Source organism: Vulpes vulpes, chromosome 8, assembly GCF_048418805.1.
Source record: "Vulpes vulpes isolate BD-2025 chromosome 8, VulVul3, whole genome shotgun sequence".
NCBI classification, from domain to species: domain Eukaryota; kingdom Metazoa; phylum Chordata; class Mammalia; order Carnivora; family Canidae; genus Vulpes; species Vulpes vulpes.
In genome coordinates this window covers 49,270,562-49,414,740 of record NC_132787.1, presented here as the reverse complement: position 1 = coordinate 49,414,740, position 144,179 = coordinate 49,270,562, and the positions used below count along the sequence as shown (strand labels likewise).

General features: G+C 42.7%; 1 protein-coding gene across 3 annotated transcripts; it reads right to left on the bottom strand.

The window, feature by feature from the left end:
• Positions 1-64,414: 64,414 nt before the first annotated feature.
• Positions 64,415-125,911, bottom strand: LRIG2 (leucine rich repeats and immunoglobulin like domains 2). 3 transcript variants are annotated; one of them, XR_012003018.1, is made up of 19 exons: positions 125,426-125,890; positions 97,078-97,143; positions 94,656-94,730; positions 94,357-94,491; positions 93,695-93,838; positions 93,433-93,576; positions 92,630-92,773; positions 92,281-92,424; positions 89,429-89,509; positions 88,628-88,699; positions 88,421-88,489; positions 84,135-84,298; positions 78,083-78,403; positions 76,736-77,017; positions 74,926-75,375; positions 74,161-74,310; positions 72,850-73,001; positions 71,884-72,174; positions 64,415-69,713 (listed from the first exon to the last, which is right to left on the bottom strand). XR_012003018.1 is itself a non-coding variant. In XM_072766472.1 (19 exons), the coding sequence occupies exons 4-19, from the start codon at positions 94,724-94,726 to the stop codon at positions 69,487-69,489; spliced, it is 2,889 nt and encodes a 962-aa protein (XP_072622573.1). In that variant the 5' UTR covers positions 94,727-94,730; positions 97,078-97,143; positions 121,976-122,155; positions 125,426-125,896; the 3' UTR covers positions 64,415-69,486. The 3 variants fall into 3 exon arrangements, 2 of the variants coding, with proteins under 2 accessions (XP_072622573.1, XP_025839058.2); XM_072766472.1 differs by lacking the exon at positions 72,850-73,001 and adding an exon at positions 121,976-122,155 and having other exon boundaries at positions 125,426-125,896; XM_025983273.2 differs by lacking the exon at positions 72,850-73,001 and having other exon boundaries at positions 125,426-125,911.
• Positions 125,912-144,179: the final 18,268 nt, after the last annotated feature.

Below are 144,179 nucleotides of genomic sequence, written 5' to 3'. Positions count from 1 at the left end.
AGAAAAATGACAAAATGTCTTGAGATACGAGGGCTAGCACATCCACCAGCTAAGTGCTCACTGCAGACTGCATTGTCTGAAGACTATATCAGCATTTCCCATCATATGTGCTTCTCTGGATGTATCATTTGGCACAGCTCCGGTGGCAAGGTGGGGCCCAGGTTCCTTCCAGCTGAATCTGGGAGGGTTTATAATGATGGCCCTGGTCACATGATGTAACTCCTAAGGCCAGGTCGTTAAAGGAACACAGCTTCTTCTTGATCCTCTTGGAACCAAGCCACCATGCTGTGAGGAAACCCAAGCAGCTGCATGTGTCCATTCTGGCCAACAGCCCCAGGTGAGGAGTTAAGGTCGTCAACGACAGCCAGCAATAATCCCAGCAAGCATGCCTTTCGATAGTTTTTGTCCTCGGCCACCAGGCCACCTTCTGTCTCTGAATGCTCTCAAGTAAGGCCTCACTCAAACCTTGTGAAACAGAAATGAGCTGTCCCCATTGTGTCCTTTCCAAGTTTCTGACCCACAGGATCCATAAGTGTAATAAAAGCATTGATTGAAGCCACAGAGTTTTGGAGCAATTGTTACATCGTGAGATGTAAATGAACAGTGATTCTCTCCCAAATGTATATAAAATATCTCCTGCAACAAAACTGCCAACTTGCTATACAAAGATCTCCCACCAACACAGGCGGTAAGTGGCAAACATGCTGTCACCACCCTGCCTTGTACCTTGAGCAGACATCACTAATTAATTGCAGAACTCTTCCTTGATGAGCAGGGATCCAGCCATGAAACCCTCTCAACAAAACACATCAGCAACCGAGTGATTGGGGCTGACACATAATTTGAAATGTCTCTGCCTCCCCAGTGTGTTTCGTAACAGTTGAGGCTGGTTCCCACTGACTGATGCCCAGACAGAGGGTTTATCTCTTATTTAATCAGGTGCACACAAAAGGCTGTCTGACTTTGCAGCACCTGTTTGCAAAATTCTGTTATATTAGCTTCGTAGAAGACTGGGGCGGGGGGGGGGGGGTGGACGGATCTTTTCATCACAGTATTTTTGAGAATTTGGCTGTAAAATAACAACAGCAATCTATTGATGCCAAGAGCCACTTTTATTAAAAACAAACAACCTCAAATCTCTACTACACTAGCAAAAGTGTTTAAACCGCTTTTTAAAAAGTGGAAGAATCCCCTTAAAAAGAAAAAAAAAGGGACTAACATAGTGAGATGGACCTGTATGTCTAGTCTATGATTGAAGATTGTCGACTTTATGCAATAGTTCTGACACGGAACCTTTCATCTTAGTCTGACGACCAAGCACATGGCACGACGGGTCCTTGGTACACGTGTTATTTTCAAGTTTGTTCAGTGCACATTATTGTACCAGATCTGGGGAAGAGCATGAAGTGACTGTGCCCTCCTTTTCAATTTTCTGTTTGCGAATTTGATGTCTTCACCTTGTGACTGACAACTAAATTTCTCTCTCTTCATCTATCAGGGATTCTGGGAAGCCAGAGTTGTTTATTTTTAAAAGGAATGTAATAATGGTTATTTGAGGAAGATGACTCCGGTGATTGAATTTCTGGACAGGCAGGCAAACTACACCTCAAAAGGACTTTTTAACCCAAGATTTCAAGGATTCTGGACACATCACAGTCCTCTTATTCTCTCATCATGGCTTTTTGGACTTTAAATAAAGTTCCCCCGGACAAGGAGGTAGGACTGGGGACAGATAGGAAAAATCACACTGGCTGAAATCCTGTAATTGTCCTTTGGAGGATGTTTCAAAAAAATCATAATTTAACCAAGGCAATAACCCTGGGAATATTTTTGAGATAATTAAGCCTTGCCTTCTGTGCCTTTCTGTTTTCCTGTGTCCCTCTATCACTCTCAAACACACCCACTCTCCCTCCACCCCTGTTTCAAACCTACTAACCAACCCCATGTCTTGGCTTGGTTTCCTCTTGTCCTCCCCCGACCCTTTTGGGGCTTCCCAGTTCTGTCCTGCTCCTCTAGAAAAAATGATACGGCCGCTGGGCTAATCTGACAAACTGATTCCAGCTGAGGTGTCGCTGTCATCTTTTTTCTATGAAGAGTCACCGCCTATAGGAAAAATCTAGAAAACAATCCACATTTTAAAAATGAATTTCACTCTTTTCATTATGTGAGAGACTACATGAAAACTAAAGACACCAAACAAGGTAAAACTTTCCCCAGATTGTTAGACACTCACATTTCTTGGAGATGTTGTCGTGCCCATTTTCCTGATGTGGAAATGGAGTCTCAGACAGGTCAAGAGGCGGTTCAAAGCCCCAGGATCCAAACCCAGATTACTGAACTGAGGAGCATGTGCTCTCAACGGCTATGCCCCGCTGCCTCATGTTATATATCTTGGCTTCAAGAGAGTCAGTAGGATCATCTTTTCTGGGCAGCTTGGATGAGCAGGGGCCTTGTACCATCCAAGCATTAAAAACAGCACATGTCAGTGGCTGCAGCAATGCTGGAACACTCAGCAAATGACTCGCTCTTGGATCGCCAAGAGCTTCCTAATTTAAACACCAATTTTGAAATGTGCGTGGAAATTTTTCTTAAGTGTATTATGTAATTTCTTGCCTCCTCAAGCTGGATGTTCTAAACATAATTTAGCCTTTAGCCTTTCCTTCTATACTCAAGGTTCAGCACCATGAGCGTTAGCTGCAGTTAACGAGGCTTTAAGACAGCAGTACCCTCGGGACTGGTGAGCTGCATAGGGCTGTTTTTAACCTACATTTTAAGTGGCCCCAGACTCCTGTGCTTTGTGAGTTCTTGTGTCTGCTTTTCATAGATTTTCTTGTCATGCTATCAGCCTCTTGGGTATTGACTCTCAGTGCTATTTGTATCTGTCTACATTGTTCTTCCTTGGCCCTCTTAGATTTGCTACTTAGAATCTCCAGTGGATGTGAAACCAAGATATTTAGGCAGATTTTTTTCTGGGGAAAAAAAAAGAAAGTAAATACTCATTGAATGGCCAAGGGGATTTCTTGTGAGTAGGGGGATTTCTTGTGAGTAGGGGGATTTTAGTGAATGGAATTTGTAACGTCTATTTTATTTTTTAAGATTTTATTTATTTATTCATGAGAGAGAGAGAGAGGCAGAGACACAGGCAAAGGAAGAAGCAGGCTCCATGCAGGGAGCCTGACGTGGGACTCAATCCTGGGACTCTAGAATCAGGCCCTGGGCTGAAAGGGGCGCTAAACTGCTGAGCCACCTGGGCTGCCCTGTAACATCTATTTTAACTCCCTTATCTCTGGGTCAATAATTGATGAGGTTGTCAGTTAACCATGTCCGGGCACTATCCATTGGTACCTTCCTGTCCACAACCCCCTTCAAGGGAATCTGTCTACTTACCACAGGCCTTGCTTAGGTGGCCATACGCTGTCCTATTGAATCATAACCTCCCCACTCCCACCCCCACCCCTGACTTCCCCTGGGTGGATTCGATGAGTGGAGCACCTGATTCAAGGGCAACAAGACCACAGACTGGCCAATGACCATGAGAAAAAGATAAGCCAAGCTTAGCCTGTCCCAACTCTGGGGCGTTTGAGTTGGGCACATTGAGGCAAGCTGGTTAGGGGTGGTATTTGAAATAGAAGGTTCATGGTAGAGTGGTGGCCCTTGAGGCCCCACCATTTCATGAGTCATCTGAAGTGATGATGCAGTAGAGCTCTAAGAAAGCTGGTTAGAACAAAGAGAAGGAAGGAAATGCATGGGGAGAGGCAGAGAGAACTTCCAGACACCATATTCTCTGCCTCCAGTAGGTGGTTAATGGGCAGGGATAAAAGGGGATGGAGATAGGGGATGTCAGGTGGGAGCACAAACATGATGCAGGGGAGGGCAGAGAAAGGGGATGAGGGGAGACCATTGACGAAAGTGTAACTGGAATTGGCAAAATGTGGCCCAAGCAGTTAACGTTTTCCCCCAGAAAATGTCCTTCCTTCAGATAACAAAACCGAATCAGGACTAAACCCGGAAAAATGAATGAGGTAATCCTCATGAAACAGATAAGAAGGTTTCGTGAGATCATAACTCACAAGTCAGTAACCTTTGGTCTAGATTCTAGAAACTACATTTGCATTGTTCATGGCAACTTCACTAATTTCCCCTCGAGCCCTGTATCAATAGATCTTTTAAAATTCAACCCTTGGCAGGGCATGAATTGGAAAGAGGAGCAGTGTAACCAGCCTCAGGGACTGAGAGTCCTACAGGCCTGAACAGTGCTCTATGTTCTGGGGTAAACGAGGATAAGGCCACGAAGTGAGGAGGCTAGGAGAAACCCTTGCCCCGGGAAGCAGGGCACTCACCCCCAAGTGAGGGCAGAGCGTGGGCTCCATCCCAGAGGTGCCTGACATCATCCTTGGGGCTCAGCTACCTGACTCGCCATGGCATCCGACCCGCGTGACTGCTCCCTCTTTCCTAAGCATTTCTTCCCTCGGACCCTGGGATATTACACTTCCCCCATGCTTTCATTTCTGCCTTCATTTGTGGCTACTCTTTGTGACAAAATTTCTTTAATTTTCAAGAAATTTATTATTTTTTATTTTTATTAATATTTCAATAGTATCATAGTTGTGATAATAAATATTTATTTGATTTTATGTATTATATCCAACGTTATATTGGTTCCAGGTGCACAGCATTGTGACCTGACAATTCTATATGTTTCCCAATACTCCTATTGGTGGTGTCACCATCTGCCACTACACATTATTACAATATTATTGACTATAATTCCCTGTGCTGTACTTTTCGTCTCCATAACTTATTTATTTTATAACTAGGAGTTTATACCTCTTCATCTCCTTCACATTTTTTTTTTTACTTTTATTAGAGAAGACTTTAGACAGTATAAAATAGGGACGAGAGGTCTGTGGAGCCCCACGTGGCCATGCTCATGCTTCAGTGACAGTCAGCTGGTGCCTTATCCTGTGTGTACCCCACCCCCACCCACCTTTCCGCTCTGCAGATTCCTTTGAAGCAAATCCAAGTCATCACATCAAGTGTTTCTGTGCACGTCTTTTGGAAACCACAGCCTCAACCCCACCAGTCACACCCCCCCAAATCAACCAGCACTCCTCAGTAGTGGAAGATACTCAGTGTTCACATTTCCCAAACTGTCCATCAGTCATTTCTCTTCCCCCGACAGTTTACTTGTGAGGATGGACGTCCAACCGAGGCCCTGGCATCCCTATTGTTTGTATCTTAAGTGTCTTTTAATTCATAGTCTCCCTCCAAGTCTTTTCCTCTTTTTCTACAAATTTTTCTGTTGAAGACACCAGCTGACCCTGTAGAATTCCCCACTGTCTGGATTTGGCTGACTGCATTCCATAGATTCTTTCCTGTATTACCCTGGCTTGTATTTCCTGTAAATCGATCATTAAATCGAGGCATCTAATCGGATTCAAGTTCAGCACTGTGGTGACATTTCACAGGTGGTATTGGAGCTACTCAGTGTGTGGCAGAGTCTTATGAGGTTAGAAACCACTGATGTCCACGCCCGATGATTGATTCCATTAATTCAGTGAGGAGCTACACAGTGGTCCTACTCCTCTCCCAATCTTCCCTGGCATTCTAGCTCTGATACACCATAAAGGCAACTTCCTGCCTCAGCTATGTGGTGACCCTGGGCTCATACAGGAAACTCAGGCCAATGTGTCTGTGCAGCGCCACTGCAGCTGGCCAGCGGCCAGGGGCCATCCCACCTCACTGAACTGGTTTTCCCACTTATGAGATGAGAACGATCCCAGGGACCAACTCGGAACTGCTTGTGAAGGTTAAAGGAACAACACACGTAAAAGTTCCTGATGTGCAGGCATTTTTGGAGGTGAACTGCTGTCCGCACCTTGGTTGTTGGGACATGGATCTCCTCACCCACACCCAGGGTGCACAGCAAGCATCACAAGGATGCTGAGCAGGGTTGGGCTGCTTGTCACAGGTCATTGCCGCGGGCTTATTGCAGCCACCAGCCAAGTTGTTCACAAGGACAGCCATCCCTCCGCCTAGTGCCTCTTCCTGAGGCACCGACAGTTCCCGGCAACTTGTCTACAGACAGGGGACCCTGAGAATTGGTGGTGGAACTAGAGCAAGGCCAGTGCCAGGGGCGTCCTCGGGGGTTGTCCTTGGAGTTGTCCTCGGTTGTCGGGCAGTCCTGCCCCTCCCAGGGACATGCTCTAGAGGCAGAAGGATGAAGTGGCACCCTTTAGCAACATCTCCAGGCGAAGATGCCCTTTCTTCAGAAACTCCTATTAGAAACATACTTACTCTTCCTCTGGTTTCGGCAAGTCAGTGAATTAATTTAGCCCTATTGTCAGAACAGTTGGCTGCTCATTTATTACAAGACGAATTTTATAGGCTTTGTAAAAACCACTCAGGCACATTTAGGACCTGAAGGCATTTGTCTCAAAACTGGCTCTGGGTTGGATTTCTGTGTTTCTGTGCATATTAAATCTTTACACTGCCACTTACAGCCCCTTAATGGTCTCCACTTGGTGTAGATCCTGGAGTCCTTGGTACAAATTCTAAAACTAAGAAGCCACTTGTAAGTCAATCTACTTCTGTGGTAAAGGCAAATCTAATTTTAGTAGCCTAAACCAGAAGTTGAGTTTCTGGATTTTTAGAAAGAGTCTGTGCTCTCCAGCCTTTACTTAGAAGAGAGCTGGGGCAGCTGGCATGGACCGCAGGGTGATCGCAGTCGTGAGGGGCATAGCCCATGGCCTGTCTCCTTCTGAAGCTGAGAAATGCTGTTTCCCCAGTAATTAGCTGCTTAGCCCCGAGAAAACTACTTAACCTCTCTAAGCCTCTCTCGCCTTGTCTGTAAAATGAGAGCATCAAGGCATTGTTGCCATGAGAGAGAACGCAGGAGAAGCACTGACACAGCATGGGGCACATTTTAAGGGCCCAGTAATTCTTAGCCATTATTATTATTATAGCGACTACCAGACTCTGGTCCTGGCTAGCCAGGCACTACGTCACAACTTTTATTTAAAACAATATTTAATGACAAAGGGGCACCTGGGTGGCTCAGTGCTGTATTCTTGGTTTTGACTCAGTTTATTCTCAGTTTTGACTCACGGGCTATGAGACGGAGTCCCACGTGGGCCTCAGTGCTCAGCGGACAGTCTGCTTGAAGAGTCTCACCCTCTGCACATTCCCCCACTCTCTCTCTCACTGTCTCTCTAAAATACATAAATAAGTCTTTCCAAAAATTCCAATATTGAGCTGAAATATTAATAATAAAAAGGAAAAAAAGCTATTGATACACACAACTTAGGTGGATCTCAGGGGCATTAGACTGAGTGTGAAAAAAGACCGTGTCAAATGGCCACATACGGTGGAATTTGGATTTTGTAACATTCTCAAAATACTGAAATTACAGAGGTAGAGAGCAGATTTAGAGTTGCCAGGGTGACCTTAGAATGGTGGGAGGCAGGCTCCCAGCTATAGAGGAGCAGCATAAGGGGCCACTTGGTGTGATGGTTTTCTGTGCCCTGACTGCGGTGGTCACAGGAGTTTACACACATGATGAAATGGCAAAGAAATACACACACACACACACACCTGTTGCACCGACATCAACGGCCTGTGACTGATACCATGCTATAGCGGCCTCAGTAAAACCATTGCAGAAACCTGGGACCTCTCCGCACTATCTTCACAACTTCTTGTGAATCTATAATTATTCTAAAAGAAAAAAAATTTTTTTGTTTTGGAAAATGGCATTTAGTGTTTACATTAGAAAGCCTAAATACAGCTCATAGCTGAGCCACATAGTATACACAACCTTTCCTTTTTTCCATTTGCATTTACTTTCTCACGTGACATTCTTTCCTCTAGATTTAAAAATCACCTCTTATCTCATTGGCTTTAATTCACTATTTCTAGTACCAGTGCTTCCCAAACTGTCAGGATGTGAAGTCCCCTTCAAGGTGGTCATATACATCAGGACACCTATCAGTTCCATTTTTTTCTTGGTGAACTCGGCCCAGAACTCTGCCAGCTTCCATCCGGCTCCACAAAGCACTTGTTGGGCTCTAGGCTGATTCCGAACTCATTCGCTTAGGAAAATATCTGGTAGTCTGCACGCTGAAGTCTTAAATTCTAGATTTTATAGGGTGCCGGGATTTCAATATATGTAACTGTTATTATGATTTGCCTACTTAAATTTTCTGATTTTGCTGTAATTTGTATTACTTGTGTTATACCGTCATTATATCCCTTATCGTGGAAAGAGGGAGGAGGCCCTATAGTCTGGAAAAAAATAAAATAAAAGATCTAATTTAGCCACATGAGCACAGCAGGAAATCCTGGGGGAATTTTAATTATTTTAATTTTTTAAAGATTTTTTTTCTTTAGATTGTATCTATTTATTCATGAGAGACCCAGAGAGAAAGGCAGAGACCAGGCAGAGGGAGAAACAGGCTTCCTATGGGGAGCCTGATGTGGGACTCGATCCCAGGACCCGGGATCATACCCTGAGCCAAAAGCAGATGCTCAACCACTGAGCCACCCAGGTGTCCCTAATTTTTCTTTTTAATTTTAAAGGAAATATTCAATTAGGTGCTAAGTGTTTGGCAGGTCAGGTACCACAGACTATCTGTGGCTCACAGAGATAGATCCCCAGCTCCCTGACAACACCCCTCATGCTCACCTTCTTTCACTTCCCTCCACTAAATCCCTTAGGCATGTTTAGTTCTTTGTCTCCTACTTTCACCCAGGCTCTTGCCCCAGGTGTTATCGGTCCTTGCAGGTGCATCTTACTCCTGCAGCTGGATGGGGCAGAGGAGCATGAAGGAGTTTCAGATCCTGAAGCTGGAGGAAGGTGGGGTGGAAGCCGGAGTAGAGTCTGGCCTCAAAATGGAGTATTGAAGAGACCAGCAGATTTTCTTTTGTGAACGCTAACCTCATTCTGATTCTCTCACACCTTATTAGACCAAAGAGTCTCTTCTCTCCTTCCTAGACTTGGATTGTTCTACAGAAAGTGACCTTCTCTTAAGTACCACAGAAAGAGGTGGAGTGGGCATTCCATTAAAGTTCAGTAAAATGAAGTAAAAAAGCAATGTTTGGGGTGGAAGGAAGGAGGCTCCTCGTATGCAGAAGGGGTGAGTGCGGGTGTTCCTCTGGGGTCCAGAGGAGCCAGGGAGCACTGTGCTCACTCCCCCCATTGCTATCACACTTCCACAAAGATTTGCAATCACTCCCTGCAAGCTCACAGGGCAGGTGTGGAACGTCAGAAGCATGTGTAAGTGCAACAAATTCTAAAGAAAAGAGCTTTAAATACAGCGTGTCAGGTGGAAATAAGCCTTATCAACCCAGAAGTTCTGAAACAAAACCTACCAAATAAGCCATAGAACATCTCAGTGATGGTCTGCTGCAGATTTTCCATGAGCAGATTTGCTGACTTCTAGTAACACAAAAACACCTTTAACAGGCCCCCAGATCCTCCTGGCTGGATTTGTTTTACGTTCAAGAGCAAAGTCATTAACGAACGATATTTTGGGTGAGTCTTCTATAATCTCTCAAGGTTCTTGAGTACATTAAAAACAATTCCTAGGAACATTATGAAAAAACGATCTTCTAAAGTGCAGCTCACCATATAATAGGATTTTTTTTTCTATGTCCATTCCATAGTTCCTTTTAACAAAATGTCATGATTCAAGTACAGAAGTCCCTGGGAATCCCTTAAAGCATTATTAAAGCATTTTGAATTTGCTAATTTGATTGAAGAAAGAGCCTGGGTAACCTACTTAGAAGACGTATCAAACTTCCACTTCATACGCGGTGTATTTCCTTAAGTGCATAAAAGACCTTGGAAATTCTTAATTTAATCAAGATTATTCACCTTGGCAAGACACCCCTGTGCGGATAGCCAGCAGCGGCCAAGGAAAGCAAATCTGTATATTTGCATAAGACAAGAAGAGCTGTGATTTTACTATGCAGGCAGAACAAGGACTGCGGTCAATCCTGAAATCTAATCATTAGAAGAAATCTCATCCTAAATTTAAAATTTGTAAGACATCTCTGTAGTAGGCTTTTCTGTCTCTCTGCTGTGATATTTCACCATTTGAATAGACAAATGGTTAACAGCAAAAATTTGGTTCTGTCAGAACAGACTTTTTTTTTTAAATTTTACTTATGTATTCACTTTATCGAGAGAGAGAAAGTGTGTGCGCGAGCACAGGGAGGAGCAGAGAGAGGGGGCCAGGGAGACCCCGTGCTGAGCACAGCGCTGGACTCAGAGCTCCATCCCGGATCCAGAGATCACGACCTGAGCCAAAACCAAGAGTCGGTCGCTTAACTAGCTGAGCCACCCGGTGCCCAGAACTTTCAGTTTTTATTAAAAATTCCAGGAAGTCAGAGCCTTCTGGGCAAATTTATGAATCACAGGAAAGAGAAGAGCTATTTGTAATTTTATTTTTGTGACAGAGGTTGTTTCTTTAATGATGGAACAAATTTTAATTTTTAAATTAAGAGACCGTAGGACCCCCTTACCTTGGCCAACATCTTCGAAGACAAGAGGGATGCATTTCCTCTCTCCTTCCGCCATCCCTTTTCCTTCATGCCCTAGAATCTCTTGGAATCTTGAAGGAGGCCTGAATCTCTGCCCTTTTCCTGAGTTTTTTTTTCTTTTCCTGAGTTTAAACAAAACTGAAGTCTCCTGATCTTCACCCCACCTTTTTGTTTCTGCTTTTCTTTCATTTTATATTTGGTGAAACCTTTTTATTTCTGTAAGGATGGACAAAGCGACTATCAATTGTGCTTCTCTCTGTGGCAGTAGAGTGGGCACGAGGGGACTTCTAACTCTATTCCCTTCAGGACTGTTAACATTTTGCTTTTCTACAAGTATACGCTATTCCTACCATGTTTAAATATTATTTTCTGATTCCAAGTAGTGTATGTTCATTGTAGATCATTCGTAAAAGAGCCCCAAAGGGAAAACTCGAAAACCACTCCTGCCCGTGGCTGTACTGAGTGAGCCATGGTCTGCAATGTGGACACTACTCAGCCCCTCTCAGGAGAGACCTGCAGGGCTCCTGTGGCGTGGAAGGAGGGGAAAGGAACAGACCCATGGCTGGCAAAAGGTCATATTGGGGTCTAGATAATTTTTTAAAATATTTTATTTATTCAAGAGAGACAGAAAGAGGCAAAGACACAGGCAGAGGGAAAAGCAGGCTCCCTGTGGGGAGCCTAATGCGGAACTCGAACCCAGGACCCCGGGATCACGCCCTGAGCCAAAGGCAGACACTCAACCACTGAGCCACCCCGGTGCCCTGGGCTTTTGCCTTTTTGATCATTTAATGTAATTTTGTTCCCAATGGAGTAGATGTAAATACATAGGTTTGACTTGCCATGTTAAACTAGGAGCGCCTGTATACTGCTTATCCTTTTCATGACTGTATAATGTCTACATACAGATGTGCCATAATTTATTTGACCTTACCCTACAGGTACCTTTTTGCCTGTATTATTTATTCCCTCGAGATAAAGCATGGGACATGGCCCTGTTGGCCTCAAGAATCCCGCATGTTGGAAGGGTGTCCGTTTTCTATTCCATCAGGGCTCTGCGGGAGTCTCCCTCCTCTGTCCCCAGAGCCGGCTGCTTTCCTGGGCCCTGCACTTTCTCTTGCGTTGCTTCTCCTTGTAGAGTGGTCCTTAATTCCATTGGACTTTGCTTCTGTGTAATCGCTATTCCCTGCACACAGCTCCCCTGGGTCTCAAGGAACCAGCTTCTTGCTCTGAGCTCACCCAACCAGGATCAGAGTGTCCTCCTGAAACACTCCACGGGGCTCTCTTCCAATAACGTTTTGCATTTTTTCATTTAGCCTGAATTTCCATTTTGGCTCCTCTGTATGGGACGCTTCATCAGAATGCCAGTGCTTGCTTTCCCGCCCTGTTATCTCTGCAGCTTATGTTGTGACATCCTCTCTGCTCCTCTACTGGTTGGTGGGATGAGTATTTGGACCTTTGTCTTATTAGTCTGTATTTCAGAATCCCGTAGGTGATTGCATGACCAAATCTGCCTGTGATTTTGTTGGTCTACTCTCAGTAGAAAGAGGTTGCTTAAAAACAAGACAAGGACTATGGATAGATGTAATCTCCCATGCTGAAACTTTGCAGGATAATATGCTCAAGCTGCTCAATTTTTTTACTTTTGTTGACTTCAGCATATTTTGGAGTGGGGGAAGGTGGTCCATGGGTGGTGCCCAGTCCTTGGGCCCACCCTCTCCTGGTTCCAGACACATGTGGAATCCTCAAGAACATTCCAGCACATTTAAAGCCCACCATTTTCCATTTTCCCATTTATCCTTCCAGTAGAGAAAGTACCACCAACACTGCACCCATTAATACTTAAAGTCACAAAAAACACAGCATTAATTTTAGTTTTTAAGTATTTATTTTTTGAAGATTTTATTTATTTATTCATGAGAGACAGGGGTGGGGGCAGAGACACAGGCTGAGGGAGAAGCAGGCTCCATGCAGGGAGCCTGATGTGGGATCCAATCCCAGATCTCCAAGATCACACCCTGGGCTGAAGGCGGCGCTAAACCGCTGAGCCACCCAGGCTGCCCTTAATTTTAGTTTTTAATGATGACACCACAAGAGCCAAAAAGATGGAGGTTAGACTCCATGAAATTCACTCTATGCCTTTTTCTTGCTCTTTTTGTGTTTCTGTCATTTCATATCTTCTTTCTCTGCCTATTTTTGGATATGTGTCAGCTTGTCCATTTCTGTTCCTCACTCTATATACCAATTTCATTCTCCTTTCATTAGCTTTTCTACACCTCTTCCTCTCTTCTCTAAAAAGTTATGATACAGAATTCTTCTCCCATTTACAGTTTTGCTCTGTAACTTGAATGATTGTTCATTCCTAGTCCTATATATTTAATAAGTTTCAGTTTACAATTTTAAAGAAAAATGACTGAATTCTTTTTATGTCTTTCTCTTTAAAATACAAATTACCTTTGAGTTGTTTGGTTTGGGGCTGATTTTTTTCCCCTCTGTGGTTTAGTATCACCTGGTATCAAGGTTTCTTGATACAGTGAAGCATTCCTTGACTAACATTTCTAAAATGCTATGAAAGTTCTGTTATTTATTCTAGTAATTTCTGTATATCCATATATCTATCCTCTTGGTGACTTAGCGAGTTTTATTGTTAACATAACAAGTAAAATATATTTCAAATACAGATAATAAAAATAACAGCTAATGGAGCACCTGGGTGGCTCAGGCAGTTGAGCAACTGACTCTTGATTTCAGCTCAGGCCATGATCTCAGGCTCAAGAGATTGAGCCCCATGTAGGGCTCAGCTCTCAGTGGAGAGTCTGCTTGGAGATTCTCTCTCTCTCCCTCTGCCCCTCCCCACACTTGCTCTGTGTGTGTTTGTGTGTGTGTGTGTGTGTCTTTCAAATAAATAAATCTTAAAAAAAAAACCCCAGCTAATATTTATCAAGTGCCAGGCATTCTTCTTGAGACTTGATGGTAATTGCCAACTTTGAGCTTTACTCAAATATCCCCTTCTCTGGGGGTCCTTCTTTGGCCGCCCTGTCTAAAATGACAGTGTTGACCTTTGGCTTTGTTGTTTTCCTTAGTGTTCATCCCTAACATACTATGTTTTCCATTATGTAGCTTCTTATTTCTCACTGTCTGAAATACATGCTCCCAGAGGACATAGGTTTTTTGTGTGCTTTGATTATTGCTAGATATTCTGGCACCTAGAACAGTACCTGGCACATGGTAGGCCCTCAATAAATGTTTGTCAAATGAATGAATGAATGAACAAATGAGCTCATTTAACCTGCACTGCCACCCTATAAGATAGTTGTTCTTATTTATCCCCATTTTTAAAAAGATTTTATTTATTTTTATTTGACAGAGAGAGAGCAGGCTCACCACTGAGCAGGGAGCCCGACGAGGGACTCAATTCCAGGACCCTGAGATCATGATCTGAGCCCAAAGAAGCTGCTTAACTGACTGAATCACCCAGGTGCCCCTATTTACCTCCATTTTAAAGATGGGAGAGCTGAGGCACAGAGCAATTAGTTAACTTGCTAAGGTTATCTAACTTGGAAAGAACTGGTATCCTAACCCCAGCAGACTGGTTCCTTGATCCTGTTTGTTTTTGTTCGTTTTTTAAGTAGGCTCCACACCCAGCGTGAAGCCCAACATAGAAGCTTGAATTCACCACACTGAAATCAAGATCTGAACTGAGATCAAGACTCCGATGCATAACCAACTGAGCCGCCCAGGCGCCCCATAGTCCTATTCTTAATAACTAACAGTACTTGGGCACCCACTATGCCCATTTATTTTTTTAAAGAAAAAAAATTTAAAGAAATAAAAGTTACAGAAATAGTTGAAGCCTTCCTCAGAGGGAAACAGTGTCAGAAGCTGTATATTTGAGGTGTATAGTTTACTGTTTGGAGCTGCCTTCCCAATGGCTCCTGAGCCAAGGTGAGAACAGTGCGTGGAGGCTGAGGACCTACAGATCTGAGAACTCCCCAAGGCCATCTCTCAAGCAAAGTATTGACCCTTTTGTTCCTTTCACTTTCCTATTATTTTTTTTTTCCTTTTCTACTTACAGACACTCATTTTTCCGGCTGAAAATAGAAAACCTTTTCAGATTGGAATAACAGTCTTGCTTGCTATAGTTTTTTTTCCCCCAAAGGCGGGATGAATTTGAGCCTCGTCAGAAAGCCATCTGCTGTGTACTCACAGACCTATTTGGAGCCAGAAAAAGAAAATGAAGAAAGGGGAAAGCCCAGGCTCACTCATTTTGAAACAAAGGACTGTGGCTTGTGAACTGCGTGCCTTTGACAAAGGTTGGCCACAGGGCAGTGTGCACTGATGGGGAGCACAAGGAATGAGCTCTGTACTGTTCACGGTGACCTGGCAGACCTTTGCTACCCGTAGAGAAGAGACACTTAATGAACAGGGAAGAAGTCTCCACATCCAGCCCTCTGCATTCATGCCAGTTCTCCATGGAAAATGGTCATTGGATTTGTAGTTTGCTGCCCTTACCATTATTTCCACCCCCTCTACTGGTTAGGATTAACTCGCTGTTATTCCTGTGGCATCCAACCTTGCTGGTTCAGGATCATCACAGGAAGATGCTGCGAGGTCCTTGTTTAAGCCACAAGACCACACTTGCTGCCCAAGGGAGCACTCACATTTACTGCCGCAGACCTGCAGATCTGAAGCAAATGGGCTGGTTCCGATCCAAACACTCCATTCTCTACTTTCCTACTCACCACAGCAAAAAAATCAATGGCAGCATGAAAGCTCAAGCCCCAAATCAGTATTTTCATATTCTTGAGGCCATTTGAATGCTCTTCTTTCATTTTTCCAAATTAACTTTTTTTTTAAGATTTTATTTATTTATTCATGAGCGACGGGGGGAGGGGAGGGCAGAGACACTGGCAAAGGAAGAAGCAGGCTCCATGCAGGGAGCCCCGATGTGGGACTCGATCCCAGGTCTCCAGGATCACACCTTGGGCTGCAGGTAGCGCTAAACCGCTGAGCCACCGGGGCTACCCTCCAATTTAACTTTTAATGCCTTTATTTTTTATAAACACAAAGTAATATAGGCTGGTTGTAAAACATTTCAATCATATATAAATATGGAACTTAGAAAGTTAAAGACCTTTGGTATCACACCTCATAGATAATTGTGAACAGTGTGATGTATATTCTTCCAGACTTTTTTACCATCTGCACACTTTTAATTTAAACTTTCTAGCACTTTCTCAGCACGTGGGATCTCCTTTCCCTAATCATTACACTTCCATTCACCTCTGCTCACTCATTTAACATGTCTTTCCTGTTTGACTATGATCTTCATCAGGATGGAGACCCTGCCTGTCTCATGTTGTGGTTGCACCCCCCATTACCCCCCACCCTCGGCCCCAGTATCTGCCACCATGCCTGGCACACAACTGCTACTCAGCATCAACTGGCTGAATGAATGGTTCTCACTCTGGTGTGTGAAACAAGTGGAACAGGTTCTGTAATGCCTCTCCTCCAGTAAAGAAACAGACTCAGAAATGTTTTGTGACTTGTCCACGTTCACAGCTATTCAACAGTGGAGCTGAGTCCAAACCTGGGTCTTCTGATTCCAAATCAAGAGTTCTCATCAAAGTACAGCTTCCCCCTTGATAACTGCCAGAAAATCAGGACTGCATTCCCAACCAGAGGCTGGACTATGTCCTACCTGTCCCATGAAGTCTCCAACTCACAGGGGAAATGCATTCAGTTCTGACATTTTCAAGTTAGAAGAAAATAAGTTAGCGGGGCACCCAGATGGCTCAGTGGTTGAGCATCTCCCTTTGGCTAGGGGCATAATCCTGGGGTCCTGGGATTGAGTCCCACATCTGGCTCCCAGTAGGGAGCCTGCTTCTCCCTCTGCCTGTGTCTCTGCCTCTCTCTGTGTCTCTCATGAATAAATAAATAAAATCTTTTAAGAAGATAAAAAATTTTAAAAATTAACACAATACAGAAAAAAATGGATTATTCAATAAATGGTGATGAAAAACACTGGCTGGCCCTTTGACAAAAGTAAGCCTAATCCAAACCTCATTTTTTATATCAAAATAAAATCCAGAAATATCATTTTAAAAGTTCACGTAAAAAATGAAACCATAAAAACAGTACAAAATAAGTGAAAATTTTTATAATTTGGGAATGGAAAGAACTTTATGACATTAAAAAACTCAGATTAGAAAGTACTGGTAGATTTTGCAGTATGGAAATTAAATCTCCTCACCAAAAAGAAACATACACTTAAAAAGTTGGAGAGTGGACAAATTATGAAAATACATATGACCCGCATAAGGTTAATATCTTCAATATACAAAATGCTTTTATAAATCCATAAAATTTAGTTATCTATCCTTCTATCAGGGTAGTAGGATTTGGGACAATTTTTACTTTCTTTACAGTTTTCTGTATTTCTGATTTCTTTTTTTTTTTTTTTTTTTTTTTTTTTACAGCTAGTATTTTTAATACATCAAATCCATTACCAGTTTGGAAAGAATACTTAAAAACATGTAGGTGAGCATCTTTTTGAAAAATACTTAAATTCAAAACCCAAAATTACTTTTCCAGAATTATCCAATGGTTCTGCTTTATAATATTAATCATTACACTTAGTCTTCAAAATTCTCATGTAATAAGATAAGACCCACTAAAAAAAAAAAACAAGATATATGAGAAATAGGAATAAAAATTCATAAGACAAAAGAATTTTAAAATGATAGGGCCCCCATATTGAAGTTATGTTTTCTTTCAAAACCTGATTTGAATCTAAATCTTTGGATTAAAATTTCAACTTTTTTTTCCATAAGGACAAGAGTCCATTGAACAAAAGCTCTTTCAACCCTCTAATAAGTATTTTTAGCACTAAGATCTTTTCTTCTTAACACAGGGTGTTTTTTCCCTCTTCCCCGCCCCCATCCCCGACATCTAAGTTGTACCATTAAATAAAATGTATGATTTAAATTTCAATTTTACTGAAGATGCAGGTAGCATTAAAGGGATCATACAGATGAGCGATTTCATTGAATGTCATTTCACACAAATTTACATAAAGCTGCAAAAATCTACACAGCCTCTAAAAATTTTTCTGAAGGAGAAAAGGGAGAAAAATGTATATTTATTGAGCACAGTTTGTCGAGTCCTCTATTAGACTGCTTTATTGATGTCATCTCGTTTAATCCTTAGAGCCAAGAGGTGAAGTTGGCATTATTAACCCTCATTTTATAGGTTAGAGAACATGCTCTGAGAAACTAAATGACTTTTATTTTTATTTTTAAGACTGTTATTTGAGAGAGAGAGAGTACAGGCGGTGGAGAAGGGGCAGAGGGAGAAGCAGATCTCCCGCTGAGCAGGAACCCGGATGCAGATGGGGGGGCACCATCCCAGGACCTCAGGATCACAGCCTGAGCCAAAGGCAGATGCTCAACTGATGAGTGCCCAGGACCCTGAGAAATTCAATGCTTTGCTGGAAATCACACCCTGGGATTCCAAGCAGCCATGTGTGACCTTTTCCCTACACCCATGAACTTTCTCCCACGTCCTGCTTCCCTCCCCACAGAATCTGACCACCAGCAACCACCATCTTCAATGCACTCGCATTTTGTGTTTTGGTTCTTTGTGCTGTATTTGTCAGCACTTAGACCTAACGTGCATGGACAACTGTGGCAGAGCCACGGTTACACTTACACGCCAGCTGTGTGCCCCTGAGTACTGGCATAAGCTCCTGAAGCCTGTTTCTGTGCCTGGAAAAAGAAGGCATCACCTGTACGTGGCTGGCCTTGCTGGGGCCTGATGGACAGAATGCAAGGAAAGGACTTATTACAGCACCTAGGGTCACCTGAGCGCCTCATAAACCTGATCTGTGGCAGCCCAGCAGCCTGGTGTCTGACGCTGCCCATTGGCTGACCTCCAGGTTACCAGCAGGTTCCCTGCTGACCAGGCTGTTGTGTCTGAGCCAAACTTGACTTCGGCCTTTAGGACACGTATTGCCCCTGGCAGCTCCATAAGCCCTGACAGGCCCACCCTCTCACCCGAGCTGCGGGCATTCTGGGCTCACCTGGGTTCTGGGATGGCCCCAACATGGGCACAAGCCCTATCTGGGGACAGACTCTGGTCTCTGCTAGAACATAAGAGAACTAACATGGGGCTGAGAGGCTCATGGAAGCAACAGTGAGGTAAGTCATTCCCTTCTGACAATTCTTCCAGAAACTTGCTCCAGCAGAGTAATAGGGGCTAGCTGGTGAGTGAGCCTCACCCAGGGGTCTGTCAGCTGCCAGCAGTGGGCTATCTGTGTCTCTGCACATCGGGGTCCCCAGCACGGCTGTCCTGGGCAAAATGGAGCTGCTATGAGACACCTTCCTCTTAGGTCTCTCTTGCCCCTGCCAGGGCCCTCCACTTTTCTGACCTTCCTTAGCAGACGCTGCTAGGTGAATGGTGCAGAAGGCTCACTTTCCCATCACCAGTGGGCTGCCTGAGAGAACAGGCAATTCACTGCAAATGTGGTCCACACCCACTCCTGGCCAGGACTCTAAGGGATAGGGAGAGGACTGAGTTACAAGTGCTTGGTGTTTCTCACCTCATATTTTGTTTCCTTAACACACCTGCATTCCTTTGTTTTTGTTTTTTGTTTTTTTTAAAGACTTTATCCATCCATTCATGGGACACACAGAAAGAGAGGCAGAGACACAGGCAGAGAGGGAAATAGGCTCCCTGCAGGGAGCCCATTGTAGGATTCGATCCCAGGACCCCGGGGTCACACCCTGAGCTGAGGGCAGACACTCGACCACTGAGCCCCCCAGGGTGCCCCTCCTGCATTCCTTTGTTTCCGTATGTTTGCTCATGCTGTTCCCTCTTGGTGGAATGCTTTCCCCCAGCTCTGTCCTGGGAAGTCCTCAGCATCTCCTCCCTAGTTTCCAGACATCCACCACCATTAGAATCTGCTCCTCAGCAGTGAGACATTCCTCCATGTGTGCGTGAGACCTCCGTCTGCTCTGATATAACTGGGTTGCCCTGTGATCTTATTTCATAGTATACATTTGAAAATATTCTGAGAAGAGGTCCCCACCTCCGTGATTTCCAGAGGCACCAACGAGTCCCTGATCTTGTGCTTAACAATTCGGGAGGGTGGAGACCATGCCATAGTCTTGTCTTTGCCCTCTAAGCCTAACACTGACCCCCACACAGTGGGTTCCCACTGCCCATCTGCTGACTAGAGCTAGTGTCAGTGATGGTGCTCACAACCATTGTGCCAGCGAGTCTCCAAGCAGCATGCACGTGTTTGGGATCACGGTCCAGGGTCACTCTAGTTTTGCATGTGCTGCTCGACTGGTCTGATGACCAGGCCCCAGACTGGCCTTCAGGGCTCCCCTGTTGCTGACCTGGCTGTGACCACATCAGGCTGGGGTCCAGCTGTGAGCATGTACATGGCTTCTCAAGATCATCCAGAAGGCTCTGCCTCAGGGCTCAGGATCTCAAGTACTAAATATAGTTGGCTAGTTGGTCTTCAGTATCCAAGGACAAAAATCAGCCTCATTGTTCTGCTCTTAATCAAATGCAATGTGGAGAAGCCGAAGAAGGCGAGTGGTACCCTCTCCGTTGTGCAAGCGGGCTCTTCGGTAAAATGGATCTATAGTTACACGAACGTACATAAGTGATCCAGCTTTTATGTCCCTAGAAAGTCCTCATTACACAGTTTACCCCTCCTTTAGAATTTTCAGTACTGGACGGTTCATAGTCAGAAATGTTCTTGGAAAATCTGACTAATGAAATGCAAGATGTTGGTGAAAAGAGGGAAGAGAGAGAAGACAGCTGTTTGCGAGCATCTACCATGTCCCTGAGCCTGCATTAGGCTTGTTACAAACCTTTTCCTGTTTATTCTCACAGCAACCCTCTGGGCTAAGTTTGATCATCACATTACAGGAGGGGGAGCTATAGTTTAGAGAGGGTAGCAAACTTGTCTAAGGCCCCGGCAGCAAGGAGCAGGGCCCAGTTTGACTCCAGTTTGTCCCACTACAAAGCCTGTGCGCTTGCCTATCTGCCAGATGGCCTAGGGTGAGGGCAGCTTTGAGCTTGACCTAGATCCCTGGAGTCACAGCTGTTTGATCCTTTCATCTGGGTCCATCTGACTACCCACGGCCCCTGGTGCTGCCTGACCCCATCTTTGCTCACTGGGTGAAATATCCACTGCTTTACTGATGATAAACTGACTATCAGGCCAAGTATATGCCAAAAAGCCCCTGAGCAGGTGGCAGCTCTCAGCCAGCCCCCCCCCGAACCATGGGCAGAACACTGGCTTTCCTGAAATCCCCAAATTCGTGGCTGTCTCTGCTCCTTGGGACCGCTGTCCCTTCCAGCTACCATCTTCTCTCTTCTCTGAACATCCTGCCAGTAGCTTCCTCTTCTTTTTCCTCCTTCTAAAACTGCCCTAGCCAGCAGAAGGCAAGGCCTGGAGTGTATCTCCCCCAGAGGTATTTATATTTTCCCACAGCCCAAAAGTCTTCTGCAGAAAAAATGAATTTATAATGGTGAAGTCCTTGGAGGCAAGGGGTTAGGAAATCTAAGAGAAGGTATAGGGCCAGGGGGAGGGAAGGAACTTCTTTTCTGTGAAGCCCCTTAAATTGCATTTGGTGGGCAGTTGCCAATAGTAAAATGAGTCATTTAAAAGGCAGCATCCTTCCTCAATAAATAAATAAATAAATAAATAAATAAATAAATAAATGGCAGCATCCAAATGGGAATCCTGCCCTTGTTTCCATAACCACTAGACCAGCCTTCCCTGAAGCCTTTCCCTTGATGCCTCTAAATTCCCTACAGAGTTTGCATGGAGCTATTATTCTCCTCTTTGTTTCTGTACCATGCCTCTTTGCAGTGGTGCCTCTTCTGTAGCTGCCCATCCGGCTACTAAGTGGTCTGCAAACGTCACAAGATCCTAGGATGAAAAGGAACTCTGTCTGATGAGCCAGTGTGAGCCTGGAATGGGCCGGTGTCTTGGGCTGGATCAGCTCTGAGTCAGGCTGGGGACTTCAGGGCAAGAGAGAGGCCAAAACTCAGCCCCCACTCTCAAGGAACTTTCAGTCTGGTAGGTTGACATGGGGAAATTTAAAACATGTCAACATGGGGACACCTGGGTGGCTCAGTGCTGGAGTATCTGCCTTTGGCTCAAGCTGTGACTCTGGGGTCCTGGAATCAAGTCCCACATGGGGCTCCCTGCAGGAACCCTGCTCCTCCCTCTGCCTGTGTCTCTGCCTCTCTATGATCCTCTCATGAATAAAAAAATAAAATCTTTTAAAAAAAAAAAGTCCACATATTTTGGGGACAGGGAAATGGAGCGCTGCCCCACCTCACAAGAACCTAAAATGTGAGCATGGCTTTGGAAGTAGACCCGGTGGGTGACTAAATGGAAGCATGGATGGACAAATGGGTAAGAGCAGATTTAAAAGAAAAGAAAAGAAAAGAAAAGAAAAGAAAAAAAAGAAAAGAAAAGAAAAGAAAAGAAAGAAAGAAAGAAAGAAAGAAAGAAAAAGAAAGAAAAGAAAAGAAAAGAAAAGAAAAGAAAAGAAAAGAAAAGAAAAGAAAAGAAAAGAAAAGAAAAGAACAGAGTGCCCTAGGAACTGACATTATTTGGGGTTACCAGAGCAGGGGGTCTATTTTGACAGGAATTACAGGAACTCTCTTCATTCAAAAACTGTTTATAGCCTATTCTGATCCTGATGCTGTGACACTAGTGGGGGCTGCAGTGACACGGACATGGAGGTGGGGAAGCTGGCCACACAAGCCCTCCGTCTCCAGAGCCTCTGCTTTCTCCCTGTCCTTACCCGTCCCAGGCTGGGCACCTCAGCTCCTTCTCTCACTCTGCCTACCCCCTCACTCCCCTGGCTCCCAAATCTGTATTTCTGGCCCGGATCCCCTGGGCTCCCATGCGCCTCCCTTCTCCTGGTGAACCGAGTGCCACCCAGAAAATCCTAGAGGACCAACTGCTGGGTCCCCCAGGGGTATGCAGGTGGAGAGCGAAAGACGAGAGGCTCAGTTCGTGGGAGAGGTCAGAGGTCTCGCCAGGAAAAGGAAAGAGGAGGCAGGAGTGAAGAAATGTCTGTTTCCAGGGCGCCCGGGGGCTCAGGGGTGGAGTGTCTGCCTTGGTCTCAGGTCGTGACCCCAGGGTCCTGGGATCGAGTCCCACACTGGGCTTCTCTCAGGGAGCCTTTTTCTCCCTCTGCCTGTGTCTCTGCCTCTCTCTGTGTCTCTCATGAATAAATAAATAAAATCTTTTTTTTTAAAAAAGTCTGTTTTGCTATCTGGTGGGGAGTGTCATGATTATTCTGATTTCCCCGGAAATCTTTGCCATGTTACCTATTTATATAGGATATCTATTTATCATGAATATGCTAATACATATTCATTAATATTAGGAATAATACATTAATATACTACCTGCTTATCATTAATATATAATAAATTTATATCTATAATATATAAAAATACACACTGAGCACCTCCATGTGACAGCACGTGTTATTGATGCACTGTGGGGTTGGCTCTGGGTGGAAGTGTTGGCAGGGATGGCAAAGTGTGCACAAAATACTAAGTACAGTACCAAGGTGGGAGTGGAGCGACCGGCGGGACCCACATCTGAGTGACATAGCCACTGCACAAATATTTATCAAGCGGCTTGTGTATGCAAGGAGCTCCTGTAGGTGCTGGGGAGGCGGAATTGGACAAAGCAGACACCAAGTTCTCTGAGAGGAGTACCCCTGCCTTCTCATGGCGTGTCTACCCACTGGCCATCTCTCAGTGTCCTACCTCAAATGCAAACGTGTCCAACGTGCGACGCCCGTCCTCACCTCCACCACACTGGCTTCTCTCGTATTTTCCATCTCCCATCTGTGGCACCTGTGTTCCAAGTCTCAGCAAAGGACACTCCTACACATGTACTGGCCTAAAACACAAACACGACAGCGTCCCTCCCTGGCCCACTCTGTGCTGCCGTGACACCCTCTGTCTAACCGTGGTGTCCACTGCACTCTCAGGACCGCAGCACTTGGTGTTTACAAGCAGCCCAGTACATGTCTACCCAACAGAGGAGGGAAGGAGTTGTGATCAAGTTGGCATGAACAAAATATATCCCCCAGATCCTGGGAAAAGTCCAGTGACGACCCCACCACCACCTCTCCTTTCTGTCCTCCTCCTCCTACCAGTTCCGAGAGGCCAGCTCTTTTGCCGTCTATGCCCACGTCCGACTGGCAGCCTCCAATCGCATCACCCTACCTGTTCCCAAATCAGCACACCCAGGCCTCTCAGAATCCAGGCTGCATTCCTGCCAGGGCCTGGGCTCACCCTCACCCTGGGAGCCCGCCCTGCTGAGCATATGTGCACTTCCCAAACAGCCTCTCCCAGGACAGCTCCCCATTCTCCTAGCCCCCCCCCACCCTGGGGTGTACAGGACACTCTCTGTGCCAGGACCACCTGCTCCTCTCAATTTAGCTGCCTACTTAGATATCTGCACACATATGTGTTCGTTCTACACCTCTCCTTGCTCTGCAAAGGGTTTCTGCAGTTTGTGGAGAAGAAAATGCAAAGTGTCAACAGGCCACCACCACATTCAGCTCTGCAGGGTGTTCACTGCACAAGAGCACCCCCTGAGGGGGACAGTAGGGGTCCAGATGCAGCCCTTATCTGTTCACCAAGCCTTGCAGCCCAGCGCAGACTACACCTTCCCAGAGAGGGTTCCTTTTCCTGGCTGGCCCAGTGTCTTCCATGGGCCCTGATGAGAACTAAAAGTAAGATGAAAGAAGAAAGAAGTAAGACTGAGGACAAAGGGCAGCCAGGTCCTTGAGATGAGGAAGCACCCCAGGACAGATATGTGTTCCCATCCCAGCCCAAGAGTGCCATGCAAAAAAAAGAGAGCCACAGGCGACTCCCAAGACACATCCATGGGCCAAAGCAAAGAGAAAGACTAATAGTGTGGTTATATGGAAAAATATAAGCAAGATTTTCAAGAGCACACGCCATACTGCTTTGTACTCTGGCTGCCGCTGGCCTCATTTCAGCCACAGTGTGACTAGAACTCTAATCCGGTAAAGCAAATCCTTATGGATGTAAAAGCAGTGCCTCCTCCTCCTCCTCCTCCCATGCTGAAAAGTTATCATCACTAGTTGACTCAAATATATTTACCCTGGCAAAACGCTTGTGCCTGGGCTCTGGCCTCACCCTGTAGCCCACCCCACAGGTGAGCTCGGGATTAGGGTGTTATTCTGTTTATTTCCCTTTGGCCATTACTGCTTCTGACTCTCACAGGAGCTGTGTCAGTGAAGAGAATGGGAAAGGCCAAAGACTCTCAGAGCTGAAAAATCAGGATTAGTGGCAATCCCTAACCCTCCCAGGCCTGGGCCCTACATACCGGCTTCCTTAGACTTGACAAAACAATTAAAAAGGGCTTTTGCTTTAGGATCTAAGAGTCAAGACTGCAACAGGATCTCACTCCAGGTGACTGACATTTTGCTGATATGCTGATAACTCACAGGTATTTGAGAATTTAACTCAGGATAAGACTCGGAAAGGATGGTAACCTCTGTTTACCAACCCAAGGGGGGTCTGATTAAGAATTTTATAAGTATTTTGCTTTGTTTGGTGTAATCCCTGGGAAAAACTATTACAATAAATCAGACGATAGCTTTCTACTTCAGGCCCACAGCTCGTAAGACACGTGGGCACAAAATTACATTAACAAATACAATCAACAAACCCCACAAAATCTAACATAAACTAAGGAGGAGTTTTAGGAAGATGATACAACTGCCACCCCACTGGGGAATGCATCTGGCTTTGTGGGTGAGCTGCCACTCCAGGGAAAGCTGGGATTAGGGAGGTCCTCACATAGGCTGCCTTCTTAGAGTAGGTTCCAGGATCTCTGCCTCCTAACTTCTGTGGGTCTGCAGGCTATCCAGAAGCTCCCACCTGTGTGCTGGCCACCAGCCAACTCTCAAAAGCCCAGGGCCACCTCAGGCTTCAACAAGAGCCTTTTCACTTCTTTCAAGTATTCCCTCAACATCTGACTTTGTTGATTTATAAAAATAAGAATCATACTCCCTACCCCATATACATATTTTAAGGTTTCCTGAGATAACATCTGCCGAGCGCTTAAAGTCCCTGGCACAGTAACAGATCCTCAGTAAATTATAATCACTATCAATCTTCAAAGAAACAACAGGGTGGAATGGAGAGGTCACCAGTCTAAATCCTTTCGTTGGTGTTCCCTCTCTGGGTCAGCTGGAATCCCAGAAGCTGAAGCAGAGAGTGGCCTCTTCCCGCTGCATCCCAGGGGCTGCACACAAGTTAAGGCCCATGGACTCCACGCTTTCAGTGAAGACTGCTTTGTATTCACATCACAGTGGGCTTAGAGGCTGGATACCTCCTGGAGAAAGGTGCCAGCTCTTGATCCTCCAGAAAAGGTGAGGCTCCTGGAAAGTAGATCTGCATCAATAACAAAAGGCTTTTTATACAGACAGGGCAAAAGATATATAGCCACTTCTTCTTTTTTTTTTTTTAATCTGCTTCAAAGAAAGGACAAGAAGCAACCTTTAAAGAAGGTGCAATTTGACAATAACACAAATAAAAACGTTAAAAAAAAAAAAAAAAAAACAGGCTCTTGTCCAAACCCTCATGATATGTCACAGAGCAGGGAGAGAAACCCAAGCTGTCGGGCTTATACAGTGGAGGAGAAGCAGTTCAAATACCTTGTGCAAAAGGAAGCAGAGGATCCTGCAGATCGAATGTTCAAGGAGTGATTCTGTTTATTACCTCTGAAAATTGAGTTAGAAAAGCTTCATTATGGTCTTGGAGTCAGAACAAGCTCTCATTTTGCAAACCTAAATGAAGTGAAAATTGGAGAAGCCATTCCTCTCAGTGGATCTTGAGACCCAGTCACAAACAAAACCCAAATGTAAACTGTTACTGTCATTGGTAAGATACTCCTGGAGTGTATGTGGTCCCCATACTCGGCCCCATAATTAGTTTTATAAGAATCAGGGCTCCAGGGCAGCCCCAGTGGCTCAGCGGTTTAGTGCCACCTTCGGCCCAGGGCGTGATCCTGGAGACCTGGGATGGGGTCCCACGTCGGGCTCCCTCCATAAAGCCTGCTTCTTCCTCTGCCTGTGTCTCTGCCTCTGTGTGTGTGTGTGTCTCTCATGAATAAATAAATGAAATCTAAAAAAAAAAAAAAAAAAAAGAATCAGGGCTCCAGCTGAGGAGAAACATGACAGGCTGAGCATGAGAAAAGGCTGATATCTCTGGGGGTGCTTGGTCTGAACCCTGCCCCTGCCAGCCAGGATTCGTCCCTTGGTAGGTGACAGAAACCCAGCCCTAAGGAGTGTCAGTAGGATAGGAGACACAAACATCACCTTTAAGGTTTGCTTTCGTGCTCCATCTCCCAGCTCTGTTTCTCTTTGCACACTGGCTTCATTTACTCCGGGGATGAGCTTTCCTCTGTGACTCTGTATCTTGGAATGGAGGAACCCATGCAGCTCCAGAATTCTCCAAAGGGTTCATTAGCCAAGAGGAACACAGAGCACCTCTCCCCCTGCTTCCATAGCAATGCCTGAAGGGACTGATTAGTTGTGCTTCAGTTAGGAGCCTAACTCTGTACTGTGTCAAACATGGGAGGACTATTGTCATTGGCCAGACTGAGGACAGGTATAGGAAGAGGAGCTCAGCAGCACCTGACCCTGTGGGATGGGTTTCTCAAGGGAAAGTGTGCTGTTATCTCCAGAAGCGGGTGGGGGTAAAAGGGGGCAGGCAAAACAACATAGGTCTGCTACTTCCAGTCCATAGGAGAGCTCCATTTGAGGCAGTGGGAAGTTGATACAATTCTGCTAGAATCAATCTAGGTATTTGGAAAGAGGCTGTATCTATTGGCCTTGGAATCCCAGTTTCCATGAAGAGTGCTGAACCCTCCCCCTAACTCCAGCCACCTCTGAGGCACTGGGACCCAGAGTGATTGCATGTTGGGATGGGCTTCTAGCCACTGAGGGTTGGTTTGCTGGTAAACTGGGCACATCTGCAAGGAAAACAAGATAATGTCGCAGACCCAGACCTCCTGACTTACTGACAGAGGGCCTCCTCCAGTTTACTCGCAGCGCAGGAATTCCCAGCTCCTGATGCTATAGGCTCTTTGCCCCTTCTTCTGGGTCAGGCAGTGTCTGTGCTTGCCACACAGGCCCGACAGTCATTCCACTCCCCAGCATAGCCCCAGGCACCAAGGAGGTCCTTGAGAGATGTTTGTTGAGGCCCTTTCTGAGCAGCTGAGATAAAAGCTTGGGGAAGAATTTGGAGGTAAGGTGACTGGGCCTCCCGATAGGTAGTTTATCCTTCAGCTGATGAGAGCTCCTTATAGGACCCTAGATGGGGTGTTCCAGAAGACACACCTCTTTGCTCTGTGTTAGTAGCTGTTAAGTATTGACAATGCATTTGTTCCACAAAAGCATTCCAAACCCAAAAGGAAGACGGGTCATTTATTTGCTGAATAAGACTGGAGGCAGAACAGCCTCAGAAGAGTCCAGGCTTTCAGCAGCAGGGAATGAGCTCAGAGGTTTTGGCAGGTATCTTCTGCCTCTTGATGCTATAATGGAGAACAGTCAGCAAAGCTGTTTCTTACTATGTTTTAAATGCCCATTATGGGTGGTGCTGAGGAAGTCCAGAAAAATACATATGCTGTTATGGGCTGAATCCACCCCAGATTCCTATGTTGAAGTCCTAAACCCAGTACTTCAGAATGCAACTGTTTGGAGATAGGGTGTAAAGAAATAATTCAGTTAAAATGAGGTCATTAAGGTGAGCCCTCATCCAAATGACCGCTAATCCCTGTAAAAAGAGACTAGGACATAGTGGAAAGGTCACCATCTACAAACGCAAGAGAGGCCTCCGAAGAAATCAGTGCTCAATCTGATACCCAAAACTCAGTTTTCCAGCCTCCAGAATTATGAGAAAATTAATTTCTGTTGTTTCAAGCACCCAGTCGATGGTGTCTTGTTTGAGCAGCCCTCGTCAAGTAGCACATATGCTGTACAGTTGACAAAGCCGTTTCTCATACCTGAGCTCCTTAATCTTCACAATAATCCAGCTGAATTGAGAGTATTATCCTCATTTTATTGATGAGGAAATGAAAACTCTATCAGCCTAAGTGTTAATGAGTGGCCAAGCCCTGGCTGGAACCCAAACTTCTTAATTCCAGATCCCCTGTTCTTCCCAACAGACTTGCTTCCTACTTGCGAAATGCCCCAGGGCCATTGTTGTCATTCATTTCTTCACTCAGCAGTGTCTAGAGGCGGGTTACTACGGGCCCCCTTACTCTGGAGAGGTGGCTGAGTGATTCCCTGGGCTTTACACAATGGGTTGGTGGCAGGAAAGGTATTAAAGTGGCTCCTGAAATTCTGGATTGTTGTTAAGTGATGATTTTTGTTTAAGATTTTATTTTTATTTATTCATGAGACACAGAGAGAGAGAGAGAGAGGCAGAGACACAGGCAGAGGGAGAAGCAGGCTCCATGCAGGGAGCCTGACATGGGACTTGATCCCAGGTCTCCAGGATCACACCCTGGGCCGAAGGTGGTGCTAAACCGCTGGGCCACCAGGGCTGCCCCTAAGTGATGATTTTTTATTTCCCCTGTTTACTCATCAAATCCAAAGTGTCAAGAGCTTTCGAGAGCTGGCAGCTTTGTTCGAGTGTGGAACAGTAAGGGGCCCCACTTCTCATGCCTGCAGCAGGTGAACCTATTGTCTGTGATCCTGGAATTCAGGCACCAAGCGCAAGCAAGCATCTAAAAGGTTCTGACGTTGTTTACAGTCACAGGGCAAGGGTGGGGGTGATTTGGCTCTTAGGGAGCTGCTTTCTCTGGTCACCACCTACTGGGAGGAGAATTGAACAGGGAACCTGGTTCATCTGGGGTTTGCTTTCAACCTAAAATAGTCATGTCTTTTCCAGAGAATATTGATGGAAGAGTTGATATCAAAATAAGCACAGGAGCCAGACTAGCAAACTCCAGCACTTCGGGTTTTTCCCCCCCATTTTGGGGGTGGCATGGAAGTACATGACTTAGGGCAGTAAGCAAGATCTTTAAATGATTTTCTTATTTAGGTGCACAAACAGCAGAAGTCGATATCAGAATACATTTTAAAAAGGAAAATTTGTGCCTGCAATCTTATCACCCCATTTTTTTCTCGTTTGGTGTCCTTTCTATCCTTGTCCAGATGCAGATAATTCTTACGGTGCTACTCATGGCAAAGATGAGATTTCATATTTTCCTTCAACATCATAGGTATAAGTGTTTTTCCAACTCACTGCATTTTTTTTGTGATTAAATGGCCACCTGTTATCCCTTGTAGACTAGAACCATCATCTGCACAACCATTCCCCCCTAGCCATTGAGGTTGTTTCCAGTTTTTCTGCTTCACATGACAAACTCCCTTCTAGACTGTAGGAAAGCAGATCTTCATTTAGCTTGCAGTTTTCTGGCATCAAGCAGTGGCTCCATGTACAGGTGGGTACCCAGGGGTCACCCCGCAGCCATGGTAACTGATGGAGGGGTCGTCCTGGAGGGAAGGCTGAATGCAAAGGGCACCTGGGAGCCAACAGGTGCAAGCAGGGCTATGATCATCCGTTTTCCCATCCAGTCTTTCTGGCTTCCCAGGGGCCGCTGGCAGCTACCCGGCCAGCAGTGAGGTGAGAAGCAGCCTGTGAACACAGAGGGTAACAGAGGGTCCCAGTTCAGCTCCTGCAAGAAGCAGAAGCAACAACAGGCTACCTGGGGAGGCTGTGTGCCTTCAATTCTTCCCTCTCCTTGAGTGCTGGGTCTTCTGAGAATAAACACACAGGATCCTCAAGGGACTTAACCGCTAATCCCAGGAGCCCAAGCAGAAGAAAAACTATGTGTTTTGCTCATTTTATCAAGCTGTAGTCTGTCTGGCCTGATCCTGGCATATTTTCTGTTCTCCTGCAACTCCTGCCTGAGGGGACAGAAGTCCCAGCCCAAATACTGCCTGGGCATGGCAATCCTGCCCCCTACCCCCCACCCCAGCCCCACCCAGGTGCTACTGGGGCCAGAAATTTTTTCTTGGAACTCTTCATCCTGGAGCTTCTTGCCTGACCCCTTTAGGAAAAACACTGTAGATGAGAGAATTGCTGACTGCTTTGGAAATTGAAAATAAGCAGGAAGGCAGAGGATGTTCCCTTTGCATTTAAAGTCAGCTCCATTTGGAGATAGTTCAAAATGCAAACATACTAATGCAGTCACCATAGGCCAAATTAATTATTGCCTCCTGTGTTACAAAATTGGTCCCACCCTCTTGGAATGAGTTGCATTTTGGGCAGAATCCTATGGAATCTTCTCCATTATCCTCTTCAGGGTCAAACCCAAGGTCACTCACAGGGCTTGACCTGACTGGTAATAACAGAAGAAGCCAACAGTGATGCAGAGTATTTTTGCTACATACTATGCTAATTGCCTTACATAAAATATGTCAACCCTCACACAGCCCTATAGAGTTATTACCCCCATCCTATAGGTGAGAAAACCAAGGCTCAGAAAGGTCAAGTAACCAACCCCAAGTCACAGAGCAGGTAAGCAATACTGGTTAAGACTCAGACTCCAGGGGCAGCCTGGGTGGCTCAGCGGTTTAGTGCCGCCTTCAGCCCAGGGCCTGATCCTGGAGACCTGGGATCAAGTCCCACGTCGGGCTCCCTGCATGGAGCCTGCTTCTCCCTCTGCCTGTGTCTCTGCCTCTCTCTCTCTCTCTCTGTGTCTCTCATGAGTAAATTAAAAAAAATTTTTTTTAAATCTTAATTAAAAAAAAAAAAAGGGACTCAGACTCCAGCAGGCTGACTTGAGTACACAGGCTCCCTGGCAGGGACACCTCCTTCAGCCAACCTAGCCCCACTAGTAACAGTAGCAATAACTGAACACTTAGGAAATGCCCGGCATTTTGCTAAAGTATTTGCTTGCATTCCTTTAACTATTGAATGAGGAAACTGAGAACCAGAGAGGTTAATTCGCTTCCCCAGAGTCACATAGTAAGTGAATATGGCAGAGACTGTTTTATCTAAAATCCAATTTCTCCTTATAGAAAAACAGACTCCCATTACTAGCTGAGCACATGGTCCTCTAGAATTAAGACTATATTCTCCAGGGGCACCTGCGTCGCTCAGTCAGTTAAGTATCCAACTTTTGATTTTGTCTCCAGTCGTGATCTCAGGGTCATGGGATGGAGCCCCACATCGGGCTGTGTGCTCAGCAGGAAAGTCTGCTTCTGTCCTTCACCCTCTGCCCCTACCCCCCAACTCACACATACTCTACCAAATAAATAAAGCTTAAAAAAAAAAAAAAAAGACTACATTCTCCAGACTCTGTTGAAGCTAGGCGTGTCTAAGCGACTAAATCATAGGTAACAGGATCTATGCAAAAGCAACTTCCTGGACATGTGAGTCTCCTCTACTTTCCTCCTTCCTGCTGTGGAATGTAGTTATGAGAGCCAGAGCTGGAAGCCTGCCAGCTTGAGCCATGACATGACCAAGGGTACAGAGCCACAAGTAGTAGGAGCCTGGGTCCCTAAAGACTCCACAGAAGTCAACTCAGCAATCTTCAGGTGCCCACCTCTAGACTTTTGACATGAAGGGGAAATTAGAGAAATGAGCCACCATTGCTTGGGGGTTTCTGTCATTTACAGCCAAGCCTAATTCTAATTAGCATAGTAGTAGAGCTGGAATTTAAACCAGTTTGACTCCAAAGGCCAGGCTCAACCACTTGGCATGCTATTTCTACTATAAAACTTTACGCTCACATCACTTCATCTTATTGTTTCCAGTATCTTCCATGCCCTTCATTTGGAGTCATTCAATAGATATTTGACAAGTGCCAGTCTCCATGCTAGCAAAGAAACCAAGAATATAAATACAAATAAGATTTGGTCAGTGCCCTCGAGGAGTTGGCAGTCCATCTTGGAAGACAGATGGTGAGGCAAATAAATAAAATATAGTGCAATGAGTCCTGTAATAGAGACATGAGCCAAAAGCTGTGGAGCAGAGAGAGGAGTGACTCACTGCCTGAGGTTCACTGCACTTGGTTCTCCTATACCAGCATGTTTAAACCACTGGCCTGAGGTGACCACCTTTGGTCTAGAAATGCAGCCCATCCTCCTTACCTGGAATTTCCGATGAATTCTTCAGTACCGAAGACCCCTCTAGCCCTTTGGGAATCCAGACTGCTTCTGCTTGCTGTACCCAAGGTCATAAAGGAAAATGAATGTGGGACTTTTAAGGCCAACAGCCCTCACCACAAGGAAGAAAATGGAAGTAGGAAATCAGAAGACCTCAGTGGCAGGGCTGGATAAATAAATATTCCTCAGCATAGCTGCGAAAGCCAGAATGAATTCTGTCTGTAATTATTCTGTGCTTGGAAATACTGCTTCCAACGTGACCTTTCTACCTGCAATTCTAACAGTGGAGCTGCTGTCACTGTTAATAAAGCCCAGGCCCGGCTCTCCCTGATTGGAGCCAATTAGAATTACCTGGAGAGGGCAGCCAGGGTGCCTTGAGGCTAATGAGGGCAGCTGAGGTTTTGGCGTTGGCTTATTTGCCCAGCAACGAGGGAATGGAAAGCTTATCCCACCAAGTGGTCCCTCCACCCTGGGCCCCGCCCCCAGAATTCACTACCTCTACTCAACTATTCCATGAGCACTGGCTTTAAATCAAGGCAATGAGATCTACTGGGGGAGAAAAATATCTCCTGCATAATGAGGCCAAGCAACACTTCCCCTCACTCAGCATATATCAGTAAGCAACTATTATGTGCCAGGATTGGTGCAAGGGGCAGCGTGCCATAGTGAATAAGATACAGACAGAGGCAGATTTACCATGAGGTTCAAGAAGCTCAAGTTTTAGGATCTCCCATTGGCACAAATTCCAAAAGGGGTCCTTACAATGCGGTCACATGTTTTTTGTAGACGTTGCAAAAGCAAGCTCTTTTCAGCACACTTGGTTAAGAATGCTGTCTCTTTCCACTCAGATGTCCCTCTGTCATGTTTCCCCCAGTACAGGGTGGCACTGAAGTGACCAGGGGCATTTGCGGGATTTGGTGAAGGGGAAGTGAAGTTAGAGATATAACTGGGTTTGTGTTTTGTGGTATGTATTTAGGTGGTTGGCAGTCACTTTTGTGTGTAATAATTTATGCTAGCCCTCACAGTGTGGAAACGGCTTCCAGGAATGCTTCTACTGCTCTTGGTGCTGACTCAGCTGGCATTGTGACACTGAGGAGAAAGGCCAAAGATCGTATCAGATTGGAGAGTGTCCCATGGAGCCTGGCACTGGGAAGCATGTGGGTAGTGGAGGAGAAACCAAATTTGCATCGTACAGCACCAAATAAAAGTCTATGGGGGTTTCTTCCAATCATCAGATGTACAAAATTCTAAGTGCAAGATCCAGTTCTCAAACATATCTACTCATATACACTCGGAACATTCAGTAATACAGTGATACAACTCTATGCTCTACTGTTTTTTCTTTTTTGATGGGAATTATGTCAATAGGATTTATCAGAATTCCTATGTTTATAAGGTATGAACTATAGCAGATCTACAAACAGCAAGCATGTCTGATTGTGAAATCACATGTTTTATGCATCCCAACTGTTAATAATAAAAACAATTTTTTGTTAACCCAAAGACTTGATTCTTTCCTTTCTCTATGCAGAAAATATTACAAAATTGTTGTCCTCTTCAGAATATTCAGATAAAAGAGTATTCAGCCAAAAAATGCAGAGGAAGAAAGAATTATAGCAGTGTGCTAGGCAGTTAATTAATAAAAACATTGTAGGGGTTCCTGGCTGGCTCAGTCGGTGAAGCATGCAACTCTTGATCTTGGGGTTGTGAGTTCGAGCCCCACACTGGGTGTAGAGATTACTCAGAAAAAAATCTTTTAAAATAATAATAAGGGCCACATGGGTGGCTTAACCAATTGAGTGTCCAACTCTTGATTTCAGCTCAGGTCATGATCTCAGTGTCGTGGGACAGAGCCCTGCGTCAGGCTTTGCACTCAATACAGAGTCTGCCTGAGTTCTCTCCTCTTCCCTCTCCCTCTCTCCCTGCTCACATGCACATACTCTTTCTCCAAAATAAATAAAATCTTTTAAAAAATGATAAAAATACTGTATCATCTTTCTGTATTCTGTGATATTTTTGGTATTTTCAGCTTTAAAACTCTACAATTTCTTATCATTTCTTTTCACAGTTGAATAAAGGTCCACTTTCATGCCTAATTTTGTTTTAGTAATTTTGTATTTGACTTAAAGAGTAAAATTTACTTTACAGCCCTTTATGCCCTGCCACGGTCTAATGGGAGAACCCCACTGCTTCCCTCCCCTCACTGCATTGTAATCTGTGCCCACTGCATGCCAGGCTCTAAACTACAGATAGGCACACAGGAACGGATGAAGCAGATCTGGCACCTTCCCATACGTAGAGGGGAATATGGACATCAAGTAAACCAAGTCATACAGGATGCTGTTCAGGAGAATGAGAGGAGAGAGCATCTGCCTTCTTCTTTTTCTTTTTTTTTTTAAGATTGTATTTATTTATTTGAGAGCAAGCACAAGTGGAGGGGACTACAGAGGGAGAGGGAGAAGCAGACTCCTCTTGAGCAGCGACCCTGGGATCATGACCTGAACTGAAGGCAGACACCCAACCGACTGAGCCACCCAGGCATGAAGGGAGAACTTCTTGTAGGAAATAACATTTCAGCTGACACCCAAAGGGTGTTAGTCGGATGAAGAATTAAAAAACATGCCAAGCAGAAAAACAGCATAAGTGAAGGCCCTGAGGTGGTAAGAGCTTGATGCATTACAGGTTTTCAGTAAATAACTAGTGAATTTTAAAAATAAATACTATGGTTTGGGCAGGGCCAGGATGTTGTGCAAACATAGAGGAGAGGCACCCAATGCTTGCCAAGGGTAACCAGGAATGAAGGAATAAGGAATAAGAAAAGGTTAGGTTAGAATTGACTTCCTGACTTTTCAGAGAAGACAGAGCATGTGCCAAACCCCGGGGTCGGAGAAAGGTCAGGAAAGGTCAGAGAGTGGTTCTGTATCACAGTGGGCTCAATTTGGAGAGAAAGGTTTGGCTGAGGGAAGGTTGAAAGAAGGGAAGGAGAACTAGGGTAGGACTGGCAGGAAATGAGGCCAGATCATGAAAAGCTCCCCAAGCCATGGTAGGATGTGTGCACTTCATGCTGGCTGCTGGGGCCAGGGGGCCTTAGGATAGGAACTGATGTGCTCTGATCCCGATCTTGAAAAGATTAGGCTGCAGGCTAGAGATCTGGATGAGGCCAGAGGCAGGAAGACCAGGCAGGACGCGGTCAGAGAAATGCAGTCAGGAAAAGGTGGTGGCCAGAGGGTGAGGCGGTGGGGATAGGAGGAAGCAGACGGGGCCAGAAACCCGTGGTGCTCGAGGCCTTTCGGGCCTGTAGCCGGCTGCTCAGTAGCTCTTCATCCTCCGCGCCGCCGCCAGCCGGTGTCGTGGGAGACCGGCTCTCGCTCACGAGGGAGGGTTTCTTTGCAGGACTGGGACCCCTGCACCTGGCCCACACGTCACCCTGTGCCGTGTAGCTTCTCTTCAGCCCTCCTCCCTGCTCTCCGTCCTCTCACTCCCCACCGGGTCTGACCAACGGGGCCGGCAGGAGACTGGAGAGCAAGGGGCTAAGGTCACCTAAGGTCACGGTATCCCCCATCGCCTCCCACTGCCTCCCCGGGAGGTGGCCCCAGTGTCTCTCACAACCACCTTCCCATCTCTACCTTTCTCTGAGCGCTTCTTGCACCCAGTCTCTCTTGTCCACTTCCCCACCTCCACCTAGGGCTGACCGGGAGCCAAATCACCCCGACATCCCCGTGGCTCCCCCACGCCGCACCCACACCTGTCAGTTCCCTTTCTTCGGTTATCCTGACGAAGGTGTCCTGTGTCTCCTGTTGGGACCCCCCCCCCCCCCCAGTCGCGCGCATCCCCTCCGCTCCGGACTTCACGCTGCAGTGCCCGCACCAACTCGGTGGCTCCACCAGGCCACGCCCCCTCCGGCCCAACGGCCAATGAGGCAAAGGCCACGCCCACCGGCCCTGTCCCCGCAGCCAACCAGGACCTTTCTGCTGCCCTCCTGGGTCCCGCCCCGCCGCTCCCCGAGCCGGGGGTCTGCCCCTCTCGGCTTCCCTCTAGCCCGGGTGAGGCTGGGACCAGTCCTCCGCTGACCATGGACCAGATCCCCGCCCGCCGCTCCTGCAAGAGCTCCATAAACCTGTCAATGTGTTTTTCTCAGACCCCCGGTGCCCTAGGCTCCCTTCTTGACCTGGAATCCCTCTTCACGGCTGTCTGGGTGCATGTGGATGTGACCTATGGCTGTAGGATTCTTTTCTTGTTTCCTCCTCTCCTGCCCTGAGGGCAGGGCCTTTGCCTAGTTCATGCTGTACCCCAGTGCCCGGCCCAGTGCCCGGAACACACTATTACTATCTGTACACCCACACACCGACCACCTGGCCTCCCGTCATGTGTTACCGCCTTCCCCCAGACAACATAGAGCACCCTCAATGAGGCTTCAGGTTCCCTAATCACGGTCCCTTCTAGTCTTGCCTTCCTAAAACCAGCCTCTTCAGCATGACCACTGTTTCCAGCAACTGCTCAGTCATACATGTATTGTATTCTGGGCCACTCCCAGCGCCCAATTAACGTCTCTATCGGCCCTAACCCCTGACAGGTACACAGGAACTGGCTCACATGAAATTCAAAATAAAGTTTTATTTTTTGATCTAACAATAAACATTAATTTATGCTAAAATTTTAAAAAACTCTAGATTTTGCAAAATTTGCCTGCAAAATTGTGAATAAGCTCAACGCAGCTGAACTTACTCTTCTTTCTGGCTGGTGCCCTAGGCATGTGTTTGAGTCTGCCCGTTGGGCATTAGTTACCATGATACAAGGGTAATTCCATTCACTATGTGTGGATTTTACTGGTTTGACTTGGCAAAGTCAAACCAAGGTGGGGTTAGGGGAGGATGACCCTGTTTTTCAATTTCTTGGGAGGATGGAGGTGGCAAGGAGGAGTCAGTTACCACTTATGTTTTCCAACGTTGGTGCTACAGTCAGGACAATCCTTTGCATGAGCCCAATTTTGTCATTACAAGATATTTATCATTTCTGATTTCCAGGCACTAAATGCTAATAGCACTCCTCAGTCAATGTGACAACTAACAACAGCAAAAAAAAAAAAAAAAAAAAAAAAAAAAATACTCTCCAAAATCTCCTAGGGGAGCAAGGCGAAAAAACGTGAAGAAGTATCATTTACTATGTGGTTGGAAGAATGTTCTTTTTTCTCTTTTTTAAATTTATTCATGAGAGACACACAGAGAGAGGCAGAGACACAGGCAGAGGGAGAAGCAGGCTCCATGCAGGGGAAGCCTGACATGGGACTCGATCCCAGGACCCCGGGATCACAACCTGAACCAAAGCAGACACTCAACCCCCTGAGCCACCTGTCCTGAAAGAATGTTCTTTGAATGGTTCTATCCTCCTCTGCTCTTGTCTGGAATAAACACCCCTTTCTGCCCTTCTCTAGTGAATTTGCTGACCTACAAGACCTACAAGGTCTGTAAGACCTTGCCTGAGCAAGAGAGTGTTTGGCAATGGAATTGATAATACCACTCCCTCATTGAACATTTTGTCATGTGATAGGACTCTTGTTATATCAGCACTTTTCATTTTAATTAAGTCTCGGGGTTTGTGACAGAACATTTCAGAGTCGGCACCGGTGTCTCTCTGACTAAATTTAAGCTCCTAGAGGGCAGAACCCACGTTCCATGCCCCTCCCGCTGTGGGAGGAGATGAGCAGGGTTTAGGTGGAAGGTGACCCAGGCGGAAGCCTCTGGTGAAGTACCTAGACTGTGGATTGAGGGCAACCGGGAGCTTGGAGCTGCCCATAGGGATAGCCCACAGTGTGGTGGGAGAAGGCATGCAATTGCCCCAATGACACCACTTGGAGGTGAGGAGCACCTTTAGGGGGTGGGAAGAAAAATAAAGTCCAGCAAAGGTAAAGGGTGACAGGAGTGTTTCAGAGTCACAAAAGTCATCAGAGAAGGGACTGGTCTTCAGGACCAGAGGAGGCAAGAGGAAAGCTGAGAAGTGCATGGTGGCCTCCTGGCTCCTTACAGGCCAGTGGAGGGAGTGGGCCACACATTATGGAGCTGACCAGTGAGTAAACTTAGAGCAGAGAGGACAGTTTTCAAGAATCCCACTAAGTGAGAGGAAGGGAGGGCAGCCCCACGAAAGGTTAGGAGGCATTCCATGAGCGTATCTGTTTGTCTGGTTGTGCAATTGATATGTATATCTATTTTCATAACTACCTGTGAATATTACAGGAGAGCTAGAAACAGTGATTGCGAGCAGAGGTGGAACAGCCATTCACAGTGGAGTGTTTGCAGATGCAGCCAGGTCTGGGAGGAGAACTTGGGGTCCAGAAGGAAAGAAAAGGATGTTCCTGGAAGACAGGAGAGAAGGCATGCTGGAAGGGCTATTTTTAATAATGGGTATTTTAAAGTGAATGGATTGCTTTCTCGGGAATTTTACTAATAACATGAAGTAAGTGACCCTTTCTTATTTATGCAGAGGCATTTTGGTAGATCCCAACAGCTCCTGAGCCTCTTACAGAATGCAGTTCTGTCATCGGATTTAAAAGGCCTTTCCTTCGTACATTATGGCTGTAGCTTGGAAAGGCCGTGTGAGGGCAATCTCAGAAAAAGGAGGCAACATTACCAAAGGGTTGGGAAAACCAAAATGCCTCCTTCATTCCAAGCACAGAGGTTGGTAATAAAAATTGTTTATCATAGATTAATCCACAGCCTGAATGTAAAGGTTAGATGGGTGGGGGGTGAGGAGGGGAGAAACCCTAACCTATCTGATGTGAACTCTTCCTTTTTACAACCCTGGCAAAAACAAGCAGGAGACAAATCCCATTTACAAGGACAGTAAAAGCTCAGTCTCCTCTCTGACCCAGGCCCTCTCCATGCATCATAAACATTCCCATAGTCATAAATATCATTGATGAGGAAGCAGAAGGCTCTTAATTGGCTTCAACTCATTTCATGGTGGAGGAAGCTAGAAAGAATGCACTGAGTAAGAATAAGACAGGATGAGAGATCTCCCAGGAGAAAACTAAAATTGGTACTTCCATCAACATGATGCTCTTTTGGTGCATTGACATCAGCCAGGAAAGAGCTGGCTGTTGGAAAGAGTACCTTCTCTCACTGGCCCAGGGTCTTCCTGTCCAAGAGGTGCCAGATCTCTTCAGATCCAGTTTTCTGGTGGTTGATGTCATTGATGATGAGCTCCCATAAAGAATGAAGGGAGAGAACTAGCATTTATTAAACATGAAGAGCAGGATAATGGATAAACAAACAAATGGAATCCTATCTGGCAATAAAAAAGATGGACTACTAATCACACAACATTATGGACAAACTTCAAAAACATCATGCTGGGGGGACAGAGCTCGACAGAGAGTCCATCCTATGTGAATCCATGTCCGTGACTTTCTGTAATAGGTGATCTAGGCTAGGAACAAAAAAATCTAAACAATGGTTGCTTCCCTGAGTGGGGGAGGGATGAACTGGGAAGGGGTTTGAGGGAACTCTCTGTGGTGCTGGAAATGCTCTGTGTATCTTGATGGGGATTTGGACTACACAGGTGTTTGCATTTGTGCAAACTCGGTAAATGTACACTTAAGATTCATGCATTTCATTACAACTAAATTCTACATCATATGAAAAACTAAACAAATATTGAACTCTAGTTAATGATATGCATGCTGAAGTATTTAGGGGAAAGTGTTCTGATGTCTGCAATTTACTTTGAAATGCATCACTTAAAATAAAATAGATTCATGGATGGAGAGAGGGATAGAGAAATGGATGGATAAGTGAAAAAACCATTTTCAATGCTAATGATGGAATCTAGGTGGTTAGTAGACAGATGCTCATTGTACAATACTTTCTGCTTTGTGGTATGTTTGAAAAGTCTCACGATAAATGGAAGAGATAAGAATGATATGAGGCCCCTGGGTGGCTCAGTGGTTGAGCAAAGTTACCTTTGGCTCAGGCCATGATCCTGGGGGTCCTGGGATCGAGTCCTACATCGGGCTCCCTGCAGAGATCCTGCTTTTCCCTTTGCCTGTGTCTCTGCCTCTCTCTCTCTCTCTCTCTCTCTCTCTCTCTCTGAGTGTGTGTGTGTGTCTCTCATGAATAAATAAATACAATCTTTAAAAAAAAAAAAAAAGAATGATATAGGGCACCTAGGTGGTGCAGTCGATTGAGCATCCGACTCTTGGTTTCAGCTCAGGTCATGATCTCCAGATCATGAGACCTGAGTCCTGGGTGGGCTCACAGTCAGCACAGAGTATGCTTGAGATTCTCTCTCCCTCTCCCTCTGCCCTTCCCCCTGTTCACATGCACTCTCTCTCTCAAATAAATAAATCTTTTTAAATACAAACACATAAGAATAATATGATTTTTTAAAAAGGGAAAAAGAGAAAAAGAACCACTTATCGAGTGTCTACATATACTGAGTGCTTTAAGTACATTACCCCAATCCTCAGATGAACCTGATTTTGCAGACCAGAAAGTTAACGATTAGAGAAACACAGCTTCAGGATGAAGGGATGTTTCTTGACCCTTCTTCTTTCACAAATTCCATCCAGACGCAGGATCTGGTGGTGGCCAATCCCCAGCACTTATATTTTGGAGAACAAATACTCTTCCCACAGCTGCTCCCTCTTGGCCTTCCTCTCAGTGCTGGCTTCTGATTATCTTCAAAAGTGAAGAGCAGTCCTCAACCACCAACCAACCAATAACTCCACAAATATTCATTGAACACCTACTATGTGGAGGAATTCAGAGAGCTGTAAAACACAGTCTCTGCCTTCAAGAAGCAACCGGAGTATTAAACACAGCCTGGAGATCCAGCCTCCAGGGAGGGGACTTTGGCATTGATTAGCTCTGTGATCTTGAGCAAGTTATGTCAACCCCCAGTCTTCCATCTCCTCATGTATAAAATAAGGGCTTGAACTAGACTAGACCATCTCTCATGTCCCTGGCAATCCTCACATTTCTGTGACTTTTGATCAAGGTCCAATGGCTGGTCCGGGTCGCGTTTGCGAATGGAACACTCCTGAGGAAAAGTCCCCTGAGCAGAGAGTTGCCTCACAGGTAGTGGGGTCCAAGTGTGTCTGGTGGATGGAGGGGAGGAGATGGTGTTCCAGATGGAGGAAATGCAAGTGCGGGGCCTGGGAGGGCAGACACATGGGGACAGTAAGGATAAAGTGACTGGAGAGGAGGCTTCGTGTCTGTGTCCAGGAAGCATAGATGACCTGGGAAAGACACTTTGACTCTAGCTTCTGAGAAGCAGCATCCCATGGGGGATGTTAGAGCACAGGCAGTGTGAGATGAAGTGGTATCTAAGGAAGATTAATCTAGCTATTTGCAGTCATGAGGAAAACAGTGCAAACAATCACAAGTGATAGATCATCCTGAAACAATGTGACAAACTCTGGAACAGCTTCAGTCTATGGTTCTCAAGCTATGATCTTTAGAACATTAGGATTGCCGGGAAGGGCCTCGCAGGGACAGCGAGTGGGGCCAGGGCAGGTGGAGGGAAGGCAGGGCCCTTCCTCTCACTCTGGCCTTTGCTGCAGCAGCACCACTTGGATCGGATGGCTACCTGGGAGTTCCAGATCAAATTTATTTTGAAACGAGAATTCAATAGACCTCAGTTGAACCATATCAATTAATTACAGAAATAACTGGCCAAACAAATATGTCAGGAGGGGGTTGTTTGAGGATAATTTGCTGGGCATGCGCCTCACACCTCTAATTGAGATGACTGCACATTTTCACCTGTGAGATGCCAGCTCTGACGAAGGCAGGGAGTCTCCAGGAGAAGACAGATCCAGGGGACGGCCATGCCCAAGCCCCGGGAAGTTACCACAATGGTCTCCCTCCCTGCATCATCCAGGTGTGATGGACGGTCAATGATTAGGCCCCAGGGGCCTGCCTCGGGCCCTGCCAGGCTCTCAGGCCTGACCTGATTCCCTCTGCAGGTGCCAGGACCTCATCTGATCTCCTCCCCTCCTGGTAGACACCACCAAAGTAGCTTTGGGCAGGGCACTGTCTCTTCCCCCACTGTAGGTTGGTTGTTATCACCCTAAATAAACATCCAAGAGCATCTCACACTGTCAAACCGGCCCAGGGTAACAGAAACAGCCAAGTTGGGGAAGTTGCATGGCTTCTAGAATCTTACAGATATATTTTGGTTGAATCCCCTGGCTCCTGTTGCCTTCATGGGAGATAATTGATAAATTCTACCCTCCACATTCAGTCTTAAATAATCTCATTAATGGTCTCTTCTGACCACCTGCTCTAGGATACCCTCAAGGCAGAGCATTAGCCCTCCACTTACCTCAGGTGTCCCTTACCCTCTGTCCCCCACCGCGGAGCTCCCTTTGAGGACTTCCTCATGATTGTGCTTCCACCTGCTACTTCGTGCGTGACCTTATCCTAGGCATCCTGGTTATCTGATACTGCCTAACAAATCACCCAAAACTCAATGGCTTAAAAAAACAATCCTTGGTTATTTCTCACCATTTCTGTTGGTCAGGAAGCAGGGGAGGAGGACTCAGCTGGGTAATTCTGAGACAGGGCCAGTTGCGATCACATGTCAGCTGGGGCAAGAGGACCATTCCCAAGGTGGATCCCTCACATTACCGGCAGATTGTTGCTGGCTCTTGGTGGGGGACTCAGTTCCTTTCCAGGTGGGTGCCTCCACGTTGCTGCTTGAGTGTCCACATGGCATGGCCGCTGGCCTCCCCCAGAGGAAGGAAGCCAAGAGACCAAGCCAGGTGCCATGATGATTTCTATGGCCTACCTTGAGTGTCATACACTGTGCCTTCTACCCGGTACTACTGGCCACACAGGGTAAGCCCCGATTCTGCGTGAGAGGAGATCCACGAGGAGACAAGGGTCATTGGAGGCTGGCCTGCCACATAATAGAAGGGTCAGAAGAGAGGGGTCCCTGCTTGAACTATTAAGTGATTTTCAACTTATTGGGGGGGGGGTGGATTTTACATGCTTGTACCTGTAATAATAAAGAGATGAATAATGATGAAAAGGCAGACAGCCTGTGCCCTGGAATGCAGCCTAGGTATTGAGTGAGCAAGATAGACTCTGTACTCTTAGGGCTTGGAATCCAGTGGGAACGACAAGTTTCACATCAATAACTGCACTTGGAATAAAAGCCTATCTTCTTAACCTTGCCCCTGTCTATTTTCTTCTACTACTCAGCCCCTTTGTCATGGAGCTTCAACCACTCACCTTTTCTCCAATCCTTCAACCGACTGAGCCCCTCCCTGTCTCAGGGCCTTTGCACTTGTTCCCAGGAATGCTCTCCAGGTCTTTGCACGACCAGCTCTTTCTCCCCATCCAGGTCTCTGCACTTAGTTGTCACCTGGTCGTTTCTTGTGTGCTGGTTGTCCATCTTCCCAAACTAGAATATAAGGTGCATAAGAGCAGAGACTATGAAATCTCCCTCACTGCTGTGTATCCAGACCCACGTGGGCTGCACTTGTTACAGAGAAAGTGATGAGTATCTGTTGTAAGGCCCAAATAGAGTACCCACTTTCTGACCATCTTCAAAAAGTTTATAAAATCCTCCCTCAAGGCTTTTGGAAACTTAAGCCCCAGCCCTGCCACTTGGCCGTCTCAGGATAGACCAAGGCCATTGAATTACTGACTCCTCAACACGGAGCAAAGAGCAAATGTCTGCCACACCTGAGTTTTCACCCGCTTGAAGACTCAGGCTGACTGTGCTCTTTGCACTTCTGTGCAGGGATGATTCTCAATCGTTGACTGCCTTTGCTTGGCTTCCTGAACAACTTTCCTCTCCAGGCAATTCCAGCCTTTTTTTGCTGGACTCGCTGCTGGGTTTTTAGCTTCCCCGGGCAGTAAAAATATTGAAAACGGTTGCTTATTAACAACTCAGCTTTCCTGCTTTTCAAGAGAGAGAACATGACAAATGGAGACCACATGCATATTTATTTTGAAAATGCATTTTTTAATTTGCAAGCAAATGGACACTGCTGGTCTGCAGGTCATTTCACCTACTGTGGCGTGTGATTAGCGAGGCCTTTTCTCTCTGGGTGGTGGTGCCAACTAATGGACTCACAGTCTCTGTGTAGATTTATTTTCATTAATTAAACCTTTGCCAAGTCTTCCTCAAAGCCCCCGTGCATGGCAAGGCTGAGCCTTGGCTTGTGGCACTGATCTGGGCTGGCAGGCTGGGAGGGGTGGTCATCCTATTAAATATTAATCCAAAAGGGCAATCGGCCTGTGGGCTTCCACCCCTGAGGTTTTCTCACTGGGAAGTCACAAACTGATGCCAAAGCTCAGTGCCTGTGACAATTCTTTCCGCCAGGCCTGAGTCAGCATCAGATGCAATTTTCAGAACTGTTATTTGATAATAAATCTGAGCAGAATTCTGGGAGATCCCTCTTAAAAACTGGAGTGAATTACACGCACATCCACCTTTGAAGGAGATGTTAACCATCATGCCAAACTGTGCCTTATAAATGATGAACGGGCCAATTTGCCAGCATTAGTTTTGAAGTGATGGGTCAGGTTAAGATGAGCACTTGAGATGTTAGTTTTGAAAACCTGCCTTCACCAAGGAATGGAGGAGGATAGGAAGGCCCAAGCTGGTACTCAAGAGCTCCATTGCCCCATTTTTGAAAACATGAAAGTTGCTCCCTACGGTTTACCTTCTCACCCCACCTGCTTTCAATCACCATTAGTTGGGTTCTAGCTATGAAATCATTTCTATAGACACCTTTGCCAGCAAACTCTGTGGTTGGCTGAATTGTGTCTCCCAAAACAGTAAATTAAAGTCCTAATCCCCAGAAAAAAAAGTCTCACAGTGACTGTGACCTTATTTGGAAATAGAGTTCTTTTTCACAGGTGTGATTAGTTGAGATGAGGTCATCCTGGATTGGGTGGGCCTGATCCAATGATTGGTGTCCTTATAAGAGACAAAAGAGATAAAGAGACACACAGGGAGACCACCATGTGATGTCAGAGGCAGAGATTAGAGTGATGTGTCTGCCAGCCAAGGAACACAAGGGCTGCTGGCAACACCAGAAACTGGAAAGAGGCAAGGAAGGATCAGAGCCTTCAGAGGGAGCATGGCCCTGCCAGTGCCTTGATTTTTTTACTTCCAGCTTCTAGAACCAAGAGGATAGGGCACCACATTTGTGGTACTTTGCTATAGCAGCTCTAGGAAATTAATATAAACTCAGTTCAGGGCCCTACTAGTGACTACCTTGCCTCTCTGCCAACCCCACTGATGGGCTTGCTCACTCTGAGTCCCTTCCTAGAAGGTTATCTGTGATAAAGTCCCAACTTGCTGGAAGGCTTAGGAAGTGGGACATCAGCTGAGAAGAAAACATCATCCATCACATCTCATGTCTTGCAGATGATTTCTGAAATATCTCAAGCCACATTCTTGCCTCAGTGGAAGTCAGTGTACATAAGGTGGCTCTCGGACGATGGAGGAGGCCATTCTGTCTCAGGGGGCATTACTCCACATTCAAGTTTCCCTGGCTGGCATCACAGATAACAGAGAGTAAGACTTTGGCATGAATTTGTACTGACCCCAACACAGGCTCTGGAAATTGAATTCTTCCTTTCACATTCCTGACTAACTCTTTGTCTCTTCTAAAAACTGAATATTAACAACCACCACAAAACTAGCAACCAAGACTCTATAATATCCTGTCATCTTGAGGTAGCTGTGGGAAGGGATCTTGAACCTGAGGTCCCAAAACTTGGACCTAGATCCCAGCTCTGCCCATCCTGATGAGGGGCTAGCCAGGCGTATTATCATCCCCCACCCACTTGTGGCAGGACAAACTGAGGCCACCCCTTCCCACCCGCAGGGAGACACAGTCAAGGAAAGGAGCTGCCGCCTGGTCTTTTTTTGCTGAGTGGAGCATGCCAGCTGAGGGTAGACATGAACTGCTCTGGACAACGAAAGGGGTCTTAAGAAGTCCTGGAGGTGAAGAGAAAGAAAGAGAGAGAAAAATGATTGGCAGGGAAGAGAAATCTGGGAGATGTCTGATGGGGAATTTGATTTAAATTCTATTGTGTGGTGTGTGATCTGTATCTCCTTCCCCACATCCCCCAGAAAAGATTTCTAGTTAATATGTTATGGAATTGGATCTGGTTTGGGAGGCGGGCATCAAACAAGGTTGAAGATCACCCATGAGGAACCAATCAGCCCAGGGATGATCAGGAGCTGAAGCTCAGAGACACTGAATGCCTTGCTCAGGGTGACACGGCTTTAGGTTCTGAAATCAGATCTGTGTGACTCCACCCCTGTGTTCTTTCCTCTAACATAGGGTGGACTTACCAAACTACTGCAGGCCCAGCAGGTAGTCCGGGTTGAAAATTAAAATATTCCAAAATTAGGGGCACCTGAGTGGCTTAGTCAGTGAAGACTCTGCCTTTGGCTCAGGTCATGATCTTGGGGTCCTAGAACTGAGTCTCGCATTGTGCTCGGCAGGGAACGTGCTTCTCCCTCTCTCTCCCTGCCTCCCCCTGCTCGTTCTCTCTCTCAAATGCATAAAGAAGTAATCTTTTTTAAAAAATGAAATAAAATAAAATATTCCAAAATTATCTGTATTAACACCCTGAACAACAAACAATAATAACTTACTAATTGTAGTTTTCATATGGCTAGAGCTTTGCAGTCTTGACAAATGCCTTCTGTTGATTGAACATCTACTGAATGCCAAGCTCTTTCTTGTGCATGATGTGATCTAATTTCCTGAGCAGGCCTGAGAGACAGACATTTCTATCCTCATTTTGTGAATGAGGAAACATTAAAGAGTGGCTAGCCCAGGTCACTGTTGGGAAGCAGCAGACCCAACACCTAAATGCCAAAAATCATTTCATTTATTTACTTTCTCAGTAGGTAATACAGGCACATGCTGCAATATTTACCAAAGAAAAAGGCCAATGGTGATAAACTATTTCTTCCTCACCCTCAGTGACCAGGCTCCCTTCCCTGCCACCCTCAGATCGCCCACTATGACCAGCTCTTGAGTGTCCTTCCAACATACCCTTGGTATGTACAAATACAACCACGTTCTTCCGATAGCATGGTTGCCTCCCTCAGGGAAGAAAGAGCAATTGAAGTTCACCTGAGGAGACAACACTTTCCCTTGGCCCTCCTGGAATGCTCCTGTTTGAACCTTTGGAGCTCAAATATCAAATGGAGTAGGTTTTTGTGTTTTCCTGGGAGCCAGTGGGCGGTATCAAAAAGAGCATTGGGTCTGGAATCTCAGGGCACCAAGGTCAAGTTCATACCCAGAGCAGGTGACTTTACCTCTTGGGACCACTTCTGCGTCTGAGAAACAGAGGCGCACCCCCACACACCTGCTGTGAGGACACCAGAAGAGAAGGAAGGTAAACCGCCTGGCACATCTGGCATCCCCCTTCCTGCTCCTCCTGAAGGGAGCCGACTGTTTTCCCTGTGCTTCTTTCAGAACAGAGACAAGGGGAAGCAAACTCCCCCAATCCATACGCTGTTTAATGATCAGCTTTGACCTAATTCCACTTGAAGGCGTTTCCGTCTCCTTCCTACCTCCCCCACTTCCCAGCCAGCTGCCAAGTGTAGAGAACACATGAAAACTTGGGCCAAAGGGGAACCTGGCATGTTCAAGCCTTTGAGAGAGCAGCTGTTTGTTTGTTCCTGCATTACCCTAGTTTTGCCCCTGACTTAATTATAAGAGCCCCTGGGGAAGAAGAAGAAGCCTCTGTGCTTTGGTCTACACAGTTCCCTTACACTCTTCATCTCAGTCCCCAATGGTGCTGTGAAAACAGCAAAGCTGTGGCTCAGAGGCTAATGCTTGGGCTGGGAGGTACGAGGCAGAAATGGGGCCCAAACTCAGGTCTCTCCACCATTTCCTCACCTTTCACTGTTTCTAGTAGTTTCTGATGTATAATCACTAATATATCAGTTCAGATGCACTGGGTTGCCAGCAACAGAAAATCCAAGTCACGCTCGTATATCTGGAAATCTGGAGGTTGGGTGGCTTCAGGGCCAGCTCTGCACTCTTTCTCTTCTTCCCTCTTGCTTTCTTTCCCTCCTCCATGTATTGGCTTCATTTTCAGGCTGGCTTCCCTCATGTGGAAAGATTTACTGTACTCCAGACTCCACGTCAACACATCGCCATGTCCAGGGAAAAGAAGAATCTCTTCTTGGGTTCCGTTTATTAACAAGGAAGATTCTTTATAAGAAGTTCCAACAAACAAGCCCCTTGTGCCTCATTTTCTCAAAATCTTGCGGTAGACATCTCTCATACTTGTGGTCACTCTGGCTCTTTTGAACACTCATCCTTTGTTAGGACAAGCTCAAAATTATAAGTTCTGCCTCTCTGAGGTAGAAGCCAGATTTTGCTCTTCCTTTGTTAGGACAAGTTTGAAATTATAAGTCCCACTTCCTCAAAGTAGAAGCCAGATTTTGCTCTCCCAACGCAGACATGGGTCTTTTGCTCAAGAGTTGGTGATGCAAGAAGAAAGCATGGAGTGTGGCTTCTTCTCCCGTCCCTCCCCTCCACTCCCCGCTGCCTGCCTGCCACACACACACACACACACACACACCACAGAATGGAGGCACTAGTGGCTGCAGAGTAAAGTCGAGTTCCTGGACCAGAAGCTGCTGGCAGTCTGCATTACATGCATCCGGATCTTGGTGTCGGTGGCAGTTTTCTCGTCAGCTCTGACCTGTGGAGTGGTTTGGGCCAGCTTGGCCCAGAACCTGGCTTTCCAGCTCTCACTATGATCTTGTGAACCACCCACTGTCCTTCCTATCAACTTTGGAAGTGCTGAGTCACCCGGACTTGGCCTCTGTCATTGCAGCTAAGAACCTGACTGATACCCACACCCACTCCTGAGCACACGGCCGGGGATGGACCTGTGCCCTCTGCTGACCGGCATACACTTGAGTTCCTGGGCCAAAGGGTGGCAAGAGAGTGGGGATTTCCCTTCCGCTCATCAAGACCAGCTCTGGAGTTCAGGGTGCAGTCAGCTTCCCAGGAAGCATGGGGGGGCATATGGGAAACCTAAATAGAAACTGGGATTATGGCGGCAAGGGGAAGGGCTGCTTTGCGGGCAGCCCACAGCTCCACTGAGCCCTGCTATATGGGGGGCTCTGCGGCTCCCCACCTTCATCCTCAAGCAGTTCTGTAAGAGATGTGTCACCCCACCTTACAGTCATGCAAACAGCCACAGAGACATTAGGTAATAAGATGATAGAATCCATAGGCTGGAACTCAAACCAGGCCTATTTGATACCAAAGTCACTTGCATGTTTCTACACTGATTCTTTTCACTCCTGTATCTGTGGCTCAGCTGTGGCTGTTTTGTGGTTGGCTCCAGCTGCCGGTTGGGTTCAGGGGGGGCTCCACGAACCTCCTCATTCTTCCCGGACCAGCCGCTACTCAGTGGCTACCCAGATTCTCAAGGTAGCAAGAAAAATGTTCTGAAATTGGATTGTGCTGTTGGCCGCACGACTCTGTTTTACTAAAACAGAATTGTTAGAATTGAGAATTTACTAAATTTTTAGAATTTAGAATTTACTAAAACCCACTAAATTGTTCACTTTGGAAAGGCTGAATTTCATGGCATGTGAGTTACATCTCAATAAAATTTTTATTTAAAAATAAAAGAACCCTAACCCAAGTGTCTTCTCGTGGAGGGAGTCCAGTGGAGGGAGGCAGCTGGGCTGCTCAGAGGACCACCAGCTAGATCTCCGAGGATGTGGCTATAATCCCACGTCTGTTTCTTGCCAACCTAAAATGTCACCCTTTCAGACCTCACTAAATGCTGCACCTACAGCACTCAGCCCGGGTCTTGGCACAGAGCAGGCCCCTGGTACGTCTGTGTGTGATTCACTAGTGCCCCTCACCTCTGAGATCCTCTAGCCCAAGCAGGTAAGGGGTAGGTTGAGTGAAGCCCACAGACAAGAGGCAGGATTCACCACTTGTCCGGGCGGCCACACAGCAGCAGGAGGAGACTGGCAAGCTCATCAGTCGTGCTCCACACATGACTGACCTGTGTCCTGCATCCTCTGCCCAGGAGTAGGCTGCTGCCGCCACCTGAGTCCATCCGTGGAGGAGCTTTCAATCTGTCTAGATAGGAGAGAACAGACCAGTGCTGCATTTATTTCACCCCACAAGTGACTGTTGACAACCAGCTCCAAGCCAAGCCCCGTGCCAGGCACCATGCAGGAGACAAGTGTAACCCAGGTCTGCAGTGAGCCCCATGCAGGACTCCTGGAGGCACGAGCCCCCAGCCCGGGCCTGCCAGTTCCTTGTGCATCATCCTTTCCACAAAAGCACTTCCTTCCAAAGGAGGTGTCCCAGCTGCCAGAATTAGGGGCTTTCTCCCAGCAACATTCTCTAGAAGGCTGCAGCTGAGATTGCGGTAGGAGGGCCTGCAGTGGGCTGGGGGTCAGGCTGCAATGGAGACAGGGCTCCTGCCCCAGGGAGCATCAACATCTAGGTGACAGGGGAGGGGGCAGCTAAGAGGGACCTGCTCCTAGAGGCTTCAACCAGGAAGATGCGGGCTTAGTGCCTGGGAACCTGGGACAAGGGAAGCCACAGGTGGAGGGGGGGAGGAGCAGGTGTGCACGGTGACCTGGAGCCATTTTTTGGGCCTTCAGTGACCTGGGGCCTTCTGGCCGGTTCTCATCATGGGATGGGCCCCATTCCCTAAGGTGACAGGCCCCCGCCGACCCTGGGACCTGCAATGACAATGGGCAGAAAGGATTTCTGGGTTTTGGTTTTTGCCTTCAGAAATCTTTCTCAACGAGGTCTGCACTCTTTTTTTTTTTTTTTTTAAAGATTTTATTTATTTATTCATGAGAGACACAGAGAGAGAGGCAGAGACACAGGCAGAGGAAGAAGCAGGCTCCATGCAGGGAGCCCAACGCGGGACTCGATCCTGGGACTCCAGGATCACGCCCTGGGCCGAAGGCAGGCACTAAACCACTGAACCACCCAGGGATCCCCGAGATCTGCACTCTTGAGGCTATCCGAGCCCCAGGACATCTCCCCTGGAGGCTAAGGCTGCTGAGCCCATCCTGAGGTATCTTCAGTTACCCAGCAGATCAAGGACAAAGAACCAGGTGAAAGAGCTTTGGGGAAGCCCAAGGAGACAGTATACGGCAATGGTTGGTCTACACGGGGGCTCAACCCCAGCACTACCAACATTCGGGCCGGATCATCCTTTGTTAGGGCTCAGGTGCCGGGGGCTGTCCTGCGCACCACAGAATGTCTAGTAGCGTTCCTGGCTTCTACTCAGCACATGATAGAAGCCATTCCCCAGTGGTGACAACCAAAAAACATCTCCAGACATTTCGTACGTCCCTGGGAGTAAAAATCTTTTGTTAAGAACCAGTGGCGTAGGGCAGCCCCGGTGGCACAGCGGTTTGGCACCGCCTGCAGCCAGGGGTGTGATCCTGGAGACCCTGGGTCGAGTCCCACATCGGGCTCCCTGCATAGAGCCTGCTTCTCCCTCTGCCTGTGTCTCTGCCTCTCTCTCTCTCTCTGTGTGTGTCTCTCATGAATAAATAAATAAATAAAATCTTAAAAAAAAAAAAAAAAGAACCAGTGGAGTACTGGCTTTGAGTTTGCATCCCAGCCCTACCCTCTGCTAGCTGTTACTGAACTAATCTGTGCCTCAGTTTTCCTTTCTGTAAAATGGGGATAATAATAATAATAACTACCTCATAAGGTCAACATGAAGTAAGTTAATACATGTAAAGGACAATGTCTAGCACATAATAAGCACTCAATAAACACCAGCAATTGTTCTTACCATAGAAACCAAATCACAGATAAAGTGGATGGTCAGAAAATTGCTCCATAAATACTCGTTGGGTATACACAAGAAATTTAATCTAGTCATTCATTTTCTGCCCTGCTTATTTCTGGTAAACTATTTGAGGCAGCTGAAAATAAAAGCACATACACTAATAGGCAATTAAAAAAATTTTTTTACAACCCAAGGGTAAATAATTTTAATAGTTGAAGAATTCATACAGATCAAGAAGTGAATCACTGATATCACCTAGATTAATAACAATGGAAGAGGTAGACACAGAGGTTTATAGGAGAAAATAACAACATGCAAAAATGCTCAGCAAAGACATAAGGATTTAAATAGCAACCAAAAATAACCTATTAAAAATGTCAGATTAGCAGAGAAGAGGACGATGCACCTGACACTCTCATGTACTATTGTTAGAAACATGGCAAATTAAAGTCAATTCAGAGATTAATAACCATTAAAACTGGAGAGACACTAAAGGAAGTTCATTTTGTCACAAACTCAAAATCCAACAGAGTGTTCACTGAGGCAACAAGCAGAATCTCGAGCTACCTAGCAGCCACCATGGAAACAAGAACTCAGCCCCAAGAACTGAGCGCCAGGCCCTTGAGGGAGGTCTGTTTTGTTCAGTGGGACGAAGAGGGAACCCGGAGACTGGGGCCTAGCCTGGGACCTGGGGTAACAGAATCAGACAAGGTTTCCATGGTGATGAACACGAAGCTTAGCTGCTACAAAGCTGGTTTCCAGCGCCACACACGGCTCCATAGCCCTGCGCTGGCCAAGGAGGTGCCCCCCCCCACCCAGAATGACCTCCCTGCACAGGCCCAGCCCTAGTGGCCACATGGGGCTGGCAGAGGAGCGGCCTGTCCCACCCCCGACCCGCGGGCTGGCCCACCTGCAGACCCCAGGCTCCCCGGTTACCAGCACGTGCTGTGGCCCCTCAGCAAGGGAGGTCCCCCGTGGAGCCTGGCACTGGGAAGTCACTGGAACCCCCCTGACACACACCCCCTGACTCAGGTCGGGACGGATCCCTGGGGGGCGGCGTGGAGGAATGAGGCCCTGGGAGTAGCATGGAGGGGACACGGCCCTGGGCGGCAGTGTGGAGGGGACGGGGCACTGGGGGGGCATCGGGGGGCAGCATGGATGGGCAACTCTGAGTGTAGGGAATAATGGAAATAGAGGCGCAGAGCCCCCAGCAAAGGAGACCAATGACCCAGACGTGACAGGGAAGGCAGCTCCTTGCCCTCTTAGCTGCCCCGTGCCTCAGTTTCTTCTTCTGTACAATGGGGATAATACCTCATGGCTTCTTGTCAGGACCAAGGAGAGCCTCTGCAGAGTGCTGGCAGCAGTGCCCACACACAGCATCAGCTCCATTACTGTCGTTGCTCCTGCCCCAGACGCATATGGGAACAGCAGGTCCCCTGGAGGGATGTGCAGGGCGGGGCAACAGGAGAACTTCCTGAACTTCCCAGTGGCTGTGTAGGCCTCAGCCTAGAGCCAAGCAGCGGGGCGCAGCATTAGTTCACGATGTTTCGGAGCAGCCCCAGCTGCGGTGAGAGGCCTGGCCCAGCACTAGTGGCTGCCCTTGTGCAAGGGCCGGGGGCACAGGCTGGCTCCAACCCGGGCCTCAGTTTACTCACCTACAGAATGAAGTGACAGCACCAAACTGTCCCTACATCTGACTATGCACTGGAACCCCTTGGGGACATTGTGAAATGCAGACCCCGGGCTCTGCCAACTGGTGCCAGCCAGGTCCCTGGAAGTGGAAACGAGAATCGGTGCTTTACCGTGCTCACTGGGCGGTCTTGATGTTCAGCGGGATCTGAAAGCCGCTGCCCCGATGTGCCCGGAGGCCCCGATGAGCCCGGAGGCCCTTCCGCCGTGCACCTGCTGATGGCACTTACTCGCTCACAGGGGTGGCTGTGGCCTCAACTGTTGGGGCGCTGGCCCGGGGGAGCTCCCGAAAGCTGTACCGCAGCCCCAGGGTGCTCTTCCAGACTTCAGTCACCCCCAGAGCCAAGGAGTCCCGCTTTCTGTCTAATGGAAGCCTCCGGCACAGCATTCCACTGCACGCTCCCCAGGTTCTGCTCTGAGGATTGAGGACAGGGCCAGCCAGTGCCCTCAGGCTCCACCCCTCACGACCCCAAGGCTGCCAGCGGAGATGGCTCTTGACTTTGGCCCTTTCCTTCCATTCCCATTGTTCCTGCCCTATTTCAGGCCGTCAACAACCCCTGTTTGGACCATCTAACAGTTTCCTAGCCACTCTCCTGCCCTCCAGTCTCTCTCCTCCTCAAGCATTTCCTCATGGTGTCAGCAGTCATGTCCCTACCCCCACCTCTGATTGCATCATGTCTCTAGCACACAACCCTCCACACCTGTCAACCAAAACCTAACTCCTCTGACGGGCACTCGAGGACTTTCAGAGCCCAAACCAACCAACATTTCTTTCATCGCTTATTATCTCTCTCTTGCATACCGCCCTCTGGCCAAGAACCACCTTGAGCTATAGTTAATTCTCTTTGAGTTTGTTTGATAGAGGGTTTCCCAAACTTGTATACCGTGGAACTCTCTCTCTACTCCTGCCCACTTTTTTTTTTTTTTAAAGATTAATTTGTTTATTTTGAGAGACAGTGCACAGACAGTGAAGAGAAGGCGAGAGTCTTAAGTAGACTCCACACTGAGCGCAGAGCCCAATGCAGGGCTTCATCTCAGGACCCTGAGATCACAACCTGAGCTGAAACCAAGAATCAGAGGCTTAACTGACTGTGCCATCCAGGCCCCCTATTTTTCACAGCAAGATACCTATAACATTTCATGGATACTAAGTGATTCATGGTACTCAGTTTAGGAAACACTATGCTTTTCCATCTGCTTGTCAATGGCTTGACTCTATTCTAGAATCTGCTTAGGTCTTGAACTCCAACTCGAACAACCAACTGATGTTGTCATGCCTGCTATCTCACCATCGGACTGTTTCTATCAGGGTTTACAGAGGCATGGAAACCAGAACATGTCCCCACACTTACCCTTTCTTTGCTATCCTTCCTGAACTGCTACCACATTTTCCCCAAAAGTTGAATTGCCCAAGGTCCGTCTTGATTTACTTTAAATGAGCACAGTTGGCCATTCAACCATTTTTGTTTTCCCGACCTCCAAATAAACAGCCTCCGCATCTCCTTAGCAATTCAAGCAGGTAAGTATCTACCTTTCCTGGGGCTACTCCCTTTCCTGTATCTATGACAGACTGCTGTTGATTGATCACGGCACTTGCTCCTAAGTTCCAGATGTGATGGTATAGATTCAGAATCCTCCCCTGGCCCCACATCCCAGGCAGGTATTATCCATCCATCAGAGTTGGCATGCCAGTTGAGACAGTCCTATTTACTATCAATGACCTAGTTGATTAAATAGCGAATGTGTTTACTAGGAAAGCCCTGTTGAGTTTCAATTTCAACTCCCTTATGGAATCTCAAACTAGAGTAGTCTCTAGTTACACCCCATCTACTCCAAGCCTTTCAGGCTAGAGTATCTGGGTTGTGGGGAGGATTTATTAGAAGCCTAATTTGGCATAAGAATTGGAACTATACTGCCAAGGTCAGAAAAGCTTCCACTACCGATTGTCCTGGAGCTTTGTCCACCTCCCGACTCTTGCCAGACCTCACAGAAGTAAAAAAGAGCCCCTGAGAGGCTACAAAACAAATGACAAACTACCCCTAGAAAAACAACTCTCTGGGGCAGACAGCACTTGGAGACAGCCTTCCATGTCCCCCAGCAGCAGCAAGGCTTTCAACTTGGCTGGAGCTGATGCAACTATCAGTAATGGAACCATGTGCAGTGGAAGGATTGATGTCTTTGGTCAGATAAGAGGCTGCTCCAGTTTCTTCTCTCCCCTCCTCTCCCTCCCCTCCTTTTCCTCCAAGCTGATCACATTTCCTTGGCGATTTTCATGCTTAATCAGTAGGTCTTAGGGGACAAGTGTGAATTCCGTGGGGACTTTGTCTGTATAAAGTACTCTGTACTAGTGTTATCCTTTGTATCTTCCTTCCTGCCATAAGCATTTATTAAACACCTGCTGTATGCTATGCAGTGGGCACCGTTGTAGAAAAGCAAGCCCTTGAGAACTCACACTGGAGCCACCAGGAGAGGCTGTATATTCAACAAAGATAATGTTGCTGCTCAATCAGCAGAAAAAATGATTTTCAAGTTGTTTTCTCTCTTCTTTAGACCTCAAGAGAGCTGTAAACTGTGTGGGAGAAAACTGAGAGCCTGGAAACTAAAATGCAGGAATTTCAAAGAATTTTACAAAATCCTGAAGAGCCCTCATAGGGTGAACACAAGCCAGGTCTCAAACCCAGGATACTACAGAGATGGGTGGGACACTTCCTAGCCTTGACTTATTGCCAGGAACCGTTTAATTGTTATATATTCACTCCTAGGTCCCTAAAATAGTGCTAGGAATTAAATACTATTATTATTGTCACTTAAAAGATGAGAAATCAAGGTACAAAGAGGTTAAATGTCTTGCCCAAGGCCAGCAGCTAAGAAGTGGTGGAGCTGAGATTTGAACCTACGTAATGTCCTTGCAGATCCTAAACTACCTCAAATATATATGTGGAAATAAACAGCAGAGTGCTAATTCATGGATCTAAGTGGGGTGGGGTGGGTGACTGGATGAGCTTCTTACCCTGGCCTTCCTAGTGGAGACAGAAGGTTTTGATGGATAGGAGCACAGGGTGCCTATTGTCCCCCACCCCCAGACTTTTAAGGAAGGCTTCTCGAAGGCTAGCCACTGCCCCAGGCCCACTCCCATGTCCCTGTCCCCCTGACAGCAGCAGCCCGGTGGCCTAGCACCTGACTAGGGGTACAGTCTTCACATACTTGTGTCCTTGAGTGCCACACACAGAGACGGATCTGCCTGGGCCCCTTCGTGTACTAGCACAACTCTATTTCTGACTGGAAGGCCGCACGATATAACTGGTGCCTAGTGTGGCAACGTCCTGACCTGGTCCTAGAAGCTCGAAGCCCTAACTTCTAGACTGGACTCTAGCACCTACTGTCCCTTGATTTTTTTTTTTTTTTTTTCCCAATCTGTAAATATTTATTCATTCAGTAAGCAGTTTTGAGCAATTTCCTCGAGCGGAGTATGGAGCCCTAAGCCCTGAGACCACCAAGGTGATTCAGTAGTTGCCCCCAAGGAATTCAGGATTTGCTGGTAGAGACAGAGCAGGAAGGGGATCTCCTGGGTCCCCGGAGACCTGGCCCTCCCCGCAGCCAACTGTGAACTGCAGATGAGGTCACACAGGGGAAGGTGCTCCGTAAGCAGGAGGGTGAGACGCGGGTCGGGAGGCGGAGGGACAGACCTGGGGCAGGCGGCGGCCAGCCAAGCGCTCCGCCGGGGCTGTGAGCCTGGGCGAGGCCTCCGCGACGCGGGAGGCTGAGGCCTGGAGCTCGGGGCTCATCGTCCCCACGGGCCGAGGCTGGCCAGGCTGCTGTGAGCTCCGGCCGGCGGGAGCAGGCACTTTGACCGTCGCTGTGCTGGGGGCCGGAGCTCCTGGGCCCCTCGGCTCTGACCCCTGCGCGGTCCCAGCCCGACCGGCGCCCACGGGAGGAGGCCGCTTTCCGCGACTCCCCTCCGGAACCGGGTCCCCCCGCCGGCCCGGGGCCGCGGCCGCCGTCCGCTGTGCTGAAGCGCCCCCTGGAGCCAGGTCCCGCTCACACGGACACGCGGGTACGTCCCCAACCGGCCTCGGGAGGGCGCGGAGGCAGAGCTGCGCCAGGACTCGGCGGGCGACAAGGCGGCAGAGGGCCCACCGCTCCTGTGGCCAGCCCTGCAGGCGCCGTCCGCCCGGAGGGCACAGTCACGGGCTGAGGGGCCCCACCGAGACTCGGGCGAGAGCACCACTGCGTCTCACGTGTTCTAAGATCCGGATCCGGGGGATCCCCGGGTGGCGCAGCGGCTTCGGGCCTGCCTTCGGCCCAGGGCGCGATCCCGGAGTCCCGGGATCGAGTCCCACGTCGGGCTCCCTGTGGAGCCTGGTCTCCCCCTGCCTGTGTCTCTCTCTCTCTCTCTCTCTCTTTCTCTCTCTCTCTCTCTCTCTCATTAATAAATAAATAAAATCTTGGGGGAAAAATCTGGATCCAGAGAACAAATATGCAAGAAAACCCTCCAGTCTGCCCTGCTGCCCAGACCCCAAGCCATCCCATCTCCTATCCCACACTCCAGGCTCTCTGGCTAGTTTGGCCAAAGGGATTTTCAGTGGATAAGGCCTCCTTTTGGGGAGAGTCTGCTGATCCTCCTCACATTTCTGGCATCAGCTGCTCACACCAAGCATGAACACACATTTATCACAAGCCATTTATTCAGTAGTAGTTGGAGGAGTCTACAAAGACACCAACAATAAGCCAATAGTTCAAAATCAGCACAGAGTTATTTTTGCCTGAGGAAAATCCAAGCCAGATGGTGGCAGAGTATCAGGAAAAGTAAAGCCAAGCTCCCAAACTGAGCAAGGAGTTTTGTAAAATCCCCTTACTTCAGGTTTTTCTGCTCAATCCTTTGCTAGACCAGCAATTTAGCTTCCTACCAACTGAGTTTATTGAACTCTTAAGTATCACTGGAAAACAAGATACATAAGATATTTAAGCCCTCGTCCATCCAAGCGTCCTGGTTCATGTCTTCGTTTGCAAGCAGCCACTCGTCCCTCCTCAGACCAGTGGCAATTCAAACAAGGGGCAAGTAAGTTCTGAGGAGCCTTGGGGGAAACTGGAATGGTGTTTTAATCTATTAAAAAGCTACAGCTGACCCGAATGGATAAAGTCCAGTCTATTGACTGGCCAAAGGGCCCAGAGGAACTGAAGTTGCCGCTTCCTTTAGCCATACTCCCAAATAAGTCAGATTTACTGAAACTGAAGTGTTTGCTTCTCCACAGGAGAAACTATTCCGCTTGGTGGTTACAGTTAAGTAGCCAATATTTGAACCAAGTGTTCTGCTTCCAGTCTTCCCAATGCCATCATCTGCTGTGGCATGAAGCCAACATATTAAGTACCAAAGAGAATATTCTGAAAAGCAATTAGATTTGCCACAGATAGTCACAAACATTCTTAGGCAATCATTAGAACTACATTACAGGGTCAAATTTGTGGAGGAAGACCCCCCCACTGAAGAATAATGTTCATTGGAGGTCAGCTCACGCAACACACTTCCTGGGAGGTTCAGGACTTGTTTCCCACTTCCTTCATTTAAACTAGACAGGCTCTTCATCCCCTGTAAAGTCCCATGCACATGTTTATAATTATTCTTCTTCTGAAGTGAGTTCCCTCTCTGGAGAGTTAAGAGGAACAATGGGAAGAAACAGACACCCTGGGGGCAGTGATGAGGGAGGGTCTATGCACCTGTAAAAACTACACTAAAATTCAGAGCTGGAAGGGGCCTCTGAGAGCACCTGGTGACTTCCCAAGATCCTGTGGTCGGCAAGGGGCAGAGCTTGTCAGAATTCCAGTCCCACTGACTCCTCGCTGGGGGCACTATTCACTTAGTCATCATTTTAGGAGGCTGTGTCTAGTTTCTAAATAAAGTCCAGCTAGCAATCCAGATCTCCTGTGCTACCCCCTGAAATGACCCTGAAAAAACGGTTGACATTGCCTATTGAGTAGGTGGAATAGGATGGAGTGGGTAGGGCAGGGCAGGGGGAGCTTTCCATCTTGAGTCCCCTGAGTCTAGCTAACAACAGCCAAAACTTACTGAGCACTGTGCTGGGCACCGTGCTTAGTACTTTGTATGCATTAGCTCGTCTAATCCTCTCAACTACCCTATTGGGTAGGCCTGATTATTTCTACTGTACAAATGAGGAGGATGTGGCACAAAGGACCTAAGGAACAGGCTTAAGCTCCCACAAGGGATAGGAGTAGTAAGGTCTGGCGGATTGTAGTCCGGCTCTGTTCTACATCAATGCCAGTCCTCTGAACCACGTACTTTTAAAACCATATGGTAAATGCAGGGCCCAGGGAAACCCAAATTAAATTTTGCTGACCACAGGGAATCCTCATGCTCTGGCCAGGTGTCCCAGACCCCCCAGAGTGGGGATCTCCACCACAGTGGCACATTCAGGACTTCACGATTTCTTGCTTCCTCTGCCCAGACTCTTTAGGCTGGGAGGTTGCGGAAGAGTAAGTTGAGCAGTAAGCAGGGCAACATTCAGGACTGGAGGAGGCTTTAGTGGGGACAGAAGGAAAGCAGGTTTGTTTTCTCAACTACAGGTATTCTAAAAGACACGCCCTGCCTTCAAGAGCTACAGAAGGGATCCCGTGAAGGCTCCCAATGGGAGGAACACTGAGACTTTCCACAGGGAAGATCGGGAGGTAATTTTTAAACTTCTAACCTTGCTGGGTGGTAGTCTTTTGAGCTCAAGGGACCTTAGGAAAACAGAACACATTTGGCAGGTGAGACAGGCAAGTAAGGTGTGAGAAGATGCCCTTGCTCGTGGAGGGGCTCGTGGTGGGCCCCAGGAGGCAAAACTCCTGCCAACAGGATGGACTGCTTTTTCTCCAGATCTGCAATCGATGGTGATTTTGTGCTTCTCCAAAATTCTCAGCACTGCACACTTGAATCTTAAAGTCCCTTTTCAGTGAGAGCCCATCTGTGTGGTCCCCAAAGCCACCCCCAGGTCACAGGTATGAAGAACAGGGCCCTGGGAGCCGCAGTAATTCACTGTTGGACAACTGGATTTCTTCTCTGCACAGTTTCTGGCACATGCAAACTCCTGCACTTGTCTCTGGAGCTCCTCCAGAAGAAATCATTCGAGCTAGCCTCCTTCACTGCCGACCTTCACCACACACACGCCTTCTTGTTTTTGAGATAGAGGGATTCGCATTGGCTTTGATGGAGCATTTAAAAGGTCTACAAAATCAAACTGCTTGATCTGGTGTATAACTCAAGTCTTCCACGCATGGAATTCTACTTACTGACGTAAAAACCTGGTTTCTTCTTGGGAGAGAAGAATAGGAGCTTAAAGGCACTTACTCTCGAATGCTCCAAATACCCTGCCTCTTTGTTCCCAGAGACACTCAACTTAGACTTACCTATAAACACACGTTGGTTTCTTGCATCTGGCGAATGCTGTTCAGAGCTGCAGTCACCTTTTGTTTGAGTCCCAGTGAGGCTAGTGATGTGCATGCGTGCGTCAGGGATACAGGTGAGCTGGCCAGCGCCCTGCATTTGCATTGCCAGTTTCTCTCCAGGACTTTGCAGTACGGAAAGCACTGACTGGGATAGGAAGATCTAGAACACGGGCTTTGGATTATGTGACCACAGGCAAATCGCACAGCCTGAATGTAAGAAAATCCTGCCAAGCTGGTTATTGGAAGACTGCATTAGTTTGCTCAGGCCGTCTTAGACACCACAAATGAGATGCCTTACACAACAGTTGAGTTTTTCTCAGTGCTGGAGGCTAGAAGTCCATGATCCATGTGTCAGCAGGTTTGATTACTTCTGAATTCTCCCTGGTTGGCCTGCAAGTGGCTGCCTTCTTACTGTGCCCTCATACGCTCTTTCCTCTGTGAACATACATGTCTGGTGATGAAATTTCTTCTTCTAAGGACACCAGTCATACTGGATTAGGGCCTACCCTGATGATCTCATTGTAACTTCATTACCTCCTTAAGACATTATCCAGCCATATACTGGAGATTAGGGCTGCGGCATCTGAATTCGGGGAACACAAAATTCAACCCATAACAAAGACTGAAGGACAAAGGTGATAAAAGCTCACATTTTTCCTGTCTTTGGCACAAGGAAAAAAACTTGTGGTTTGGAATACTTCAGCATCACTTCTAGCTCCTGGTTCTGTTGCTTGCTAATTACATAAATTTGGGCAAGTTGCTTGTTTCATCAGCTGTAAAATGGGAAAAAGAATATCTCCTCAAAGTGATTTTTGTGAAGATCAAGTGCTGAAGTGGTTAACAGTATCTGGGAGGGGTGGGCACAGTGTATTTGCTATTACTGCAGTATTTCCTCCTAGCAAGAATTGTGATTATTGCCTTCTACTTGCTTCTTTTTGTCCAAGTGCTTTGTCAACTAGCCTTGGTGATGGCCGGTGAACCAAATAAACAAAGTGAGAAATTTCTGTCCTAGGGATTTCAAGAAACATTGCTCAGTTGGCTAAGAGACAGCAGCAGAGGTGGCAGCAGGAATTTCCCCAGTGGAGCCTTACTTCAGCGATTACACAAGTCCGCATCAGACCCCAGTATCGGACCATGGCCCTCTCAGTGTGATGGCCCACCCACTTCCTCTTCCTCTTCACGTAGTTCATGACGGTTTCCCCTGTAACAAAAGCCACAGGCAGCCCGACCGCAGAGCTCTTGCCAGAAGGACAACAGGACTAGAAAACAAACCGCATGCTACAAAAACTCCCATCGTGCAAGCAAGCAGCTTTAGGTATGAGCTGAAAAGGTGTTTTAAGTCACTGCTTCCAGTCAGGAAGGCCTCAAGGAACAGAAGTCTGGTTCTCAGTTTCGATCATTCTAAACCAGCAAGAATAAAAAGAACTCTAGAAATCAGTAAGACCAATCCCCATCATGACCTATAACCATGTAACGACATGGTTACTCTAAAAAGCAGTCTGCAGATCTGTGCCTACCCATAGACTATCTGCTACTGGTCCATGACAAAGTACAGAAATCAAGAGTAACATTTAGAAACTTTAACAGCAGTTTGACAGTAATTTTATATCCATTCAATCTATAATAAAAATTGTATGGTTGTATTTTGTCTTATTTTTTCTAGAAATTCACTTAACTATATTTTACAAAAGTACTGGTCCATGGCCACTAGTTCAAGCAGCATAGTGCTGGGTTACAAGCTTCTAAATACTTGACTGTGAACAAGTCTAATAACTTAGCAGGATGAGGCTGCTTGGGCTCCAGTATATCCCCCTCCAAATCAAAAAATACAATAAAACCACAGCATTTTTCTTCATTCCACCTTGTAAGAAAAAAAAAAGATATTGTTTTCTTATCAGGAATATAATAAAAATCAGCTTCCACTGTACATTCCAGTCCAAACTTCATCATATTGGACGTCATCAATGTCCAGAGGACCTTTTATTCAAATATTTCTGAGGACCACAGATACAATACCCCGTTCAAAACTAAAAGGTATCAGTGGGGAAAATTCTGGATGTGAGTCAGAAAATCTGGATTCAAGTCCTGGCTTTACCACCTAAAAGCTCTTTTGACAGTAAGTGATAATCTCACTGAGCCAATTTCTTTAACCACAAAAGACATGGAGATTACAAATGATCTGCCCAATCTGCATCTTATGAGTGTTGTGAGATTCAAACAGAGAATGTCTGTGGAAAGTGTCCCATAAAGTGCAGAAGTACATGATGGAATATTGTGGGCCCAGCCTTCAAAGAATAAAACAGGAGCTTTTTGACAATCTCAAAAGAAATAGTACCTAATATAGTACAGTGAGGAAGCTGACCAGAATACTGATATTCCTCAAACATTTTGCTAATTTTGAAACACACAATATGCCTTCAAATCCTTCCCTGTGTAAAAAGTACTTATTTTCTAATGAACTAGTAAGTGTGTTTGTTTCCATTCTGCCAGGCATCTAGCATCACAGTGGACACAATGAGGCAGGCAAAGAAGAGCACATAGCATCAGCCCTTGGGCGGCCCACAGCTGCAAGGGTGTTCCAGGGGCAGGCTCCAGATAGTACGGGACTCAAACACAGCAGAAACCAGAGAGAGGCAATGACTCATACAACTATTTGGAGACCCTCTCAAAGAACCACAGACTTAAAAATACACCATTTCCCTCCTATACTCCAGGCAAGAGAAGACCAGAAAATCGTAATGTATTTTAGCTTTATTGGAGACATAGTACAGTAGACAGACAGGTAGACAAACACATGCCTTATAAAATATACATTCTCATGTGTGAGAAAATATAAATAGATACTAGGGAAGGACCACACGGAACAACTTGGCTTATAACTCTCTTTTGGTACGTCTAGTACCAGGGCTGCTCAGACTGACGTCCTCTGATGGGAGAAAGGGGAAACAGAAGAAATAGTAGGTAGAAATAGTCTATGGATCAAGAGGCCACTTTAAGTAGCCAAGAGATATTCCAAGAGCACTTGACCACCTGATGATCAATTCTCTTTCAAAACAGTTGGGAGTTGATAAAAGATCACTTTACTCTTTATATCTAAAAACAGGCTCAAATCAAGTTGTTTTTTCATCATCATCCCACCCCACCCATTGGTGGAGATTATTAGGACTGCTAAGAAACACTCAACACACAACTTTGGAGCACGTCCAAATATTATTCTCAGTGATACACAGACGCACCCACATGCATGCACACAGACACACACATATATCCCTACACACACATATATCCCTACCTCTTATTACCCACAAAATCTTCAGATGATTCGTGGGCTTGCAGGTGTTGTTTTGTATGGAGCAGCTTGTAATATTATCTCTTAATTTAGAACTTAAGTTATTTTTGTCAACAAATCAGGCAGTTATCCAAAAAAGAAAAAAAAATGAAGGCTAACTGATGTTGGTTTAGACTGTACTCTAAACAAAACAGTTCTAAGTTAGAAGCAGGAGGGGAGGACATCTGCCAGACTGAACTGGGAAAGAGAACATATCATAGAAGAATGAGACATTCCCTGCATTTTTGTTGCCAAAAATCTCAGCTCAACCTTGTAAGGCCCACACAATTACCTCTGTAATCTGCATTAAGAAGCAAACTCAGAAATGGAGCACATAGCAAAAAATTGCAGTATATTTACTTCTGTTGCTCCATTACCTCCTGGAATTTCTGTGGACTTTTTAAAAAATTTTATTTATCTATTCATGAGAAACAGAGACAGAGAGAGGCAGACACACAGGCAGAGGGAGAAGAGGCTCCATGCAGGGAGCTTGATGTGGGACTCAATCCTGGGTCCCCAGGATCACACCCTGGGCTGAAGGCGGCACTAAACCGCTGAGCCACCCGGGCTGCCCAATTTCTGTGGATATTAAACTGATTGGAAAAGGCTAGAACGCACTTGAGTTATATACTGGGTGAAAGGCTAAACACCACAATTCCAACCCCATTCCAACTGGAGTCCTGCTAAGAAGAAACAGGAATAAAAATTAAAGAGTAAAAAGGAGGGTTATAATACATTATATAGATTATTAAAGTTTTTATTATGGTAATGCCATTTGTGTAACTAGTTATAGACTTTAGATAAGCCCAGACTTTCATGTTTTCAGCCATTAACCCGGAAGAGGCTCCTTCTGTTAACCAAAAACCAAAACTCTTTAGCTGAAAAAAATTTCTTAAGTGCTCTATACTTATTGCATATAAAGGATTTTGAAGGAAAAGTTTTAGAACTGTTGGATTGCTTCTAGAAATTTCCAATGATAAAACTGAGACCCAAAAGTCATCTTGCTCATTCCATTCTCAATGTAGACATTTCTTCAATGCTACTAAGATGATTATTTAGCCTCCATGTGTACTTTTCCCACAAAATGCTGATTATTCTAATTATCGGACAAACCTGTTGGAGAATTAATTTATACAGAATCACTGGCAAGTGTATACTGCACCTCCCTGTTAAGTTCTGCCCCACAGAACAAGAGCAGACATAACCCATCCTCAGGAATAGAGAGTGACTAATCCTGTTTCTTGGCAACACTTTAAGTAATTAAAGGCTTTAATCATATCTCCCATCTTTTAGGAAAATAGGTAACAGAGTCTATGCTGCTTGACATCTTACTGTTGCTTTTACAGCACCACCATGGGCAGTGAGAAGGCAACTATTTTTAAATATGAAAGTTACCTTTCAGAAAAATACACATAAAACACTGTGAGAGGGCACATTAGAGGGTTTCTGATACTTCGAATCCCATAGAGCAACCTGTACAACTAGGGAAAGTGCTTTAGAAGCTGCTGAATGAATGACAGAAAGCCAAAGGCTTGGGTGTAGACCATGTGCCAGTAGGGTGTGAGTTAAAGAAGATGCTATTTCTTCCAGGTAGACTTGAAGAATCAGCCTGAGAAGGGCACAAATTAAGAGGATTTATGTAACCCTACCGATATGAGATTACCACTGGGTGAGGGGCAGAGTATTTCTCTTGGCATCTTAGTTTGCCTTGCTTGCAATGTCCCTGATTAAAGAGGCAGACATCACATTGCTGGGAAAACACTGATAAGCCACTAACCCTGTTTACAGTAGAGGGAAAAATCACTGCTTGGTCAAAAACATATGCAATAATGAAAAACTTCAGGAATTTCTTCTCCTAAGATTAGAATTTATTACATTTATTTTTATTTTTTTAGGACCTGGGGCAGGCTCTTCACGTTTAAACAAACTCTGGACTAGTCTTTTAGTTCAGCAAGCTAAGGGCATCTGGAAGGACATCTCAGTCATTTGAGTTGACATTAGAGAGAAACTGGTCATTCAGGAGACCAGATTCTGACAGTCATAGGAGGAGCAGGACCACTGCTAGAGCAGAGGCAGCACTCCTGTCGTCTAAGTTTCCTAGAACATTGGTTCACAGCCTGCTTTGCAGTCCTGTCACCCATGACAGCTAATGTTCACCTGCAGCCTCGCTCTAACTACACCTTTTCATTCACGAAAAGTTCGTCAGAATTTGAGTGAAAGGAGAGGAAAGTCACAAGATAACCTGTATGAGTGGATACATTTGAAAGGTAAGGGGTCGCAAGCTAGCTGCAAATCAGTCACTGCACCCCTCAACTGATTCTGCTGCTCTGGCATGTGGCAGCATTAGCATTCAGACCTGCTGCTCTAGAGAGCAATCGGTAGTTTCCATCGAGTCAAGATTCCTTGTTTACTGAGATGGTTTCAAAACAGAATAGCTCTTCTCCTCCTGAGTATTTCTTACACTGTCCCTCCTACTATGGAGGAAGTGAATCTGGCTCAAGTCAGAGTAAGCAACATCACTCTTGTTACTCTAACAAACATTTCATGAAAGCAGCTTTTTATTAGAGTAGCATAATCCTCCTTGGTTCCTGGAGGGATCACAGATTCACAGAATGTTACAGCTGGAAAGGGCTTAAGAGCATCTAGCAGAATGCCCTCATTTCATAAATGAGAAAATCAGGCTGAGAAGACACTTGCCCCTGATTGCACAGCCAGTAAGGAGCAGAGCTGGGAACAAAATCAGGTCTCCTGATTCCAAGTCAGTCCTGTACAGATTACAGTACAACCTAGTAAGGAAGAAGAGGAACCACAAGTTGAGAAGATAGGAAAATAGTGATATTTAAGAAGTTCAAAGTAAAAATAAACAGAGGCCGACAGTTTAAAAAAGCAAAGAGAGAATGGCTTGGTGGTACAAAACAGCTAAAGTGATGCGACTGCCTATAGGAGAAAAAGCTAAGATTGAAAACTAGTATGCAATTCAACTTTCTGGCAAAAAGGAAAGATATGTGAGTCTAGAGCCCCTGAAATGCACAATAACTAAGAAAGAGATATTTTCATTTAAATGATGCAAGTTATCCAGTATGCGACTGGTACTCACTAGATTGAGAGGACAGAATCTGATAGCCTAGGTAAGGAAATCTGAAAGCACAAAGAAAAAAAAGAACTTCAGTCCTTTACATTCTAGGAGAGTGTTAAATCCTTTGTTTTACATAAAGTTTTTCCTATCAGAAATTCAAGAGAACTTTTTGGCTGAAATAATCACTTGTATAAAACAAGGAAAACACTAAAGCTTTAGAGTATAAGCATTTGTGCACATTTGACTTACTCCCAAAAGCACTCTTCCCTTCTTAAGATACACTGTGCCTTGGTAGAAGAGATATAAAAAAATAAAAAATAAAAGTAAAAAAACAGAAAAGAAGCAATCTTTGGTTTCCTCATCAACTAAGTACTTTGCTGAAAGAAGATATTCCCAAAGGAAATTTTCCTTTGTCCATGTGCACATGACTATGACAAGACTGCTAGGCTTTTGAGTCTTTTTATGCTAGAAAAGTAATATTATCTGGCACTTGTAAACGGATGGTAAATGACTAAATGTATGAATTTTTAGTTATGAAGAAAGTGGTTAATTACACCAAGACTGTGTGTTTATGTGTATGAAATCACTAAGTATCCTGCCTCTATACATATACTCCTTAACAAACACATTTTTAAAACTTTAAACAAAGTTTTTAGGTTCACTAAACCACGTTATACAAATTCTGTGGTCTGAGAAGCTGTTGTCAATATTATAACTGGATATTATATATAATTTTGGCATATCAAAAATATTTACAATGCATTGACATATAGTCAATGAATACAAAAATTATTTATAAATGTACATATATTTACAATGGGATCCCTGGGTGACAGGGATAAAAAAAAATAATCATTCACAAGAATACAAAACCCCTTGATGTGGTAACAGTTGATCAAGCCTGGAATTCTTGTCAAAGACCTTGAATATCAAAGCGCCAGTCTCAATTAGATGCTTAAAACCACTGAAGAATCCCAGACACACTTCCCAGAGGGCTCCAGAGTTATTTCTGTTCCTTGGAAGACACTAGAACAGTGATGTTTTCTCAGAATCATTCTGCAGGTTGAGACAACCCAGCATGTTAAGCAGCAATAAAGACTCTCCCTAATAGGCAACACACAGCTGGGCACATCCCTTGTGGAACCATCAGGAAGCACGTTTGTCCTGTATTTTCCTTTGCCGTGCTGCACACATTTTATTAGATATACCCATTTCTGTCAGCCGTCTCCCGTTCTTCATCAGGAGTAAGCCCAAACAAATGCCTGGCCCACCCTGGTGGGGTCAGATGTAATTGTAGGCAGGGTAAAGCAAATGCTGACTCTAGGGTTTCTTCTGAACTCTGAGGTAGTAAATACAAAATTAACTAACTTGAGTCTTTGCTCAGATTTCATTCTGGAGTGAGTTTCATGTGCCCTCTCCACCATCCTGAATGTTCCGAGTCCTACTAAAATCAAAAGTGTGGTCGTGCAACCTGTAACAGGGCATGGGAGAAGTGGAACAGTCTGGGCCACTCTCTGCCAGACCTTCATTTTGATGGAGTTGTGATCGCTCAAGGACTGGCTGCTGGGAAAACGGAGGATGAGGCAGGCCTAGTTCTTTGCTTATGTTCCACAGAGGCCGCTGCAATGTTTCTGAGAATGAAAGACAATAATCAATGGCAAATGGAAGTTCAAAATTAATGGTTTAAAACTTAATTATTTTTTATTCAAATCCCCCCAGAAATAGATACCCAATATTCCTTAAATAAGGACATTGAGAGCAAATACATACTCCCATCTTCTTAGCTACATTTAACAAAAGGAAACAAAACAGAACCTGGAACCATGGTATTTCAAGACCTTCGACTCAGCAATCTTAACCAATTATTTACTGAAACCATGCAATACATCCTCCACTTTCATCTATTATTAGTGGTTCTGCTGCTAAAATTCAAAAATAAAATTCTTCAGACACGTGGAAACAAACTAAAATAGTATCCATACTGTAGTGAAAGTTGCATGATACAGACAAAAATCACTGATTCAACACAGCCTTTACAGCTTTAAATAACAAATGCATATGTTAAAAAAATTGTTTTAAGAATAAACTATTTCCCTCCAGCTTCTAGAATGCCAATAATTCTAACAACAAAATAATAACACAAAGCAGCAATTTTAAATTAGATTATGTGTACTTTGGTTTCAAAAATATGCATTTCTCATTCACCCTATCTACTGCAGTGGTGTGTGAGCTCTTTCCCCAAATAATATTTGCTGAAAGCTATAATAAATTCATGGGGATGCATTTTGGAAAAAATTAGGCAAACATTCTGGAAACAAATGCTCAGAAATAAAAACAAAACCCATGTGAAAAGTAAGGTAGGGCAGGGTTTCTTAAGCTTTAACACACATACAAATAACTTGGGGATCTTGTTAAAGACTCTGGTTCACTGGGTCTAGGGTGGGAACCTTGATCTGCATTTCTAACAAGCTCCTAGGTAATGTTGAAGCTGAGACCACACTCTGAGTAGTAAGGAGCTAGAGCACCCCAGGTAGGAATGAGCAATGCACCAAAGCACTCATATGCTGATTTCCTCAGTTATAGACCAAATTAGTAATTAAGCTATCCCCTACTGTTAGGAAAAGGATGCACTGCATTTTTGGTTCTACTTAAAGTCTTTTTACGTGTTACCCTTTTAGGACATGGGAACACGGGTTTAAGTGTTGGCGCACTTCTTTCATAGACACTGAACTTTTGACAAGGGACTTAACTTCAGTGAGCAACAGTACACTTTTCTCTGATGTGTGCCCTCTTTAGAAATCTTTGGTCTCTTAATCAAGAACAAGAGAGCACATCCTAAAAGTCCCACGTCAGATCATTTATTCCTGCTAGAACCATCCCTGGAAGCATCTGTAGTCCTCACTCCCACCCGATTTCCTGTGCTCTCCCATTTTAGATCAACAGGAAGGTGACAACTGACGAAAAACCTGGACAGGAAGACCCGTTCAGTAGTGTCCTTCAGGGTTTGGAAAGAGTTTTGTTTTACTGACTGAGTTGTTACCAAATGCCTCATCTGCACAATGTGACATGTGTTTCTTTTCTTGGGTCATGTGGAAGAGCAGCCACTATCCCACAATTGCTTCCCCACTTCTGGCCCTGGATTATAATGCCTCACAGACGAAAGCAAACACTGGCTAAGTGATACTGATGTTCAATATTTACCTGATAGAACAGTAACCAAATCATTTTTACACCTCCTCAGTAAAAACCTCCACCAGGGCAGCCCAGGTGGCGCAGCAGCTTAGCGCTGCCTACAGCCCAGGGTGTGATCCCGGAGACCCTGGATTGAGTCCCATGTCAGGCTCTCTGCATGGAGCCTGCTTCTCCCTCTGCCTGTGTCTCTGACTCTTTCTCTCTCTCTGTGTCTCTATGAATAAATAAATAAAATCTTAAAAAAAAAAAAACCTCCACCAAATTATATCCTCAGCATTTCCAATCCCCATTATTTAAATAAAGATGGAGGAAAAAATTAATACCTATATGAAGCTTTTTTTAAAGCTTTTTCTATGTGGCTTCTGAATTTTTAAAAGTGTGATCTTGATACTCCCACAGAAGCTGTTTCCATCCTACAGATGCAACTTCTCTATAATTCTAATCTGAAAATCTCTGGCTCTAGTTTACATCAGCTAGCAGGAACTAATTACTCTATTATACCAATTTGTTTGCTTCCTGTCAAATCAGAGTGCTACTTATATGACAGAAGGAAAAATCAAGTAGGTGAGAGTAAAAACAAAAATAAACAAAAAACACTGTGCCCTTTACCACTGCTCATCTGTGTGGAGGGAAGTTTCTTCTCATTTATCCTCTCATGGTTGGTGGGAAAGGAAGCCATCTCTCTGTCTGCTGCCAATATCAGGCTCTCCAGGGTAGGGGCATCTTGGGGAGGATGTGCCAAGTATGTCTCCTTGGGCATCTGGACCATGAGGTTGGACAGTGTCTGATCTAGAACATCTTCCTCAGCAATATAGGTGTATGGGCAGTATTCTCTGGTCCTGGAGTAGATATTGGCATTGTCATAGCAATCGGAGCAAATAACCCGGGTACCAGTGCCACCTGATAACAACACAGGAAAGAATCCTTCAGTTAAGGAGTCAGCTTTGCTGATCACCAGTTTTCTTCACCAGCTATGACCATTATCACACTAGCTGGCATCAATTCAGCACTTACTCGATAAATCAGGTAAAGTGTCAAGGTCTTTCTGTGAATTAACAAATTTAATCCTTACAGCATCCCTATGAGGTAGGTACTATTATCTTCATTTTACAGATGGGATAACTACAACACAGAGAAATTAGGGAACTTGCTCAAAGACAAAGCTGAAATCTGAACTCAGGCACTCTGGCTCCAGAGCTCAATGCTCTTGAATGCTACATCAAACTATCGCTGTCCAGTCTGGATAAGATCATGCCCAAATCAAGGGAACGAAGACATGGCTGCACTGTGCTACAAGACACATGTTCGGCTTAAGCAAACTAAAGCAGAGAACAAGGAATTATGATGACTTCACTTCACAAAACCTGCATTAGTTTCATGAGCCAAGGGGTTAAGCAACACTCAATGCTAAGAGTTCCCCTAGAGGAAGCCTCTGATGGCCAAGAGCCCGGCCTAACACATGTGAGTAGTCTGGCAGAAGTAAAGTTTAATAAGGAGCTCCCAGGACTGTTACGTGCTTTGAAAACTGCTAAAAGAGAGAAAAGACAGTGAGAAATAAAAGAGCAAGCAACTTACTCTTGATCACGCAACGGTGTTAGAACCCGAAGTTAGTTTGACCCAGAAGGCAGTGTTCTTTCCCACCAATTTCAAAGAGTAGAGGCATTTAAAGATTCTTTTAAAAGTCAGAAGTACCCTTCTTTCCATGGAAAGCCAAAATAAAATCCAATCTATCCATTAAACAGATAAATTCTGTTAATGCTCAGCCTAAAAAAAAAATCTCTGTACAAATAGAAAAGGCCTTTCATTTATACAGTATTTGAAGTAGTACACTGATTTGTTGAAAGGATCTGTGAGAATCTTGAGAAGTGCTTTATAAAATACTGCTTCTTTATTTTAAAAATGACAAAGTTAAAGCTCAGATTTGAGTAACTTGTTCATGGTCCCAGAGCTGGAAGCAGGAACTAGGAATCAAACCCAATTCTTCTATCCCTAGTTCACCTCCCTGAGTTCTGTCACTCCCTGTGGGAAGGGAGGAATGGGGGAGAGAAATAGTACTGAGAAGTTGGGTTCATTTAATTAGGAAATTTTGTATCTCCTTGAAGTTCTCCAACATATACTGAGAATCATCACTGCCTTTTAAACTTCAGTGAGTAGCACCTGTCAGGAGACACAAACCTCTCCTGGATATGGTCTGAAGAATACTCATGCCTTAAAAAAATAAGACACCTCAAAAGAGTTTCTAGAGCATCTCCTTCTCACAAGAATACTTCGGTTTGGGAGTGTTGCTGGGTATACCAATCCTTTGTTTTGGGATGTGTTTCTCCTTTCTGTCAGATGATCTTCTCTGTTAAGACTTCAGTCAACTTCCATCTGATTTTGCATGGAGCCAAATGTTTTCACTGAGTATCTTACTTTGGAATGTTGCCTCAGGGGGTTGCTGGCTGAGTGGCTCAGTCAGGTGAGCATTTGCCTTCGGGCTCAGGTCGGATCAAGGCCCTCATCAGGCTCCCTGCTCAGCAGGCTGCCTGCTTCTCCCCCTCCCTCTGCTGCTCCCCCTGCTTGTTCTCACTCTCTCTCTCCCTCTCTCAAATAAATAAGTAAAATATATTTTTAAAAAAATTTTGCCGGGGCACTGGAGTGACTCAGTAGTTGAGCATCTGCCTTTGGCTCAGGTCATGATCCTGGGGTCCTGGGATCGAGTCCCACATCAGGCTTCCCCTGAATGGGGCCTGTGTCTCTACCCTCTGTGTGTCTCTCTCATGAATAAATAAAATCTTAAAAAAAAAAATGTTGCCTCAGGTTAGTGGGGAATACCATACACTGAAAAATAAACTCAAAAGAATAGGTGGTAACCGTAAGCATATACAACCAAGAGTCCTTACTTACCATCAGTGCCCTTGTGTAAATATCCATTAGCAGGAGGCATAAGTTGCTGATGACTGCCTGCCTCAGAGTGGCTGTAGCCTTCCTGTGGCTCCGACAGTGTTCCTTGGGAAGACAAGTAGCTGGGAATGTCTGCAGGCAGATTAAGCTCCTCTGTAAAAGAGAGATCTGTAACTTTCAAATAAAGTCAGGCAACACTCGGAAGACTATTGTGCAAATGTGCTTCACTCTGATACATCTACTGGCCAGGAAATGTTATGCACCTAGGAACTCAACAGGTCTTAGAATTTCCCCAAAAAACTATTTCTCGCTGAAATTCTTTTCAAAGTTTCATTTTAAAAGTACTATTAAAAGAGGCAAGACCTAATGTCTGAAATCTTATCCATACACATACTTTCACAATCTATCAACAGAGCCTCTTCTCTTTCAGGATTTCAGGGGAGGGGTATGAAAGATTGATCCCAGTCAGAAGGGCTCCATTCTTCCCCCACAGAGAAGCTAGGATGGAAATGAGCTTTAGGCATTAAAGAAAAAAGGTGCACATGTAATGTGTTTATAAGAGCAAAGTTTTGGGGCACTGTCTATAAATTCTTCAAATTATTCATCAGAGAGGTTCCATTATACCAAGGAAGTAGGACATTTTAACAGAAAACTCCTCCTACCACACATAAAGTGTCAAAGTTCATAGCTTTTTATATTTTACAATAAATCCTACACTACGTTCCTGACTCAAGTACAAGCCATAGGTGTCAATTGGGTACCACTCACCTGTGTTTGTGATACTATAGTCTTCATTCTTCCTTCTCATGTGGTAAATAACAATGACCCAGATCAAAGAGGTGCCCACAACACAGCAAACCACAACAATGATGACAATGCCAACTGTGGTCCAGCCATCATCTTCATGCCCAATGCTACTCTGGGAAGAGTCACAATTGGGGGATGAAATGACATTTAGGTAAATGTGACCACGTTCTGTCCCAAGGGTATTAGACATAATGCAGGTATATTTCCCTGCATCTTCCAGGCCAGCATCAACAATGATGAGAAGCTGATTTGCTGCAGCAAAGAAGTGCCGTTCTGTCACCAGCAGTGGCCCGTCATCTTTGGTCCAGTTGAGGCGAGGGGAAGGACTCCCTCCAGCTATGCACTGTAATACTGCAGTTTCACCTCGGGTTACTGTCTTGTCCTCCAGGGGTCTGATAAATGAGGGTGTCTCTAAGAGAGAGAAAGATGCATAAAAAAACCATGTTAAACAGTTTTATTTCTTAAATCCTACTGAATTAGATAAATGAGGTGACCATGCAATAAATAAGCACTTTCAGGGGTGCCTGGCCCCTCAGTGGGTTAAGTGGCCAACTCTGGATTTCAGCTCTGGTCATAATCTTATGGTCCTGGGATCAAGCACTGCATTGGACTCCACACGATGCAGGGAGTCTGCATGAGATTCTCTCTCTCTCCCTTTTCCCCTCTCACTTCTCTAAATAAATCTTTAGAAAAAAAAAGTAAGCACTTTCATATACTTGTGGGAAGATTAAAAGTCAGTGTTTTAGAAACACAAAAGCCTAAAAAATCTTATCTCACTAATTCCACCTTGGGCAAGCTATCCTAAACAAGGAAGTCAAAGATTTATACACGAAGATGTTTATTCTGAAATTAGTTGTAATTTTTAAAAATAAAGGAAAACGATCTTTAAATCTAGAAGGAGTAAGTAAACCATGGTACAGGCACATGACAGTTTTTGAAGACTTAATGACAGAATAACCATTGTAAAGTAATATTATTTCAGAGGAAAAAAATAGTTATACAAAATTACATGAAAATGTGTTTTAAAAAGTCCAGAATATGCCAAAATCTTTAACAGTGTTTCAGTGACTTTCCCTTTTTCTAATTTTCTATACATTCTAAGTTTTTAAAACACTTATTCTTCTGATTACACAAGTAAATAACACAAACCAAAAAACTTAAAAAACCTAACATTCAGGGGAATGGAGAAAGCAGAATCTGCCCTTAATTTGAGTCCCATGAAAAGCATTCTCATAAGAAAAAAAAAAAAATTGGCTTGTCAGAGGAACTCTTTAGGGAAAAGACATTTTATTTTACCAGAACACAGGATCAAAAAAAAGGAGCACATTGGAAGGAGAACAGGAAATCTAACCAGAGGATGGTCATTTTTTGTATGTCAAATTAAAAAAAAAAAAAAAATGAACTAGGGGAAAAACAATTAAATTGTGTGTGAAGCAGTATAAAACAACTGCAAACTCACTGCTGAAAAGCAGAAAAAACATATACGGACTAGAAACCTTCCAGGAGATATAGCAGGATAAATGGATTTGAGTGTCCAATTCATGTGATAAAGATCTCTAATTCTGCCATCACTACTTCCCCAGACTTCAGTTATCTGACCACTAATATCCCAGGCTGACATAACCCTTGCACATACTGGCAAAATATGGTGACAAAGATATAAGGATGACAACTAAAGTCTCAAACTTAGACTTTTTGCCATTAAGACCAGAGGAGCCCCTTAATAAAAAGGCTCCAACGAAATCAGGGACCCACGGGGTAGTACACATACCTAATACTGTGAGTGAGGCATTTGCAGAGAGACCCCCAGCTATGTTCTGTGCCATGCAGCTATAGATTCCCATGTCTTCTATTTTCACGTTGGCAATGAAGAAGACATCATCCTCAGGCATGACGTGCATGCGTCTCTCTCGAGCCGCAGGGAAGTCAGTGCCACCATCTTTCTGCCAGGAAATCTGAGGTGCAGGGTGCCCCTCTGCAGCACACTCTAATCTGGCCATGGCACCAGTGCGAATAGTAAGATCCATTGGCGTTTTCAGGAAAGATGGCATCTCTGTTCCAAGAAAGATTATGAAACAAAGTGGGTGGGGTGAGGGGGGAATACACACACACACACACACATGCGCGTGCACACGCGCACACATGCGCGTTTACATACATACACAAATGAGAGAATCTGTTAAGCAAAATACCAACTGTTACAATACTCTATTTCTTTCAGGCATGCCTTCTGGATTGACAGTAAATCCAACTTCAGAGGCCATCTTTTCTTTCTGAACCTCAGAGTACATGGAGTAAGGTGATGACAAACTATCCTAGAACACATGACATGACCTGATCTCTCTGATGGGGAGAGGAAAGGCAGGAGGCCACAAACCTTTCTGAACTCTGTATTTTAGAACCCACTATTTATTACAACTCTCTTATTTAAGAGACTAAACAGTGCTTTCCAAACTAACATCTACAGAGCTGTCATGACAAATGAATGCTAAAGAAATTTATACCAAAAAATATATAAATAAAATACAAAACATTTATGCCTTCAAAAAATCTCATAAAACAACAGAGTAAGACATAAGTTAAGTCTTTTGGGTGTACAAAACCTAAAATGTTTTAGTGATTCAATTCGATAGGTGATTGATTAATTAAACTGTTTTGGAGAAGTTCTTTTTTACGATCACAGTGAAGAAGAGCATTAATTGCAAAAATGATTCTGTGTGACTACATTTAGACAATGATAATGATCACTGTACCCAGAAATGTCCTACATACTCTATTACAAAGCCCTGTGAACAGTGTCAGGAATAAATTTCATAGTTTTCAGAACAAGAATTATGATTTTAGAAAGAACAGAGAATTTCAGAAGAATTTTTCCAAAAGCATAAATAACAAGGAAAGCAGCCTATCTTCTAAGGCCATGGAAATCCCCTTTACCTACAACCAATTCATAGCTGGGCAAAACGGTAATCCAGTCTATACATTATTATAGCTCTAAAGACAAAATAGTAAAACTCCCTCCTCAAATGTCAGGCTTAGCCTCATTTTCTTGGCTAAGTGGTTCAAAAACTGAACATGAAAAATCCTTCTAACTATAAAACTATCAGGGAGAATTCCTTACCATTCACAGTCAGTTTGGCTTTATTAGAATAATTAGAACCAAAGTGATTAGTAACGATGCACTGATATTCTCCTTCATCTGTGAAATTCACATTGAAAACATGGAAGACGCTTGTATATTCTACAGCTTCTCCAGCTTGCTGCTGATAACGAACAAAATTCTCAATATCGATGTCATACAGGATTTCACCATCTTTGCGCCACACAGTAGACATGGGTGAATCACTGCTGCTCACTGCACTGCACGTCAGAGTCACATTCGTGCCTCTTAGAGCAACTGTAGTTTCAGGATGCATTTTTATCTGTGGCTTGAGAAAATCATCTAAGAGAAAAAAATGGAGCAGGAGCCAAGTCATTTATTTATTTTTGCTTCTACAGATTTTGAAACAACGTAAAATTGTTTTGTATGGTTTACAAAATGGCATATTAAGATTGACAGACTACAGGGCTAGAATCCAATTCCTTTTTGTTGAAAGATAAGGAAAATGAGGCCCAAAAGGGTGAAATGACTTATTCAGAGTCAATGTGAGCTCCCAGCAAAGCCTGGATGAGAACCCAGGTTCTCAGACTTCAAGGTTTAAGCATGCTCTCTACTATCACTTATGGTTACTTATTCTTAGAATGTACTTAAGTATTACCAGTTACTGGGAAAAAAGAAAAATCTATATTCAAATTTCAAAACAAGTTCTAATCGTATTAGCTCTAGTTTATATGTAGAGATTATATATATAAACATATATATAATAATACCTATTATCTTTTTTGTGTCAATATAGAAAATGGCAATTACAAATTTATATTTTACAGGGTGTACTTATTAATAAAACATTAACTTGGGGGTGCCTGGGTGGCTCAGTAGGTTAAGTGTCTGACTCTTGGTTTCAGCTCAGGCCATGATCTTGGGGTCCTGAGATCAGGCCCCACATCAGGCTCCATGCTCAAGCAAAGTCCGCTTGTCTCTCTCCCTCTGCTTTTCTCTCTACTCTCTCTCTCTGGAATAAATAAATAAAATCTTTAAAAAAAAAAAAAAATATCATTTGAACATACTTTGTATGTGTATAACTCCCACCTAAAATAGAAATTACAAACATCTTAAATGTCCAACTGAAGATAGGCTTAGGCCTGGCTAATAAAGTACAGATTCATAAATAATACTATGTAATTATATGTAAAAACAATGTAAGTATTTTGTGGGCTTTAACTTCCAAGTGTTCTAAGTATCTTTAAGTGATTATAAAAACAGATCTGGCAATATATGCGTGTCTAAACAATCAGACACTAGTGATATGCAAGACAGTTACACTGATGTAAAAGTTCTACTGCCTAAAGCTAGGAATCAGTTATTCTACTTCAAAGGAAATTTAAGTGTAAAGGAAAAATGTCTAGGCTGAGAAAGAACAATATAAATACATACTTGAAATTATGAGTAGTGGAATCATGACAACTTTTCATGACTCTCCCCCTACATCCCCCCAAAAAACTCCAAAATTCTGCCATCACTTTAGTCTTAAGAAACTACATCAAAAATAGAAACAACATGAAACCGGTGCATTCATACCTTGCTGGTGACAACATAAACAAGTGCTATCTTTATGGATAATACCTGGTAGTACTTTTTAAGATCAACTTAAAAAATATATGTATTTTTGACTCAGTTATCTTACTGCTGGGTATTTATTCTACAGTTAACAACCCCCTAAAAGGGAAAGGCTTCATTCATAAAGATGCTATTATACTGATATTAAAAATGATCACTGATGAACACACAAAGGAAAAAAACTGCTTATGATGTATTAGGCCAAAGAACACAAAATTTAATCTACACAATATGAGAAGAGAAAAACAGAAAAATGGAAATAGATATGCTAGTTTGAAAGCATTCTGGTTTAATTTTTTTAAATTCTGTTGTTAAGACAGTAAGTGTGCAACACACATCTTTTATGATCACAACACTATGAAACTAGAAATCAACCATAAGAAAAAAATCTTTAAAAAGCACAACCTATGGAGGTTAAATAACATGCTATTAAGCCATGGAATGGGTCGGGCTACCTGACTGGCTCAGTCAGTAGAGTATTTGACTACTGATCTCAGGGTTCTGAGTTTGAGCCCCATGTTAGGTATAGGGATTACTTAAAAATAAAATTTTTTTTAAGGTTTATCTATTTTAGAGAGAGAAAGAGTACACGTGGGGTGGGGGCAGAGGCAGAAAAAGAGAATCTTTAAGCAGACTCTGCACAGAGCACAGAGCCTGAGTGGGGCTCAATCCCACGACTTCGAGATCCTGAGCTGAAACCAAGAGTCAGACCCCTAACCAACTATGACTCCCAGGTGCCCCCCAAAATAAAACCTTTAAAAATAAATAAAACAATGAATGGGTCAACCAAGAAATCAAAGAAGAAATAAAAAATTACATGAAAACAAATGAAAATGAAGACAGTCCATAATCTCTGGGATGCAGCCAAAAGTGGTTTGAAGAGGAAAGTTTACAGCAATATAGATTTACCTCAGGAAGCAAAAAAAAATCTCAAATAAACAACTCACCTTATACCTAATGGAGCTAGAAAAAGAAGAAAATCTAAACCTAGCAAAAGTAAGGAAATAATAAAAACAAGAGCAGAAATAAATGACACAGAAACTAAAATAAAATAGAACAGATCAATGAAACCAGGAGCTTGTTCTTTGAAAAGATCAATAAAATTGATAAACCTCTAAGCAAGATTCATTAAAAAAAAGAGGACTCAAATAAACAAGATTACTAATGAAAAGAAGAGAAATGACAACCAACACCAAAAAAATAAATAATTGTAACAGGATATTATGAAAACCTATGTATCAACAAATTGGACAACTTAGAAGAAATAGATAAATTTCTAGAAACATAACCTAAAATAGGAATAAACAGAAAATTCGAACAGACCAATTAAGAGCAATAGAATTGATCAATAATCAAAAAACTCTCAAAAAACCAAGTCTAGGACCAGACTGCTTCACAGGTGAATTCTACCAAACATTTAAAGAAAAAAATGATACTCATTCTTCTCAAACTATTCTAAAACATACAAGAGGAAGGAAAACTTCCAAATTCATTCTATGAAGCCAATATCACCCTAATACCAAAACCAGATAAAGACATGGCAGAAAAAAAAGAGAACTACAGGCCAGTATCTCTTATGAATATAGATGCAAAAATCCTCAACAAAATATCAGCAAACTGAATCCAACAATATGTCAAAAAAAAAAATATACACCCCTATCAAGTGGGATTTATTTCCTAGATGCAAGAGTTGTTTAATATGCACAAAACAATCAATGTGACGCACCATATCAATAACAGAAAGGATAACAATCATATGATCATTTCAACAGATGCAGAAAAGGCATTTGACAAAGTACAACGTCCATGTATGATAAAAATCCTCAAAAAGTAGGTCTAGAGGGAATATATCTCAACATACTAAAGTCCTTATATGAAAAACCCACAGCCAACATCCTACTCAGTGGTGAAAAACTGAGAGCTTTTCCCCTAAGGTCAGGAATCAGACAAGGATGCTCACTCTCACTACTTTTATTCAACATAGTACTGGAAGTCCTAGCCCAGCAATCTGATTACATAAAGAAATAAAAGGCACAATAGGTAAGAAAGAAGTAAAACTTTCACTATTAACAGATGACATGATACTGTATTTGGAAAACTCTAAAGCCTCCACCTAAATAAACACTACCACTGATAAATTCAGTAAGACTGCAAGACACAAAATCAATGTACAGATATCTGTTGCATTCCTATACGCGAAAAATGAAGCACCAGAAAGTGAAATTAAGAAAACAATCCCACTTACAACTGCACCAAAAACAACAAAATATCTAGGAATAAACTTAACCAAAGAGGTGAAAAATCTGTACTCTAAAACTATAAAACATTGATGAAAGAAATTAAAGATGATGCAAAGAAACAGAATGACATTCCATGTTCATGGACTGGAAGAACAAATATTGTTAAGAGTCTTTTGTTTGTTTGTTTGTTTGTTTTTTAAGATGTCTATACTACCCAAAGAAATCTACACATTTAATGCAATCCCTATCAAAACACCAAGAGCATTTTTTAATAGAAGTAGACCAAACAACCTGAAAATTTGTATGGAACCAAAAAAGACCTCGTGTAGCCAAAGGAATCTACAAAGAAAAACAAAACTGGAGATATCACAATTCCAGAGGGCAAGTTATACTGCAACGTGGTAGTAATTATATGGTATAACAGACACAGAGATCATGGACTAGAATAGAAAACCCAGAAATAAACCTACAACTATATGGTCAATTAATCTTCAACAAAGGAATATGCATTGGGAAAAAGTCTCTTCAATAGTGTTGGGAATACTGGTCAACTACATGTGAAAGAATGATACTGGACCACTTTCTTTCACCATACACAAACATAAACTCAAAATGGAATAAAGACCTAAATGTGAGACCTGAAACCATAAAAACCCTTGAAGAGAGCACAGGCAGTAATAATCTATCTGACAATGCCCATAGCAATATTTTTCTAGACATGTCTCTTGAGGCAATAGAAACAAAGGCAAAAATAAACTACTGGGACTACATCAATGTAAAAAATTTCCACACAGCAAAGGAAACAATCAACAGAACTAAAAGGCAACCTACTGAATAGAAGATCTCTGCAAATGACATATCCGATAAAGGATTAATAACCAAAATATAAAAAGAACTGATACAACACAATACCCCAAAACAAATAGCCCAATAAAAAATGGGCAGGGGTGCCTCAGTGGCACAGTCAGTTCAGCCATTGACTCTTGGTTTCAGCTCATATAGTGATTTCAGGATCATGAGATCTTGTCCTGCATCAGGCTCCATACTCAGTGCAGAATCTGCTTGAGATTCTCTCCCCTCCTCTGCTCCTCCCACCCATGTTCTCTTTAAAGTAAATAAATAAATCTTTTTAAAAAGACAGGCAGAATGGGCAGCCCTGGTGGCACAGCGGTTTAGTGCTGCCTACAGCCCGGGGTGTGATCCTGGGGACCCGGGATCGAGTCCCACGTCGGGCTCCCTGAGTGGAGCCTGCTTCTCCTTCTGCCTGTGTCTCTGCCTCTCTCTCTCTCTCTCTCTCTCTCTCTCTCATGAATAAATAAATAAAGTCTTTTAAAAAATAAAAAAAAAATAAAAACAAAAAGACAGGCAGAAGACATGAACAGACATTTCCAAAAAAGGACTGGTGATCAATAGATACATGAAAAGATGCTAAACAGCACTCATCATCAGGGAAATGTAAACCATAACCACACTGAGATAGCACCCCTATGTGTGTCAGAATGGCTAAAATCAAAATACAAGAAACAACAAGTTTTGGCAAGGATGTGGAGAAATGGAACCCTCCTACACTGTTGATGGGAATGCAAACTGATGCAGCCAATAAGGAAAATAGTATGAAGGTTCCTCAAAAAATTAAAAATAGAACTACCCTACAATCCAGGAGCCACGCTAAGTATTTACCCAAAAACTACAAAAACATGAACTGAAAGGGATACATGGCACCCCTAGGTTTATTGCAGCATTATTTACAACAGCCAAATTATAGAAGTAGCCCAAGTGTCCATTTATAAATGAATGGATAAAGAAGATGTATACATATATAGATACTATGTATACAATATATACATACTATGAAATATTATTCAGCCATAATAAAGAATGAAATGTTACCATCTGCAATGACACGGATGTAGCTAAAGAGTATAATGTAAGTGAAATAAGTCAGAGAAAGACAAATACCATAAAATTTCACTGATACGTGTAATTTAAGAAACTAAACAAACAAGCAAAGAAAAAGAAAGCAGGAAAAAGCAAGAAATGACTCTTAACTATATAGAACAAACTGATGGTTACTAGGTGGGAGGTGGGTGGGAGGAGGAGGTAAAGAGGAAATGGAGATTAAATAATAAACTTATGATGAAAAAATAATAAAATAAAATAATTTTTTAAAGATAGTAAGTGTGTAGTATACAAAATTTTAAAACAAAAATACAAACCACAGACAAAATCTTTCAGATCCACATTCAGGATGCTTTGCCCTGCCAGCCATTCAGGGTGTGCACAGCTTACATTCACAGAATGCTGGAAGTTATTATCAACCAGCCACTGAAGCAACCACTTCAAATGGCAGTCACAGAGTAAACTGCTTGTGTTCAGAATCCTGCAAAAATAAAGAAGAAAAGAAGTACCCTTTATGTTTTATTCTGTTTCTTCACCATTAAAAGTTTACTGCACACTGTACCCATGCATTTTTCTTGCCAAAACATGTTCAACCTAAACCAAACCAGAAGGAAACAAATTCAGATTGTCAGCCTCGATTCCTCCAATATGTCACTATCATGCAAGACATCAAGAAAAGGGGTGAAACAAGGGTAAGGGACCCATTTTAGATTAAAGGAGACTAAAAAGTCATTACAACAAAATGCAGTGCATGATTCTTGATTGGAAAAAATATCTACAAGGAACTTTTCTTTGAGATTGGGGAAAGCTGAGTATAAACTGCATGTCAATTAATATTATTTTAACAACTGTAATTTCATTGACTGAGAATAGTATTGTGGCTATATGCAGGAAAACACCCTCATTCTTGGGAAATACATGCTGAGATATTTAGGAGTAAAGTGTTATGATGTCTGCAACTTCCTATCAAATGGCTAAGCAAAATAATAGAGTGTATAGAGAAAAGAGAGAGAGATAGAGATAGAAACAGATGGGAGGGAGCGGAAAAACATATCACAAATTTAGCAAAAAGTTAACAAGCAGTAAATCTAGGTAAAGGGTATATGGATGTTAACTGTACCTTCCTTTCAATTTTTGAGATTTAAAATTTTCCCTAGAAAAATTTGGGGAAAAGCTTACCATATACATTGCAGCATAGAGATGTTTGTTGTGGAGATGACAAAATTACTTTCAAATTATTTCATCAAGAATGAAAACACTTCAGCCCTAGGGCAATGTGTACTGCAACTTAAACTAAAAACCAGTGAGATTTTATTTGTTGTCTATAATAGGCCTATAAAACATATCTGAAAAATCAGATAGGTTTTCTCTTAATGACCTGTGACTCTCCATTCCACCTGGAGTTAGTGAAAGCAAATGATTTTGAGACACTGTAACTTGCTTTGTGTGTGACAAAAAAATCCCCATCAAGTTTTAAAGCATCTAAGCTCTGATTCCAAAAAAGTTTCAGTCTTCAATGGTATCTCAAAACCCTTATTTGACTAAGGATTATTTTAATTCATCAGGCCAAAAGTTACCTTTTGCATTTAAGAATTCTTAGATTATATTCATTCATTGATAGAGAAATATTTGAGTCTACTCTATGCAAGGCACTGTTCTAGGCTGTGGTGATACAGGCCTCATAAAATTTATGTATTCATTAGAGCCAGGCAATAAAAAATGGCAAAGTACAAAGTCAGAAAGCAAGTGCTATCAAGAAAAACAAAGTTAAGCAAAGATACAGAGAGGCAGCTACCAGTTCAGATAAAAACAGGGAAAAATTCTTTGAAGAGATGGCATTTGGGCAAAGACCTGAAAGAAGTGAGAGCAAATCCCACAAAGAACTGAGGGGAGAGTGTTGCATACATAGGAAACTATGTGCAAAGGCCTTTAAGCAGACGTGCCTAATATACTTGAGGAATAGCAAGGAGGCCACTGAGGCCAGAGCACAGTGAGGGAAGGGACAGTGACAGGAACGAGGTGAGAGAGCTGGGCAGGAAGAGCAGACCATGCATGTGCTGTATTTATACACTAAGAAAAGAACCTGAAGTATTTTCTCCCTTTGTGTGAAGGAAGCCACTGGAAGGTTAAAAATAGAAGAGTGATGTGGTCTGATTTATGATTTCTAAGCATAAGCTAGGCTCATGAGACCTGGACTCAATCCTAATTCAGCAACTTACCTCAAGCAACATACTTAAATGTCTCCAAAATCTCAGTTTCTAGTTCTGGAAAATGAGTTTGAATGCCTAGCTCAAAAAAAAATTTGAATAAAGCATTTAGCACAGCGCCTGGACACAGATACCACTGAATTCACATTACCTTCCTTTATTTCTGTTCCTTTTTCATCTTTCCACACTCACAAGTGGTTGTCTTTGAGTAGTGGGGATCCGGAGACTTGCACTCCCTCTTGGTTTAACTATGTTTTCTAATATTTCTACCATGATTATATAAGTTTAGTGCAAAATATTAATTTACATAAGACTCTCCCATCTCCCCCCAGTATTTATGCATAGCACTGTGAAGGATACTAGAAAGCATAAAGATATATTTTAATAAATATACGATGTAACAGTATTGTAACTATGACTTAGATTTAGAGTGAATCAAAAGCAACCAAAATTTCTCAGCAAATAAGGTATGTTAAGAGTTTCCTCCATCAGCAGTTTGTTTAAACCAATTCTCAAATTATCAAATGACTGAAGACTGAAACTACACTCTCCGCTTTCACCTACTACCTAAATTACATTTTATACTGAGCTCTCATAACAGAAGTAAGAATTTTATTGTTGGCCCTTGGACTATCATGAGGAAAAAAATAGTTAATACTAAGTTGTACCCTTAACAGTTAAGCCTAGGAGAAATAACTCGAAATATTTCAATAGAGTTCTCCCCCTGCCTCCGCAAAGTACCCCCCAAATAAAGAGCCACTTAAAAAGTCTGGCAGAAAATAATTAATGATGATTTCCATAACATTTTTATTTTATTAATATTAGCTATTCAATTTTCACTATGTGCCAGGCTCTATATTGAGCATATTAGTTTCCTAATATATTTAGAGGAAAAAAAATTCAAACTCCTGACTCAATAGGCCTAGGTGGTCTGCTTCCTGCTTAACCCTCTGACCTCATCTCCTACCATTCTTCCTCTTGCTCTTTTCCAGCCACACTAGTGTCTTTGCTGTTCATCAAGCATAAGAAGCAAGCTCCTACCTCAGGGCCTTTTCACTTGCTGTTCTCTGTGCCTAGAATGACCCAGTATTCAACACTTTGTCACTCCCTAAAGGTTCTGACTTAGATGCTGTTATCTCCAAAAAGCCTTCCCTCACTATTTTATCTAAAATGATAATCCTGCTCACTCCCCAGATGCGTGGCCCACTTTTATTTTCCTTTAGAACTCTTATTACCTGATAAGATATTATCGATCTACTGATTCTTTGACTTCCTTACTAGAAATTATTTTAATATACAGTAAGGATAGAGACTTCGTCTTGTTCACTACTGTGTTTTTAGCATCTAGAACAGTACCTTACGTAGCAGATGAGAATAAATATTTCCCGAATAAACAAATTATCTAATTTTATCCTCACAATTTGTCACAGTAATGTCAAGTTGTTCTAAAAGTTTCTAAATGCTTACTATGAATTTCTATCCTTATCTTATCACAAACCAGTTCTGGTCCACAATCCTTCCTTTGTTTTAGTCCACTGATGCTTAACATTGGCTGAATATTCAAATCACCAGAGTTTAAAATTAGTACCAATGTTCAATTAACCACCCCTCCTCCTGGGAAATCTCTAAACCAATAACAGCAATTTTTTAAAAAGCATGAATGAAAAAAGACATAAAATGTTTTTCAGCTGCAACTATTTAACAGTGTTTGACCATTTTATTAACTTGAAAAAAAAGATTAGAGACATCCTCTCTGACCATTATACTGAAAGTGCTGGATTATCTCCAACAAGTTACCTAATACCTTAAGTATATTAGGATTTTTATTTATTTTTTTTTAATTTATTATTTATGATAGTCACACAGAGAGAGAGAGAGAGAGGCAGAGACACAGGCAGAGGGAGAAGCAGGCTCCATGCACCGGGAGCCCGACGTGGGACTCGATCCCGGGTCTCCAGGATCGCGTGCTGGGCTAAAGGCAGGCGCCAAACCACTGCGCCACCCAGGGATCCCAAGTATATTAGGATTAACTGTAATCCACCCTCTGGTTTCCAGCTTCAGAGGGTTGGGAACACATTTTTCCAATAATCCAAAAGTAAATGGGGTTGGGGAGGAACAGGAGGATATAGGGAAAGCACAAGGAGCATGCTAAAGTCTCTTTAACTACAAGCATAAGTAAAACATAAGGTCTTGGTGTCACAAACTCCAGGCTTTTCAATTCTGGGTTATTTTTAAAAATTATATCCAGCCACTAAAATAACTGAATATTAAAACTCTTTTTCCCCCCCTTCCTAAACTGCATGTTTTGGGAATCATATGGGTCACATTCATCACACTTAAGCACAAGTATGGATAATGATCTAATGATTGGTGACAAAAAGATTTAAGTTACGTACAGTTCTTTCAAGCGAGTCTGAGAAAAAGCATTTTCTTGGATAGACATTATAGCATTGTTGTTCAAATCTCTGAAATGAAGAGAAATTAAACATTACCAGTCACCATTTCTACAATTAAATTATATAAACACTTGAAATGGTCATGAGAACTTCTGCTAATAGCAAAGATTATTTATACACTGAGCAAAATGGATGCAAAATACTTACAGATGCTCAAGGGATTCAAGACCAATGAATGCTTTCTTTGTAATTGACTTAATTTGATTTCCTTGTAAGATTCTGAAATACAAACAGATCTCCTGATAAAGCTTTCCACTAAGAAAACTTAATTCATTAAATCAAACATTTACCTATAAAAAGTGAAAATAAGTTTAACATGCATTTTTAAGAAAGTTGTGAACCTTTATAACCAACCAATGCAAAGCACAGAATGAAGGCCTCTATTAAGAGGTTGGAACTCAACGAGGTGCCTATGAGCAGCCATCTAGACCATGATGCACTGATAGTTTTCATATGAGAAACTGGATTATAGTCCCAATCTCTCCCTTTTTAGCAAATGATCAGGTCAAAGATTTTCAGACTAGTGGGAAGCCTTGGAGAAATTCTAAGGAGAGAATATTTAAAATCTTACTTCAGAGAATTCCCTTCTAGATAAATTACCCATAAATCTCATATGATTAAAAAGGTGACTGGTTCAACTCTGGTTTCTCAGTGCATTTCTTTTACTTGAATAGAAATTCTAGTACTATGAATTATTTCTCTTTGAGTACCCACAGGCAAGCTTTCCATAGAAAATTGTCCCAACACTGAATGAATCAATGAATGAATCAATGAATAAAATGTAAAACCACCAACAAACAAAAAATGTAACAAAAAGCTTCTTCCTCTCGTGGATGAGTCAAAAGGCTGGCTTTCCAGCCATAGCAATAAGATATAATCCAATCACATTTAAAATTGGTTCTTGAAAATATATCTTTATAGACATATATAAATATTATAAACACATACAATTTAGTGAGACTTGTGAGTCCAGAAAAAGCTTCACTTGCATCTTCTATGGCCCATGAAATTTCATTGTTTCTTAAGTTTCTAAAAATATGGCAGAGAAAGGTTATTTTAGTTAACATGACCATAATAGCACTGGGCATCATCCTGGCATAGTAATGCTAATATTCTTATCCTTATTTTAACAATTATTTATGATAAAGACTCAACTCCTCTTTTTAAAAGAATATCTGCAATAAGCAAGTAAGAACTCTGTCTCATAAGCAAAGGATAAAGCTGGCCTTGATAAATAAAGTAAGTAACCTGCTAGGAGTTTTTTTTTTTTTTAAGATTTTATTTATTTATCCATGAGAGACACAGAAAGAGAGAGGCAGAGACGTAGGCAGAGAAGCAGGCTACCCTTAGGGAAGTGGGACTCAATCCATGAACTCCAGGATCATGCCCTGAGCCGAAGGCAGAGCTTAACCTCTGAGCCATCCAGGCATCCCCCTGCTAAGAGTATTAATCTTCCTACCTAATAGCCCCTAATTTTGTTAGCATATTAAAAATTATAGTCAGGGTCCTGCAAAAAGCAGGAGGATTTCAAGATGCAGGGGATATGGCTCACAAATGTGATTTTAGACTAATGGGATTTCTGGGTGACCCAAGCCTTCCCAAGGGCCCTTAAAACTAAAATGGCTAATAAAGAATAATGTCAGTATAGAGCTTCAAAATTGACAGCAATTCAACATATCCCCTGGGAAGCAAGACCCATGAACACCCATGCGCTAGAGTGATCACTGCTATTTTTAAAAGGAAAAGTATGGTTCTTTTAAATTCCACTGTTGCATTCTCAGAGGAAATGCAATTGCACCACACAGTGTCCTGCTGAAAGAAGTATTAATTACAGATATTTAATCACTTTTGCTTCCTTAAAGTCATCTCATAATACAACACAAAGCTCTTTTCCTTATAATACATTTTAAGTTGTGTGAGTAATGGTAAGGAGACGGGGATCATCTTCCCATTTAGCTATATCTTTATTTGAAGTGAAAGCTAACAGGTTCATTTTGTTTTACTAAGGAATAAACATTGAAACAACTGATGGCTCAACATTCCAAGACCTCCCCCCTCCTCCAGAGTACAGCATACAAAGAACTCACTGACCAAAGGGAGTAGGAAGTATATACTCTGGCAGGAGTATTGGCCTAAAGCCAGAATTTCTCAGATTTTATCCTAATTCTGCCTTAATTATCTCCATGGCACCAATCATTTATTTCTGCAATTACTTTCCTAAACTTTAATATTAAAAGTAATAATCCATAGTATACTCAAAGAACCTGCTTGCCATTCTTTGAACTGCCAAAAGGCTGCAGCTGCATGTGATACAAGTTCTTGGATTTGAACTGTTCTAGGTTCACCTCTAACAATGTAGAAAAAACAAAAATCACTTAATTTTTCAAGGCCAAATCTGAAGGAAGACTACCTCACTAAGTTAAAAAAAATCAAACTAACTTGTGCAGGTATACACACCTTCATAAAATTATCATGCTTTCTCTCTCACTGATGGCTAGGTCTCAAAGTTGGGAACTTGCCTTTTTTCTGAGACCATTTATCAACTCGGAGCCTGATGACCAAAAAGTCATCTTTAGGAACATTAATAATCTACATATTCTACTAACTAGCCTTTTTCTCTTAATTCTGCTCTGCTTGAAATCACTGTATTTCATTAAAATACCTCTTCATTCAATTACATTTCATGACAAGAGTAAAACATCCAACTTACAGAACCCCAGACTTTTAGAGTTGAAATTGCTTATAGCAACCATTTACTCCTATGTCCATCCTCCACTGGATAGACACATGGAAAATGACACCCAGGGAAGGTTAAGTGATTCTGTTCATCTGACAGTATGGTAGAAAGCACATGAGCTTTAGTGTCAACAGATCTAGGTTCTAATGCTGGTTCAAACATTAACAAGCTGTGTGACTTTATTCTGAATGTGCCTGATTTTGTCTAATCTCTGAAACTAAGCAAGGTCAGGCCTGGTTAGTACTTGGATGAAAGACCAGCTGGGAATACAAGTTGTGTAACTTTAAACAACCATTTTAATCTCTCTCAACCTCAGTCTCCTGATATGGAAAAGAGCAATAACATCCTAGTATTCTGAAAGCACCTAGCACATATCAGATCATCGATAAACGTTAAGTTTTTTCTATTCAAGGTTATGCAGCAAATTAACAATGAACAGTGCACCTGCCAGAGTTGCTCCCGCAACACATCCTACGTCCTGCTGAATGAGGAGTAGTTGTTTTCTGATAGTAGTTCCAGGTCAGAAGAACAAGAAAATATGCATACTTGACTAGCAATTCTGTTTTATTCCACAGTAACTAGCACTATAAGAGATACTTTGTTGTTTAGTTGATTAAATTCAGAATTAAAGTACAAAGTGAACTGGCTAAAGATAAATAAGATGTATGTGTGCGGATAGAGACAAATAAGATTGACTGGCCCCAGGGTATAAGAGAGAAGAACAACTGCAAAATATTAACATAAACGTGAAAAAAAAACATAAACATGTAGCTTGATTAGCTGTTTTAATTTGCTTTATAATTTATTCTTAAAGTTTCTATTTATTTGAGAGAGAGAGAGCATGAGCAAGGGGAGGGGCAGAGGAACAAGCAGACTCCCCATTGAGCGGGGAACCCAATGTGGGGCTGGATCCTAGGACCCTGAGATCATGACCTGAACTGAAGTTACATACTTAACCAACTAAGCCATGCATAGTTTACTATTTACTGTTAAATAGTAAATATTTACTTTACTGTTTTAAAAAAAATTTTGCAAAAAAAAAAAAAAGGACAGATGTACTTACAGTGTCTGAAGATTGGAAAGAAACCTAAATACACCATCAGCAATGTGAGTGACTCTGTTGTCCCCTAAATTCAGTCTTTCCAGTAAGCTTAGACCCACAAAGGCAGATTTATCCAGGCGTGTCAACTGGTTATAGGACAAATCACTAAAAACAGGAAACATGAAGGATAAGAATTTCATTGTATTTTAATTCAACCTTCCTATTCTCGTTCTATTTACATGATAAATTTAGGGCTTTCAACAAACTTCTAATGAAGAGGGATGTTAGATCTCATTATTGGCCACGGGAGTGATTTATTCCAAACTACTCTAGTCTCACAGCCTCCACTGAAATGCCATCCAACACTCACAGTTCAGATAGTCTTTGGCAGAACTCCCATGCATCAGGACTGATTCTTTCAACAGCATTCTGGCTCACATAGAGCTGTTGTAACATTCGCAAGCCATACAACCACCCCTTGTTCACTTCTGTAAGGTTATTATGCTCTAGTTCTCTGCAGAATTAGAGAAAGAAAGGAAAAAATATGTTTCAAAGCAAGTCATTGCAATGAGAAGATACCAAAACTCTCCATTAGGTCTTGCTCAGAGAGGCATATATACTTTTGCTCAATCCAAGTGAACCAACAAATTCTACTGAATATTTATATTTTACTTACAATTTATTGCTAGAAGGTAGGAAGACTGTCTAAAAAAATCAGATCTATAAAATCAACACACTAAGAGGTTTGATATACCTGTTCGAGGTAAATCCTGATAATTTTCATCAGCTCCAAACATTAAGAAAATACAAACCTTTTAGATGAAATGTTTGGGTTTTTTTTTTTTAAGTAGGCTCTATTCCCTGTGTGAAGCCAGACATGGGGCTTGAACTCGTGACCCTGAGATCAAGACCTGAGCTGAGATCAAGAATCGGCCTTAACTGACTGAGCCACCCTGGAGCCCCTTGATGAAATGTCTGTAAGAATGATGAAAAGAATACCAGTTTGATAACAAAGCTTAAGGAGCTTTCTATACACTTATTTGACATCAGAGAAGGGAGAAAGAACTAATGTACTTGGGTATAAATTAAATCAATTATCCTAGCCATATGTCACTGACAAGTCCCCTCAGACCACTTTCCTAATAATATTCTATTTTAGTTCATAGTACTTACAGTTCTTCCATGTTATCCAAGCCAAAAAAAGCTCCATCCTTAAGTTTGCTAATACCATTCCGCTGCATCTTCAAAGATCTTAAGGAGTCAAGCCCTTGGAATGTCAGACCTTCCACCACTTTAATCCTGTTTCTCTTAAGTTCCCTTTAACAAAAATAGTTTTACAGTCAGAAATTTGCCAATTTGCTCTAATAATAATTAAAATAATTTAAAATAAAAAAAAAAAACAATCTTCTTAAAATCCATCTATTTAGTTACTCACAAGAACTGAAGGTGAGGTAGCTTGAAAATCTTGGGTGGAATCATGCTGATTCTGTTCCTGTTTAATTTTACCACTAGTAAGGAACTAGATAAATTATCAAAGCAACCAGCCTCTAAGATGGTTATCCTATTATTACTCAAATTCCTAAAATGAAAAAGATAACAAAAAAATTTAGTGAAACAAAACATTCTAAAACCTGACAGCTACCCAAAGTCTATGAGTGGGCCCCAGCTCTACCACTTAGCAACTATACACAACTTAACAAATCATTTAACTACTCTGTTTCTTCAACTACAAAATAAGGATAATACCTACTTCATTTAGGTTCGAACAATTCATATGAATATGCCTTATAAACTGTAGAACACTAGCACACATGCTGATTATCATTATATAGGATAAGCCACTGTTTAACAAATCAATTCTATTTAATACCTTTATAAAAGTGTTAGTAAAAACATCCAGAATTATACCTCAAAAATTACCATGGATACTTAATATCTTCTGACAACAGGAGACAAAAAAGCTACCACTCAAAAAAACCGACACTAGATTTGTTTCACATAGGCATATCAAAACCACAATAAATAATACACATTTCTGGGAAGTATCAATAAATAATAAATATGCACGTTAAAATAAGTCTAGTTTAAACTACTTACAGGTATTTAAGCTGCATTCGAGGAAATGAAGACGTCTTAATTTCTGATATTATATTTGAACTGAGATCTAAATTCTCGAGAGCAGGGTAAAACTGAAACACTTCTGCATTTATTTCTGGGATTATATTATGGACTCTATAAAAAAAAAAAAAAAAAGATTGTAATGAAGCTATTGCCAGAGACCCATCCCAGGCCCCAAAGATGTTAAATAATTAGGATAAAAAAGAAGAGTACCTAAAACAAAAGATTTAAAGCTGTACCATTCATAATTTAAAAGATCTGAAATCTGATTTACTTACAATGAGAGTAGAGTGATATTAGAGGTTGGTTCTCCAAAATATGGGATTTCTGTTAGCTCATTATAATTCATTTTCCTAGGCAAAGGGGAAAAACAGATTTTAAAGTTTAGAGGGGGAAATGCTGCCTCTTGAGTTCTGGCTTCTAGCTAATAATTATTTAGGACAGGTGCCAAATTTGAAAAAGGCATATGACTCAGAATGAATTAGACTAAATGGGTTATGCTGAGAAATTAAAGATTTTTTTTAAAAGACTGATTGATTGATTATAGACAAAGAGAGAGAGAGAGAGGCAGAGACACAGGAGGAGGGAGAAGCAGGCTCCATGCCGGGAGCCTGACGTGGGACTCAGTCCCGGGACTCCAGGATAGCGCCCTTGGCTCAGGCGCTAAACCACTGAGCCACCCAGGGATCCCTGAAATTAAAGATTTTAATAAGAAATATTTTGCTGTAATGCAGATCTATGATTGATATAAATATTTTGCACATTAAGTATTTTTAATCCCAGCAAGGTTCCTGGTTCCTTGAAGTTACTTTTCTGACAGCTAATTTCAGACCTTCTTAAAGAAGAAATAATTAAACTATCCATATCTATTTATATATTTACTTATAATAAATAAGATACAAAATTATAAATTAAGTAAATTTTTAAAATACACTCATTTTTTAAAGTTATCCAAAGTATAAAGAAGATGTGGTTTATGTATACAATGGAATATTCCTCAGCCATTAGAAACGACAAATACCCACCATTTGCTTCAACGTGGATGGAACTGGAGGGTATTATGCTGAGTGAAGTAAGTCAATCGGAGAAGGACAAACAGTGTATGTTCTCATTCATTTGGGGAATATAAATAATAGTGAAAGGGAATATAAGGGAAAGGAGAAGAAATGTGTGGGAAATATCAGAAAAGGAGACAGAACATAAAGACTCCTAACTCTGAAAAACGAACTAGGGGTGGTGGAAGGGGAGGAGGGGAGGGGGTGGGGGTGAATGGGTGACAGGCACTGAGAGGGGCACTTGACGGGATGAGCACTGGGTGTTATTCTGTATGTTGGTAAACTGAACACCAATAAAAAATAAATTTATTAAAAAAAAAAGTTATCCAAAGTTTCTTAAGTTATTCAAAGTGAGATGAATCTGCCCAAGAGATGGAGCCTATGATTAATTTTATAGATGACATGTCGCCATCTGATCCTAGCAACTCTTTAAACATGTCTCCAGTGTTTTATTTATTTTTTTAAAGATTTTATTTATTTATTCATGAGAGACACAGAGACACAGGCAGAGGGAGAAGCAGGCTCCATGCAGGGAGCCTGATGTGGGACTCGATCCCGGGTCTCCAGGATCACTACCTGGGCCAAAGGCAGTGCTAAACCGCTGAGCCACCCAGGCTGCCTGTCTCCAGTGTTTTAGTAGCAAAATTAATATCACATTTCACTAACCTGGTTTTCAATCACTGAACAACCTCAATAATCTAGACTACAAAAAAGAAGTCCAGAAGTCCAGAAATAAAAGGACTCCAAGAAACCAGCTGAAGTTACAAAGATCATGTCATAGAGCTCATGCATTTCCCACTGAAGCATTTTCAGGACTTCCTTCAGTGCCTACTCTTTCAGCTAAATAAGCCTGTCAATTGTTCATTCAATGCACAGCAGACCAAAACCAGTCAATTTGGAGCAGACACAGAGGGAATTCAAGGACAATGAGAGCATGAAGTTACCCCTGTCAGTAAGAAATTAAAAAGAAAAATCTGAAGGTTCTGGCATTTTAGCATAAAGGCAAACAGGCCTCGAGAGTTGTGCCTCTGGAAACATCACAATGCAATAACTGATATTAATAGTATTTTAGAAAATTTCCTCCAAAAAATACATAATACATCTCTGTATTAAAGGAAAAACTTCAGTGAAGTGGAAAACTGAACTATATTAAATCACTGCATCACAGACAATACAAGAAATACCATATTTCAGGTAAATCTTACTTTTTTTTAAGTAAGCTCCACACTGGGGATAGAAAATGATAGTTACCTGAGATCAAGAGTCAGACACAACCAACTGAGCCACCTAGGCACCCCCCACATAACTCTACATTAGACATGATGCTTAACACAACAAAGAATTTCACTGGTTGAAACTGGCAAAAAAAAAAAAAAAACAAGCAAAATATATTTACTCTGAAAAGGGGGGAAAAAAACTTATTTTTGGTCCTAAGAAAGTAGATAGAATATTTCTACACAGTTGCAAACTAATCACCAACCTAATGGCATAAAGCCCAGACAGTCTGTAATAGTAGCAAAGCCAAAGACAACAGTTTAGGTTTTTAAACAATGTCTTTTAAATTTTTTCTGTCAATTTTTTGACAGCGAAATGCTGTCCACCTCTAAGAGCTTAATTTAAATTTAAACAAATAAAAATAACTTACACTTCTCGTAACGTTTCAGATTCCAAGCTGATGTTCCAGTTAGACAACCGATTATGACTCAGATCCCTAGTGGAGGACAAAAGATCATTCTTAGTCTAGTGTTGGAAAACAGACTTAAAGAAAAAAAAAAAACTGAATTAAAACATAATCTAAAAGCCCTATCAAATGTGAATTTAGGCAGTACATGCAAAAAGGAAGAAATGTTTATAAAGGATAAGTAAATATCTAGATTTCAAAATAGCTCTTTGATTTTTTTCATTTTTATGAGGTTTTAAAAAAACTAGAGAATACACTCACATGGTTCAAGATATCAAAAAGTATAAAAGGAAATACAGTAAGGCTCCTACCCTGTCACTAGCTATACGATTTCCCTCCCCAATAACAACAAATGAAAATAAACCATTTCTTGTGCAATGGCCATTTTATGCATGCATTAGCAAATGCATTTATAAAAATGGTAGAATAATTTACACACTAATTTACCCTTACTCTTTTCACTTAGCAATACATGTGATAAATCATTCCACAGCAGTACTATAAAGTTTCTTCACCCCTTTTAGTGATTACCTTATCCTTTACTGTAATGGACTATACATATTTTTAAAAGAAAAATATACTTTTTAAATAACATTGCAAAATATAATATGTAATACTATAACATACATTATATTTAGCAGTAGATAAAAGAAAATAGATTTCACAAGGCAAGAAAGTGAGCTTCTATATTAGAACTGAGGTTGACCATATCTTTGATAGAGATACGGTCTTCCTAAAAAAAAAAAAAAAAAAAAAAAAAAAGCAATCTAGCTCTGAGGAAGAAAAATCAATCTCCAAATTAGGTTAATTATGATGATTGGTGGTGGTGGTGGTGGCGGCAACCTTCTATGGCACTCTTCTATGCACTTTATACATATTAAGTGCCTAAAACCACACAACAACATTACGAGGCATACTTTTATAATCCTTATTTGCCTAGGTCAGAGACAGGCAAAATTAATAATTTGTCAATCCAAGGTCATACAGCTGATAAGTGAGGAAGCTATAAACTTGAAATTCCATCTCACTTCTAGCAAGTAGTTTGTTAGATATAGCAGAGATTTCACTGAAATTAGTCATAAGTCTAAATATTTAAATAGGCTTTAAAAATTCACCTTGTTGCTTCCTGGCATCTTTACAAGGCTGAAGTGGAATCCAGCCCACACAAGCTGTCTGCCCGAGACATGTATTATACATTACAATATGGCTAGCAATAGGGACACACCAGAGAAACATTACGGATCACTTTATCTCACTGTGTGACCACAGGAGTTGACAGATGCATGCATGTCTGAATGATATCTCTATCACAGCAGAACAATTTGTTCTCAGCTAGATTCATGTCTGTCCATCTGTAAAATTTAGCCACTTTCATTTAGGAGCTTAATTTACACCGTAAGATAAGTAAGGCTAGATGAAACCATCCCTTTTCCACAACAGTTCTAATACCTTTATTCCAAGATACCTGGCACCAGATATCAGCTTAAGGACACTCATGACTAGAGGTATGCATTGGGAAATGTTAGAGATAAAAATAGGAATATATTCCACATCCAACTCACACTTGCTACTAAACAACACTGGATAAATGAAAAGATATTTATTGTGGCATTTCAACTAAAGAAATTCAACTCTTCTAATTTAAGTTAGATAGTCCACATTCTGCTCCTAGGGGGCTGGTCTGGCAAATAAAGAGCAACTCTCATCTGTATAGCAGGCTACATAGTGTGATATGTAAACATAGTGTAAACATAGTTTAATTCCATACCTGATGCTTGTTAAAAATTTAACTTTTTTCCCTTCTACAGATTAAGAGCTTTTATTTTAATCATAACAGCGCTTCTAATGCCTTCTCAAACCCTAATGTCCCTGGCAATGTAACTCTTGATTGTACTCATCTCCTATAGTTCTCTCATGGATGTCAATGACCAGATAATCACATTTAAAGAAAATTATTATTGGGACCCTGGTGGCTCAATGGTTAAGCATCTGCCTTTGGCTCAGGGCGTGATCCCACATCCCAGGATGGAGTCCCCCATCAGGCTCCCTGCAAAGAGCCTGCCTCTCCATCTGTCTATGTCTCTGCCTCTCTGTGTCTCTCATGAATAAATAAAAATATTTTTTAAAAAAAGAAAATTATTATTAAAAGAACCTAAAGCAATTAAGTTAACCCAACTTAGATGTGGTATAAACTACTTTATATTAAGTATCAGTGAAAACTGCCCAGTGTCTCAACTGGGGGAAAGAGTGATTTTCTCTACCTCTTTGAAGAAGCTTTAAAGGCTTTTTGATGGAACCCAAAGGATAGTGGAAATACTCTGGAGCCTCTCTGCAGGATAATGCTGTCTTTAGAATATATACCTCAGATGCTGCAAGCCCAATCACGTGCTCACTACAGGTGTCACCTCAGAGATCAGACTGGCTGGGCTCCCAAAAAGATCAATAGGCCTTTGGCTAGAGATTTACTACACCCATGCTTGGAAGAGGAAAATTAAAAACATGCAAAGAAACAGTTCAAAGCCCATATTCCTATTTTACGGATGAAAACTGTCCAGGTTGCTACAAGATTACCACGGTTTTCAGCCATATTCTGGTAGGCTATTCAACAGTGTTGTGCCAGCAAGAGGAAGAGAGGCCAGACTCATAAAGGGGTGTTCTTCATTTAGAAGTGTCACACTAATGGTCCCCATAACCTCCTGCATTTGTGCTATATCGCAGAAAGCCTAATAAGTTTAGTAATTCCAGGTAATCTACCAAAATAATTATGCTTAATTTTGTAAGGTACACAATGGTGATCTCCTGAATAAAGTTTTGATCATGGACCAAAAAAAAAAAAAAAAGAAAAGAAAAAGAAAAAGAATACATGTCTCAGAGGTCAGAACTCCATAATGAGGCTCTGTGGCCCTTCTGTGACAAATCCACATTAGGTGGGATTTTAAAACACTAACAGTGAACTAAAATACTCCCAAAGTAGTACCATCATAGAAAGCAAAGCAAAGTAGTTCCCCCACTCCCCCTCAAACACAGCTTGGCTTCCTATGGTTTCAATTGCTCACAGTCAACCACGCTCTGGAAGCGATGATCCTAACGCTATGTCACAATGCCTACATCCTTCACTTCACATCATCTCATCCCATGGGCATTTTATCATTTCACATCATCAGCAAGAAGGGTGAGTATAGTACAGGAAGGTATTTAGAGAGAGACCACATTCAACTATTACAGTATACTGTTATAACCATCTTATTATTGTTACTGTTAATGTCTTATACGATGCCTAATTTATAAATTAAACTTTATCATAGGTATGTATAAGAAAAAACATAGTATACATACAGTTCAGTGCTATGTACAGCTTCAGGCATCCACTGGGAGTCTTAGAACCTATCTCCTGTGATTATAGGGAAAGGGGGCTACTACAAGATAAATCTGTATAGCTATTTATCAAAATACTAGGTATCTAAAATTAAATGGGTTGATCTGATCATCAGGTATTCATGCAACAAACATTTTTTTTTTAATTTTTATTTATTTATGATAGTCACAGAGAGAGAGAGAGAGAGGCAGAGACACAGGCAGAGGGAGAAGCAGGCTCCATGCACCGGGAGCCTGACGTGGGATTCGATCCCGGGTCTCCAGGATCGCGCCCTGGGCCAAAGGCAGGCGCCAAACCGCTGCGCCACCCAGGGATCCCGCAACAAACATTTATTGAACCACCTGCCAGGCACTGTGCTAAGTATATGGTTATAAATGTTATTAACCTTAGTAACCTTTTTGTCTTTTTTGAAAGCAACATTTACAGTACTCAGGTGGAGTCAATGGAAAACTAAAGACAGAGTCAACATCGATTCAACCGTTCCCCCTCATCCCTAAAAATGTGTAAATTCTTTTATACTTAAATCTCCCTCTGGAATTAATCTAAATTTCCCTCTGGAGTTAATCATGACGTGCATATGGGAGTGTACAGACACACCTTTACTTTCCATAATCATGCCTTCCCTATTTCTTTCAAGTATTTCAAAAAGGCTGAAGATGACTAAAATTGGAAGACTTCAAGTACCAGATGTAAAACTCTTAAATTAAGAATTTGGATACTTTTTTAAATTAAAGTCTCTCACTATTCTTCCCAGTGGCCAATAAATTCCATTTGGTTTGCATAAGGTAATGCTGATTTGTCAGTTTTTAAGTCCAAGTCCTGAAACGGAGAACTGTCTTTCAAAAAATTTCACCTTGAATATCCCCAAAATGTACTTAAAAACTTGAAGTAATCTAATGCTTGATAAACAAAACCTAAAGAGTCTAGCTTTGTAACAGTCAATAATCCTTCATTTTTAAACCCCACTAATATCTGAATATTTATGGTTATGATGCTTGGAGACTGAAGATCTCAGAGAAGGCCTTATCTCAATGTTGTAAACTCAGCTCCCACTTATGCTAATTTATAGGGATGTAGCTGTAATAAGTAATGAATTATTAAAGTTCTTGATATCATGTGGAGCCAGAGGTGCCATTAATGTAGTCATTTAGTACATCAGGGTGTAAATAATTTATAGAATGTACAAAGAAATCACAATACTCTGAGGAATCAAGGTCTGCAAGCTAATTGCAAAAAAAAGTCCTACAGCAACACAGATACAGAGGTTTTCTGCTGCCTGGTCACATGTGTATACTTTTGAATCATTATCAATCTTTTTTTCGTTTTTGAAATTTTGTAGTACTAATAAGACTACGATATGAACTTCAATAATAACGATACTTCAGTGAAAAGGGCCCTTCACAAAAGTTAAAAGTTAAGAACGTATCATATCCAACAGTTTGGGTATGACAATGTTTTACCTATTTATCCAACATTATATGCCCTTTTTCTTTCCTTTAAGAGAGAGAGTGTGTGCACAAGCAGGTGGGGAGGGGCAGAGGAAGAGAGAGAGAGAATCTCCAGCAGACCCTGCACTGAGCGCAGAGCCTGCCCCAGGGCTCAATCCCATGACCAAAGTTGAAATTAAGAATTGGCTGCTTAGCCAACAGAGCCACCCAGGCACCAAGATAGGGATTTCTGCTCACAAAAAAAAGATCAGAAATTTACTGGAATAGCAAAATCATGAAATAAAAAGAAACCTAAATGTTTATTAAAATGGATCACTTAAGGGCAGCCTGGGTGGCTCAGCAGGTTAGCGCCTGCCTTCAGCTCAGGTCGTGATCCTGGAGACCCTGGATGGAGTCCTGCACTGGGCTCCTTGCGTGGAGCCTGCTTCTCCTTCTGCCTGTGTCTTTCTGTCTTTCATGAGTAAATAAATAAAATCTTTAAAAAAAAAAATGGATCACTTAAATAACTTATCAAAGTTCCAAACAATGGAAATCTTGCAGCCAGTAAAAAGAATAACACACTTAATTACGCATAGTACATACATAGCATGGCTTTGTGTGTGTGCAGGCACACATGCATTTCAAAGAAAAGGAAAAAGATACATACGTGTGTGTAGAACTTCAAGAAGGAAACCCCAAAAATAGTTAAGTGTTTTCCTTGGGTGGAACAAAAAAACTATTATTTTTCCACTTTATATGCTCCTGTACTGTTTTAATCGTTTACCAAGGGAAAACATTGTCTAAAAATAAAAATAAACTCACATATAAAATCTATCTTCAACCAAGAATGTGACTGGAAAAGATTTTAATTCCGTTACTTTTTAAGAGTATAAAATTCTTCCTACAGAATGTTTTCAGAATAATGCCCTTAAGTTGACCAAGTCAGACAAACTGGACAAAAGGAAAAAAAAAAAAAGGTACTAGATGGTTCTCTTATATTCCTGATCAGTAATATACCTCAGAAAGATAGTGGGAAATGCAAACAGACTGTTTTTGGACTGACTTATGAACAGTAAATTCCACTTTAGAACCTAGTGTCTAGCCTTCAAATTTCAAACCAGGGAACAGAGTTGAAATTTTAGCAAGCAGTACAAACCATGGCAAAAAAAGTAAAATAATAATCCAGCAACAGAACAAATGCTGTTGCTTATACATGAAAATATACAGAAAGCTATGCATTTTCCATCATCATTTGTAAGCATCTTCTGCATATCACCTGGGTTCACATCTTTGTATCAGACTATATTTTACTTAAGTCATCATAAAAATTTTTAGGAATGAATGGATATGAAAACAAGTTACCACCTACATTATTGGTAGAAAGGAAGTACTCATCAAAGCCAAGCCATTAGCTGGGTTTCTCATTATTAATGTAATCCATCATTCCTTAATATCCATTTAGTTGTAACTTGGCACAAAGTCTAATAATCTCTCCAAATAAGCATACTTATACTCAGGGTTGGTTATGCTTTTCCTGTAGCAACCTGCCAAGATTTTGATTATAAAAGCAAGATATAATAGTGATTTTGAAAACAGATGTGTAAAAAATAAAAATATGTTAAGAGAAACCTAAAGTATTGTTACAAATGTATTTATACCACACTTCTCTAATGTCACACTATGATTTAACTTTAAAACTGCTAATCAATTAAATTCAACAGCAAAGAAACAAACAATCCAATCATGAAATGGGCAAAAGACATGAACAGAAACCTCACAGAGGAAGACAGAGACATGGCCAACAAGCACATGAGGAAATGCTCCGCATCACTTGCCATCAGGGAAATACAAATCAAAACCACAATGAGATACCACCTCACACCAGTGAGAATGGGGAAAATTAACAAGACAGGAAACAACAAATGTTGGAAAGGATGTGGAGAAAGGGGAACCCTCTTGCCCTGTTGGTGGGAATGTGAACTGGTGCAGCCACTCTGGAAAACTGTGTGGAGGTTCCTCAAAGAGTTAAAAATAGAACTGCTCTAGGACCCAGCAATTGCACTGCTGGGGATTTACCCCAAAGATACAGATGCAGTGAAACGCCGGGACATCTGCACCCCGATGTTCTAGCAGCAATGTCCACAATAGCCAAACTGTGGAAGGAGCCTCGTTGTCCATCGAAAGATGAATGGATAAAGAAGATGTGGTTTATGTATACAATGGAATATTACTCAGCAATTAGAAACGACAAATACCCACCATTTGCTTCGACATGGATGGAACTGGAGGGTATTATGCTGAGTGAAGTAAGTCAATCGGAGAAGGACAAACATTTTATGGCCTCATTCATTTGGGGAATATAAAAAACAGTGAAAGGGAATAAAGGAGAGAAATAAAGAGAGAGAAAATCAGTGAAAATATCAGAGAGGGTTACAGAACATAAGAGACTCCTAACTCTGGGAAACGAACAAGGGGTAGTGGAAGAGGAGGAGGGCGGGGGTGGGGTGACTGGGTGACAGGCACTGAGGTGGGCACTTGACGGGATGAGCACTGGGTGTTATTATGTATGTTGGCAAACTGAACTCCAATAAAAAAAAAAAACTGTTAATCACCACTAGTTATTCTGTTATTCCTGCAGTTAAATTTATTTACAAAGAAAAAAATTTCCTCTTTGGGGAAAAATTAGGGAAGGATGAGGAAAAGAGAAAGTAAAGAATACACATACCTAAAAAAAAAGGATTACAGCAAGGTAAAACTTATAGCAAAATTTTGTCCCAAACATGAAATTAATAATTTACATAGTATGTAGTTACTTAAATTGCTTTTTTTTAATTTGCATCAGCTGAACATCTTAACATTCTTGATGATTGGAATATTACAGAATAAACAAGTTGAGTCACTTTGGCATGGAAAAGAAAATACTGCTTAAGAAGACTGCATAAGAATTCAGGTATTTTCCAAAAATATTTTTGCTAAGCTGTTAATATGATGTTTTCTCTACTGCTAAATGCCCATTTTCCATTAGTATTGAAGGACCTTTAAAAAAATAAAATATACCATATCAAATGTCATGGACTGAATGAAGATGAGGGAGATGTATTTTCTAGCATTGGGAAGAAATGACCACCTTAATATACAAGTAATTCTTTGAATATCTGTGCTCTGTGTATGTTGTGCATCATGAAATGAAAAGTATTTTTAATATAATGAAACATTAGGACAGTTTTCTCTATAAAAATGTGTCCTCCAAAGCATAAAGGACTTTCAAAGAATTAAAGCACAGAACTCCTCAATTAACATTCAATAATAAACAACTGTTTATGGTTCGGTGTCTCTCCACCACTGCTGCAGCATCATCAGGGAAGATTGATACCCTGATGCTGGGGTCTCATCCCAGACCAATCAAATCAGAATGACTGGAGTGTGGAGCCCAAGCACTGGTATTCTGTAAAAGCTCTCCAGGTGACAGTCTAATATGCAGCCAGCACTGAGAACCACTGCACTAGTCCAGAAATCTAACACTCCAAAGCCTATGGCCAGAGGATGCTCTGTTAAGATTCTCTCCTTTTCCTTTTCTTGCCCTACAATACATCTGTCAACAAAGATCTGACACCTTTGCCAGGCAACACGCTAAGCAGATATGAACAAAACAGACATTTTTGAGTTTATATGCTCCCCTCTTGGAGTTTATAGGATCACTTTAAACTAAAGCCTCACTGGCACCAAGTTGCCACTAAATTCCATTTACTATCAAGATGTAATATCTACAAAATAAATTCCTGGGTGCCTAGGTGGCTCAGTTGGTTGAGCATGGGACTCTTGATTTTGGCTCAGGTCATGATCTCAGCGTCATGGGATCCATCAAGCCCCACATGGGCTCCACACTCAGCACACACAGTCTGCTTATGATTCTCTCCACCTCCCTCTGCCCCTCTCTTGGCACACTCTCTCTTTCTCTTAGGGCACCTGGGTGGCACAGTCAGTGGTTTGTTGGGGTCTGGTGTCAGGGTGGTGAGATTGAGTTCGGCATCCACCTCCTTACTCAGTGGGGAGTCTGGTTGGGCTTCTCTCTCCCTCTTCTTCTGCCCCCACCTCCACCATGCTTGCCCTCTCACTCTGAAATGAAAAAACTTTTCCAAAAAAGGCATTAAAAACTAAATTTTTAAAAAATTCCTGTTTGTTCCAGAAGAGGGTGAGACAAAAGAGGTGAAGAGATGACTGCTTTTATTTCTATTTAATACATTTGTTTTGTTTTAAAAATGAATATATATGCCCTTTTATAACTTATACATGTTTTCTGAAATAAGATTTTTATATTTTTTCAAGATTTTATTTTTAAGTAATCTCTACACCCAATGTGGCACTCAAACTTACAACTCTGAGATCAGGAGCTGCATGCTCTACTGACCAAGCCAGCCAGGCACCCAAAATGAGGTTTTTAAGATGAATTTGTAGATAAATGCAGCAAGACATACCCGTTGGTTCTTAGATAATCCTTGGCTACATATTTAACTGGGGAGGAGTGGAATGCGGGTTTGGGTAGGAGAGTCCATAGCAAAGCTAATGGCCCTAGGTTTCCTTACTGTGCAATAATAGCCTTGTTTTTCCTAATCCTTTAACTATTGTTTCCACACCTAGCAAGATCTTATCTTGGGTAAAGGGTAAAGGTTGAAGGTAAAAATCTTTAGGGATACAATGAGCACACTATGGCCCTCCTTTCCAAGTGGTTCTAACATCTAAAATTAAGTGAGACTCAGGGCAAGGCAAGCAATGGAGGTAAAGTTAATTAAGAGAAGCAGACTGCAAAACAAAAGCAATTAAAACACTTTCCTTCTACCAAATTATCAAAACCAAAATTTTTAACAATAATCAGTGCCAGGTAAAGTGTGATAAGATAGGCACTCTCACAGTGCCAAAAGAAGTTTAAATTGTTAACTTATGGGCAGCCCCGGTGGCACAGCAGTTTGGCGCCACCTGCAGCCCGGGGCATGATCCTGGAGATCCAGGACTGAGTCCCACTGTCGGGCTCCCTGCATGGAGCCTGCTTCTCCCTCTGCCTGTGTCTCTGCCTGCCTCTCTTTCTCTCTCTCTGTGTGTGTGTGTGTGTTTGTGTCTCTATGAATGAATAAATAAAATCTTTAAAAAAATTGTTAATTTATGCTGGGTCCCATGTAAAATAATCAAGATAATTCAGGTCTACCCTGCCTGAACAACCAACCCCAAATGATCTATAGCAAATAATATATTAGTTCAGATTTCTTAAGGCTCTCTCATTGTAGGCTTTCTTGTTTGGGTATCTTCTGAACTAACAAAAATGCCATGAAGACTGCAAAAGATTTTGTGGGATCACATCTTCTGTTTACCACTTCCCTAGACAGACCAGGATAGAGATGAAATATGTTAAATCCTAATGCAATGAAGGAAAAGCATATTATATATACTTGGAAAGGATTTTTGGAAGTGAATAGTTCACTACAACAGTAGTATGCAAGCCAAGGACAATATATATTGGACTCTGGAAACACTATGGTAAGCATATTCCCTTCCCCGCACTCCCCCCACCCCCCATGTACTTTAGGAATTTATCAGTAGGTCTGTTTCTTTTGAAGAATAAAACTGGTGTTTCTCCTAGCATCTGGAAAGATGAGGTATGTGAAAGATAAAATTGCCTTTTGAAGTATCCCGACTCTAGAGACAAGTGTCTGCTGTACAGGTTTGAATGAAGTTGTGTAGGCTGTTAAAAACTCAAACCACAGCTGCAAGCCATGACACTCCGTGTGCAACTGATTATTCACTAATATTTAGTAAATATTTAATAGCTGCTGCAAAGCCCTATAAAAACAGAGATGATCAAAATAAATGAAAGGTTATTTGTGCATGAAAAAGTTTTTGGTACACTCAGACCAAACATCTCAGACAGAGTAAGATGGGAGCTAGTTAGTAGTGACTTAATGTGCTTATGTTTAGAATTCTTTTTTTTTTTTGTAAATTGATTATCTTAAAATACAAATAATTAGCTAATACCCTGATTCATTCAGGTTTACTACAGAAAATGAGGCGCCCTGAAAAGAAACCATCTAATATAAAATATAATATAAAAAAGACTAGAGAAGCAAATGAGAAAAGACTGCTTTGAACTTGTCTCTCTCCTTCCTCAGAAGACACAACCACACATTTAATTCATTTACTACATTCATTCAACAAATATTTTTGAGTGCCTACTGCTGATCACTGTTTGTCTAGCAACAGACAAAAATCCATGCCCTCATATTTACAATCTACTGAAAAGAAAACAAAGTAAAATATGTAGCATGTCAGAAAATGATGCCTGCTTAAAACAAAGAGGGCCAAGGAGTTGGGATTGTCTCTGGGAGAGGGGAGAGAATCTGAAAGTCCTGAGACTCTTGTGGAGTCTGGTGTAAACAAGAAACAAGGGCATGATGAGACTGGTGCTGATGGCCTTGTGGCAGACAGTAGTTGGTGGGAGAATGTAGGGGAAGAAAGGGATAGGGAATTTTCCCAGTTTTTCTTTACTCTGAAGTGTCGAATTAGAATAGGGTGATATCATCCAGAGCACAAAGAAGTTCCCCTGACTTCTGTCCTACGGAAGCCTAGAAGCCAGGAGAAGGAAGTACTACCTAGATTTGATCAGAGAGTGAACCAGGTTTGTAAACCCACTGTACACTCGGTTCCACAGCCACTCTTACTTCTCTGTAAGAAGTATGGTGAAAGTAACACGGATGCACCAAAATGAATGGAAGAAGTAGAAAATAAAGGCTGATAGTAATAAATGAGGTAAAGGAGAGGCCTTAGTAGAAAGGAAATCACACCTGTACCATTTCTTTTTTTAAAGATTTTATTTATTTATTCATGAGAGACACACAGAGAGAGGCAGAGACACAGAGAGCGGGAGAAGCAGGCCCCCCACAGGGACTCCAATGTAAGACTTGATCCCAGGACCCCAGGATCACAACCTGAGCCGAAGGCAGACGCTCAACCGCTGAGCCACCCAGCCGCCCCTGTACCATTTTTAAAAGGACTCGTTTTCAATTCACCATCCTGTGGTTTAAAGCAATTAAAGTTCTTTTCACCTCCCAAACAGATTATCCAACTGAAGAGAATCAAGTTTTGTCAAAGTTATGTTTCTGTCTTCCTCACAACATACAATGGAAGGTTGAAAATTCATTTTCAGAAAAACATACATCCATCTAGAATGAACTTACATACAAGGCCCTCAAATCAACTTCCCTAACATATCACTTTCTAAAACCTAAGAATGTTTTCCAAAATGTATCTTAATCCTTAACCAGTATCACTATCAACATAGGAAAAAGATACTACAAATTATCTGCCTTTTTTAAAAAAAGATTTTATTTATGAGAGGGAAAGCTCTTATGTGAGTGAGAGAACACGAGCAGGGTGAGGGGCAGAAGGAGAGGGAGAAGCAGATTTCCCACTGAGCAGGGAGCCTGACCAGGGCTTGATTCTGGGGGACTGCGGGATCATGACCTGAGCTGAAGGCAGACACTTAACCAAGCCACTCAGGCACCCCATCTGCCCCTTTAAAAGGAAAGGAAATATGAAGTATTGACAAAGCTACGCAATTTTTCCTTGATACCACACAAGTCACTGATAGTGAGCTCTGGACTGACTCCACCTGTTAACAGTGAAAACGTTTTGCCAAAGTTACTTAAGGAGAGCAGCAGCTAGAGATTGAAGCTCAAGTAACATGCAAATTTGCTAGAGTTCTTCAACATAATGTCCTCTTTGTATGCTAAAGAACTCATCTGTTCACAACTATTCTAAAAGAACAAATGCAAACAAACCTTAAAGTTACCATAACAGAAAAGAAAGAAAACGAGAACTAAATACATATAAAATTTAATTAATCTAATACAGCAGTGATTCCCCCAATACTGATCCATGATAAAGTTTTTACCAGTCCGCAGTGAAATGAAAATAGTAAGGATAAGATTATAAATTTTGCATAAAGCTAAATATATTTAATCTACAGAATTGTCCTTATTTCCAAAATTAGGTACTTCCTAATTTTTTGGTGCTGTCATGAAATGACCATAACAACAAATAACTGAAGGAGAGAGGTTCTAATGGTGTCACTTGGTAAAACAAGAAGTTGACTGATACATTTGGGCCTCCAATTCCTCTGTGTGTGTGTGTGTGTGTGTGTGTGTGTGTGTGTGTGTGTGTAAAATCAGAATACTGTAATACAGAGCTCAGCACCCATGGGCAATCCAGTAAAATTATGAATAAATGAATACAATTTGAAAGAATTTTTGATATAGAGAAGCATAAAGATGGAATCTAACTAGGTTTCTGTCGGGCATCCCGGGTGGCTCAGTGGTTTAGCGCTGATTTTTGCCCTACGGAAGCCTAGAAGCCTGTAGGCCCAGGGCGTGATCCTGGGGACCCGGGATCAAGTCTCACATCAGGCTCCCTGCATGGAGCCTGCTTCTCCCTCTGCCTCTTTCTCTGTGTTTCTCATGAATAAATAAATAAAAATCTTTTAAAAAATAAAATAAATAAATAGGTTTCTGTCTAGGGAAACTTCCATGTCTTCCTACTTTTATACATACATACATTACTCCTGACACCAGAAGTATGATCCACAACCCCCCCCCCCATATACTAACCAATTCTCCAACACCAATGGGATGTACCACAATTCAATTCTGACATTAATAGATGCTAGAGCAGACTCTACACATTAAGAGCTCAGTCTCAGAACACTTACCCCCCATTTCAGCCCCACAGCCCATCTCACTTCTCTGTAAAAAGTATGGTGAGGGGTACCCGGGTGGCTCAGTCAGTTAAATATCTGCCTTTAGCTCAGGTCATGATCTCAGGGTCCTGGGATGGAGCCCCGTTTTGGGCTCCCTGCTCAACAGGGAGTCTGCTTCTCCCTCTCCCTTTGTCTTTCCACCTCCCCACTGCCCACTCCCAAACACTCATGTTCGTGTGTTCTCTTCAAATTTTTAAAATTAAAAAAAAGAAGTATGGTGAAAATATCACAGATATAAAAGATAAATACAAGTAGTAGATCCCCATGTTACTCACAACTTCTGTCCATTTGACTACAAATCAGAGGTTCCCATGATCCTCTTTTTGGATTCAACCACCTGCTAGAACAGCTTACAGAAATCAAGAAGGCATGTTTACTGGTTTATTATACAATAAAAGGATATGATAAAGAGCACAGATGAGCAGTCAGGTGAAGAGATACATAGGGTGAGATCTGGAAAGGTCCGATGCAGGAGCTTCTGTCCCGGTAAAGTTAGGGTGCATCACCCTCCCAGCACATAGATGTGTATGTTCACCATCTCAGAAGCTGTTTAAAGCCCATTCTTTGGGATTTTTTTTTAAAGATTTATTTATTCAGAGAGAGAGAGAGAGAGAAAGAGAGAGAGAGAGAGGGAGAGAGGCAGAGACACAGGCAGAGGAAGAAGCAGGCTCCGTGCAGGAAGCCTGACGTGGGACTCGATCCCAGGTTTCCAGGATCACACCCCAGGCTGCAGGCGGCGCTAACCCGCTGCGCCCCCGGGCTGCCCCTTTGGGATGTTTTTTATGGAGGATTCATTACATAGGTATGATCAATCATTATTAACTCAATTAATATTAATGTTAATTACTATTTACTCTTCCCTTCAAGGAGAATGGGGTTGGGGCTGAAAGTTCCAAGTTTCTAATCATAGCTTGGTCTTTTCCGTGATAAGCCCCCATCCTTAAGTTATCCAAGAGCCTACCAAGAGATGCCTCTTGATCACAAGATCAGAGGAAAATTACCCAGGATATTTCAAGGGATTTAGGCGCTATGTCAGGAATCAGAGTCAAACACCAAGTATTAGAGCACAAAATGCCCCCAATGCTCTCATCACTTGGAAATTTCAAGGCTTTCAGGAGCTCTGTGCCACCAACCAAGGTCAGAGACCAATTTATATTTTTTCTATTATTTCACGGCCCACCTTGGTCTCTGGCCACAGACTCCCTTACAGCAAAAAGATACTGATACATTAGAATCCCATACAGTCATTAATAATTGCACTAGTGCATCATCATATAATCTAAAAATGCTTTCTGGGCAAGGCTACTCAGTTTCGCAGGCTTCCAATCTTGTGAGGTCACAAAAACAAGAGTGGCATAGGCAAACACAGTTTTAGCCAGGCATCCGGTATAATTAGGCTAAGAGATGATATATCATCTCTTACTCTGAGCCCCTTTTGAGTTGTTAACATTGGGTTTCCCTCATTATACAACCCACTTATTTGTGCCTTTACCCTCAGCTACTATTGCTCCCTCTCTCCATTTATACTCAAACTCTTCCTGCTTCAGAAGAGACATCAGGTTCAGCTACTGTGCCGATTTAGATCTCAAACAGCACTGATAGTCTAGCAGGTACCTCTCCTTCAGCCCACTCCACTCAGTTAGGGAAAGGTTACACAGATGTAGAACACTGGGCTATTCTTACCACCAAGCGATATAGTGGCATTCACTCTTAACCTCAATTTTGCCAGATGAGGCAAACCCACCCCATCAGGCCCTTGGAATTCTAATCTAAGCTTACAAATACAGTTTCTTGCTAAGGAATCATCCCTGTTTTCAGCACTCTGTGTTTGCAGCCCTGGTCCTATAACCAGTATTATCAAGCACAAAAGAAAAAAGAACTGAGGTGATATGAAGAAAGAAAAAGTACAGTCGCTATATGAGGATACGTCTCCTTTGGTAGGAACTAGCATCCTTTGCCACCCTCTCTTCCCCAGATCCACCAGAAAAAGAGGACTCTCCCTGGTGAGGCCACTCCTTTAGTCCCACCACATGTTAAGTGAGAGTGCACACGCATGAACATAGGTAAGCCATACATTCAGGTCTTTACCTCCCATTTTACACAACCAATGTTTTCATTGCCCATTCAAGTCTCTATTAAACTGGTACTTTGAGGAGGGCATCTCTCTGCCCACTTGTTGGACCTTATGAGCTATATATTCCTCGGTCTGAAGAAACCATGGTCGGTCATCCAAATTGTTAACAATTATCTTCTGTTCCAACTCTTTCATAGTACTCCGAGCATTTGCATCTACTGGCAGATAAGCAAAGCCCAGTCCAGAGTCAGTGTCTACTTCCTGTCAGGACCCATCTGTAATTCACCAAGGGTTACAGCATCAGTCTCATTTGCCAGCTGTATGCAGGGCCTTCCCAACAGACAATCTGCCACTTAGCCATCAACAATCTGCATTTTGCTTGCAGATAGAACAATTCTTACCAGCATTTTGTGCTTCAGAAGGTACAAGAGGATTACGTCTAGATTCAGTCATCTTTGCATTGCTGCATGGCCCATATCCACTTATGTCATGGACCCAGGTGGCCACCTCAAGCAAGCACACAGGGATATTTGTTGATTCTAATTGTCTTATAAACCTGAAAAAGGGTTCTTCTGATGAGCATCAACATACCTACTATGCACACTTTAAATTCCTGCAGTGATTTCCACAGGGCTGTGCCCTATGTGCGCATCCCTTTAATAGGCCAGGTTTCCACTGTTCTTCTGCCTAGCCATATGGCCAAGCCACTGGCCACTGCCTGTGAATCATGAAAAGCCAAACACAGGGGCTGTTCAATTCTTCCATTACTGCTAGAAAACCAGTATGCAATTCAGCCCACCGAGTTAATTTGTCTTTACCTTCTTCAATCAGAGTGGTGGCCTTCCAAACAGGAAGTTCACCTTGGAAATGGCATCACAAACCAAGGAGCTCTTTGTTGGTCAGTTATGAGCTACTTACAGGTTGCTGCCCAAGTGACAATAGGATCCAGCAGCTCCTCACACAGTTCCAAAGTCAGTCCTAGGGGGAAAGAGGCTCCCTGCTCTTGAGTATCTCCCTTCTTGCATTTCCATTTTATTACAGAACTCTTCTGGGCACTGCCCTAACTACTCAAGCGTTTATCTGATATGCAAGATGTTATGAGTATTTTGGGTTTAAGATTATTTTTATGACTTTTAGTCACAGTGACTGTTTCAATTACTATTCAATAGCAAGCCCTTAATTGCCCTTCAAGTGGGAACTTTCTAGTCCAAAGTCCAGTTAAGTCATTGCTGGGAGGCACTTACAGGCTTTTGCCATAAGCCCCAGTCTATGGTACACTCTAGTACACTATTACACAGAGAATTTGTCCATACTAGCACTTCAACTTCTATTCTGCACTGTCTGGGCGTGGGCAATCTTACCGGTTCCCCTTCAGTGTATCCAATTAATATTGAAGGGTGGATTTACATGATTTCTGTTTTACAATAATAGGTAAAGGAGACACTCCCCAGATACAATGTCTGTCAAAAACCTGTTCAAACACACCAATTCTCTCACAAACTTTCACTTTACATTCCTAACTATAGCCTCCACTAAGACATTATTAAAAGGTTTTGGTTTTACAATACTAGGACAAAGGGTTCCCCAAGCCAAAAACATTCCCATAAAACATTCAGGTAAAGGAGATGCAGCTTCTTTACATAAAACCTGTTTAAACATTCCAACTTTTAAAATCCTATCAACACTTTTATGTTTATGTTCTCTCAACTACATCAGGGTTTTATCAATGGGTTTGGGGATTTGGTACCACAGTGCAAGAGGTTCTCATATCAAGGAACCCTGGGAACTTTTCTTCTTCACCTCCTGACCATTTTACCCTCTCTTGTGTAAAAGGCTTTGGGTCTTGCTCCCGGGGTTAAGCCAAGGGACCCTGGCACTTTGTCAATTTTTATCTCATTTAATCTATCTAACCAATGCTCCAAGCAATTACTAGTCACATTACTTATTGCAATCCCTGCCTTCAGACTTTTAAGTTTCTCCAAACTGAGGTAAATAGAATATACTTGTTTGGGGTCCTTTAGTTGGGGGGTGGGGTGGGCAGGAAAAGGTCCCTTGGCCTGCCCAACCTTAGGTAGTATTGTACTAAAATCTTGAACTCCATCAATGTCTATTTTATTCATCCCATTTTTTAATAACCATCTAAAGTTTTCCATTCTGCTGGGCTGAATCCCATGATTCTTTCCTTTCTTTTTCCTTTGTTTTAAACCAAATGATATTTGCTTTATTCACCTTATTTCTTAAAAACTATTTAAAATTTTCTACCTTGCTCATAAAGCCAGTCCCTTGATTCTCTCCTTTGCCTGTCCTTGTTCTCTTGCTTACTTTACCTAATGTTCTTTTTTTTTTTTTTTAAGATTTTATTTATTTATTCACGAGAGACACAGACAGAGAGAGACAGAGAGGCTGAGACACAGGCAGAGAGAGAAGCAGGCTCCATGCAAGGAGCCCGAAATGGGACTCGATCCTAGGTCCCCAGGATCACACCCTGGATTGAAGGTGGCACTAAACAGCTGAGCCACCTGGGCTGCCCTTTACCTAATATTCTTATTAACAGCTATGAAACCTGGGAGGGGAAGCTGACACAGCAAATACATAAGGCTTCCCAACCATCCATAGGTTTTGCAGCAGGTAAGCTTATATGGGGTGTTCATGTAAAAGAGCTCCCCCTAACCACAACATTTACTATCAGCTGAGTAACAGGCATAGTCAGCAGATAAATATCCCAATTTCATACAGAAAATCTCATATGGCTTATATATGAAGCATACCATCTGCTTCACTGGAGGTGTTCCACTTGGCATTTATAGGGCCAGGTGGGCACCCATTATCAGGGTAAACAGACCTTACTTAGAGTGACTTTTATCCAGTCCACCAGGCTGGCTGTTCTCTAAGGAGTACCTTGCTTTGTGTCTGGATCACATACAGCTATCCGTGATTGCTCCATAATGTGCTGGTGGATCCTGCACCAACCCAAACATGGTCTCCCACACTGCAGCATTTAAAACTAGATACTACTCCTAACTTAATTACTCTCACAATTAATAAAGGTTCTTCAGGAAACTAATGTTACTGATCAATAAAATGAAAACAATTCCTTCAAATAGTATTTCCTGGTTTCAATAGTTTCTTGGTTTTGCACTCCCCGTACACCAATGGTCTTCTTGATGACCAGAGGTTTAAGAGGTAACTTTCTGTTGTCTTCGCAGTTTTTCCCTTGAGGGGGCCAGCTTTGAGTCTAGTAGCCAAAACTCAGATTTGCTGAAATTGGATCTCGGTCTAGCATCAAGGTCTGACCCAGAACTCTATTTTAATTTCATTTCAGGTATCACAGGTAACAACAGCCAAAGGACTTAACACTTCACCTTTCCTTATTAGTTTCCATTTCCTTACATATCCAGTGAACCAAAGTGCTAGGAATTGGATCCATCTCTAAATTCCATTTGTAACTTTTATCTTTAGTAACTGAGAGCAGCACAGCTGCTGCTCAATACCATAGGTGAACACAGGCCCATCCAGGAATCAATGGCTCCACATTCCCATCCTTTTACCCTTTCTCTTCCCAAATCACATTTCCATGAGCCAGGCCATTCTAATAAATCTCACCTCTGTGACACCAAATGTCTAGGAAGAACTCCCTGTTTTAAAAGGAAAAAAATACTCAATGACACTTGTTAAAACCTCGTGAGGAAGATTTTATTCAAGGTGGCACAGGTTTTCTCTTCAGGTACAGGGATCAATGTGGTGACATTCTGCAGTGAGGGGGGGGGAGACTGGGCTTCAAATAGTGCATGGGCAAGTGGGAGTTTATAGCCAAGGAGAACGGTGGTCAGCCAAAATCAGTGGATGGAAAATCACTAAGAGGAAAAAACAGGGATAAGGTGGGTTCTGGCTAAATAGATCTACAGGGATTCTGCCAGGGTGACTGGACAGGCCAGGGTGACTGGACATCACCTGGAGGATGTTAAAAGATGAGAAAACCGACCAGATATCAAGGGTGTGATTGGATATTGATGGTGAGGGCTTCTTGCTACACTTGACTTAGCAGGGTTCTTGCTAAAACTGCATTTTACAAGTACATATACAGATGAGCCTAGATGAAAGTTCAGAATTCTGAAATTTAGTCAAGCAAAGAATATTTGTCAGTCTTTATTCTTGCTCAAGGAAAGAGGCATTCTTCTTTCCTCTGAACAATGTAAGTCTCTAAACTCTTGTTTAGTAGCCTTTTGTCCATTAAGGACCAGGTGAAGCTTCTGTTAGGACTTGGTATAAGAGGATATCCATTTGATGTGAGTAGTCAGGCATTTAATGAGGGGAGCTTCTGTGAAAATACAAGAAAAACAAAAATTAATAGTTAGATTAGAAACCTAGTTTCTGGGATCCCTGGGTGGCGCAGCGGTTTGGCGCCTGCCTTTGGCCCAGGGCGCGATCCTGGAGACCCGGGATCGAATCCCGCGTCGGGCTCCCGGTGCATGGAGCCTGCTTCTCCCTCTGCCTGTGTCTCTGCCTCTCTCTCTCTCTCTCTCTCTGTGACTATCATAAATAAATAAAAATTAAAAAAAAAAAAAAAAAGAAACCTAGTTTCTGAGTCCAGAGGGCAACCAGCTGAAATTCTCAGACTTGAGCTCAAAGCATCTTTAAATGATGAAGGGTAGCAGTGGCCATCTGATTAATTTTCCTGGTCATCCAGCTTCAGCTTGCAGGGTTTCAGGAAAAAAGCAGTTTTAGTTTTTGGTGATGCCAAGTTAGGAGGGTGGGAGGAAAAACTAGAAACATTAGTTTGGAAAATTATAGCCAGACACTGAAGGAAACCAGAGTTGAGGATTTGGTAGACCGGCAAAGTGTGCAAGACAGAACCCACAAGGGTGCACTACAGTTTTGTACTGAAACAAAAAAAAAATTCTCTTATCAGTCAACCTTTTAATTCTTTTTTTTAAAACAGAATCCTGATCTCATTAGATCTGTCCTGATTATTTACATAAGTGCATCAAGAAAGGTGACTGCCCATACAGACTCTTTCTGAGTTTGTTTTGGGATAAATTTTCAAAAGAAATCTCAGATTCAACTTTTAAAAGTATCTTGAGGTTAGGAAGCCAATGTAGGAACTAGCCACCAGACTTCATCTTCCCATACCTATAGATCTGAGTGAACTCCTCTTTCCTTGAGGTCCCCAAGATAGCCTGAGATTTTTGGGCCTGCCAGAAAGTAACCTTCCTTACTCACCTATAACACTGGGAACCCTGTAAGGCAGAGAGTAGGTCAGTTTTTCCAAGAGCACCAGCTCCATGAGGGCAACCTTAGTCCCTTAAACCAGATTCTATGTATGTCACTCTCAAATATAACATTCCAGTCAAAGCCTTAGTAATAAAACCAATGTTTCCAACTGTATCCTGTTACAAGAACAGATTCTTGTTCAACTTACACAAATAACTTTAGTATCATGAAAATAAGACCATGCACTAAGAGTTTCCAAATTCTGGAGGAATCAGGGAGAAAAAGTAATTGTTTCATATTTGTTGACGAAGGTATAATCGGATTGTAAGCTGGACTGCTTGAGAAAAAAAGAGTTCTTTAAATCTGAAAAACATTAAGGAACCAGCACTGCTTCAAGCAAAGAGTCATAAAAAAAATATAACCATCTTTATCAGTCTTCATTCAGTCCCATGTAATTAATTGTTATTCTGCTGATCTTGTGTTAGCAGTTTTATGAATCCATCAGCTTCTTCACTAGTTCTGGAAATTCTTAGTCCAATGCATGGTCTTAAAACTATTCAGTTGATACCAATATGGAGTATTCTTGCCTATAGCTGATTATAAGTAGTCTCAGAGAAGAATGAAAATAAAACAACTTGTCTGTGAATGAAAAAGACTTATAGTCATGGTTAAAATTCTGATTAGAGTTTATTTGATAAAGAAAGTAAGTTATTTCTGTATCATATAATATTTTAACATCCTAAACTGGACAACAACTATGAATTTCAAACATCTCTGGAATACCATTAGTAACATATATCCATACAAAAATAACCTAAGAAGGTTTGTCATTTCTTATTTGACAATGTTTCTCATGTAATCTAAACATAACAAATAAACCTCATTAGTTTAAATCTGTCTTGCAGGGTGAGCAACAAATCCTTTCAAATTTTTTCAGATACCCTCTGGAATATTTCAAAGTTAGTCTGAGGTCAAAAAATTCCATTTAGGGGTGCTTTGGTGGCTCAGTCAGTTAAATGTCCAACTCTTGATCTCAGCTCAGGTCTTGATCTCAGGGTCTTGAGTTCAAGCCCTGTGTTGGGCTCCACAGTAGGCATGAAGCCTACCTAAAAAAAAAAAAAAACTCTACTGAGATTTTGATTTTGGGAAGTTGTCAAAAATGTCAAATGGTTTAAATACCTGACTAGGTATGGGGCACCTGCATGGTTCAGTCCATTAAGCATCTGATTCCAGCTCAGGTCTTGATCTCAGGGTCCTGGGATGGAGCCCCGTAATGGACTCAGCACTCAGTGGGGTGTCTGCTTCTCCCTCTCCCTCTGCCCCTCCACCTGCTCATGTTCACTCTCTCTCTAATAAATAAAATCTTAAAAAAAAAAAAAAAAAGCCACTTGACAGGTACTGCGAAACAGTACATATTCATTTTTATAAAGTGACAAAAGAGATCAGAGGCAAATACAGAGTTACACAGTTGGAAAAAAAATCTTAGCTTTTATAGTATTGAAAAGACTCAATTTTTTAAAGTAATCAAAGACTTGGGGCACCTGTATGGCTCAGTCAGGTAAGTGTCCAACTCAAGATTTCGGCTCAAGTCATGATCTCAGCATCATGAGGCTGGGCCCATAGTAAGACTCCATGCTCAGCAGGGAGTCTGCTTTTCTCCCCTTATCCTCTCCCTCTGCACTCCCCAACCCCTGCACACTGCACATGCAAATGCTCTCTCTAAAATAAATAAATCTTTTAAAAAAATAACCAGGGATCCCTGGGTGGCGCAGCGGTTTGGCGCCTGCCTTTGGCCCAGGGCGCGATCCTGGAGACCCGGGATCGAATCCCACGTCAGGCTCCCGGTGCATGGAGCCTGCTTCTCCCTCTGCCTGTGTCTCTGCCTCTCTCTCTCTCTCTCTCTCTCTCTCTCTGTGACTATCATAAATAAAGAAAAATTTAAAAAAATATATTAAAAAAATAACCAAAGACCTGATGAACATAAGCAGCTCAGGAAATTATTTTAATTAGACACAAAATCTTCGTTTCCTAGGCAAATTACATAAAAGGTAAAGGAAAATCTTTTTACAGTTTTTTAATGAAAACAAATAATCCAAGAAAACTTTGACATTCTAGTTTTGCATCAGTATACACTTGATATTAAAGTTCAATTTTAACTTATAAATAAATCTATTTAACCTTAGAAACTTGACCACTCATAAAATTCCTGTTCTGCACATCTATAATCATTTTTCTAATATCCATTCAGTTTTTGTCCTATATTTTTTCTTCTTTCTCATTCTGGAACAACCAGTCAGTCTACCTTAGAATAAAATTACTTTTTTCCCTGAACAAAAACATATGCCTTCATGTCTTACATACTTTGCATACAAAGTTGTTTCATATTATTTTTATGGTTTCTAATATGGTTTCTCTATCTACATATACTGATTACAATTTTTAGCCCATTGATAAATTTTCTTTTACAGAGAAAACTATGAAATAGGCAATTGTGGCCTGTCATATGTTAGCATTCTGTAGATTAGTAATATAAGCTAACTACTAATTAGTAATTAATAGAAGCATTCTGCTTCTCCTTCTCTCTGCCCCTCCCCCCACCCTCCCAACCCTCCCCCACCCCCTCATGCATGCACACACTCTCTCTCAAATAAATAAAATCTTTAAAAAAACAAAATACTGGATTAGTTTCTGTATTTCTGAGAGTTTCAGGAATACTTAATTTATGTAAGTGCTCATTCACCTCTAAGGCAGCTTGAATAAAGCTCCTTTAATGGATTTTATAAATTAATTTGGTAATATCATCCAGAGGTAGAAAAATATCACTACATGTACAACATACATACATACACACACATACACACACAAACACAAAGAGCTACGGTTTCCATTCTAAAATTTTAGGCATGAGTTGTCAAACATAGTAATACAATTCACTGGCTTATACAAAATAATCAGTTGTCTTTCTCCACTTCCTATTTTATACAAATTGTTTCTAGGAAATGCAGGGCCAAGTTAATGTTATTTACCAATTGTGTGTAAAGACCACCTTCAAGGCATTCTCTTGCCCTGACATGTCATCTTATGAAGGTTGTGGACCAAATTTCAAATGAGTGACCAAGGAGACATCTAGCAACTGTCTGGATGTCTCCAAAGCTCATCCAACTGACCAAAACAACCAGTCTATTTCCAATTAGCTTTTTTTCCTTTTCAGGTCAAGTAGTTGCTTTGGGGGGCGTCCCTAAGTCCCCTGACAGTCCCCAGTAGAGGGCAAGGGGCCAAAATTCAAGTGACCATAAAGACTGTGGTGGAAAAAGATCTGGCAGAGGTAGAGAGGAGGAGGGAATTTGGAGGGGGATGTAAGAAAGATTCAACAGAACTGGAGGGAAGACTGAGGTGAGGCGGTAAGAGGAAGAAGGAGGAAGAGCAGCAATGGGAAGGGAGAGCTCCTCAAGGAGATTTGGGGAGATCTCAAATTTCCCAAAGAAGCCAATGAAGTTCTTTATTATTCTCAGGAAAAGCATGCCAACACAAATGGAGGTAAACAGAGTTGGCAGAAAACATAGTTAGCAGGGGTTCAAGAAGGATATTCGAGTCAAAGAAGTTCCCATGAAAAAGCAGGACCTAACACAGAAAACTAAGAGGTGTTATAGACAGCCAGAAAGAGAGACTTCCAGGACAAGGAATCAATGGAGTCAATGGGGGGGGGGGGGGGGGGGGAGAGGGGGAAGAGTTCCAGGAAATAATCCCTACTCAGGAAAAAAAAAAAAAAAAACAGGAAGAAGATATTTCCAGACTGGTAGGTAGCTTTCACACAAAGAAACCTAGAATTCTAACCCAGGTTGTTACAAGCAGCTGTGCCTGGCACTCTGAGCTTCTTACAAACATGGGACTCCAACCCAACCTGTGCTTATCTGGGACTCTATTTCATCTTCTAAGGTATACTCAGACTCTTAAGAATCAAAATCTGTCCTTACCAGCTTCCACGGACATTTGTCCGGAGCAATGGTTCAGGAGTCGGACTCACCAATGGATCCCCGATCAATCAGTCAGGAGTGAAGATATAAAGTCTTCAAAGGTATGCACTTAGGGTCCTGGGTGAGAGGTCTGGGGGTCCAATGATGAATCTGATCCTATCCAAGTTGAGGCAACCATAACTGTTAAAAGGAGAAAAATGATACTTGTTAAAGCATGGTAAGGAAGACTTTGGGGGTGGGGGTTTGAGGTTGTAAACTTTTGTAGTGGAGGAAAGAGATTGGGCTCAACTCTGGATACTGCATGGGCAAGAGGGACTTTATAGCTAAAGAGAAGGGTGGGGTCAATGAATGGAAAATAATATATTAAGAGGAAACATCAGGGTTCAGGGGGCTCCAACTAAACAGCCTAAAAGATTCTTGCTGAAAACAGGCAAGGGAATCAGACATCACCTTCAGGAGCGTGTAGAAGGAAGAACTCAATCAGATATCAATCAGATAAGGGGAGGGGTTCCTGCTAAAACTGCATTTTACTACAAGGATGTGTACATATGGCCCAGGAAAGGTTCAGAAGTCTGACAAAAGCCTGCCCAAGGAAAGAGTTTTTGTCACCTATTTCTTCCTTTTACTCCACACATAATACTTCTGACACCAGACATGTGGGGGTTTTTTCCTCCCACACCAACCAATTCTCCAGCACCAGTCGCAATTCAATTCAATTCTGACACTAACTGGAGTTACCGCAGACCTCGTGACATAAGATCTTTCTTGTAAGACTGCCTGTCCCCCACCTCGCTTCAGATACCAATCACAAGTAGTGGGTCCCCACTACCTACAACTTCTGTATGACTTGGTTACAAATTGGACATTCCCATGACCCCCTCACTGGATTCAATCACTTGCTAAAATAGCTCGCAGAACTCAGAAAAATACTTACTTACAGTTACTGGTTTATTATCTAATAAAGCATATGGTAAAACACAGATAACCAGCCCGGAGAAGAAATACATAGGGTTAGATCCAGAAGGGTCTGGCGCAGGAGCTTCTATCCCAGCAAAGTTGAGGTATGCCACCCTCACCATGTAGATATGTTCACCACCCTAGAAGCTCTTTCAAGTCCACACCTTTGGGATTTTATGGAAGTCAATCATATAGGCATGATCAATTATAACCCAATCTCTAGCCCCTCTCCCCTTCCAGGAGAATAGGGATAGGGCTGAAAGTTCCAAACTTCTAATCATGGCTTGGTCTTTCTGGTGATGGGCTCCCATCCAGAAGCTATTCAGAAGCCAAGAGTCACCTCATTAGGTCAAAGGACACTCCCATCACCAAGGAAGTATCACGGACTTAGAAGCTCTGTGTCAGGAATTGGCCAAAGACCGAATGTTAGAACACAAGACACTTCTAGTGCTCTTATCATTTAGGAAATTACAAAGGTTTCAGGAGCTCTGTACCAGGAACCAGGCACAGATACACATATATTTCAAAAACCAAAATTAATGGATTTCATCTATAATCTTTTTGATGATGGCCACAAGTTTCAGCATTTGAATTTGAATAACTAATGTATTTGCAGCATTACATCTACGTTAAACATTCAAAATTACATTTAAAAAACCATGTGTACCTAGTGGTTATACAGCTGAAGGCAATTACTGGAGAATGTTACATTTCTCAGTTTAAAAAAGCATGACATTTTAATATTCTAAGAGTTCTGCTAATGTAAGATTTCCATCCAATTACATTTCTACAACAGAATTGCTCTCCAAGGCACTTTACTTCAACTGAAAATGTCAATTTCATTACAGGACATTTAGAATTTGGGATGTCATTTGGCTTTAGGAAATCTGTCTAGATTCAACAAAAATCAAACTCAGACACAAAATAATTGTATCTTACATAAAACTATTCATAATTACTGTTTACCTACCAATAGAGGATCTTAAAGGATCTTAAAAGTAAGCCACATTTATTTCAATTACAGATAAAGTTGTGTTGGTTTTAAACCTGCACCCGATTTATTCTATCATAATCAAGTAGCTATTCCAAGAATTTCTTAGAAAAAGGCACTTGCTGTATCACAAAGATGCCGTGCTAGGCTCAATTCAGACTATGCTGCTCAATGACACCAGGTTGTTTTTTGTTTTTTTTTTTTTTTTTAATCAGGTTTTAAATTAAATCTGGATCAACAGAACCAGAATTAGCTACAGGCCTCACTACCATAAAACAATAGAAGACATTTCGTTTTATGATAGATCTACTAGGCTACTACAACATTTGGTCATTTAAGTTACCTTAATTTTCTCAAAGAAATTCTGAAGTAGCTTCCTTTCCCATCTATCTTAACCTGTATTTGTAAAGGTTTAAATGCTTTAACCTCTGCAGCAGAGAGAATTTCTATTTGCATTTTACTTGCAAGGAAAAATCCAAACAGCCCCTCACATTTTAGTGGTACTTCACACCATTCTTTTTTGTGACACTCTTTTCAGAGATGACTCTATCAGAAGTCTATTAATTAATAAATTCGTTGCTCAGTTAGCAGCATAGAAATAACTGTATGTTAGTGGTTAAGAAACCCCATAATTGAAGCATTTAACACCTACTGTTGCTCTAATGGCAGCAGGCTGACTCAGACTAATGAGCTCCCCAGGTGTCACTGTCTAACACAGGCCTGTCAAGATGAGCACTCAGCAGAGGAGTCTCCAGAAGAATTCCTCCAATCGCTGCACTTGCTTGTCACACATAAGCAAAGAGAACTGATTTTTAGCTTCTTTGCCACAAGCAAATGCACTGAAAACAATTAAAGCATCGCATGATCTGGGAAGGAATATCCCTTCCCTTCTTTACAGTGAATTCTGAATTAGATTTAAAAAAAAAACAACAACACGCTACTTCTAAAGATATTTTCTCAGGTTGGTACTGCATCCCCCTAACACAGGCTGTTGCAACCCTGTGGTTGAAGGATCAAAACTACGTCGCCAAACGTGCCAAAATCGGAACCAAGAGACAAAAGGACCATTCTTCTGTCACTGGCGAACGTGACGATAAAATCACGTACCTGCGGAGCATTCCGGTTGAGTTACACACTGGATGATGCAGCCCAAAATAGGCGAGCATCTCCAACCATCCAGAGTGAAGGCCGGTGCCCAGGTCCAGAGCGCCCTTAACAACATCCCCATCCCAGCTCCTCCCGGCCCAGAAACCCCCAACTCCTCGGCCTCCACAATCTTAACCCCGGTTTTCACACCAGTCTCCAGAACCCTGACTGCAGGTTTCTGAGGCTCCCACTCCACCACAAAGAAAGCTCCCGACACTGTAACGGCATTTCTCTTCAGAACGCAAGCTCGCGACCGCGACCGCGACCGCGACCTCCGACCGAGCGCGTCTCCCTCCGGTGCCCACCGAGGGGGAGCCCCCTCTCCTCTGGACCCCCCGCCCGTCAAGTCTACTCACAAGCTGGCAGCGTCAGGGGGCAGCGGGCTCGACAGCGCCTTCCAGCTCGGCGCTGGTAGTTTCCTGCGACTGCAGTCCAGCAGGGGGATGCGGCACGAGCAGGGCGCGGGGCAGAGGCCTGCCCGGGCGGCCGGCAGCAAGAGGAGGACAGCCTGGGCGAGGACGAGGAGCCGGGAAAGCGGTCCGGACCCACGATCCCGCAGCGGCTCCTCCCGGACGCCTTGGGGCGCCGGCGCCATTTTCCCCCCCGACCTGGACCCAGCCGAGAAGAGCTGCCAACTAGAAGAGACAGCTCGGCGGCGACGTCCGGCGGCTGCGCGGCCACCCCGGGCTAGGCGGTCGCCTGCAGCCTCTAAAGGGAGGAGAGGGGCGGATACGCACAGCAGCGGGGGCGGCGGCCGGGGACACACGGCACAGGCCTTACGGACGACGCTCCTCCGCCCCGCCCCGCGACGCAACGTCCTCACGCACAGGAGCCACCCAATCGGTGCCACGGAACGAGGTCGCGCCGGGGGCGGGGCTCTGCGAGGAGGCGGAGCCGGTGAGTGGGGGTTTCTTAAGGAGGACTTTAAGGTGGCCGGCCCCTTGCAGCGCCGCTCTGAGCTCCGCCGCCGAGCCTCCGCTGGAGGGCGCAGTGGCTCCTTAAGAGGAGCAGCGGCTAGAGCTCTGCGAGTCGCGTTTTGATTGGGCGTTATCTACTTTAGGGTAGTAGAAAAGGATCTTTTTTCTAGGCTCCAAGAAAGGGGAATAATAGAGGAGCTACCTTCCTCATCGCGGACTCTGAAGGTAGATTGGTAACCTGGTGTGGGCCTCCAGAGCCCAGCTGGGGCCGCCTCTGCCCCTCCCGCTGGGTGCAGCTCCTGTGCTCCTGCAAGTGGCCGGCAATCCCCACTGTTCACAGGAAGCCTGTTATCACCATTAGCTGCGGGACTCCCTGAGCTCCGCAAGGCAGAGGCCTTGTTTATTCATCTGTGTACCTCCAGCTTCTTTTTCTTTTTTTGTAAGATTTTATTTATTCATGAGAGACACACAGAGAGAGGCGGAGACCTAGGGAGACAGGGAGAAGCAGGCTCCCTGCGGGGAGCCTGATGTGGGACTGGATCCCACCACCCCGGGATAACGCCCTGAACCAAAGGCAGACGTTCGGAAACCACTGAGACACCCAGGTGCCCGGTTCCTCCAGCCTCTATTCGAGCTTGGAGTTTAATAAATGTCGATGGGACTGCACCTACGAGGCATATCTCTAAGGAAAACGCCCTGCTTTCCTCTGTTTTAGAGAAGCTGTCCTAGATGCTCACACTCAGAAAAGCAAAGGGGACATTAAAAGGGGATGTTAAGTAGTCAACAGAGCGAAGGCTGGGTATGACAAAATTTTTTTATTTATCTAAAACAGAGCTTATGAAAAACATACTGGGAAGAGCAAAGTCTGACCACCTTATGCTCACTCGGCCATTTATTATAAGTTTATGAATAAGACTTTGAGAATAAAAGTGGCTGCTCGCTTATACGGTGCTTTTACACTTTTCTTTTTTTTTTAATCTTTTATTTATTTATGATAGTCACACACACAGAGAGAGGCAGAGACACAGGCAGAGGGAGAAGCAGGCTCCATGCACCGGGAGCCCGACGTGGGATTCGGTCCCAGGCCTCCAGGATCGCGCCCTGGACCAAAGGCAGGTGCTAAACCGCTGCGCCACCCAGGGATCCCGCTTTTACACTTTTCAAAAAGCATTTGCATCTGCTACCTTGTTTGGTATCTGAATGACTGTTAAAATTGACAAGACGGCTATTGCCAATAAGAAAACAGGCCCAGAGAGGTTAAATGAAGTGTTGGGAACAAATTAAACTGAATAAATTTGAAAATCTAGTTGGCTTTATGCAACATTCATGAACCAGGTGACATTCCACCCAGCTAGTAAAAAGGAGTTCTGGGGAGATGTACTAAATGGAAGGCATTTGTAGGCAGAAAGGGGCAGAAAAACAAAGTCTCTAGCAAAAAGTTACCCCCTTTGGTGAGGAGAGAGGGGGTCTATCAGGCACATTAACTCACCAGTGCTGACCAGGTTAATTCCAGACTGATTGATTAGAAATCACAGTCCCAGGAGAGGCTAAAACTGTAATTAGGTTAGGTATTTGATCTTGGTTTGCTGATGTGGGGCTCAGCACAAGTGACTCCATTTTGGATGTGTTGTTTCGATTTCAACACAAGTTACCTGGAGCAGAGACAGACTGGCATTTACTAAGGGTTTTCTGACTCCTGCGAATTGAAAGACTGAACAGGTTAAAAAAAAAGAGAGAGAGAAAGAGAGAGAGAATGCCTAGGTCATAGGGTTGTCCTAGGAAGTAACTGAAATCAATCTTTCCGTGGCAGGTTTGGAGTTACAATTATGCTTTTAAAACCCTTTTTTACATTTTTAAGATCAAAATGTTTCTTGGAATCAAAGACATATGCAATGCTCCAATCTGAACCAAACTTTAAAAGCCAAGACAGCAGCGTGAAACTTACTCTTCCCTTCCCTTCCTGGCTGTTAAGCATGTTTAACAACCTCCACTAAGAAACCAGGCATAAGCAGGAGTATCTTAGTACCTCTCTGAATTATAGTTTCAGAGCTTCCCTATGGGCACAATAGAAATTCATGCTCTTTATCCTGTGTCTTCACCAATAAATTGTGCAGGTCACACCAGCTAGGAGCCACTCCAAGTTCTTAATTCCTTCTGCACATTATTTTTTACCATTCTGATAGCATTTATATACATCTTCTATCTCTTGTATCCCCCATACAGGCTAGCACAGTACGTGTCGTATAATAGACACACAATAAATGTTTGATAAATGAATAGATGATAATATTATTTTACTCTCTACTAGAAAAAACTACCTAAAATTTTTTCTTTAAACTTTTAGCATGGAAATTTTATTTTATAGCAATAAGAAGAATCATAGAATAAGACCCATACATATGTCCAACTAGATTTAACAAATGCATGTTATTAATCAAGTGTAGTGATCAATTTCTCATTAACAATGGAATAAAGAGTTTTTACATTCATTGTCCTAAAATTGTCCTATTAATCCTTGGGTGCCAAGTACCTGGGCCGAGTTTTCTGAGTTCAGTGTAGCCCATAAACCTGAGACCACACCAATTCCAGACTACTCATTTTGGATCCCTTCTTGCAGAAACTTTCTATAAACAACAGACCTTTGTATAAACACCATCCCCTTAAAATTTATCTGCCCCATCTCCCATTTTCTCAGGACTTTGCTCTTTGCTAAGGCATAGCTGACTAATCTAGCCAATTTTACTCTCCTAAACTAGATATCCCAAAATCACTCACACTTTTGCCTCTTTCTTACTTCCCAAATCCAATCAGTCACTGGGCTTTATTGATTTCCCCTAAGGAATGTCAGAAATCTTTCCCTTCTTCCCATCCCCACTGCTACTGTCTTTGTACAGACCTTCTTCTCTCATGGGTATTAATCCAGTAACCTCTGAACCCATCTCTTGTCCTCACCCCTCTGCCAGAACTATTTTTCCACAGCATACTGATATAAGTATGTTGTTAGTTTCTCCCTGCAAAGAAGATTTGAGGAGTGCCCGGTTGGCTCAGTCAGTAGAGCATGTGCCTCTTGATCTTGAGGTTGTGAGTTCAGGCCCTGCATTGTGTGTAGAGATTACTTAAATCTTAAAAAAAAAAAAAAAATGGTGTTCCCAGTGGTTTTTATTCTGGTTTTGGTGTTTTCCCCAATGTTTTATAGAGAACATGGATTATTTTGGAAAACAGAAAAAAACATACTTTTTATTAATGACTTAACATTGCCTGTAATATCAAATTCCAAATTCTCTGTTCTACCATTGAAGATTCCACAGTCAGGGCCCAACCTAACTACCTCCCACATTTCCCATGATCTCCTCACCATGTTCTCCATATTCCAGCCACAGGAAATTATTTGCCTTTCATAAATTGGTCCATGCATGTCTATACTTATTTGTACATGCTGTTCCTTCTAGAGGTTGTCCTACCCTACCTTCTCCAGCCAGACATTTCTTACTTTTTGAGGTTCTTCCTCTTTAAAGATTTCTCTAACTCTTCCAGGCATTCAGTAGTTTCCACCTCCACTTTTCAACCACAGTCCATGGCATTATATATATATTTTCATATTTGTCAACTCCATCCCATTGTGTTGAAAATAACTTTTTCTAGTTGTCCTCCTAAGTAAGATATCTCTATACTCATTTTATATCCCTGGTGCTAAGTGCAGTGTCTGGGATATAAGAGATAGCATATGAATATTTGTGACTGAATAAATTATTGTTAACTCCACTGTTTCTCATTATTTACAATAGCCAAATTATGGAAGCAGCCCAAGTGTCCACCCAGAGATGAATGGATAAGGAAGATACAGTGTGTGTGTGTGTGTGTGTGTGTATACATATACATATATATATTCCATTATATATACATATAACATACCCTAAAAAAGAATGAAATTTTGCCATTTGCAACAACATGGATGGAGCTAGAGAGTATAATGGTAAGTGAAATAAGTCCATCAGAGAAAGACAAATAACACATAATTTCACTCATATGTAGAGTTTTTTTTTAAAAAGATTTTATTTATTCTTGAGAGATAGAGAGCCAGAGACACAGGCAGAGACAGAGCCAGAGACACAGGCAGAGGGAGAAGCAGGCTCCATGCACTGGGAGCCCGACGTGGGATTCGATCCCGGGTCTCCAGGATCACGCCCTGGGCCAAAGGCAGGCGCCAAACCACTGCACCACCCAGGGATCCCTCATATGTAGAGTTTAAGAAACAAAACAAATGAACAAAGGAAAAAGGAGAGAGAAACCAAGAAATTGATTTTTTAAAAAGATTTTATTTATTTATTCAAGAGAGAGAGAGAGAGATGCAGATACACAGGCAGAGGGAGAAGCAGGCTCCATGCACAGGGAGCCCAACACAGGACACAGGACTCAATCCAGGGTCTCCAGGATCAGGCCCCGGACCAAAGGCGGCGCTAAACTGCTGAGCCACCCGGGCTGCCCTAGAAGTGGACTTTTAATGCAGAGAACAACAAATGGTTATCAGAGGGGAGAGGAGGGAGGGATGGGTGAAATAGCTGATGCGATTAAGGAGGGCACTTGTGATGAGCACCAGGTGTTTCATGGAAATGTTGAGTCATCATATTGTACACCTGAAACTAATATCACACTGTATGTTAACTATACTGAATTAACATAAAAAGCATAATTTTAAAAAAGAAACAAACTTCACTCTTACTGAACATAAAACAAAAAACAAAGAAACAAAAAACTTCACTCTGCTCTTACCGAAGCAGCACATATCTATTTAGAATGCGTTTTGCCTCCTTCCATTTCCTCCTTCCTCAATCTCCTTTTCCCGCTAAAGCAAAGAGGAAATAATGATAATAATTACTTTTCATTGAAGCAAAATCTAAAGCCATAAAAAAACAGATAAACTAGACTTCATAAAATTTAAAAACTTTTGTGCAGCAAAAAAAGTGAAAAGACAACCCATGAAATGGCAGAAAATATTTGTAAATCCTATATCTCATAAAGATATAAATAACTCCTGCAGACACCTGGGTGGCTCAGTGGTTGAGCATCTGCCTTTGGTTCAGGGCGTGATCCTGGAGTCCTGGGATGGAGTCTCACATTGGGTTCCCCGCAGGGAGCCTGCTTCTCCCTCTGCCTGTGTCTCTGTCTCTCTCTGTGTGTCTCTTACGAATAAATAAAACCTTAAGAAAAAAAACTTTAAAAAAATAATAACTCCTATAACTTGGAGTAACTCCTATAACTTGGGTGGCTCAGTTTGTTGAGTATTGGACTCTTGGTTTCAACTCAGGTCATGACCTCAGAGTTGTGGGTTTGAGCCCCACATTGGGCTCTGCACTTGGTGCAGTCTGCTCCCCCTCTGCTCCTCCCCTTCTGCTCCTCCTCCCCACCCCCTCAAGCTATCTCTCTCTTTTTCTCTAAAATAAATAAATAAATAAACTTTAAAGAAAACCTCCTACAACTTAATTTTAAAAAATTGAAGAATGGGCAAAGGACTTAGACATTTTTGTAAAGAAGATATACAGTGGCCAATAAGCACATGAAAAAAAAATGCTCAACATCCTTAATCATTAAGGAAATGCAAATCAAAACCATAGTGAGATAGCACTTTACACCCATCAGGATGGTTATTATCAAAAAGAAAGCACCCCACAAAACAAAAACAAAACCAAAAAGTAAAGAGTGTTGTGAGGATGTGAAACTGGAACTCTTGTGCATTGCTAGTAGGGATGTAAAATGGTGCGGCTGTTGTGAAAAATGGTATGGCATTTCCTTGAAAACTTAAACATAGAGTTATCCTACCACTCAGCAATTCCACATTTGGATATATACCCAAAAGAATTAAAAGCAAGGATTTGAAGAAATATTTGCATACCCATGTTCATAGCAGCATTATTCACAATCAGCTAAAAAGTGGAAGCAACCCAAGTGTCCTTCAACAGATGAATGGATAAAGAAAATGTGTATACACTCAAAAGAATACCATTCACCCTTGAAAAGGAAGGGAATTCTGACACAGGCTACACCGTGGATGAAACTTGAAGATATTATACTAAGTGAAATAAACCAGTCACAGAAAGATAAATACGGTTAATTCCATTTACATGAGGTATCTAAAGCAGTCAAATTCATAGGGACAGAAAATAGAATGGTAGTTGCCAGGGGCTGAGGAGATCATTGGAGAAAGGATAGACTTTCCAATAAATGGGGCTGAGATCACTAGATAATCATACAGGGAAAAAATGAAACTAGATCCTTTCTCACACCACAAACAAAAAAATCAATTCAAGACCTAAAAATGAAAAGTAAAACCATGAAACTTTTATAAGGGAATAATAAAAACTATCTTTTTCATTTTGGAATAGAAAGGGATGTCTTAAGCGGCGCCTGGATGACTCATGTCAGTTAGGCATCTACTTTCAGCTCAGGTCATGATCCCGGGGTCCTAGGAGAGAGGCTGCATTAGGCTCCTTGCTCAGTGGGGATCCTGCTTCTCCCTCTCCCTCTACCTGTTGCTCCAACTACATGTTCTCTTTCTCTCTCTCTGTCAAATAATAAATAAATAAAATCCTTTTTAAAAAAAGGAAAAGAATGCCTTAAAACAGAAAAAGATAATCATAAAAAAGAATGAAAAATATGCAGACATCAAAATAAACTTTCAGTCACAAAAGACACCAGTAAAAGATACAACATACATCACCAACAGTCTCTCGAATTTGCAAAGATTTCCTACAAATCAGTAGGAAAAAGGCAAACAACCTAAAAGAAAAATGGGCATAAAATTTAAAGGTGCACTTCAAAATAAAAAAAATACAAATAGCCAAAAAGCACATGATACATTGTTTAATCTATGTGTCAGGAATGTGAAATATTTTTTTTCAAAAAAGGAATGTGAAATATTAAAGCCACAATGAAATACCACAACATGTATCAGATTGATAAAAATTATAAAACCTGACAATCCTGGGTGTTGGTAAGAAAATGGAGCAACAAGGTGTCTTATCAAAGCTAATGGGGATAGGTATTAGTGTAACCACTTTGCAAAACAGTATGGGGTTATATCTAAGATATATCTGAAAATGTACATATATCACAATGCAGCAGTTCCATTTTGGGGTATACACCTTAGAGATAGGCATGCTTACCACCTGGATACATGCACCAAAATGTAGACAGCAGCCTTATTATAATTGCCAAGAACTAGAAACAACCCAAACATAATGTTGAGCCCAAAATCCAAATCACAAGAGTGCTAATTATTGTGCCAAATCACAAATATTATTTTTCTTCATATAAAGCTTAAAAACAAAGAAATATTTATTTAGAATGCATACACAGTAAAACTATAAAGAAAAGAAAAGCAATGATTCTTATGAAAGCTAAGAGTGATGACCTCTACATAGAAGGAAGACAACTGTGATTGATACAGAACACACAGGGAACTTCTGGAGTTCCAGTAGTTCTGTTTCTTGACTTGGAGAGCAGTTACATGGTTTTACTTTATAACCAAAGTGTAGATTTCTATTTTTTTACACTTTTCTATATTTTATATTTTATAATAGATTAAAACTGACAAATCTGCGAAAATGAATCAATCCATAAGTGCAGCACAATTCCAATAAAAAATTTTGACATGAAACTTGACAAGTTGATTCTAAAAGCATAAAGAACAGAGAGCCACGAAAAACCAGGACTATTTTTATAAAAAAATAATTAAGTCAAAGGGTTGATCCTTCCAGGTAATATGACTTATAATAATACTCTAGTTTTTAAGAAACTGGGGACAAGACATACGGGTAAACAACAAGAACAAAATAGAAAGGGACATCTGGGTGGCTCAGTCAGTTGAGTGCCTGACTCTTGATTTTGGCTCAGGTCATGATCTCAGGGTCATGAGACTGAGCCACACATTGGGCTCCATGCTCAGCATGGAGTCTGCTTGAGATGCTCTGTCTCCCCCTTCCTCTCCTTCTGCCCCTTGCCCTGCTAGCATGTATGCTCTCTCTAAATAAATAAAAATATTTAAAATAAATAAATAAAATCTTTAAAATAAAATTAAAAATTAGGGGCACCTGGGTGGCTCAGTCAGTTGGGTGTCTACCTTTGGCTCAGGTCATGATCCTAGGGTCCTGAGATCAAGCCCCATCTTGGGCTCCCTGCTTGTGGAGAGCCTGCTTTTCCCTCTCCTTCCTGCTTGTGCACTTTTTGCATGCTCTCTCTCTCTCTCTCTCTCACTCTCTCTCTCAAATAAATAAAGTCTTAAATTTTTTTTTTAAAAAAGGACAGCATAGGGGTTCCAGAAATCAAGTTATGCCCACAGGAAAACTTGATATAAGATGCAGGTCACATTACAAATCAACAAATACACCAGAATGTAAAATATAAAAGAGACCCCTAACTTACATTCTAACAAAAATAAAACCCTAATAGAATAAATACCTCAGGGTAGAGAAGAAACTACTCTTTGCCCATGATATCTATTCTCCTATTCTTCCATAATAATCACATCATAGTTGAGCACATTTTCTAGCCTTCCTTGCAGATGAAATTAATTTCTTATAGTGGGATGTAAGCAGAAATGCTGACTGCCACTTGCAGCTCTGGAACTTGACATTAGTTATGCCTCTTCCATGCTTTCCTTTTCTTTCCTGCCAGTTGGAATTTGAATATGGCAATCCAACTTGGCTATACAACATGGAGATGTGCCCAAGGGGATGGCAAACCCAGGAGATGGTATGAATCTGTCTCCCCAAATGTCCATGTACAGCAAAGCCACCTCGGCAACTGTGACTACTCATCTTGGGACCGCTTTTGTGAGAGAATAAATGTCTCTGTTCTTTAACACATACCATTTTGGGGTCTCTTTGTTATGGCATCTAGTCTTCACAGACACAGAAATATTTTGCAACCATGACTCAAAGAGCACCAATAAGATGGGAAAATGTTGATAAATCTGCCTACGTGATAAAATGAAAAACATCTATACCACAAAACACCATAAATAATGTAAAAATAGAAGCTATAACTGAAAGCAGATATTTATAATGCATCCCCAGAGTATATAAAAAAATTCCTCAGATCAGTAGAGAAAAGATAACCCAATAGAAACACAAATAAAGGAAATAAACATGAAATCAGAGAAGAAACCAAATGGCCCCGTAAACATTATAAAAAATGTTCAACTTTAATAGTAATCAGATAAATGTAAATGTAAATTAAATCAGATAAATGTAAATTAAAACCACCCCCCAATAAATACCATTCACATCCACAAATCAACAAATTTAACACAAATATGAAAGTCTAACAATACCAAATGTTGACCATAAGCAGCAGGAACTCTTGTACCCTGTTTTTATAGCAGCTCAAGTGAATATAATTACTTCAGAGAATAAATTGGAAAGACCTAGTAAAGTTGAAGATGTGCATTACAATAATAGAGTAATTCCATTCCTAGGCATATTTCCTAGAGAAACTCTTGTACATCGATATACACGAGTGCTAATTGCAGCATTATTTATGATAGTTGAAAATTAGAATCAACCTGAAAGTCCACCAACAAGAAAATAGATATAGTAGCACCAAAAATAAATCTCTAAACTTAATGGCAAATGGAAAAAAGCGAACTGCCAGCAGATATATCTGGTATGTCCAAAATACATAGTCAAAAATATATAGAAAAACACCATGTAGTAAATATGTAGTAAAAGCATGTGAATAATAAACACCAAATTCAAGAATATTGTGGCCTCTGTGAAGAGAAGGTGGGGAATGGGTGTATGTGTGTGTGAGAGAGAGAGAGAGAGAGATCGCACGAACATATGCTTTTGATTTTTTTTAAGAGATTTTTTTTTAAGATTTTATTTATTCATGAGAGACACACAGAGAGAGGCAGAGACACAGGCAGAGGGAGAAGCAGGCTCCATGGAGGGAGCCCCACGTGGGACTCGATCCCAGGACTCCATAATTACCCCCTGAGCCAAAGGCAGATGCTCAACCACCCAGGCATCCCTGGATTGTTTTTATAAGGGCAGCAATCAACCTCTGCATGGAGGTTCTGCCAATGTATGTTTGCTTCCCCCAGAATGGGAAGCAAAACTCTATGAAAAACCTTTTATATATTCCTATAGGCTTTTAAACAGTCCTATTTACAGTTCTGTTTGAGTTTAGTCTCTTCCCCTCCATTATAATTTTTTTCAAGTTATCCCCAAAAGCAATGGTCCTTAAATTTCGGCAACTATCAGGATCACCTGAAGGGCTTATTAATATACAGATTGTTGGGCTGGCTCTCAGAATATCTGATTCTGCAGGTCTAGGGTAGCACTGGAGAACCCTGTACTAACACGTTTCCAGGTGATGCTCCTGTGGCTGACCCACAGACCATACTTTGAGAACCACACTCTGAGACCTTCAGTGAAGTCTATTATATGAAGCCTATGTGTTCTGGTGCTGTGGGGAGTCAGAGCAGTGAAAGAAAATGTGGCACTCTCTACATTCATCTTGGGCCGAGGTCAGCATGGAAGCTCATAATTCTAGGTGGCAAAGAGTAGTGCCTACAAGGGCAGCAGGTGGGAGCCAGGTGTCAGTGCAATGAATTTGATAGGAACCCTCTTTTCCCTAAATACATGCCTGAACAGGTATGTATGATGTAACTGGCTGGGGAACCAACTTCCCATCAAACCATGCCCCCCGCTCCCCCTCCTCTGTCCTCAGCATAAACTCCAGTTTTACACCACAGGGTTGGCAGGGAGGTGGTTAAAATGCTGACTCCGTTGTGTTCCCAACAAATCAACCTGTCCCTGGACTGCTGGAGCTTCTTAGTCCCATTATCTTATTTTCAGCTGGCTGGGCCACTCCCCAGGCCTGCTTCTTTATCCTCCCAAGGTTGGGGGCGGGGAGGTGGGGGGAACCTGTTGTCACCATGGTTGAGACACTTGCAATGGTTTAATAGGCCCTTGGGAACCTCAGGGTTTGATTATTCTCAGCAATCAGCAGGAGCAGTCGCGCGTTTCTGGGCTCTCCAGCTTCACCCTGCTCACCAGCCTTCCAAGCCTGGAATGGACTCACAAACTCTATAGCTGACTAAAAGCCCAGGGAACTTGTATGTGTGCCTGCATGGGTGTATGCGTGTGTGTGCACTTGCGTGCGTGTACGTGTGCACACAGTTGTTCAAGGGGGAGCTGAAAGCTAGTGTGCAGAAGAAAGCCTGAGGCCTCGGGCTGATTATTATCTCCAGGCCAGAAACTTCCAGTCCCTAAATGGGACCCTGGAGCTCTGCCAAACAACCAGACTCACTCTGCATAATGAAGTTCTCATTGATTATCCTGCTGATGTCCCAAGAAACAGGGGCCCAGGGAGGTCCATCTGCTGCCAGCCTCCGTTCCTTGTTCCACTGCCCTGTAGAAATTAGGGTGCCCCTGCAACTTCCCCATCGCCTCACTTCCCCAGCACAACAGCGCATCCACAAGGGACTCCAGGCCTGGGGCTGACCTGAAGTGACAGCAACCGTTTACTAATTGGACTAATGAGAGGCATGGGCAGGGAGAGAAAGAAAAGCGGGAAGAGCAAAAAAGAAGGGGATAAAGACAGGAACATCTTACAGCCCAGGAGTTCAGGAGTAGATTTCAGGTTGGAACCAGCAGCTCATTCCCTGAGCGTCCCCAGGGCAGGCGGGGATTTGGAGGTGGTTTTGCAGAATTCATATGTTTTACAGGGAACTTTTAATTTTTCATCAGCAAATTGTAATTGCCCCCATTTCCTGAATGCCTGTGTTCAGGCACTTTACTGCTTTCTGTGCATGATCCGAGTTCATCTTTACAAGATCTGTATGAGAGGGGAATCCTTATGTTCATTTTGCCCACGACAAAACTGAAGTCCAGGGCAGCCCTGGTGGCGCAGCGGTTTAGAGCCACCTGCAGCCTGGGGTGTGATCCTGAAGACGCAGGATCGAGTCCCACGTCAGGCTCCCTGCATGGAGCCTGCATCTCCCTCTGCCTGTGTCTCTGCCTCTCTCTCTCTCTCTCTCTCTCTGTCCCTATGAATAAATAAATAAAATCTTAAAAAAAAAAAACTGAAGCCCAAAGAGGCTTGCCCAAAGTCACACATGTAGTAAATAACAGAGCCCAAACTCTGAACCACTGCCATAGTGGGAAGTAAAAGCTAATGAGGCTCCACACACACATATACCTGTAGCATTTACTGAGCATTCCTCTCTTCAGGCACATTGTACTAAGCCCTTTTGGGTAGCAGGACCTCCCAACCCTATAGGGCAGATAGGTTTATTTTCCTCATTTAATAGAGAAGGAAACTCGGGCTCAGAAAGGGCTGTGTGTCTACAGCCACATGGCTAAAAACTGTGAGAGCAGGGATTTGCTACCCATCTACCAGGAATGCTCACCTTATTTCCCATCTCCCCTCATCTCTCTGCCCTGAGCTTTTGCTGGCATCCTGCATAAGAGAACTTAAGCTGCAAGAATGGTGGGATGGCTTATTTTGCTAGAGAGGAGGTTCCAGTTTCGAGCAGGGAACAGGGTCACCATGAGATTTAGCCTATGGAACCAAAGTCCTGAGCAAGTGCCCGAGGGCAAGTTGTCAGGACCCGGGACCTGGGGCTTGTAATGTCTGCATGTGCAAGGGTTCCTCCAAGGCAACCTAACAGGGCTGGCGGGGGCTCACTCCCCTCTCCAGACAGGGTCTTAAGGGAGCTATGAACAACATAAAATTCATCCTCAACATTTTAAGACTTAATTTTTTTTTTATTTCTGTCAATGAGGTCAATGAAGTGAGCTGTGCTGGCAGCTGCATCCTTCCTGTTTGTCCTCATGAAGCAGTTCCAGCTGACCAGCCACCGGGAACCTGCTGCTTAAGCAACTCATAGTGAACTACAATCAGCACAGCACACGGAGGGCTTGCCAGGCAGGGGTCAGCGCCCTCCTGGGACTGCAGGCCTGCCTTGCAGAGAGGAGCCAAGGATTAAGAAACAGAAGCGCAGCTGATGTGTGCATATCGAGCTCGCCTCTGCTCTCCACTTCTCTTGGGTTTGTGTGTGTGTGTGTGTGTGTGTTTTAATAAATAAATAAACGCTTGTAGGCAAGTTCAAATCACACAGAATATAAAGTAAAAAGTGAAACTTACCCTCCCAGGCACACCCACCCACCAGGGATAGCCAGCCACTGGCTAACTATTTGTCATCTTTTCATGCCTTTTTTCTGCTGAATCTTGGTATAAATATGAGCTTCCATTTTTTAATTCTTTTATTACACAATGGGATTGCTATACTGATCTCCAATGTAATAACTAGTTCTCCAAAACGTGATAGCAATTTACGTGCCACCAACAGTGTAAAAAAGGGCTCGTTTCCTCCCATCCGAGCCAATAGCGATTGTTTTCTAGTAAAACAACATGGCACTATTGTAAAACTTGTAAAAATGCCTCTCCCACTCATTCCCTTTCCTTCTGTGCTTTCCCCTGCTTTCTATTAAATTCTTGACCTGTGACTCGTGCATATTACACAGAGTCCAAAGGTTGGTCAGTAGATGAGAAAGCAAGGGGTGGGGTGCCTGGGTGGCTCAGTCAGTTTTACCTTTGGGAGCTCAGATCATGATCCTGGGATCGAGCCCCACATCGAAGCAGCAGCAGCAGCAGCATCGTCCTCGTTGTCATCGTGGTCATCATCATCATCATCATCATCATGGGCCTCCCTGCTCAGCAGGGAGCCTGCTTCTCCCTTGGCCCCTCCCCTTGCTCCTGCTCTCTCTCTCTCTCTTCTCTCAAATAAATAAAATCTTTAAAAAAAAAAAAAAGCAAGGGATGGCAGGGAAGACTGGCTCATCAACTGGGATACACAGGATACAGCATTAATTACTCTGTAAAAGGTGATGCCAACACATCATATGTATTTACAGCTCATTAGCTGGCAAAAAAAAAGGTATGCACAGGACTCCTTGCTAGTTTCAGGATCTCATTTGATCCTCAGATAATCACTTGGTTAGAAGGAGCAAGCAGTATTTCCCCATTTTAGAGATGATAAAGAGGAATGAACAAATTTGAGTGATTGCCTAGGGTCACAGTGCTATCCGTGTTCTCTCCCTTATACAACATCCACAACTTTTATATGTGTGTAAAATATAGGTTTGTGTGTGTGTAGAAACACCACTAAATGCACAATGTATAACTTATAACACATATTTAGGTCACACCCCATTTTACACTTACAGGTATAACCTAGGTGTAATCACTATGTGTGTAATGCAATGCACATAAAATGTCAGAGGTGGTACAAGAGATACTAAGAACTCTACTTATGTCACCTGGCAGGCCCTGACAAAGGTGTATTAGGTCAGGACTAAAAGGGATTGGGAAATGAACAGTAAATGAGATCTCTTACAGTCACGGTTATGGAACAATGTCTAACAGGATGAGTGCATGAAATCTTGAAGTCAGATATACCTGGGTTCAAGTCCTATTTTAACCACATACTAGATGCATGACCTTGGACAACTGAGCTAAGCTCTCTGGGCCTCAGTTTTCTCACCTGTCACAAAGAGATATTATTCTCCACCTCATAAGATGGGTGAGTGAATGAAATGAGATAATGCATACAAAACACCTTGCAATAGGCATGGAACATGTAAGTCTCAATGAGTGTTAGTTACTACTAATTTTTATTATATGTTTGCCTGTATTCTTATTTGTTTTTTTTTTTAAGGTTTATTTATTTAATTGAGAGAGAGAGAGAGAGAGAAAGTAAGCTCGCTCGTGGGGGAAGAAGCAGAGGGAGAGAATCTCTAAGCAGACTCTTAATTGAGCATGGAGCCCAATGCAGGGCTCAATTCCACAACCGGTGAGATCATGACCTGAGCCAAAACCAAGAGTTGGCTGCTTAACTGACCAAGCCACCCAGGCGCCCCTATGCCCCTATTCTTATTTTTTCAGATTCAACACAGTTCAGCTGTACATAAAACTGAACCCATGATTGAAGAAGTGGCATTAATGAAAAATAAAAGCAATGGTTCTCAGCCCTGGTTGCCCACTAGAATTATTCATCTGGTGAGCTGAAAACACAATACTGCTGTCGATGCCAATGAAATCAGAATCTCTGAGGGTGTTAAGAATCACTGGGTTAAGGAGAGGTTGCCAGGAGCATGAAGTTTGCGTGGGCCACTAACAACAATGAATGAGGTTATGTGAAAACCAAAAGTTTAACTGAGCCAGTCCTCTGAACCTCTGACACCTGAATGCAAAGATGGCTATTCATTGACATTTTCGCTGTTCCAGTAGTCCTGTTTTATTTACATTTTGTGGTCTGTGTGACCCTAGGGAAGGTGACTCCTCTCCTGACTACTGAGGTCTCAAGCAAGTAGACTCTGAAAGCTAAGGTAATCGTTGCATTTTATCCACTTCCACTAGGATTGCTCTGCATGTGACCAAAGCTGTTGTAATCAGGGTGACCCTTGGACAACGACAAAGACGCTCTCTTTGCTGTTGAGTGTGAATTAGAAAGCAGGTAGCCCTGGGAGCTGCGTTTAGCCATGCTGGGAGCCCACAGTCAGCTTTAGTAAGAAAACAGCAGAGAAGAAGGACAGGCATTGTTTTTGCTGCTAGACTCAGCCTCACCTAAATCAGCTGCCTCTGGACTTTCTAATATCATGAGCGGACACATTCCTTACGCAACTTGATTTTTCTGTTAGTTGCAACTAACAGCATTCCAACAGGGTACTCTCCCTACGTGGGTAAAAATAACACCAGGCAAGCAAATGTACCTGGTGTTTCTTTCTGTTTCACAGGGGAAACAGCAAGTATTTTGCCTGAGGCACTTCCTGCCCCTTCTAGAACCAACAGCCTGAGCAAAAGCAAATAAACAATAAACAAACCCAGCAATAACTCCTCTTCTTTCAAAGTCATAACCAGTTTGAGCTTAGCGTCTCTTGAATTTGTGGCAAAGGTCTTAGGTTCTCCTTGTTGACTTGTTGAGGTGAGGTAACCCGCATCTCTGCCACAGCTCTGACCCTGTTCCTCTGCTCACCCACTTCCTGTGACACCTCTATTCCCATCAAGGCCTCTCGAAGCTGCCTCCATACTGCCTCCATACTCCACTGTACCACCATCTTGTTTCAAACTACTTGCTTTTCTCCAAATCTCATATGCTTTTTTTTTTTTAAATTTAAATTCAACAAGCCAACATATAGTAAGTACATCATTAGCTTCAGATGTCTCATATGCTTTCACGTTTCATCTTCCAGTGCCTTTTGTAGATGCAGCTTCCTCTTTGTCTGCCATACTCCTTCCCCCTTCTCTCCATAGCAGATCCCACCTATCCTTCAAGGTCCAACTTCAATGCCACTTCCATTTTCCCCGAGGCAGGGCAGGGGGCCTTCCTTAGTCCTTTCGTAGTACCACGGACACACTCTTGTTATAGTGCTTATCACATGACACATTCAATGTGTCCCCCACCAGATTCAAGAGCAGGGGCTGTTATCTTTTTCATCTCAGTATCCCTAGAGAGGCAATATAAAGTGATAGTTAAGTACCCTGGTTCTGGAGGAAGGCTGCCTAGATTAAAGTCTTAGCTCTACCCCTCATTAGCTCTATTACCTTAATGAAGATATCTAATGCCTCCCACCTTCAATGTCCTGAACCATAAAATGAGGATTAAATATAACATCCATGTCATAGATGGCTGTCAGGGTTAAAGAGGATACTGCAGTTAAAGTCCTCCAGTAGAATGCTTTGCACAGGTTAGCTGTGACAGTGATGATTATAACTGCCAGCAAAGACAACTAGTACCCTCTCTGGTGCCTTGCATGTTCCAGGTACTAAGTACACGTCATTAAAACTGAACAATAACCAGATTTCTCAAACTAAAGACCTCTAATTTGATCCCAGAGAGGCAGAATGCCACTCTCTGGTTACTGCTGAGTCCCAAAGACTTTGACCCCAAGGGAAAAAGACTGTGAGGAAAGCTTTGAGAGAGCTCAGCCTTGAGGCTCTCAGTAACTAGGCCACCTCTATGCAGCTTTGTAAAGCAGCCTTTTCTGTTCTCTATGCAAGCATTTTGAAAATTTTTTCCAAATCCATTAATTTCTGGGCTCAAGACAGCCAGGACTTTTTGTCTTCGTGAATAATTAAGTAGTAAACAGCACAACAGGAACTCTTTGTTTGTGTAGCTTCTTCCACACAATATAATTATTCTGAGAACCATCGTATTATTGTGTGTCTCCACATTTCATTCCTTTTGCCTGCTGAGCAATACTCCATGGTGTGGATGTACCTCATTATGTTTATCCATCTGTCACTGTTGGACATTGGAGCCATTTCCAGTTTTTATCTTTAATAAATAAAACTGCTCTGAATGCTTGCATCTATGTCTGTGAAGACATACAACCCAGTCCAATTTGAATAACGGTTAAAAGAACAACAGCTATGAGTGACTGAGGAGGGGATGTGGTAGGATGATAGCAGTAACGTGAGCTGTTTCTTTTTAGTATGTGTACTAACATTTTTATAAGATCTTAAATATCAAACTCTCCAAATATTTACAAACAGGAATCACTGGGTTAATTGCACACTTAGATTTACCAGTCCAAATTCCCACCTAGTGTAGACCCAACTCAAATGGCATCACGTCTGGCAGGAATCCAGAGAGAATCGCTAGCTGTCAGAACACATTTTGTTTTTTAATTTTTTTTTTATTATTATTTATTTATGATAGTCACAGAGAGAGAGAGAGAGGCAGAGACACAGGCAGAGGGAGAAGCAGGCTCCATGCACCGGGAGCCCGATGTGGGATTCGATCCCGGGTCTCCAGGATCGCGCCCTGGGCCAAAGGCAGGCGCCGAACCGCTGCGCCACCCAGGGATCCCGAGAACACATTTTGCAAGGAACTGAAACACTGGCAAGAATTCCCTGAGGAAAGAAACTGGTCTCTGCCATATTCCAGCACCCACAACCTGGACACACACACACACACACACACACACACACACACACACTTTTTTTTTTTTCTTAAATAGCTCATTCCATTTTTGGAAAGTTCTAATGATTACACAGTTTTTCTTTATTGTGTAGCAGATATTGATCATCCTTTTTGCTCTAATCATGTTCTCTGGAGCCACACTTTCCACAAGAAACTAAGAGTAATTGAAAATACAGACCCACACTCTTTAACCATTTCTGTAAA

Excerpts from the sequence above, each read along its gene's own strand:
- LRIG2 (XM_025983273.2), bottom strand. The coding sequence starts at position 125,664 with ATGGCGCCGGCGCCCCAAGGCGTCCGGGAGGAGCCGCTGCGGGATCGT. Across the intron at positions 97,144-125,425 it reads CCCCCTGACGCTGCCAGCTT|GGATCTGAGTCATAATCGGT; the intron begins GTGAGTAGACTT and ends GTCCTCCACTAG. Across the intron at positions 75,376-76,735 it reads TGCCTCACTCACAGTATTAG|AGACACCCTCATTTATCAGA; the intron begins GTATGTGTACTA and ends TCTCTCTCTTAG.